The sequence below is a fragment of the Rhinolophus ferrumequinum genome, chromosome 10 (genome assembly GCF_004115265.2).
Source record: "Rhinolophus ferrumequinum isolate MPI-CBG mRhiFer1 chromosome 10, mRhiFer1_v1.p, whole genome shotgun sequence".
Lineage (NCBI taxonomy): Eukaryota > Metazoa > Chordata > Mammalia > Chiroptera > Rhinolophidae > Rhinolophus > Rhinolophus ferrumequinum.
Window position 1 is genome coordinate 36,264,682 of NC_046293.1, and position 144,179 is coordinate 36,408,860.

The following is a 144,179-nucleotide window of genomic DNA, read 5'->3' on the forward strand; positions in this document are numbered from 1 at the left end:
ATACTCATTAATTGCCTTCAAGTACCCAAAAGTGGTCTGATTTGAGGAAAGCAAGACCAATTGTTTAGGTACAATTCTATCAAGCAACAAAACTGATATGGTGAAGAATTTTAACCCAGGGTATATACTGTAGGTTGCCCATATCTTCGGGCATGTTGGCACTACATGTCACATAGTTGGCGTTATACTGCACTTTCTTGCTGCTACCTCTGTCTTTCTTTCTTTTTTTTTTACAGAAATCTTAACAAGAATAGAGGGTGCTGAGCAGGTAGGACAAACACGATCTCTTAACAAAGTTTCTCAGTCATTTCTTTTTCTATTTTACTTTTCCTTTGTACTTTTGAAAGCAAAGGTTAATGCAGATATTATTTATTCATTTCAGCCAGCTGCAAGGTACTAGACAGCATGGTATACATCCCTGAGGTTGACGCTTCTTTTGGTGTATCATAAATTGAATCCTTAATAAACGACTATAACGAAGAAAATTTCTAATAGCAAATGTCTTCAGGAAATGCTCATATTTTGTTTACGTCTAAATGCTTCATTTTAAAATCTTGGTTTCTACTAATGTGTTTTGAAAAAAACCAACAAATTTGGTCTGAAATGAAAAAAAAAAAAACTGAAAAATGTGGAAGAGAACATGAAAAATAAGTTAATCATTATCATTTTAAGTGCCACCAGTTCTGTTTATGTTCATGCAGATGTGAATTGCTGAATCTCATTTGATCAACCCAATTAAACATTAAATAATTGCAGCCAATTATGCAAATATCAGCAACAATATTAATTTGTTGATCTTTTTGAGCAGATTAGCCTATTACATGTTCCTAATGCTAGACTATTTTATGCCTTAACTGATCAATTAGTGTTACAATAACTAAGTCTCAAAGAATGGATAATTGCCTAGTTATAATGTGTCACTCTTGCTGTATCAATCTACTGCAATTAAAACAAATAGTGCACAAGGAAAAAAGATGTGCAGATGTTTCTTTTAAATCTATTTAACAAGTTAGTGTCAAGGTCCATTTCCTGTCTTACTACTTAAATAAGAATGGCAGACTATGTTCTTTGTTTTAGGAGACCTTCAGTTTTTTAAAAATTTATATCCTTAATCTTCACCAAGTCTGATAGGAAGGGTTTAAAATGTTCTTAAGTTTTAACAAAAGAAATCATACAGACATATTGTCAAAACATTGTTCTCTACCTTTTGTATGTAATGGACCTGTCTTGCCGTACTAAATTTAGAAATGCAAAGTATAAAATGCATTTATGGCAAACAAATGATTTCCATTTCTCATAGGAATGTGAGTCTTAGTTATTTATATGCTACTTAACAGGTTAAAATTACCTGGAAGTCTTTTCTCGAATACTGTATTAAAAATGAGGTCACATGATTTAGCCAAGGCAAGTGCACACCCTTAGAATGCTACTTGGTGAAGGACTAGAGAACAGGTAAAGTACCTGAGGCCTGAAAAGAACAGACTCTCCAAAACTTCAGATCAACAATTAAAAGCCCCCTAAAATATATTTTTACCATTCCTTTTCATCTTATACTTCCCTAATTTTCATTTTACCATTTCTATCTATAAAAGACCCTACAGCCAAAAGTCTTGGAAAAGAATCAAAGTCCCATTTGCTATGTGCTGCTAACTGCCTTAAGGAAAGTTTTCCAATGCATCAAACCTTTAGAATTTTTTTTTCCCTTGCTTTGAAAAGAGAATGAAATAAGATCAGCAAGATGAAAGTTATTAGTACCGCAAGAAACCAAAATATAACATCTGAGAGTTGACCTTCCAGAGTGAATGTTTTCTATCAAGATTTGACTTTCTTCTAGAAAAACCAGGATACAATTTTAACTCAGAGTTCCTAAACAAGGAAAATATCATCTCCCTGTACCCTAACTTTGTACTCATCCAATCCTTCATTATTCAACAGCAAAGAGCACGTATAAAACCAAGAGTATAAAAACCAAAGTATACCTCTTTGCTTTCTACTAAAAAACTAAATAGGGTGAATTATTTTGTATTGAACACTCAACATGTATCATTTGTCATTTCCATTTGGTATGATATCACAACTTCACTCTAGAGGTACAACTTCAATTTCAAGACAGTCTTTGCATACGAAAAAATTCCTCCAAGAAACTATGCCTCTGAGTATCTCTAATGCTTAGCAGACCATGAGAAACAAAGACAATGTGAGGTAAAAATATACAATGTCGAATCAATCACAAATTCTAATAAAGAGGTTTCATAATATAGAAACAAAGAAAGTTCACTTCTATAGAAGGTAAATATTCATTTATTCATTATTTACTGAGTACCTATTATGTGCCAGGCATTGGGGATACAAAGATCTCTAAGGCACAAGACCCTCAGTGTTGTACAGACACTACTAACAAGCAGCCAATCACAGCACAACATGGAAAGGGCAATGGTAGAAATGTGCACAGATCTCACTGATGCACAAGACCTTCGAGCAGCCTGTGACATCAGGAAGAGGAAGAGATTTGCCTTAAGATGGACATAGGGGGCCTACCAAAACAAAGGTGACATGAGAAAATCCAGTTTTTGAAAGTCTTGATCTAAAAAAACAAAACACTTTCTGAGGATAAAAATGTGTCACAGACAATGTTACATGTGAATTTTACTCAGATCAGCTTTCAAACACACACACACACACAAATTCATTTGGTTGAGGAGTAGAATACAACCTATGCTAAAGAATAAACAAACATTTTTGTATCTGAGTGAAGTACTAGGGAGGCACTAAGAATACTGAGGAAAATTCTATGCTATATGGCTTACATTATCATCTTTCTAAGGGAAGGTAAGATAAGCTTCTACGATCAGGTTTACAATACACCATTTGATGATTGCAATTCATTTTCTCTAGTATGAGGAAACAATCCCCCTGGTAACACTGATCACACAAACTATATTATGCACAACTGAAAACAGGTAGCCAGACAATCTATCATAATTCAGATGCAATAGTCTATCCCAATAGCACACAGGTAATATCCTGTATTTTCCACTTAGGATACGATGATTGTCCAGTCGCTCTCTTCTCGTCCATACTGCAACAAAAACAAGAAAACATGTTTCAGTTTAAAAGCTAACAGTGCTGTAACTTATAAATAAACTTAATAATACAAATGACGCTATACAAAAGATTCGCTTCTGTTTTGAACATTAAAAGCATATTCACATTAAAAATAAGACTAGAGAAAAACAACCAAATATCTGGAAAGAATCACACATTTTACAATTATTCTTCTTCTCAAATTTATAGTTGATGTAAGCCCTGTGTATAATTAAGTAAATGCCTTTTCATTACCATTCTGCATTTAGCTTCTGCTCTCCAAACGATGTGAGTTTGCCTATTGTCAGAAGTGACGCTCAAAGTGCATTCCCCAAACCAGTAGCCTCAGCATCACCTGACAACATGTTAAAAATGCAATTTCGCAAGCCCCACTTCAGATTCCCTGAATCAGAAACTCTGTGGATGGTTCCCAACAACCTGTGCTTCTACAAGCACTTCAGGTGAGTAGTCTGATGGGAGCAAAAGTTTGAGAATCACTACTAGAAAATGCCCCTTCTTGCGAGAATTTTATGTTCATGGACAAAAATATTAAATTGACAAGTCTGGTAGATCTAAACACTGACTTGTTTTCTAAATGAAAGTTGTTTATGTTATGTTAGCATCCCAATTTTTCTTATTCCTTCAAAAATTATGGAGCAGCAAATAATCAATTAGATTATTTGCATTAGCAGATAATTTGCTTTAGCAAGCCTAAATTTTAATATTTAAAACTGAATTAAATGAAACATAAAGACATTCCAGATGTCAGAAACACAAAGCCAGTTCTATATTCATTCGTTCATCTATTTATTCATTCACTCATTCATTCAACAAACATCTCTGTGTTTAAATGAGCTTGCTCACCCTTGAGCAAGTACTGCATGCCAAAAACAACTATGCCAAGAGCTTTACAGACTTGCTACCTCATTTATCCTCTCAATAACCCCAGATAGTAGGTGCCATTATCGATCATGTTTAAGGGATGAGAAAACTAAGTATTAGGCAGATTAAATACCTTACCTAAGTCTGTGGTTAGTAAACGGTAGGGTCCAGACCCTAGCCAAGATCTCTCACACCCAATTCCATCTTCTTGACCACCATTGAGACTTCCCTTCACATAGTCACGTGTGGAAACTAACTTGGGACAGATCTTCCCTAACCAGAGGAGCATGCCATTAAGTCTGCCACCATGTGTTTGCCTAAATCACAGGACGTCCCCTTTTCACATGAAGTGGCTCTTTAGTCCTAATATAACTTCAGTTGAAATTAATGCAAAACCTCCAAATTTCTGAGTTGGAAAGAACCTTAATGATCATTGAAAATGATCATCTTATTTGGATGAGCAAAATAAGCAGGGTTCTGGGTTTTATTTCCTTACTTCAGGACAATTCCCCTCTTATCAGTTTTGTATACTGGGATTCCAGGAAAGATGTCTTCCATAGAAAGTTTTGCTGCTTAACAATCAAAGTGTGAAGAGCAATGAACTTTTTTTTAGGACAAGCTTCTCACTTTACATATAAGGACACTAAGGCTCCAGGAAGCTCATAATCACAAGCCCAGTTCTCTTGCCTCTCTCGGTCCAATGCCATTTTTCCCATGTCACATTTTCCATGTGCTGTGTTCGTTCCTCTTAAAGAGCTTTAAAGACCTCACTGAGCAGAATTTATCAAATTGGTAAAAAACCAGGAGCCAAGAATGGGTCTACCTACAACTTTCTGGTTTACATGGAAGTCCAATGACTATCAGTGATTTGCTTAATCCAACTTGCTTAATCCACATCAGAAAGAGTTACCGAAAGAGTGTGGCCTCCTGCTATTGACTCTGTTGATTCATAATGAATGTTGGATACAACATTCCCAAATTCTGCCTGATTTATGTATGGTGTCAATGTGACTTGAGATAAAAGCAAAATACGTGTTCTATTTCTTATTTGTGTTCCCATCAATACATTAGACATTTTTGCCATTAACAATACTTGAATGTCAGCATATTGACATTTTAGCAGATCTACAGAATTGTGATTCATGACCACTATAATTTCATCTTGAATCTCATCAGTTAATGTAAATTTGCTTTCAATTAGTTGTTTTAGTTTTATACACAGTGGAAAATCAATTTTGGTTAGAATGACAGTCATAGGCCATATGACTCTGCAAACCTGCATAATATGTATTAAGTTTTACCGCACTCAGCCTGCGATTTATGCTTTTATGTAAAATCATAGGATTTTGAGATGTATCCAAGAGATATGATAATCTATAGTAATTCATAATATCTAGACCTAGGCAGTTAGCAATCAAATTTTTCATTTGGATGATGGATAATTCAATTTAATTTTTCAATGCAAAATAATTCAAAGTAGAGATGACAGATGTTAGCAGAGATGGAAATTACATTCTTTTCAAGAGTAGGTGTCCAGAGAAGGAGGACAAAGTGAACACATGTCTGCCTGGGCTAGGCTGTCATTATACCACTGTCAATGTTGAAGGCCCACGTCTTCAACATTTGGCAGGCCTGCTCTAAGTCACAACTCACTTGATTTTGTTCACAGAATCAAAAATGAGGTTAAAGCAACATGGCAAATCACACAGAACCTGTGGGATGGCCCTTCGAGCCCATGGAGAAAACTATGTGATGTGCAGAATTTTCATCTTTTCATGAATTCCAGTTAGAACATTAAGGCAAAACATGACTAACGACAAGTTCATTACTTCACATTCGACATATGTATGTATGGCAAATAATTTTACACGAGTCTTGCTACAATACCTTTTACATTCAGCAAAAAATTCTTAGTAACATAAAAGGACAATCTGTGTCATGCACTTACTTTCTAGGATGCCAATAAAAATGTAATAAGTGCTGCCCGCCAGGTAATAATTTGTCATTCTTGTTCTAAATCCTATTCATTGGGTATGCAAAGCTCTGCAAAGTCCCACAACATGTGGAGACGTATGTCTTAGGGAATGAGGAGAGGCTGGGAAGCTAGTCAAGGGACTGAGTCATCTAGGCAATCTGGACCATTCACTTAGAATGCACACAAAGAAAGCTCCGGACATAGGCAGGGAAAAGGGGTGGGGCTCCATCTGTTTATATAACTAAAAGGCATCAAGCTGTTCCACTGAAAACAAGCAAAATACAATAACCGCTAATGGTCATTCAATCTTACAAAACTGTAGCCACGAGTGGGAACATACGTGGTTTTTTTTGTTTTTTTTTTAATTCTATCCATTAACCTGTAATCAATAGAGATTCTGCTCCTATCACATTTAGGCTTTCCTTTTCCTAAACTATTTAAGATGTCCACCTCTCAGTTTTTGCAATCACTACTCTCCATCTTCTGAAACCTCAACAGCGGCTCTGCTAGTTACTCAAACATGCTGTCCCTGATAGTTAAGACCCAGGTTCCAGCTTTCATCTCATCCTGACAGCAGTAGTGATGTGTATGTCACTTTGAAAAGTTCTAAATCAGGTTCTCTGAATGTTTTTTTGAAAAATAATTTGCCATTATTGAAGACCTTCCTCCCGCCTCTTCTCAGAATGTGGTAATACATAAGACAGCAACACGCTTTTGCTCTTTAGTGAGTGTTTGGCGAATCATTCACCTATTCACTCCTCTATTTATTTATTCAGGAAAGACTACTGAGTATGTACTACGACCTAGACCTTGCGCTGCATACTGTGCTTACAAAAAGAGAATAAAACGATTCTCACATTCAAAGAACCCTAGAACAAAGACAAGGGCATGACTAGAATATAAGTTAAAGGCCACATGTGATAATCCCAGGCACTATGGACGCTGGAGGAAGAAGCAGCATTTAAGTGGATCAGTGTGTGTTTGTACTGGGGAGAAAAGGGATGTTGTTCAATGGAGATTTTAAAGGTTCCTAAAAGACATATGTCTTGAGGGACTACCAATACCTTATCAAGTGGGTAAACTATAGAAGGAAGAGAAACAGGAAAGAAGTAGCAGAGAGCAGAGCATATTGGAGAACAGAGAGGAGCCCAAAAGGCGGGAGCAAAGACCAGCATGACAGTGAGTAATTGGAACAGCAAAGAGTAATGGGAGAGAAAGGAAACGTGGCAACATGGAAAATGTTCTCCAAGTTTAAGTTTGGTTAAGTATGAACACAGAAGTGTTTTTCTTTGTTGTTTAAAAAGAGAAAGTGGGGGCGGGCGGAGGGGGAGTATTGTCATTTGAAATATTCTCTTAAGAGGTATTAGTACAGCAATCTAAGACCCAGGGGGATGGATGCATACTTAACCAGAGAGATTCTTGCTCATATAGGTAAGTTTACAAGTTAAATGAAAATCCAGTCTTCAGTTAAGAAGGAATTGAGCCCCCCGTCCAGGTCAACACTGGCAAGAATCCTAATGGTTTTTTGATTGTTGTTATTCTCCTCTTCTTTAATTTACCAGAGCACTTTGTAGGAAATATCCATTTTTCTGGGAGAGAAACAGATAACCTAGTAGCTTGGCTGACAACACCAATTTGTCATCTTGTAAGAGAATAATTTTGAAACTTTAGGTTCTATGTCCACAAACATAAAATTATTGAAGAGGAAAGATGTGATCTTAGATTCTGCATGGATGGTCCATGGATGGTCCAAACACCCCTACTTAGGAATATCTTTCAATTCAAATATAATAGAATTTGATTTTTCCCTCAGCCTAGTTTTCCTTTGCTTTAAACCCTTTACAACCAAATCAAATCAGGTCAAATTTTTTTATTTCATATAATCTCCAAGAGGTAACGCTGAAATCTTGTTTTATGTATTAAGTGCTATAGAATGAACCATACAATTTGTTCAAGGAAATTTTTCTGATGGTCTTCCTTTCTCATCACTATAATCACACTTCATTCCTCTCTTTAAAATCTCCCAACTTCTGTTTTGGATAAAAGCTTCCATAATCTAGACAATCATATATTTTTGCTCTGTTTATGTTTTTCATTTGAGCAAAACACTAAAAACTTATTACCTTCATCAGATTTACTCAAGCCTTTAGATTTAGAAAACTCTAAAAATATATGAAAATACCTGAAATACCCATACAGAAAGTTTTATTAAATTTCTTCAAATTACTTCTAATTGTTTCTACATACTCGTTCAAAAGTAGAAAATAACTCTGAATAGATTGTTATGTCTTCAATATTAACATATTCCTTTATTTAACTTACAGAAAATTCCTATAGAAAACATTTGTTGAAGAGTGGGGGTAAGGCAGCTCATTGATTCAAAAACCACAATCATTCTTTTCTTTTATTAATATTAGTTTTGCATAAAAGTTGTTAAATATTCAAAAATACCATTTTTTTTAACACTATCCAAGGACCTCAATTGCTCTATAAGGACCTTCTGCTTTCCCAAACAACTTTAAATCTTTGCTTAGTTGTAAGACCCAGCACTACCTGATAGTAATTCTTTAAAAATTACTTTAAAAATTCTTTAAAAATTACCATAATTCTTTAAAAATTATGGTACATCGATATAATGAAATTCAATTAAACTTTATACATGGAATTAAAATGATTTATTGATATAAAAAAGCAAATATTTATTAAATGAAAAAAGCAGGTAATAAAATTATGTACACTCCCATTTTTTTAGAAAATATATTTACTACAAATATATAAATGCTTATAAAATCTTAAAAGTTGAGACACTGAAAATTAACTGTGGTTATATCTTGGTGCTGGAATCATAGGTAATATTAGGTTTCTTCTATGCTTTCTTCTACTTTCAAAAGCATATGTTACACTTTATAATGAGATTTTTAAATGTTATTAAAATTTACATATTTTTAAAATATTAAGTAATTTGGAGTCCTCACAATATTTTCTTTCTTTTGTTTTAACATGTATCTTCTTTCCCATTTCTGCTTTGCTTATGCCCACACATCGTATCAGGAATGCCTTCCTTTATTATTAAATTTAAATTTGAATTTGTTGATCAAATTGAATTTGTTGACCAAATTAAATTTAAATTAAATTTTAATTTAAACAAATTAAATTTAAATTTGTTGACCCCAAATGGTACTATTTACTCTCTTCTCAACATTGAAATACGATTTGGCTCTAAGTGCTAATTTAAATAAGATGACAGAAAGCAGCCCTTACTTGAATATTGGTCAATTTGTCCAAGATCTGGCTTGCAAGCTTAGGCCCATTCTCCATAGTTGGAATGTGGATAGTCTATGAAAGAAAACCAGACATGAGATAATTGAGGATAGTCATATATACAGTGACAAGACACTCTGCAATGCTACTGTATCAATGCAATTACACTGAAATAAGAAATGACACTATGATAACCTGATTATGTATGTTAGCTCCTTATGCCAAAGCCTCGTTTCTATTCCGAATTTGAATGAAAGCTAACTACCTGAGTTTAGGGCACTAGTTTATATGCCAGTCTTCAGAATGATTTGAGGAAACAATGAGAAGCTAGGGGTCCCTAAAACAGTGGCTAAACTTAAAAGAATCCTACTCCTTCCAGCATTCCCAGAATCTACAAGGATAAATGATTGGCCCCCATATTTAACCCTCTTGGCAGGAAATGAGAAATTAAAAGATATTTTGCCACTAATTAAAGCAAGTCATTTCAAGGACATAAATTAAAGCAAGTCTATGCTTTCACAAAAGGGGCTTCCGAACCTATGTCTGTTCTAAGCCAAACCTCCAAAATGTTGGATAGCATGATTCAGTTCAGGGCTGAGAGAGATTTCACGATCTTAATTTATATTTCAGTCAGGCCCATTCATGCCTCGCTAGCTTGCAGGCCTTTGATAGTTTGATTTTAGTAGATAGCCCATGTTCTTATCTTTCTTTTTATACGCCCTTTAGGACAATAGGATAATTAGATGTACATTTTGGCTCTGAATGCCCTCTAAAACAAGACCATTAAGAACATGATAAACTTTATAAACTGGTTCTACAGGCGAAATAATAATTGGACTTAAAAATATCTGATCTAATGACCTTAGTTCATTAAAAAAGTGGACTAATAATACATTACCGAGATACTACCATAATAAAATATGAAACAGTAGCTTTATGATCAGTACAAGTATCGGATGATAATAGAATAATTATTTTCTCTTGAAATAGTCTGTGGCTGGAATTATGTTAGGAGCCATTCCCTAAAAGCAAGTTCAAATATCTCAAGCAATGAAGCAGACACCATTAAAATCGGCAGGGAAAAAAAAAAAAAAAATCAATACAACCAGCTGAGGAAAAATAATTATAATGTTAAATATTAAAACAATAGAATCTATATTTAATACGAGTAACTTAAGCCAGTTCACATTTTTAAAATAACACCCACATGACTTTGAGTTATAAAGTCAGTTGGTGCTGTTAGTCATAAGTATTGGAGCTTTGATATAAAGGGGATAGCAAACAAACTGACCAAAAAATGAAAGTACAGCACATATGAAATCATACTAGTTTACTGGGAGGAGAAAAGTTCTTACAACTAAATGCTTGAATTCCTTCTGAAAATTTTAGTAAATGCACCAGTTTTGCCAAATTAAAAAAAAAAAAATGTAAAGTAGTCATAATAATAATAATAATAATAGTAATTAACGTAGGAGTTGATCATTCAAATGAATTTTCCATTACTATTTGCTATTCCTACTCCAATAGTTTGGAAGTATATTTGGAAACCATAAATTGAACTCTAACTACCTGCAGAACCTTCCTTAGTGAGCCAGTAGAAAGAAATGATGGAAGTCTATTGACACATCTCCAATCCCTAAATTGACAAAAGATAGAGATGACACTTGTCCAAGAACAAAACTGACCTCCCACCATGTTGGATCTTAAGACCTTACACAACATCACTGGAAAGATGAGAGTAAGTAATTTGTTAATACAGGGTCATCTGTATTAACAATAATGACAAACTGTCCCAGTTAATGAAATGCCAAATTATGAAGAAAAAAAAAATTCTTCGCATCCTGGAGCCAACTAGTATTTTGTTCACACGCTTAAAACAATTTAATGATAGGCCAATGATTAGAAATAACCGGAGGTGACTGAAGAAACACTGTCTTACCTCACCCTTGTACAGTATATCAGAAACTGGGCAAACAATGCAGGCTGTGCCAGAGCCAAACATCTCTCTAACTCGGTTCTGCTGCAGGGCTGTTGTCAAGTCATCCATGGTGAGGTACCTCTCCGACACCTTAAACTCACCCTGTTTGGAATGTAAAAAATAAAAAGCATACATTTTCAAGGAAAAAGCATGCCAAAAAGCCCTGTAGTACTTACCTTTCTACTAAACATTCGGACTGAAGTTGGATAACAGCAGTCATACTTAGAGAGAAAGCTGGAGAGAACGAACAACACCATCGCATCTGTAAATACACTGAGGTGCTATGCAACCTACTCCAAGGTCACAGCCTCTCTAAATGAGATGATCAGAATGTAAATTATAAGAGTATCACTATAAAACGCATGGTATATTTCAATACATGCCTGCCTGTTTTCTTTTCCCCTTTTACGAGGCGCACTTCATGGCTAAAGTCTCACAAACTGATGTATCCCAAGTGCTACTTAATGTGTGCTCTATGTTGACAGTCTTCAACCTATTTATCATAAAAATATATTATAACTTTAATAATGATAGCTACCACTACTTGAGCATCCAATAGCATGCCAAATTCTCTCATTTTTAAGGTGGGTATTCGTATCCCCATTTTACAGATGAGAAAAGTAAGATTCAGGGAAGTTGAATGACATCCCTAAGATCACACAGTAAGTAAATGGCAAAAACTGGATTTGAACTCAGATCTGATGTGACTGGCTCCAAAACTGGTCCTCTTTCTACTGTGTCTTTTATGGAGTAAAAACATAAACTGAGTTTAAATATCCGAAATATTTCATTATTTTAAAACATTAAAAATACATTTGGACTTTGGGAAATTGTATTGTGTGTGTATATATATATATATGTATATATATTTTTTCTTTTTTCGTCCTAAATTCGCTGTTCAGTTAACTTTACAACAGTAATCCTCTTCCTTCTCTTTAGTATCATATTAGGTTGAGTTTCATCACAGAATTATTGGCACGACCTCATCGACTTCTGCTGAACTACTGGAACATTTTATTTGCTCAAGGATAGCATATGGGAAAAAAAAATACCTTTAAGCTATCTGTTGAATACTCATTCTTAAATCTGCTTAATTCTCATTCTTTTGTTAGTGGTTAAAGTTCAAAGTTTGTCAACAGGCTATTTGAATTAAGGGCAATAGAGAATGGATATATTTTTTAAATAAGAGATCATTTTTTGAAACTTACAAATCTACAATAAATAAAAATGGAAATCACAGCCTGTGGCAAGATTCAAAATATTAGAAGAAAAATGCATCACGCTGTAAGTATATTTGGAAAGGTACGAAAATATGCCTGCAATAGAAATATGGCTTTTTGCAAGTTTCAATTTATCTCAGTCTGCAATTGCAATTGTGTTGTTTAAAGGTAAATAAATCCCAGAAAATCAGCCAAGTTAACTGAAAACAAGCTGAGCTCTGTGTTCTGGAAAAGAAAAAAAAATCTTGTAAATAAACAGAATTGTTTTTCCTCTGCTCTCCCTTACTTATCTTTGGACAATTTCCCCTTCTGGCAAGTAATGGTAACCCCCCACATGCCTCTTGGCATTTATGTCTCCCTGTTTTAAAATAGCTTTTAAAATAAATTACAGCTAAGGAGTCAAGAAAAAAAATTCTTTCATAATAAACTATTTTTCATGCTAGCAAATCATTAGTGTGGGAAAGCATTTCCCATTGCAACTTGTCATCAAACCTTCTGTACTTGACTGACTTTTTTCTTTAATAAAACAAAAATTACTGAGCTTCGAAAATACATCTTTCCAACTGCAAGCATATTTAGGACAGGGCAAGCTGTTTGAAATAATACCAACAGTTTGTAAATGTCATGCCCAATGTGCCAGCCAGCATGTGCAGTTGGGTCTTGCCTACTTCAGGGTTTTGTAGAATTATTTATAGCACATTTCCTCTATTTCCAAGGTCTTTTCCAGAGACACCGTGCTAGTACTCTCATCGACACTCTGTGTGTATCTAAACATTTGTCCTATTGGTACCGTTTGACCACAGTATGCTCAAAGCCTTTTCACGTCCCTTGGACATCATTTTAACACATGGGTCAAAAGTTCCATCCAAGAACCTCTGCCAGATCACCAACTCATTCAGTATTCATCTTGAGTATGTTATAATGTCATTTCCAATACTAAACAGTTTAACATGCTTGCCTGTGTCACATGAATCAGAAAGTTTACTAAAAATAATTTTACATTTGCTTGAGTGTTTTGATTTTAATAAGCATGTATGTGAATTTGGGAGGGCAGGGAGCAGACGGGGTGGGGGAAAAGGCAGTCAACATAATTTCGATGACAAGCATGGTTCCACTGGAATAAATAGAGGAAGGGAGAACCACGAATCATTGCCATTTGGAAACAATGCACTTAGACTTGAAAAGTTAAGGACTGGCTAAATGGAAGAACACAAAGTATGAGCCAGGTGAGTCAGGAGGAGACACCTGATACAGAGCTTGAGACCAGTACTAGAATACTTCTTCACCAGGACAACTTGACAAACTGGTTTCTTCCTGCCCTCCCTATAAACAATACTTATTTGATAGTCTTGCCAAGACAGTCCTTTTAGAAGAGTTCTTTTCACTCGAGGTAAGACTAAGATTAGATAACATGGGTTGGAACTACTATATATTATTTCAACACTAAACTGGGCTTATTTTGATTACTTTTTGTTGCATGCTTACAAAAGTTGTTCATGTCAAAGGCACCCACCCACTTGCGTGCCAGGTCCAGGATGCTCTGTCTGGTCACTCCTGGAAGAATGATGCCATCTAGCGGAGGAGTTGCCAGTTCTTCTTCTGTCAATTAGAAATCGGAATATTTTCAAACTTTATATTAGCCATGCTTTATGTCAATAGCCATTAAAAAAAAAAAGACAAAACTGTTTCTTACAAATTTGCTAGTAATAAACATGAAGATCATGTTACTGTGCTGCATTGTCAAATTTCCCAAATCAATTCATGCTTCAGGTAGATCTTTATTTTTAAAAAGAAAAAGAAAGACACTCATCTAATCATCTTCAGTGTATCCTTAGCCAGTAAAATAGGAGATGGTTTTCCACTAACAAACAATAAGAGTTATAAAAAACACTTAAGAGGAACATTCTGAAGTCAAAATTTACTTTAGTGGATTAAACCTGGTTAGTATAATGAAGAATAATGTACATAGGATCTTACTAAGGAACACTGTTCACTACCAAACCAAAGAATACTGTGCAGAAGCCCACCCCCAAGAAGTGTGCATGCCTATTCAGGCTGGTCACTGCTCCCACACTTCCCTTGGACAATCTCTCTGTAGTGATTTTCAAACTGGTGGAGTACCCACGCCATTTATGGAGTTACTGATGTCACCTTCTGAGATTCAAATGTAATGGGCTCAGGGTGGGTTAAGCATATACAGGGCTAACAAAAAAGAAAGAAAAAAAAAGCAATCCAGAAAACCAACCAAAACTCCACAGGTGACTCAGAAAGCCAAAGCCGAGGCACCGGTCTTCTTGAGAATGACCACAGGCACTCCAAACCACCGTGGGGGCTGCCATGATGATGGTCTGTCAATGTGGCCCATCATCTGCACATCTGCATCATCTGCACCTCACAGAAGGAAATCTCTGGGACTCAATGTGCCTCTCTCCTCCCTAACTCTGACACCCACGAACAGGAATCTAGTGAGAAATTAAAACCTTAAATCATCGCTTTATAAAGATGTTGAACCTGGTAACAAATGATGTGTTGCCGACATGTGTTTGCAGAGGAATTCAAAAGGTATGCTTGAAAGGATCACCAGGTAGCAAAATCTGTGTAGAAATCACACTGGTGTCTCTGAGCTCCCCTAAGCCATATTATACAGCTAAAAGGGACTTTAGAAATCACCTAGTGCAATCCTTATTTTATAGAAGAAGAAACTGAGGCCTTATAAAGATAAGTGACTTGCAAGGCTAGTGACACTTGGAAACCACCAGAGCTTAAGTGTCCCAACACTGGGGTCTTTCCCTTTCCCTTAGTATACTATGGTCTGGGCTTGCCTATTCCACTGTGGTTACATCAGATATCCCCGACCACCAAGCTGTCTGGAAGACCAAAACTCTATATTCATCCCTGTGCCTGTTCCAGAGTGGTATGTAATAAGTGTTTTTGAATAAAAAATAAACGAATAATCATCTTTGCTAGGATACAGCAGCATGATTCTTTTGAATTTTGTTGCTAAAAATGATCTGCTGAAAACTGTTTTCTGGAAAGAGGAAAATTTGTTCTTGGCAAGTCCTTAGGGCTACTTTTTGTCATGTTTAGAAATAGTGGTCTCAAAATAAGCCCATGTTTTGCAATAGCAAGCTAGCTAACTGGATACATAATGTATGGATCTACGTACGTGTGTGTACATGTATATGCATACACACCACACACATAGACAAACATACTTCTAGTGCCCCCAAACTGGGCCTTTCCTAATGCTCACTGTGCTCTAAGACTACATAAAGTTAAATGAAAACAGCAGCCTCGATGTGCAAATCCAGTTTTGTGAAATAAATTTAACACCCAAACTGTAACCACTAGCCTGAGGTCAAAGAAGAGAACATCTGCTTCTCTGGATGCTAGACAGAGATGATGACATGACAACATTTGGGTGAGAAACATCCATTTTCCTCTGCAACCGCAAACATGCTTATGAGAGCCAGAACTAGCTCCAGATTGCCCAATGTAAGGAAAACAGAGCCTACAAACGCAGCTTGTTTTTGACAGAGAAATCATTTTTAGGAGCTGATGAATTTGGAAGCAATAACAGCAGGACTCATCTGTGACATCCCAAAGTCAAGCGCTAATGGGAACCAGGAATGTGGGTTTGTATAAGTGCCCGAAACACCACCAGCACAAGTATTCATTTATTCAACGAATATACAGACGGACCCAACTTTGATGGTTTGACTTCTGATTTTTTTTTTCTTCACTTTAAGATGATGTGAAAGCTATATGCATTCGGTAGAAACTGTACATTCAATTTTGAACGTTTCCCAAGCTAGCGAGCTGTGGTACATCTCTGGGCAGCGGAAGTGGCAGTGAGCCTGTCAGCCGCGTGGTCACGAGAGTAAACAACTGATACTCTACAGTGCACTGCATTGCCAGCGTTTGGGGGATATTGTTTTTTTGTTTGTTTGTTTGTTTTATTATTAGTTTCTGGTGACACAACAACGTTTGGGGGATATTGTGTTCTGAGCACGTGTAAGGCAGGCAGGGCTAAATTAGCATGTTTGGTAAGTTTGGTGTATTACATACATTTTCAACTTAATGATTATTTTCAACTTACAATAGGTTTATCGGGACATAACCCCATCATAAGTTAAGGAGCAAAGTTGAGGAACATCTGTGTATTGAATCCACGCCATGTGTAGTCGGCTTATCTACACCCTATGGACACAGCAGTAAACAGAACAGCTATAACTCCTTGCTTACTTTCTAATAGCCAGAGGCAAACAATTATGTTAAACAGGATGTTAGACCATGGGGGCAAAGGAAAGAGGAAAGGTGATAAATGCTGGGAAGCAGTGGGGAAAGGAGTGGAAGGAAATCCTCACTGAAAATTGGGTATGCGGGCAAAGATTTGCAGGCGGTGAAGGAGCAAGCCATGCAGACATGCCTGAGGGAAGTGTGCTATGGGAAAGATGGTGTAAATGCCTGCTGTCCAAGAAGGCTCCTGCGGCCTGAGCAGACTAAGCAACATCAACACTCACCGCCATGATCATTTTCCCAAACTAACTGTGAACTCAACCACAACAACAAGGTCTTCCTCTCAAAGTGGCTCCACTGTCCAGCGAGAGGTAAAATTCTTTGTCCCAACAGTGTCTAGCAAGTAAGTGCATTAAATTACGCATCAACAGAGTAAAAAGGAGAATCGGGGCTGTGTGGCTTACCACCAGGCTTGCTGTCACTGGAGTCAAAACCCACCTGAGTTACAGGCAAATGCCACATACAGTTATTGTGCATGGCACTGGACTGTGAACATAGATCATCTACTTTACTGCTTAAGAAAGGACAGCCTTGTCCAAAAGAAGCAGTGAGTGTGGGTGCTGCTCACGGAAAGATGACAGGTTATGACTGAAAGAACTCTGCTTATACCACCTGTTGATAAAGTTTGTGAAAAAGCAGTATTTTGCTGATTTTCAACTTATTCTTCTTTCTATTTTCTGAAAGCCACATGATATAAATCAAAGTCACTACAGAGTTGCTTCCATGTCTTCTTTTGGTTTTAGCCCCAAGGTTATTCCTGACATTTTTCTCTCATACTACTGTCCAAACATTTATTTCATTGCCTTTCTTCTTACTTCAAATTGTATTCCATCTGTTAAGCGAACACCCTCCAATTGAAGAGGCACATTTCACATTAAAACTAAAGTTATATCACGCAACCATAATCTGAATAGTAACTCTCACGGTCTTGTATATTTTCTAAGAGTCAGAAGACAAATTCTCTCATTTCTATTCTGATCTTTAAAAGCCATGGTGGAAATGGTCCATGATTATTGTTTGGATAAGGGGTAATTTTTCACCAGGACAGTTTCTGGTTAAATCATGTAGCTCTTATTTAGATTGTGCTTAAATCCGGACATCTCTCATCCATAAATAACGACGTTGCCATTTCTGCATGATGTGACTATTTTTGTTTGGGGTTGTGTGGGATTTTCTTGGGGCTATGAAGGTAGGGGTAGGCAAGTGGGATAAATGATTTGAATCAATTTATTATCTCCTAAGTGCAGAGTTCAACACTGGCTTGTCATCTTTCAAACATAGCTCTTAATATATGTCATATGCAATAACTCAACTGTAGAAATCACAAATATGCCAGTATAAATTTTGTTTTTAAATAGTGGCGAGTACAAACAGCAGGAATGGAAGAAAGAGCATGATCTGTGTCTGGCTTTTCATATGCCAAGGATTACCAACTATAAGGCTCATCTTGTGAGTCTCTGTAACTAATGGTGAAATCAGTGCATCGTTCTGAAGTCAGCCACATCTGCATCACTATCTTCCTCTATATTTGTAGCCAAATAACAAGAGAGCAATAGAGGCTACTATAGCTGTATAAAATAAAATTTTCATTAAAAATACTAATTAAAACCAATATTAAGACTACATAAGTATTTGGAAACTTTGACATTTTACCTGTCTAGTCTCTATGCTTATTACTGTGAAATAAACAGCCTAAGAATGTAAACAAATCTAAAATATGTTTTTAAAAATGTTTATGACTATTAACATTCTAATGGAAATAAATGTATATAGCTGTATTTTCCCCCCCATACTTGGCCATTTCATTCAATACCATAAACATTGTCAACACTTCACTGAACTCCTATGGTCTCTGCCAATAAAAAAATAAATAAATAAAATAAAAAAAAAACAAAAACAGCAAAGAGAGATAACGAGCATTCAGGACTTTAAACGTAATAAAGAAGTATTGATTTTTACAGTAGACATATATTAATAGACTTGAATGAATCAAGATCTAAGTGCAATCCAGAGATAGAGCAGTATGTCCTTAAAAATAGCATGCTTCAATCAAACTGAGCTCCAGAGTAAATCTTGAAGGCTTCTGATATATTATCAAAATGTGTATAAAGGGCAACAACTGTTGAAAGAATTATAGCAAGAGAGTATACTGAATTTTACATCAGTAGAATCAGAAGATTATGTTTATTACTATAGCATTTTATGCATAGTATCTGGTGAATGACCATTGAGTTAACCTGAGGCCTATCTCCAAATACAAGGGATTTCCGATAAGAAAAAATGGTAAGAAAGCAAAAGGGATGAGGCAGCAAATCTTCAAATCGAGATTTTAATTCCTTCAGTTGACATCTCAATAATAAGTACATCTAGAGCCAAAAAAATAATGACAAAACCTTTATAAATTCTGTAAACTTAAACTCATGTCCACTTGAACAGTAGTTCTTAGGCCCTGGAATTGTGCTCCTCATTCCCCTGTTCAAAGGTTCTAGTTCTTTTTTCTCCAATCCCACTGAAAACATCTGGGGGGGCAAGGAAGGGGGAAGGAGCAAGAAACTAAAATCTGGATGGGTTACCTCCATCTTCATTGATCCAGTAAAGAAAAAGATTCATAGTTCCAACTTCTGTTATCTGATTATCCTCTCCGTAGAGCCACAGAACCTGCTGACACGCGTTATCCATTGCTTCACATTGGGCAAAAAGAGATGAGCCGTAATTCCTTTTAAGAAAAAGGAAACATATTGATTATCACTATACTTCAACCCCTACATCTTATATTAAAATATGCATCTTTAATTCACATGTGCATGTAGTCAATGCACCATGTTCTTAATATATACAGAGGGTACCAAAAAAATGTATACACAATTTAAGAAAGGAAAAAAACTGTATTAAAATTATAATATTCAATATATACCAATAACAAAAGATGAATACATTCATGAATATATATATTTTTGGCACCCTCGGTATATACTATACTCTCTAACAGCATAACATTAAAGGAAAGTTATCAGAGCACCTAAATGATCTATTAATAACTGTACTCATTTGAGAGAAAGACAGCAAAGCAAAATTGTGGAATTCTAACTTGAAAAGTAGAGCTAGGAGAACCACAGGTAAATAGCCAAATTAATAACAGTAAAAAGTTATTTATTTTATTTTATTTTACCTACCAAGCAATATTACATGAATTATTTCATTTTAACCTCACTCTAGTACTATAAGTCAGCCCCTATGATTATTTCCATATTCAGATGAGAAATTGAGGCTTAGAGAAGTAACTCGTATCAAGTTACAGCAATTAAGTAGCAGAACACAAAGCCTTGTGCTGTCTTAACTGAGACATTTCAATGTATCCAAGAAATGCCTAATGTCCAATGTCCCCCCAAAGACGGGACACAATGTTAAAAATCCTGATTTTAACCAAAAAGTATTCCAAAAGCCCATTTTTCTCAACCTGCCTTCTCATCTTGTATTATTCAAAATCATGTTTAAACCAACTTAAGCAGAAAAGTGATCTATAGTGATCATGTATTCTGTGATAATACATTATATTATCTTTATAATAAATAGCAAACTACCCACAGACCAAAACTAAATATTTTCTTGCAATGTCTCAATGGCCCCATGTTATCTTTTCCCTAAGTAGGTAGGGGGAGCTAGAAAGCAAGATTTAAAGAAGAAAACCTTTAAATATTATTACCACTTTGTGCACTCTAAGAAAAGTTTTAACAAAGTAATACAGATGGTATGTAGTTGTGTACATAAAGAAATCTGAACGAGTGAAAAAGAAATCAAGCGAGGAGACAAAATAGTTACAACCTGGCTCGCCTAAGACATAGGAAGAAAAGCTCTAAACCAGAGAGAAAGGAAAGTGACTTCTTAGTTTAATGAACTTCATGAGGGTTTGTCTACCCATTGAGAATGCAGTTGCTGAAATTGAACAGGGATGATGGGACATAATATTGAATAACCTTTTTTGGTAGAAAATAAAGAAAGACTGCAGAGCGAGGTCAGACCTCATTGTCAATGTCTCTCTCACATCACAGCAGCACATCATTCGACTCTCCCAGGACTTCCTGAATCTACCTGCTGTACCTGCGCCCAGAAGGCTGCCACTAGGTCACCTTCTGGACAGCTGCTGCCCCGAGTCTATGCTACGCATCAGTACTTGGCGCACACCAAAGGTGCAGGCCATACGGATTAATGCAGCTATTCTTGTTCAGCCATAGGGGTATTCCCCATTCACAGCCAAGTCCACCCCTGAAACTGTCTAACACTTTCAAGTGCTCTTTTATTTCCAGCTAGCTACATATGGCCTATGACACTGGCCTGACAGAGCCAAAGCCGGGCTGTCCCTCAGCCAGTTGGCAACAGGTATGGCTACAGTCTGTGGCAATGAAGACAGCAGGCCCTTCCCCAGACAGGACGCGTTGAAGCCAACTGAGGGCCTCGCTCCCAGCACCAGGTGCTCCGGCAGTTCATTCAAAGCCCTGATTTGATTCCCGTTTTAGTTACTCATTTTAGTTCTTGCCCATGCATAATATTCACTGTTTCTCCCTTATGGAAGGCCACTGGTTATCCTTTAAAACACTGAAAAAACTAAACACAAAACAAAAATGAGTATTACAATCGGAATATTAATATAGACATATTTGTTTTGAAGTGAAATGGCAACTAAATTATTGTGAGGAATTTTCCTTTAAACAGAAACGCAGACTTACCCTCCCATCTTGCAGTCCCCAGTCCCACCTTTCCAGGCTCTTACAAACTTCGGATTAGCCCACAGGGACACTGGGTTAAAGGTTCCACTTGAAAAATAAGGTCCCACTGGGCTCAAGATTACAAAGATCAGGGCTTTGGTAGGCTTCTTGACTCCAAGAGAAGGCTGCAATACAGTAAAAGTATGTGCACAGTTCATTTAAAATGTAGACACCAGCCTTAAAATCTAGAATAGATCTGTAATTATCTCCCACAGGGGTTACGTAAGGACAGGAGCTGTTACTTCTACCATTGAGTTACACCCAGTCTGATGGTCTTTTTAGAAGAAAACACCAAGAATGGAGTACTTAAGTTTCATTTTGCTTTGCTTCCTGAGTTGTTTTAATTTTAGAGGAAAAGCAAATTTGTGAAAATTTGTTTTTGTTAGTAGGGTTTTTAGAGAAGTATATTTTTGACAACTAGCTATGTAGCACCTTTCAATGCTGCATTGACTGGAAATTGAAAAAGAGAAGAATTCAAGACACGATTTCAGTCTTTGGGGTGAAATATATTTGCTTCTGACTTCCCCTTCTGTTTTTATGGATTATGGACCCCTTCAGGACATGGCAGGGCCTCCAGCAGGTGGTGGGTGTACGGGAGGGTGCCATTCCTGGACCTCACCATGACAGGTACCAGACAGCAATAGTATAGGTTCACTGGAGGCAAAAACAGCAGACAAGATAAATATCCCCCTAAAAGGACTCAGGAACTTGTCTCATGAGTGACAAACACAGAAGATGGCCTTTCCCACAAACATTTACCACAAAGCCCACACTGCAAAATCATACAAAGTCCTTCAGCACAAAAGCAGTTATAAGTAACTACTTTCAGTCATGTATTAAGGAGGAAAATTGAGAGACTGAAATTGTGGGGGCTACATATGATACTGGCAGAAAGGGTCACTGGACTATCCTGTGGCATTTAAGAACACAGGAAGCAAGAAGACAAGTCAGGACTATTACACTGAGTGTCGTGGGATGTAAAGTGCTGGTGTCCAGTCTCCACCAGAGCCTTGTCTGGCTGGAAGGGGTAGGAATCTGTCATGGAAAGAACGAGAGGAGACAGTTCCAGCCAGGGAAGAAGATTCCACTCTCATTCCAATGAACATGAGGACCAGAGCCAATGGACAGTGGATGATGAGCAATCACATTAAAAAACATTAGTCAGCAAGCAACTGGTTTTGGTTTTTTGCTTGTTTGTATTCGTTCTTTAACAGGGGCTGAACAAGACTCCCCCACCAAGAAAAGAGTGAAGAGCCTTAAAACTTCATTGGTCATTTTTGGTTTCATTGTTTGGGAGAGAAAACCTCAGAATATACACATCTGCTTCCCTTCCCAGTTTTGATAAAAACTGACTATCTTATCTCTGCATTTTTATTTACCTACCAGTTAAATAAGTATAATGAGTCCTTCATATTGGAGGAGCTTTGAAGCTTAATATTTAAAAATTTTTATGAGCCCTCATACTGAGGAATTAAGAGAAACTTCTCAACATAATTCAGAAGTGCAATATGCAGGTTACAGTCTCTAATTTATCTAGCTCCTAAGTTTCGGAATAAAATAGCTTATTTGTGGACAAACTGATAAGCATTTTACTAGAGATCCCATGAATGCCTGGACTTCTTTCACTCTGAACTCAAGTATTTTTTTGGCAACCTGCATTATACTTTTTTAAAAAGTAACAATAACTCATCATCATGGAAATTTTTTTTCTGAGATAAATTTCATCTTACTCATTCCCTTCCCCCAATTTTAATTGACAGGCAAAGCTCCATATGTTCCACTAGGTGGTAGTATAGAGAGCACAGATGGGAAATGGGGAATAATTCCATGCCTTAAATCTATTTCTGGAAAAAAACAAATCTCAATAAACCTTAAGTAACACTTTTATTCTTAGCAAGCAGGTAAATCACAGATTAGAATGTCTCAATACTGAGAGAAAATGTGTTTATGTGTACTAACATTTTGGTTTCTGAAATTTAAGCAAGATCCACTCATGTTTTACAAAAGTACTTCAAGTACTGGCGTTCATCACAACTTCGTCCTTAAACGATTACTTAATAATGATTGTCTTTTCATGAAAGAACTCTGTACTGAAAATGGTCATTCTGCTTTAAGAGTGAGAATAAGTAAAATGCAACTACATCACGAAGGGATCTTGAGTTTCCACCTTCAGGAACCATTATTTGCTTTTTTTGTCTTGATTCTCCTATCCTGGGAGGCATTTTAAATTCTGTGCTACTGCTACAGTTATGAGTAGTTCATTATATAATATTAATCAAATAGTGTAAACATAATTCTATGATGACAAGGTCAGGCTTCTGATCAAATGAAGCAAAAGCCATATAAATAGAGAGAAAACAGGAACGACAATGTCTGATAAGTTGTGTAAATCAGTTTCAATGAGTCTCATTTCCTTAGGAACACTTTGATTTTTTTATTCTTCTCGACTAGTTCCTCTGATTAGTTTAATACATAAGGAATTGAAGAGGGCTTTTTAAAAGCCCCAGGGAAAACGAGGAATATAAAATTTCCGATGCACAGTATATAACTTCTCAAGGGACCACAATGACTTTGAAATTCTGATGTGTCCAAAACAATATTCTTCTTTATATTATCTCTCACAAGTAAATATATACACAAGGGTATGAAATACGTATATATTTTGCACAGAATAAAAAGACACTTGGAAAAATACAAGACATTCAGGTGTGATGAAACATAAAGACACATGTCACAGTGAAAATTACTTCTGTCTGAGTCAGTTGGAAAATTAGTTTATAGAGAGCTCACCGAGCTGCTCCCCTACTCACGGCCTCCACACCTCACTCTACTTCGATATGGCAAAAATGTCCAGTCCTACAGAGACCAAACAGTGCATCGAGTCTCAGATTGCTATTTTCCAGAGAATGTTGGAAAGGATGGTAACGAGTACAATCTCTCCAAGACTGAGTTCCTAAGCTTCATGAATACAGAACTGGCTGCCTTCACAAAAAACCAGAAGGACCCCACTGTCTTTGACTGCGTGAAGAAATTAGACATCAACTGTGATGGGCAACTAGATTTCCAAGAATTTCGTAATCTTCTTGGCGGCATGGCAGTGGCTTGCCACGACTCCTTTACCTGTTCCGGAAGTATATACGAGGAGCCCTTGGAGTTGGCCTCCAGACCCACCCCTTACCGTCCGGCCTCCCATTCATCATCTCAAAGACCACACATACCCTGAACCCCGCGTACCCACCACCCCATGCAGGCCACTCCTGCTGGTAGTAATACATACACACACACACACACACACACACACACACACACACACACACACACGTTTATAAAAAGGCAGGATTTCAGAGGTAATCTGAGCAATGGCAGAAAGAACTCAGTGAGCTAAGAAAAGTACATGCTTTGTCCTGGAAGGCAGAGAAGCACAGCAGGTTTGTGAAAGCTTGGGAATAATTCTGCCTTCGCAAAGCAAGTAAGAGAGAGAAGAAACAAGATAATTGAGAATAACGGGAACATTTTTCAAAAAGAACAGCATGACCTTTTTTTTTTTCAATCCAAAGAACAGCCTGTTGTTTTGTTTTAACCTTACCAGTTTTTTAAAGAGATTAGAGAAGAAAATGGTAAAGAATATTGAACTATTGAACGGATGGGTGCTGTAAGAGATGGGGAGAGGACCAGTGGTCCATACAGGGCCTTGAGTGTGTAAGTCACAAAAGGAGGGGATAACAAATTCATGTAGTGTTTTTATAGGAAAAACTAGTTGGTTTGGTGAAAGACTTTTTTTAAATTGTCAATAATTACACAGTACTTGTTGGTTTCTAAGACATTTTAAGGTCATTATCTTCATCCTATGCTCAAGCCTCATAGAACCCTTTTCCCTTTCGATTCCTCACCTTCCCACCTCTAAATGTTTTCTTGTACTACTCCCTCTACCTGGAATATTCTCCCCATTATGGATTGAAATGTGTCTGCCAGATGATCGGTTGGCTTAGTGGTTAGAGCACAGTGTTCATACCACCAAGGTCGCCGGTTCGATTCCCACATGGTCCAGTAAGAGACAACGGCTTGAGCTTGGAGCTGAGCTGCCAGTAGGCAACCAGTTGGCTCAGTGGTTGGACTGCGGTGCTCATAACACCAAGGTCGCTGGTGCGAGTCCCACATGGGTCAGTGAGCTGTGCCTTCCACAACTAGATTGAAAATAATGACTTGATTTGGAGCTGAGCTACACCCCCCCCCCCCCCCACAACTAGATTAAAAACAACTTGACATCCTGGAAAAACACACTGTTCCCCAATATTCCCCCAATAATAATAATAATAATAATAATAATAATAATAATAATAATAATAATAATAAAAAGAAATGTGCCTCCCCTCAAAATTTGTATGTTGAAGCCCTAACCCCCAATGTGACTGTGCTTGGAAATAAGGCCTTTAAGGAGATGATTAAGGTTAAATGAGGTCAAAAGGGTGGAGTCCTAATCCAGTAGGGCTGGTGTCTTTATAAGAGAGACACTAGACGATGAGCCTCCCTGCCCCACCCATCTTTCTCCCCACACAGAAGACCCTATACGGACACAGGAAGAAGGTAGACATCTATGGGGAGGCCCCACCAGAAACTACCCTATTGGCATTTTGATCTTGGACTTCTAGCCTCCAGAACTGTGAGAAAATAAATTCTGTTGTTTAAGACACTCAGTCTGTGGTATCCTGTTATGGCAACCATAGCAGAATAAGACATACCCTTTCTCCCTAAGTAACACAAACCCTTCAATCTTAATTTAAATGCCACTTACATGTCACTTCAGGAAATAAGACCTCTAGTCAAGGTTATGTGCTTGTGTTATGTGCTATTATAGCATCCTGCACTTCCTTAAGTTTAGATAAAATGCCTATTACACTTTCTTACAACTGCTTATTTAATTGTGTAATTCTCTGCGTCTTGCTAGTCTGTACATTCCATGCAGGGCAAAACCATCTTTGTCCCCTATACATAGATAGCACCATACATTGTTATACCAGCTTTACTAAATATTTGTCTAAGAACTATCCATCTTAATAAAATGTTGTTTATAGAAAAGGGTTGTGAAAAAAACATAAATGACTATTTACCATACTTGAATTATTTTGATTTAAAAAAATTATCATGCTAATGCTAATATGTTGCATTGATACCATAGAGAAATGTTCCTTTGTCTCTTGCCTGATTTCCTTTAGTGCTGGCCTCTGGACTAACAGATAATTTATATGCAGACACTGAAAGAATATCCCGGAGGAAGCTGAAGTCCAGAATTTTCTGAGGCTTGCTTGAAAGTGGGTAAGGGATAGGGCCGAGTTTATTTGTTCCTAGTTCCATTCAAAGAGAAAGATAGTATAGAGTTAACACTTGACAAAAAGAAAGCTGAGCACTCAACTTTTCTAGTTTTTAAGAATGATCTTAAAATTTATCTAAAAATAGTTAAAAGAAAACTAAAGATAAGGTGAAAAAGACTAAAAGAACACAACTATCTTACCTGATATGTAAAGGCAGTGATGACTGCTCACAGGGTTAGTATAAGGATTATATTAGCTAAATCTGTGGAAAGCACCCAGGGCCTGATCTTTCTCAAATGTTCAACAAATAGCAATTATGAATAATAACTAATAATAGTAATAGTGGTAAAATAAATTCAATATGTACCAATACATAGAGTATTAAAATGACATGAAAATGATTATAGACATGATCATAGAGCCACACTCAATACTTGGTATTGGAATTGTGGAGAATGAGTACTTGGGGAAAATACAAGGATTATTATACGAATGACCTGGGACAGACGGGGTGGTCCATTGAAATCCATTCTAAACAGAAATTTTAGCCTGGATTATTAAACAAGTAAGCAAGATTACTTGAGGGAGAAGTGCTCAGGAGGAGCCAAAGTGAGTCATTCTTAGAAAAACCATGCTTCATTTCCCTTTCTGAAATGACTCTAGGTCAGGGGTTAGCAAATTTCTTAAGTTTTATTGGAACATGAGCACTCATTCATTTACGTGTTGCATATTGTTGTTTTTGTGCTACAAAGGCAGAGTTGAGAGTTGAGCAGTTACCTATCCCTTCACAGAAAGTCTTCCAGGCCCTTTTCTAGATGACAAAAAATTGCTACAAGTTGGTTTTCCTTGTACCAAGAATGGCCTTGAAACCAGGATCTCCTCACTGACCTAGCCTCAGCACTCAGACTTTCACTTTGTGATTCCATCCAACTTGGTTCAGTTGACTGAGCCAAGCACGGCACTGACCTTGAAAGAGAAAAGGACAAATAAGACCAACACAGGGAACTCACAACTGCAAAGAGGATGCACCCCAAATAGGCAAGTACCATCCCAGCTGACCAAGTAAGGGAGTCCTGAGTAGGCTGGTGAAGGGGAAAGGGTTGTATATTTTCAAACTGCTCACTGCAGTATTATATGAGGTAACAGGGAATTGGAATCCCAGTAAGGGAACTGGGACAAAGTGTGAAGTGATAGACTGTATATAGACATATAATAGTAACCAAGACAGAAATGAAAAACACAGGGCTGGGGGAAAAAGTTAAGAAACACAATGAGATCTGTAGGGCAAAATCATTTCTATAAATTAAAATACAGGTATGCAAAGTAATAAGAGATACTTAAAAACAAATTAACAGAATACTCATTCAATACATGAGAATGATTTCCAATGGGGGAAGAGGAGACAAGTGGGGAATGAAGACTGAAGGGAATAAGAAATCAAAGACAGGGACCTCGTAGGCCCAATGATAAGTGCCATGAACTGAGGGGTGTAATAAGTAACCAGGTGCACCACAACTCCAGACTGAAAATAAAGGTAATAATAACAATTGTCCCCTGTGATTAACTTGATATGGATAAGGACGACCTCAAGAGGATGTCCATTGATTGGTAGGAGTGGCCTGATAATAACAAGCTGATTGTCACATGCTACAACCAATGCAAATGAGCTGGCTCTTTAAAAACAGACTCAAGGTTTGAAGATATTAAAACGGGGCTATTAATATGAAATATGTTAATAGTTATGCAAATGAGAATTTAATATTATTTATAAAGAGTGGAATGAATATACACACACACCACACACACACACCACACACACACATCAAATAAGGTTGCAAAAGAATACATTAAAAGTGTGAGCTAAACCCAAGTTAATGATTACAGATTGCTGCTGTAACACCTAGTTTTCAAAGCTGTTCTGCTTCTTTCATTTATAGAGGCTAATTATGAAGAGAAAAGATAAGATGTATAAGCATAAACAAAGGCAGTGAATAAAGAGAATTCTTTTCATGGGAATGTTATGATTATTGGTTAAATTATATGTATAATATAAAGATTTTACAAGGTGATAACAGGAAAAGAAAGACAAGTGTATAAAATTTACATTCCCTTAAGCCCCCGTGGAGTGAACCAGAAATCAAGAAGTGGACCATTTGGCAGAAAGATTTTTTAATGCAAGCTCTAATGAAAATTTCATACTGAAAGATTTCCAATAAAGTTGTGAATGGGGAAAATGTTCATATGAAGTGATTTTAAATGTTTCTGCATTGTTCAAATTGTATTCTGTGCATCTGAGGCTGGTATTAAGCGAAAACAGACTGCTTCTCTAGTTGAGCTCAACTCCAAAAATGATTTAGGAGCACTCCAATGTGGAAGCATGAGTTAAGTGAACATGAGGAATTAATCAACTTCCACACGAGCCAAGGTCAGTTTGGCTTTGAGTGCAGCTGAAGACGTCAAATTGGCCAGTAGCTTGCAGATATGTGGCGACAGCCTGGGACCTGTTTCAAAGGAGCTGAGAGCTGACTCCAGACAGCATGGAGGGTTGTCCCTACCATCAGACTCAACACTTCCAATAACACTTCTTCTCAGCCCTGATATTATTTAGTGCTGTCTTACTCTACCAGCTACCTCTCTAATGGACAGACTGTAATTAAATGGGACTGTGATCAGTTGAAAGGTGGAAGGCTAGGAGCAACGAGCAGAAGAATTTCAGGGTCTGTGGTTGTGCATGTGTATTTTTCTATTGGCCTTGGTCAAAGAACCTGTACACTTAATCAGAATCACTGAGAAAATAAAGGTGCGCACTTGTGTGTGTTCATATGGTCGCACCTGCCCATAGTTACTAAATAGGGTGAAGTGGGATAGAATAGATGTTAAAATCAGCAAAGCCAAGCTTCTTTAGATGTAGGGTTGCTAAATATCAGTAGTGAACCTGACAGTCATGTAATTTTAGCTTATTGTCTAATAAAGTAAAAGTTTAGAAATGTGTTCATGTAGATCTTCTTCATTTAAATATTGATTTCAGATTTTATCTTAATTTGCAATTGACACAGTAGTTTGAAGCACTCAAGCTTTCAGTTTCTCTTTAAGTTTTTACCTACCTATAAATATTTCAGAAAAGATTGATTTAAATGATGCTGAAATTGTTTTTTAATGAGAAATCTTTTGGTAATATGAATGATTTTATCCTTTAGTTCAAAAGTTTTACAAGAGGTTAATGTATTTATGTTTAGTATTTTGTTTAATAATGTGAACTCTATAGAAATTTTTTTTTAATTTCTACCCACTGGCAGTGTGGTATTTTTATTCGTAATCCCTACTCACTGGTTATGAGGGAAGAGACCCCTCCACTTCCACTCTTTACCAACTTATCCCAAGACTTTAAGAAAATGAAAAATAAAAATAGCAGCTCTCCTTCCTCCACATTTCACAACTATGACCACGTCTACCCTGAAGAAGTACTGCCATGACCGGAGGTACTACACTGATAAACTGAGGACATAATGGGTTAGTTTTGATCAGGGGGAAGGCAAACAGCCTCACTCATTGCTCATTTCTTTATTAATCTACCATTTTAATCCATGTCAGCTTCTTCTGTGCCACAATGGCAGAGTAGAGTAGTAACAGAAACCAGGTAGCCCACAAAGCCTAAAATATTACTGTCTGGCCCTTTCAAGAAATATTGCTGACAGGTGGTCTTGAGAATCAGAAGAGAGGAGTCGTTAATGGTGCCACCGGGGGGCTGCTTCAAACTACATACTACTAGAAGTGTCACACCGGGATACACAATGATAACTTGCCCACCAAAGTACCCCCCAAAACAGGGAGTCAATTGGCACCTCAGTTTCCGATGAATGTAGGACGAATATATAGACTAGCAGATGTTGAATATGGCACCCATTCTTGATCCAATTTCCGAGCTTTGAATACACTTTAAAAGCTCTTCCTTGTCAAATCCCTGAAGGAATGAAAAACATAATGAATAATGGAATTTTCTTTCATTGTAGCAATAGAAAAGAATGCTCATGAAAACTTTAGACTGTTAAAAAAGTAATAATAAAACCAAACAAGAATTTTTTTCTGCGACTTCTCCCCAAATTATGATGGGACAACGGACTGTCTATATGGGGAAAATGAAAATTGGATCCCTACCTCTTATCACAGCCAAATATCAACTATAGTTGGATTATACACTAAATGTGATTGAACAGTAAGATTTACAAAAAAATATGTAAATATCACTATCATCTTATGATAGAAAAGAAATCTGTAGAAAGCAATCTCATGATCATGGATGGAAAATAAGACACATGATGCACAAATCATAAAGGAATAAAAGGATAAAATTTGACTTTAAAACTTAAGGATTTCTGTTCTTCAAAAGAGTAAGAAGCAGAAAGCTGGGTGGAGTTATTTGTACATAACCAACAAAGGATTGTAACTGGAATATGTTAAGATATCCTGAAAATTAGTAAGAAAGAGACAGATAACCCAATCAGAAAATGGGCAAAAGCTAAGAACAGTTTGTTTCTAAAGAGAAAAAGATTTTCATTTGCTGAATTGGCACCAGTTTGTAAAATAAGTAGTTTCTACTCACTCAGCAGGACAGAGAAACATATTTTCAGAGATGTGATGGGTTATCCAAGATATTATAGATATGAAGTCAGAAACATGTATTTGAATAGAGCTCATGACATTAGGATTTGGCTATTAAAACACTAATTTGTAATAGCAGTCATGGTGTAGTAATAGTACAATCATATAGGACATACATCACCATGTATCACCTACTTGGGTCTCTGGTACTGCTGTCTAGAGATAAGATTTAGTGGGAAGAGAACCTGACTAGGAATTTTAAAACTTGCATCCAATTTCTGCCCTATTTCTTTATTCTGTGTGACTTTAGCTAAGCGAGTCATTTAAACCTCTCTGGGCTTGAGTTTTCCCCTCTGTGTATGAGGGTGTTACTAAAATTTACAATATATACCTCTTGACAATGGCTGTTACGATCAAACAGATGAAGAATGTAAAACCACATAACACAGTTTGTAGCAGAGTTGATGTCCGATAAACATTACTTCCCTATCTTTCTGTCCCCATTTTAAAGTTTTCCCCGGTGATCTGTCTGTAATGGTAGAAGAGGTGAAACTAGGGCCAGTCCAAAAACATGTACCTTAGTTAACCTTCTACTTCCATATTCTGGCCTCTGAAGGAGGTGAGTGAAGCGTGGGTTACAACAACAGGAATAAGGAAGAAACTGGCTAAAAAGGTGTATTACTTGGGGAAAGCTATTCCCAGGCTTCTTTAATGCACAGCTAGAGCTAGGTTCTGGAGGTTTGGTACTCAGAAAACATAAAAGAAGGAAAAGATGTCTTCATTTCAGAAAGGCAGCCTGGTCATATCTCAGGGGAATGGAAGTCATATGTCACCTTTGCCTTGACGTGAGTCTTAGCAACTAAATATAATACACGTTATAATGAATTCTGTTCCATAACAATGTTATAGCCAGGGTCCAATTGCCATGAAAAACCATTTTGTGATCTTTTTCCTTTAGAAGAAAACTTGGGGGGATAAAATATCAATTAATTAAGTGGTATACTTGCTAGTGTCTAACGAGTTAGGCAAAATATTCCCAAAATAACCTGTGCGGCGTGCCGTGTTTTCCATGTCCAATGCTATAATTTCATACGGCCTTTAATTTTATTTGTTAGTTTGAGGCATACTTTTATTCCTTATCCTTGTATCTCCCACATACACCTTAGTCCTACACAGACATGCAGAGAAATAGGTTGTGTAATTGCAAATGGTATTGGTTACTTCCCTAAAGTAAATCAGAAATAATGTCAGTGTTCCTATAGCTTGACTGAACGTCTAAGTTGCAGAAAGTAGTTCTTGGGTGGTAAGCTCACAGTGAACCATGACGTCAAGAGAAACACAGAAGAATTCTTAAATTGACATACCGGCAAAGTTGCCCTTACAGCAGATCGGTGCATCCTATCCATGTTGAGGTTTGCCGAAAGAGTCGAATTTTATTATCCACCCCTCGAAATGCCTTCATGCCTTCAAATAACTGAAGATAAAAGAGAAATAAACCTTAGAGGTTAACTAAACGAAAACAACCCCTGTGTTCAAAAGACTGCTTGTCCATGAGTTGCTCATCATCTCAATCATCATGTAAAGCTGTGGTCACAGACCTCATCCAGAGATTCCCCAAATCTAGAGAAGCCAACAGGTGACAGACTGGGTAGAGTAACTGGCATAAAAAGAATTCCTTTTATTACTAAACTCTGGTGGGTTATCCTGTTCGGAGTTATCCTGCGCTTCGCAGAAGCCACATTGCCAAGTAACACATTAATGGAGGTTGGAATAAAGCATCACCAATCACATTACGTGGGCTAACTTCCTAGACAATGGAGGCAGAACTCAAAGGCCCTTGGGGCACCCCACAAAAATACCCATGTATCTTTTTCATTTAATCTGGCTCATTCAAATTCTAGACCGTAGATAAGCTAATGTGACCAGAGCTGGTTCAGTCCCCCGAGTCATGGAACCAAGCAGGTCAGACTATAAGCTGTTAAGGCTATGCCAGCTTTCAGAGTGCTTGTCCCAGACCATCACTGCACAGGGATTGAAAAGACTGGGAAGTAGGTACGTACTGAAAATACAGAGAAAAGGGAAAAGTCAGTAATGAGTGGGGAATTTTAACACAGGTTCTCTAAGTAATCGACAGAACAAATAGGCTAACTCTATAAAGCTACAGGAGGTTGACAAACGAATCTAATGGACATTACAGTCAAAAACCCTGCAACACCACCCTGCAGAATGCATGTTCTTTTCACATGCTTTCCACTGAAAGATCTGCCAGAAATCAATACCAGAAGTACAACTGGAAAAATATCAACATTTTGGAAAAGAAGAAACCCATAACTAAATAAAGTATGAGTTAAAGAAGAAAAATAATAGAAATTAGAAAATATGTTGAACTGAATGATAATGAAAAGCGAGACCATGGAAGAAGCTTATATAGAGCCTTAAAGCTTACAGGAGAAAAGAGACATAAATCATGTACAAAAGCACAAAATTCATGTTATAAGTACAAATATGAGTAATTTATTAAATATACTAGGAGTAACGCATCAGTTAAAAGATACGTTTGTCAGATTGGACTCAGCTGATAACATCTGAAAAAAATCTGACAAACAAAATGATATAGAGAGCAACATATAATACAAATACTTTCTAAAATAGAGCTGGTAGGTGTATCTGGTATATAAATAAGTCCTGGAGTCCTAATGCACAGCCTAATGATTATGAACAACAATACTGTACCTTAACCTTCAAAGTTGCCAATAAACTAGATCTTGTCCCCACCACAACAAAGAAATGGTAATTATGTGATATGAAGTGGTGTTAGTTAAGGCTACAGTGGCAATCATACTGCAACATATAAATATCAAATCCACACATTGTACACTTTAAACTTATGGAATGTTATGTCGATTATGTCTCAGAAAAAATGCTGGTGGGTCATATTACTAAATACAAAACAAAATAGACTTTAAGGCAAAAAGCATTATTGGGATGCAAGTAACTTCATAAGATCCCATTTTACTTCACAGTTTGAAAATTAAATGCACTTGATGTAGGTTCAAATAGATGTAAAGGTTATATGATAATATTGAGTAGATGCAAAATATAGATGCAAAATACACAAAAGAATAGCACAGCATGACTAATTTGGATTTATCCCAGGAACAGAGGTTGGTTTAACGCTAGAAAATCAATTAATGAGATTCATTATAGTAATAACTTATGTAAGAAAAACTTTATGATCATCTCGTCAGACGTAATAAATGCATCTGATAAAAATCAAACATTCATTTATTTTTTTAATTATCATTTATTATTATTTAAAACTTTCCTAAATAATTAAGAAAAAAAGGAAACTTCCTTAAGTGACAAATAATATCCACAGTAAACTTTGAATAATAGTACTTAACTTTGAGTAATAATACTTAATAGTAAAATTTAAAGCTTGACTTTTCAGATTAGGAACATCATAAATTACCTACTGTAACTACTTTAATTCAACACTATGCAGCCAGTATAAGGCAAGAATAATGAAATAAAAAGCATTAGGTTTAGAGAAGAAATAAAAAAAAAACTCTCATAGATTATGAAACACAGAGAAGACTAAATAGGCAGAAAATCCAAAAAACTGACACAATCTCTTGAAATTATTTGTTTAGGCAAGGTAGCCCGATGTAAATTATACTTCCCTAACAGCAGCAGTTAAAAAAACAACATTATTTACAATAGAATTTTTAAAAAATACTTAGGTGATGGGGAAAAATCTAAAAAAGAGTGAAAAATGCGTAAGGAAAATATAAAATTTTCCCAAGTCATTAAAGACCTAACCAAATGTAGAAAGCAATCTCATGATCATGGATGGAAAGACTTAATATGCTAAAGATACAATTCTTCCCAAATTGATTTATATATTCAGTGCAATCCAAATGAAAATCATGTCAGGGCATTTTATTTACGTATTTATTTTTAACAAACCTAATTACAAAAGCTGATGGCCTTGAGCTGAATCTGAAAGTCATATGGAAAAGCAAATGATGAAGAATATCCAAGGCACTACTGTAGAGCAAAATAGAAAGACTTGTCCTATTATACATCAAGACTCATTATAATGATTTGGAGATTAAGACAGTGTGGCATGTGTGCAGGTAGACAAGGAAAACACTGAAACAGAATAGAGATCCAGATAGACAAGACAAGAGAACAAAAATGGAGCTCCTGAAGCAAACCCATGGGTACATGACAGGAGCCATGACACATGAGAAGGAAAAGAATAGTCTTTTCAAACGGTGCTGGGACAACTAGCATCTTTAAACAAGACACAAAAGTACTCAACATAGAGCAGAGATTGGTAAATTCAAGTTTTAAAAACTTAACTGTATTTCTTGTCATCAAAAAAATTATATAGAGAGTAAGAAAAAAGGTGAAAGAAGATATTTAAAACATATATCACCAACAAAGGACCCCTTCTCAATCATTAGAAGATCAGAGAAGAGAAATGACTTAGTAAAATATTAAAAGTACAGGCTCTTCGATTGCTACTTTTCTTACCAACTGTCCTTCCTATTTGCTCTAAATGATTATTTATTGACACTATAGAAAACTCAAGATTATCTTAAAAATTAGTTCTTAAGACTTACCTGTAATGCGACTGTCTATAGGAAAAGTCTTAAAGACATTTATGATTTCCTTGAGTAAATATGATAAAGGCCATACAGCCCAAAAGCTATTTTAGCAGGGGGAGTTACTTAGTGCCCACAAGGAAGAACAAACATGTTACCATCCTTATTTTTCTGTACTTACCTCCACTGCATAGTGCAAAGCCGACGAGCCAGGATGCAATGACAAGTTTTGAAGAGCCTTGATGTGTGGTTTCTCCCATCCAAACTCTGAGGACCACTCGACTGTCAACATGTGATCCGTGAAAACAGTTCCAAAAACCAGAGTATTTGGGTCTGGTTTTTCCTTCAAAACGGTGGCTGGTGTGATTATTAGATCTTTAGCCTGGGGAAGAAAAATCAGCACCATTAAAGAAGAGTAACTGAACATCTAAAGGTAACAGGCAGGTAAAATTAAGTCATTGGCCATTAAAAAGTGAAATCACGTGACTCTTTATTTTTATCCCACAACTTATTTATCTTATAACTGAAACTTTGTACCTTTGACCACCTTCACCCATTTCTCCTGTCCCTTATCCCACCTTGACTTTTAAAGGTTGGCACTAACTCAGAAATTTAACAACACAGTGGGAGCCAAACAAATCATGCAAGCATTCAAAATTTGTCTGAAATCTCGGCAATGTATACTGCCTAGTAAACATCAGAACCAAAACGCAATATTTAGAAATGGGGAAAAAAATAGCAGATGAGGTAAAATGATACAAAAAGGAGAATACATCTCTTCTTCATTCCTATCATAGGGTTCACGTTGAGCACTTTGGAAAGGAGGGGTGTCTCCTATAATAAATACAAGCAACACCAACAATAACTTGTTAAACTTAAATGAATGTCATTAAGAACTGAACCCCTTGGTGATGGTTATACTTCAACCCTCCCCCCCAAAGAATTCTTGGAATAAGCCTTACATCCCCTGGGGTGCACTGTAGAAATGAGCAGAGCAAAACAACTGTTTTCCTCTTTGAAGCAGAGAAGTAGAAAATGAACACTAACATATTAATCCTCTGTTCTGTGTTAAAGAAACAGTGAACAAAGGATCTCTTATTGAAAGAAAGATAAATAAAGAGTAATAGGAAACAACCTCACGCAGCAGCATTTCACCAACAGTTCACATAACCATTACAAATGACCAAACACAGAAGCATAAAAATCTCAGACAGTTATCATCACTAACTCTATACCAGCCATAGAAGGCTGACAAAAACCACAAGCAAGGGAGGTCTTTGACCAGTTATAAAACAGTTTTAAGTAGGCACAGGATCACCCTGTTAACAAGTTGTACGGAAAGTCAAGCTCCACTTACTTCAGTACACAAAAGGATTCATTCGCCTACCCCCAAAATCAAATACAGAACTTCACTTTACATCATTGGCTCTTATCATTATTTTTTAAATGATCTAATTACTTCTGATTACTTCACTGTCGTACAGCTGCCTTAGTCATTTGATATATTATGAATGATAATCAGTTTTATTTTTAGAATAATATTCAAGCTGAAAATGTATTCTAAAACAAGCAGAAAGCTCATGTTACAAATCTAAAATGGAACACAAATTTCCTCCAAAACTTGGTCCCTATTCTCAATATTCATATTACTTTCTACTTCTTTATTTATTAACCCTTAACTTACTTAATAGGAGTAACGCACGTTTATTATTTTATTTAAAAATTTGACTGTAAAGAAGGGAAGAAAAATTTAAAGAATAAAATCCCCAACTGCTACCCTGGCCACCACATTCCCACTTCCCAGAGATGGCCTCCATTAACAAAATCATTGTGTATTTTTCCCTACATTTTCTTTGCATCTGACCTTTCAGGGTCATTTAGCATTCTCACAACATTCTCACAACCCTTGGCTTCCCGTATCAGTCACTGAACTGAAACATTTGTTCTTTCAAGTATCTCTTTAATAAGTCTGATTCCTCCATTTCTACTACCCCCTCAGTAACAAATATTCTTAATCTTTTCCATATAATCCCTCATGAACATAATCACCATGAATCAATTACCAGGACCTTCAAAGTCCAGGAACAGATAAATGGCTACAGATTCAAGTCCAAACATGATGGCCCAAAAATCAAGGATCCCGAGTATGGCACTAATTTCCTTTTCAATTCTACCTCTCACTAATGTTCTGCACATGGCTTTTACTTATTGTTGACCAATACATTCAGCTGCAAGTAAATAAAAACTCATAGGAGTGGGTTTTCTCACATCAGAAATCTGAAGGAGCCAGACCTGGCACTACTGCATCATGTCAAGGTTCTGTGATTTTCTTGGCTTTCTCCTCAGGGTCAAAAAAAAGAAAGAAAGAAAAAAGGCTGCTGAGGCTGTAGCTTCAGCTTTGATCTAATCAAAGTCAAAAAAAAGGGTGGGCAGGACAGTACCAGACATATCTGTTCCCTTTGATCACAAAAGCACAATTTTCTCAGAAATTCCCTTATGCCTTATTGGTTAGAAATCTGTCACATGGATCTCTCTAGCTGCAAGGGAGGCTAGGAATACAGTTTGTCCATCCAGGGCTGGTCAGTAGACTGCAAACAGACTCAGGGTTCTGCTAACAAGGAACAGGGGTGAGGCTATATTGGGGCACACATTAGCCCAGTGCCTGAAAACAACCCAGTCCTTACAGATTCTTGTTTCCATGTCTAACATGGAAGGAGAGATGGCAGGGCCCAAACTTGGCTACACACCCTCCATGCTCATCTCTTTTTCTCTCTGCCACTTCCACCACTTGGAGCACTGGACATGAGGTGCCTCCAGTTTATTCCAACTCTTCTTTCTTCCTCCAGCAGTAAGCATGGAAACTGCAGCACCCCATTTAGCTCAGTAATCTGTTGTTGCATCCTCAGCTTCAACTGCTTAGCACTTGGCTTTACTTACTGCTCCTACAACACCATTTGGAGAGAACTCACCATCCAAAATGCTTGATTTGACTCTATAAAAAATCTTTTAATTGATATAAACAGTTGAGAAATAGGAGTCCTTTTTCTTTATTGTGTTGCTCTGTCATTTAGCTCAGTAACTATTACAGATATCACTTTTGTCCGATTAATTCTGTTCTAAACTTCACTAAACTTGGATTAATCTTCATTGTTTGGGATATTGACATAATATCCCAAATAATTGACTACTATAATTTTTATTTAAAAACAAACAACTTATACTTACTATATTTCATAAAAGACCTTTTGTTGGTGTTACAACCCCTTAAAGAACCACCTTTAAGAATGATCATGGCCCAGTATATAATTTTTACTTTTCTGAATACTCTCCTTAAAATACCTCTGGACCACCCATACTGACCCACTGGCCCAGAGAGAGCAAGTTAGTTAACGGTAAAGTAGAGATAAGGGTGTTTATGCTAAACTTAGTGCTCTTGTAATAGTAACTTGCTAACACTAGTTAAGTTTCTGGAAATTTAAAAAAAAAAAAAAATGATTATGTTACCAGGGACTAGTTCTATTTTAGTAAACCACTACATCTTTTTGTCAGACATGCAATTTTTTAATGATGTGATTAGCAAGCCTCTAACTTTCTGATTTGTACATAAGTACTGCCCTATATGCAGTTTTTTGAAGTAATGAACTAGTGGGTGGCTTCAGAATTTCATCAAGACCTCCAATTGTCCTTTATTTGAAACAAATTCCTGCAAATCTGGAAACTAAAACTAACAGGTTTCAATCTAAGCTCAAGAGAAATTACGTAAGAATACTAAATCTAAACAAAGGTGATATAGTTGAATGGAGTTCAAAAGTAAATAAACTATTAACTAAGATGTGTGATTAGTTTTGAGTATGTATGAAATGCAGTTCTAAGGGGGAAAAAATCATTGACATAAAAGAAACAAATTTTATAAACAATTTTTATCAGTGTTCAAAAACCAATTTCTTTTTCTATATTTCCACAGATGGATTAAAAATTAACTATTTGTAAAATGATACTTTCTCCTAAATAATTAATCTGCCTCTTTCTGATGCTCCCTGTTCTCTGATGACTTCAGGATGTTCAGACCACATGCTTATGAAAGAATTTGGAAGGCCACAATGACTGGACTGTGAAATGACAAGAAATATTAACTCAAACAGAGCATACTAAAAAATAACAATTTCCTAACTCAGGATGTGTATTTGGGTAACTATTCACTCTGAAACGGGGAGAGCCACAGCAAGCTACTGCGACCTGTTCAAACACTATCTCTGCATTACAGTTGTAGCAGAAATTGCATAACTTTGTTCTACAATATGTGCTTTTTTTTTTTTTAACTCTATTTGGAAAGCATTAGGTGCTATGTTCATTATCTTTTAGAGACACCCTTAAATCTAATAAGGAGGTATGAGGAGCAGAATTACAGAATTTGGAGTGTCACATTCTGTGGGGGATCTGTAAAGGGGGAATGAGGAGAATAGATAGCTGATCTCTTTGAAACAAGAAGACTCTGGGGTCCATAAAGGGATCCCCCAGTGATAAGGTATCTCATTGCTGGGCCTTGTTGGAAAACTGCATTTCACTGTAAAATGACCATATCAAAATGGAGGATGGGACGCAATATGAAAACTATCCCTAAGAGACCCAAAGGCAATTCAAAAGTTATAAATGGAATAAATCAAGAACGAGAAAACTGTCAAAAGCACAGATGCTACACCATTTTTCTCCCCCAAATTACAATTTCATTTGCCTCATCACATATGCATTATGAATACAACCACCATTACAACTCATGTTTAGACATGCAAAACACGAGTGTAGAATGTCAATATGACGCCCCTAACTAAAATCGATACACAGAAAACTAAATTAACAAAGAAAGAGATTATTACATTATGAATTCTTTACTTTGCAAAAATTATCCCATGTATAAAAGTCTAAAGGTCTTTTGGGAGAAACTGTATTTATCTATACCCTTTGAGGAATTTACTTACTGTATTAAGATAACGCTTAAAGATTATCAAGTAAGAGTCCCTTTTAAGGACCCACATCTCAATATCTAAGTCCCCAAAATGTATTAGAGCTTAGTCTTCATAGACTAGCGAAGTATATTGGCCACAGAGGATATTATCCTTGAAGGAGCAGGAAAAACATGGACAAAATAATTTACAAACTTATTTTAATAAGGAAATTACCATATTCCATTAATGTTTTGGTTTTTAAAATACCAAAGAGCAGAGACCTTATCTTGAATATATCTTTGGATTTCCAATGTCTAGCACAGTCCCTGTACATAGTAAGAGGCCGGGTGTGTGTATAAAATTGAAGAATCAAGTTTCACTCTGTGTCTGAACCTGCCAAAATGTGAGATCATTAGGACACTCTGTGCTATGGATGACAATTGACAGTGACTGAAACAGGCAGCAGGAGAGCAGAAGAGGAATAAAAAGAAGCAAAGAATGTCCATGTTGGGGTGGGAGAGTACAAGGTGGAGATAATGAATTATAGAGAAAAAAATACACCCTACATTTGTATTTTATGATTTTCAAAGTACTTTTACAAGGTTCTTTCTCATTTGCTCCTCACTATTCCTCTGCGAGCTATGAGATTTAATATATAAACCCCAGTATCCAGAGGGAAAAGAAGAAAATATGAGTCTTCTCTTGTAAAATGTTAGGTGCTGCTTAAACAGAAAAATCACGAGTTTAACTTTTTCTGCAAGTGGAATGAGGGTTACGGTTATACGTAACTTATACAACCAGATAAACCTTTAGGGTGGATATTCAAGATTACTTTCCAGAAAAGTTCACGATTCAGGAAATCATATAAGCAATTAACCACCAGGTAATTTTAGATGTGATGAATGTACAACTGCTCCCCAAATTATTTCTCCCCTACGAGTGGAGTTTAAAATGCATTACAGTATATATAACTACTGCATAACCTACATACACAGTGAAAATTGCCCCAAATCTCAATCCAAAGGAATGGATTTATTCAGTTGCATTGCTGTTTCACTTAATCTCTGGCAAACAACTTACCTTAAAAGTTTCCCATCACCTCTTTGAGCCTGCTTCTCCGGTGCATTCTGCAGCGCATCCATTATTGCAGTCTTGAAGAAGAATTAAATCCATTAAGTAAAACCAGGTGGACAACTGGGGCCTGGGGTAATCAATATCACTCACCATTACAACTGTGCTCCGCTCAGGTACCCAAGCAAACAGGAAAAGGAGGATGGAGCACCCAGGCACCGGCCCCAAATGAGAGCGTCCTGAGAGAGCTGCCCTTCACTTCCCACCCTGCCAGAGGTCGTGGCTGTTTTTTTGTCCTCCACCGCTGGCTTAGGGCAGACTGCTTAAATTCCAGGTTCGCTCTACAGAGCCACAGTTCACCAGCTAAGAACAAGAAGATAATTGTCTCCCTTATATCCGAGTAAATCGTCTAGACTAGGGTTTTAAGCCATTTATAGAAAAATCTCCTGGGCGCGCTCAGCCTCGTGGTCTCGTCCGTCACTGGCGCACAATAGCAAGCCTGGAAAAGGGATGGGGACGAGAGTGAACCATTTTCTTCACAAGCAGGGTCCTCCCAGGCAGGCGCGTGGACGCCAAACCCCGCACGTTAAGGACAGAAACCTCATGGAATTGGGGGTGATTTAAAAAGATCCTAAGGGACACAAAGGAAGAGGAGCGAATTGGGAAAAGGTGCAGACCTTTAAAAAAAAAAATCAGAAAACAGCCTAATCTGCTAAGTAACTACGGGAGAGAGGAAAGAAAGGGATCCAAGGAGGCAGAAGGCTGCGGTCAAAATATTTTGGGGGTGGTGAAGGAAGGCTCGCAGGATGAGGCTGTCAGTTTTCGCAGCCCAGAAATCGCACTCATCCGCCTCCTTCCCCAAAACGGCTTCCATGGCGACCCTCACGTCCCGGGTGGCGGTCACCGCTGGGGCTTTCGACCTGGCCGGCGGGGCCTCTCCGAGACAGGACTTCGCCTGCTGGGACCCTAGATTTGGGCAGGGCTGCGGGGCGAGGAGTGGCCGCGGTGGGGGCGGAACGGCGGTGCGAGGCGCAGCGGGATGGTGCAGGAACCGCAGCAGAGCGCGCACGGAGGCCGCCGTCTTCCGAGCCCCGGGTCTAGCCCGCCCTCCCCCCCCGCCCCTTCCGCAAAGCCCGCGCTCCAGGTACCTGGCGGCGATGGGCCGCGGCGGCCTGGGGCAGGCGGGCCGTGCGGAGGCTCAGGGAGCGTCGCGATGCCGCGGGCGGCGGCGGCGGGCGGAGCGCGGCTGGACTTGGAGGCGGGCGGCGCGGGCCCAGCTCCCGCGCACCCACCGCCAGCGCGGGCTGCCACCGCCCGGGGCCCCCGGCCAGGCGAGGCGCAGGGAAGCACGCATCCATTCCAGCATCCTAAGGAGGAGCCGCCACCCGTTCCGGTCCCTCTCTTTCTTCAGTCAGGGAAACCGAAGCCCTCGTCCCTGCCACCCGGCTCCGGCTGGGGCACGAGAGTGCGTGCCACCAGGGGAGCGCCTTTCCTAGTGCAGGCACTTCTCCAGCATCCTTATTTATTAAACAACCCCCGGCTGAGCGGCCCATAAACGCCCCTCTCTAAGGCGAAAGCAATCTCAAGGAAATGCTATATTTACATTAGGGTAGATTTTCTGTCCACAAACCGACAAAGGGCAGTTTCTGCCGCTGTCAGGACTATGCAGCCTGGTTTGGACCGTTGGGCAAGGACTCTTGTCTGCCACCGACCCCCACGTTCTGAGTTAGATTTGTAACTCAAAAGAAGGTTGCAGGGCTACCAGGCTCACATTCCCGAAGCGCTGTTTCTGCCTAAAGACGTGGACGTCACTTTGATCCACCAATTCATCATTTTTGAGCAAAATAGACCATCAAGCGCTCCCAGTGAAACCGACTTGACATTTTCTGATGTTGGCCTGTGATAGCAATATTAGAAAGAGGACCGAGAAAAGGATGTTTGAAATACCACTCAGGTTGGAAGAGAAAAGATTGTAGAAGTTATTGCCTCCTCTGATGTGTTCTCCCCAGGCAATAGGGGCAAGTTCAGCCTAAATCAGGAGACTTCACGGCTTTTAAATTATTAGGAAGTGGTGACTTGGGCTGACTTGATCTTGGAAAGAGAGAAGGGCAGTCTATTCTGGGTAAGAGCAGTTAAATCCAGTCTGGTTTTAGAATTGATTGTATACAGTGCTAAAGGCAACATAGCTGTACTCTTATCAGAAACCAGCATTCACTTCTTCCTTCCTTCCTCCCCTTCAAGGCACAAAAAAGCCTCTTTTACTGGGGTGGAGTCCCAAGCTTCAAAGGCGGTAACAGCCCAAGCAGGTCGCATGCCATCCATGGCAAGTGTCACTGGAAACCTGGAGTCTCTTTTTTAAAAATTTAAAATCAAATTTTAAAATTAAAAAATAAAGTTCAGACCAAGTAAACTCTAGGGCCAACAGTTTGAGACCCCTACCCAAAGCTTAATAAGAAGAAAAACTTAGTTGAAGAATTATAAACTACCTATTTGCATTCAAAAGGTTGGTTTAAATGTCTATACCAGACCTTCATTCCTTCAGAGCCTGTTCCTTTTTTAAGGGCAGCCGCTACACAACTTCAATTTTCTTGCTATTTAAAGGTTACCTGTAAATCTGCCCTTTTCAGGCAAGAAAGCATATGTAATACAAGAAGTGTTATTAAAGAATGCCCACAGTGCCACCTCTACCTTTCCTCCCTTTCTTCAGAGACAAACTCTGTGGAAAGTGCCATCTGTATTCATTGCTCCCATTTCCTCCTTCTTCAAGTGACTATAGTTTGACTTCTGTCCAATATTCCACCTACACAAGGTTTCCTAATGATTTCATTTTGCTCACCCAATGGTTTGCTTCCTGTGAATCTTCACGGATGCACCTATATGCTGATGACTCCTAAATATATGTATTTTTTTCATTCCAGCTCTTCCTGAGAAGTACTTACAGTAAAAACTCTGTCTACAGTATTTATGATGTGAGTTACATTTGTGAAGGTAGGAGGCTGGGGATGCAATGTGAGCCTAGTACCTCCATCCCATTATCATGAATTGCTTCAGCCAGTTAGAAAAATGTTACTTGTGTTAAAAAGTTTTAACTAATCTTACAAACGGAAAAATGTAACAAGTGCTTGTTTATAAAATGTAACAAGTACTCCCTATGCTTTAAGAGCCTCTAAAAGTGGAATGTAGCAGACTCAGGCCTAGAAAGGCTTTCCAGAAAGAGATCCTTAAGCAGAGATCTGGAGGATAAAAACATTTATTATAGGAAGAATGAGTGAAGGGCTTCTGGAACGAAAGTGAGTTCCAGGCCAAAGGGACATCTCTGAGAAGGGAAAGAACATGGAGCTTGCAAGGGCCCCAAAGAGAGCCAGGGCTGGGGCAGAGACAAGCGGAGGGTGCTCAGTCCAGGGTGAGAGTGGAAGCAAAGGGCCAATCATGTCGTGCCTTATAGAGAGAGTTAAAGGGTAAGTTTCCCCCCAAAAGGTAAAAGCATAACTATCATATAGATATAAAATTGAAACAGGGCCCAATTGGCACCCCCATAGTGGAGGCCTCTCTGAATCCCTGGTGGCTTCACCTTTCTTTGACCTACCTATACCTTAACAATAGATCATCCCCCTGTGGTTTGAGCTCAGAACGTCCCTTGTCTCATCCAGTTCCGTTTTAGAAAATTACCCTGAAATTTGTGATTAATACCCTTAGGCTTATTGGTCACAATCTCTATGGTCTAGCATTCTTTCCAGGCTAATCCCATCATTGTTCCTGGGATGCTGATGCCACCTGAGAGCCATGTTGCCAGAGGGAAGGCTCCATACAGACTCCTGGAACCGCCAAGTAGCCTCTGGAAGAACACCCGGATTTTCCTTTAAATACCCCAAGTGGGTCTGAGAATGGGAAGGCAGGCAGCTTTTGGAGGTGTTAACCTGCTGCCTTCTCAGACCGCCGGAGCTCTAATATACACTTACCATGTAGCCCAACTCCTGTGTCGGTCTGTTGGCTGAGTGGCACAGGCAGCACAAGCTCCAAACTCGTTTGGCCTCTGGTTTCAAAATGACCTTGTATTATTCATAACATTTTTTTAAAAACTCATTTAGTGAAGTTATTACCAGGAAGATGTTGAAACTGATTCAAAGAACAGACACATTTCTGGGTCAAAAATACTGAAATGAATTTGCTAATGGACATAAAACTGGCCCTTCCACAGTAAGGGGGAGAAGTTAATTGAACTCCAGAATTTATTCGTGTGTCTGCAGCAGTAATTATTTTGCATTTTTATCAGTTACCTCTGAAATTACTCAAAAACAATGAAACAATATAAAAACTCAATGAAAGGGTCCATGGACTACTAAAAACAAGAAAAACCATTCAGAAACAAATTCATAGTACAGAGAACAAATCAATGGTCACCAGATAAAGGGGTCTGGGGGATGGGTGAAAAGGTGAAAGGGATTAGAAATACAAATTACCATTTATAAAAATAGTCACAGGGAATGTAAAATACAGCATAGAGAATTACAGTCAGCAATGCTGTAATTACTGCATATGGTTGGTGTCAGGTGGGTGCAAGACTTAGGATGATCATTCATAAGTTATATAAATGTCTAATCACCATGTTGTACACCTGCAACTAATATAATATTATGTCAACTGCAATTGAAAAATAAATTTGGGAAAAAAAGAAAAACCGCTTTTAGGATTAAGTAGGGAATGGAGGTCGGGGATTAACAAGATTGATGTGTGCTCTGGTTGCAGTTGGGAAGTTGGAAGGGGGGGGGAGTGCCTGGGTGGAGAGGAATGAGTTTATGAGAAAGCTATTACAGGACCCACATATGAGATGATCCTATTAATAGGTTGGACTTGGCAGGTGGTAGGTGATACAGATGGAGAGAAGCAGTCAGACTTCAGCAATCTTTACATAGAATGGATATAAGAAGGAATATGGGAGAGAGATGCCAAGGATGCTTCCCTGGATTCTGGATGCTCTACTGGTTGGCAATATTCACTAAGAAAAATGGAACACTGAAAGATAATGTCCTTTGAGGGGATGAGCAAGAGTCTGACTGGGGGCATACCAAGTCTTGAGATGCCTCTGAGACTGACTGTTAGAGATCTGCCTATCTGAAGCTCAAATGAGAGGTCTGGATTGGAGGGCACACATTTGTTGTGTCACTAGCATGTGGGCGGTAGCTGAGGCTATGGGTGTGAATGAGATTGTCTTATCTGTGCCTCGTTTTTCTCACCTGTAAAATGGGACACTAGTAACATTGTAAGGGTAAAATTTGGTAAATCGATCATGTATTTAGATTTAGCTAGTTTGCAGTTTGACTCACCACATAGCTAACTAGCTATCCACTTGTAGTTCAATGTAGTTTGCAGTTAGATCTACCCTGGTATTCAGTTGTTTTCTCTTTGTTTCTCCCCTCACTGACTGACTTAAGAATTCTGTTTTGTTCCCTTTCTCAAGGCTATACTTAACTCACTAATCCATTTAATCAATAGAATCCTAACCTGAAAAGAGCAATTTCTTAATCCTGAGGCACCCAGTCACCGGAATCCAATTTGCAACTCCCTTGCAGTTTTTACTGGTGAGGCATAAAGGCTCAGGGCTCCGGGGCCTAGTCTGAGTCGGAAGATTACTTTATCTTAAAACATGCCAGACCCCAGGAAGCAATGTCAACGCTTGGACCTGCCTGACTGACTCCCCCTTTCCTTTGTTCTTATGTACCTATAAAACCTTCTGCCTGTTCTGTTCCCAGAATGGGGAGATGGCCTTGGGACAGCAGTCTGCCTTCCTACCAGAGTGCCGACATTCTGAAGAAACCTACTTTTCTTTCCACCAGCCTTGTCTCTGGATTTTTAACTCTTTGAAGTCTGAGGCAGCTGGACTTTAGCTCGGTATCAACACTTCATGATTGTGGATTGGGACAGACGTTTATAACATACGAGTATGTAACATGTAAATTTAGCACCTTGCCTGGTGAGTCTTACTCCCTCAGTAAATCATTTTCCACCCCAGTTGGCAGACATTTTCTTTAAGAAACCAGATAGTAAGTATTTTAAGCTTTGAGGGCTACGTAGTCTCTGCTGCAACTACTCAGATCTGTCACTATATCGCAAAAGCAGCCATGGACAATATATAAACACATGGGCATGGCTGTGTTTCCAAAATACGGTATCTACAAAAATGGGACAGAGTGGATTTAGCCTGTGGTCTATAGGTTGCTGACCCCTACTCTATGCAGTTGCCCTAGCCAGACACATAAAGGGCGTCCTTCAAACACTACCAAATGATCACCAAGGTCTATACATTCTAGCTCCAAATATTCTAAATCACCATTCCTGCAGCCACATCACCATCATCCTAGTACCAAATAGCTTCCAAGTGGTACTCTGCTTCCAGCCTTGCTTCTCTTTAAGCCATTCTTAGCATGATGACCAGTAAAATCATTTCAAAATGGAAATCTGAACATATCTCTTCTTGGCTGAAAAATCGTCAAGGATTTGTACCATCCTTAGAACAAAATATTTTAACAAGCTCCCTCATCCATCCCAAATTCTGGCTCCTGTACCTGACTCTCTGGCTCAATTTTGCTACTTTCCCCCCCTTCAGCTACATATTTATTTCGATCCTTCTTTTTGACATCAGGCCGTCTCACAGCTGGCCATATGGCCAACACTCCCCTGCCATAACCTGGCTCTCTCATCCTTCCTTTTTCAGCTTATCATGGCACTTTCTTGGGAATACATCCCTGAACCCTGTCAGGGCTACAATGAGTCCCTCTCTTCTTTATTGCCATAGAATTCTTCCCCTTCAAAATAACTGTCATCCTTTTTTTCCTAACGATTTGATTAATGCTGCTCTTATTTTTATAATGGGTAGGAAGCTGTATCTATTTTATTCACCCAGCAATCCCCCCTCACCCAATGCTAGGCACACAGTTCAGACTTAACAAGTATCTTTTGAATTGCCGCTCCCTAATTTTTTTTAACTGTACATTTAATATACTTTAGAATTTTCACTGCCAAAGTCTACAACACAACAGACTACAACTGTCCTCAGACCCTACTCTTCCCCTCCATACAGACTTCTTTCTCCACAGAATTACTCTCCCTCACTCTAAATCTTTTCCTTCCTTTTCCTCTATACTCTCCCTTCCACTATTCTTTCTCTTCCCTTAACCAGCCATAATGTGGGCTTTCAATGTATGATGACTATTAAGGGATTGGACCAGTGCTTTCCAATAGAACTTTCTGCCATGATAGAAATGTTCCATATCTGCTTTGGTAGCCACAAAGCCACATGTAGCTATTCAGCACTTGAAATGTGGTCAATGTGACTTAAGGAACTGAATTTTCACTTTTGCTTAATTTTAATGTATTTACATTTAAATTTAAATAGCCATATATGGCTAACATCTTAGTATAGGTTTGGGCATTGTCATATTTGGTCATAGCTAAGGGTTGGTATCCTCTCTCTATAACCTTTAGCAAAATTACTAACCTCTTTTGAGTCTCACATTTAAACTCAGAGTAATAAGGTAGGCATATCTTATGATGAGATTCAATATAAAGATGTGTATAAAGAACTCAGCATACTTAGTATCCGGTAATTGTTCCATAAATGTTAGCTATTATTATAATTCTCTTTTTTTAAATCACAAATTGTTTTTCACTTTTATGTAGCTCTTGGATTAGGGTTTATTAATGATAACTGTTATACGAGAAGAAAACTTTTTTAATGTAAAATTTGTAAAAAAAAAAAAGGGGGGGGGAGAGGTCTCTGTTTAGTTTATACAACAAACTGCACACCTGTTATTTACATGCTTTCTGCTTGGCATCGGGAAGACAAAAATGGCTGAGGCACAGCTCCTACCTGCCCTGAGAAACCCTATCTCATGTCTCTGGAAAGGTGAGCCAAAAAGAAATCTTGACAAAAGAATTTTCAGTTGAGCTTATTTAATGCCAAGTCCCCTTTAACCAAGTAAAATAAGCATTTCTTTGTAGTATGCTTATAGTTACTATATCAATTTCCTAGGGCTATTCTAACAAAGTACAATAAACTGGTGGCTTAAGACCACAGAAACATATTGTCTTGCAGTTCTGGAGAGTAGGTGTGGGCAGGTCCATGCTTTCTTTGAAACCTGCAGGGGAAAATCCTTCCTTGCCTCTTGCAGGTCCTGGGAACCCCAGGTATACCTTGGCTGGTGGCTGCAGCACTTCCTCTGACGGGGAGATCACTGTCTCTCCCTTCTGCTTCTCTGTTTCCGTTTTACAGAGTCACCCAGTCATATTGAATGAAGGGCCCACCCTAATTCAACTTGACCTCATTTTAACTTGATTACATCTATAAAGACCCTATTTCCAAATGATATCACGTTCCCAGCTACTGGGGTTAGGACTTCAACATTAGCTCTTTGGGGGACACTTCGACCCATAACAGTTAAGTAACTTTACATTTAATGATCATGATGCTATCTTTCATGTTTTCTACTTCGAACACTATTTTTTTTAACCAATACAATTAATTGGTTTATAAAAATATGTGACTTTCACACAACTTTTCATTAGAATTTTATGCTTATATGGGAATAGGCTCTTAATAAAATTTACTTATAGTCTACAAAAAATTACTCACAAAAACATGGCTTTAGATTTTTCCATTCCCTTTCTTACTCCATTCAGTAAGTCACCAACTCATACTGAGATTTCTACCGGCACATTTCTCTTCTCTACGTTCATTGCTGCTTCTCTTTCCTGGAGACAGTCTCCCAGGTGGTACCCCGGCGCCATTCTTGAATCTTCCACCTTCTCTTCTATCTGATAGATCCTCCATGCTGTCAGAATGTTCACTTTAAAAAGCTTTTTCTAAACCAGTTACTCTCCAACTCAAAACCAGAGTATCTGCCAGTGGTTCAGCCAGTTATTATATTCCGGACACTCTGGGTACACATTTCTTATCTAATACTCAAAAGAGCCCCCTGTCCACCAACACTCCTAACACCACCACACACCATGGCTTCTACTTTATAGGTTTTTAGAGAAATCACCTACATTTCCCAAGATCAAACAACTGTAGGCCAACTCAGTTTGACCGCAAGGTATGTATGGAATCTTGCCTCCAGTTCCAGTGGCTTATGAGTCTGCACCCCTATCAGTAAACATTTGAGTATGTGTGACAGATTGTATTTTCAGACTGTATTTTCCAAAGATGCCTGCAACCTTCTCTTTCATTGCCTGTGCTCTATCTGTTCAACCCCATTATGAGGTGGAGTTTGTTTCCCCCACCCTTTTGAATCTAGGTGGGCCCTGTGAATGGACAGATAGAATATGGCAGGAATGTAGAAGTGATGCTGTTCCAATTCTAGATGACACGTTAGCTGGCCTGATAGTTTTGCCTTCCTTCCTCTTGAAGGTTCTTGGGACTCCTCCACTTGGAACCCAGCCACCATGCTGTAAGAAGACCAAGCCCCATGGAGAGGCCATGTGCAAGTGCACTAGTCAACAGTCCCAGATAAGCTCCCAGCCAACATCCAGCATCAACTGCCAGCCACGTGAGTGGGCTATCTTTAATGTCCAGTCCAGTTAAGCCTTCAGATGACTGAAAACACATGATAGACCCCAGACTAAAACTATACAGCTGAGCCCTGGCAGCCTAAAAGACCATAAGAGATAATAACATAAGGTTGTTTTAGCCACAAAGTTTTCGAGTGGTTGGTTATAAAGTATTATTAACCAAAACAGCATGCAAACCTAACATATTTATTTAGTTATTTATGAAAATAACCTCATACATAAGTCATACACAAAAATGGGAATATGAAACATGAGATAAACATGAAATAATTAGCATTTAAAAATATCTTCCTAATTATGGTTGTTTTCTTGTACCATTCTTGGCTAAAGGTCCAATGTGCACAAGGGCCAAGTTATCATAAATTATAGTAGATATAAACCCCTTTTAAACAGTCTTCTTGATGCTACCAAAATCTTCTAGCCCACTGTCTGTGAGTTCTGACTAAATCATTGACATTTTTATCTCAGAATATGGATAATGGAGAATTTATAATAAGAATTGGAAAAATATGAGCTCTGCCTTGTTTTTGTCATTTTCTTATTTGAATATTACTAATATGTTCTTTATTCTGTTTTTATGCTGTTCATTTTTTGTGTTTCTTTTGTTTGCAGAAATCTTTTAAAGCCAGTCGACCTTTTGCAAGGATTATCAATTAACACTAGCTGACATCATCTGTAAATCTCCTTAATCAGGCTGACATACACCACCACAATCACAGCCTGTAAAAGAGGACGAATGTGCAAGGCTGCATAGGACTCTCAGAGCAGTGGAGTTCTTCTCCCCACCAAGACACTGTCAGAGCCTGTGACACTGTGACAATGGGACAGACTGAGCAGAGGGTGCCCATGACAACCCACGTGAGTTAAATATACAATTGAATATATATATGTATATATAAAAACCAGTGCTTCTGATACCCCAGTGGGCTCTGTTCCACATCCTGGGTGCACACATCCCACTTTGAAACCGCTGGGCTTGAAGTGCAAACTCAGCTCAGTCTGTGGGGAGCTGCCTGTCAGAATTCTTTCTTCATCTCTCACTTCCTGACCTTCCCTTGGCCTCATTTGCACTTTCTACTTTCCTTTGTACACAGAAGAAACCTTAGTGCTGCAAGTCTCTAGGTCATCTCAAAGTATGCTAACATGGAGTGACAGATGGACAGAGAAGCAGTCACCCCAAGAATCTAGATAGAAAGACTAGCAATTTCATTTCATGTTTGGAAACCATTAAGCTTATGGTTTTGCTTTTTATAGAAATAGAATCACATATCAACTTCTGGGAGGGAGAAATGAATCCTAATTAAATGAGGCTTGTTTTTTTTTTTTTGTTTTGTTTTTTTTAAATCCAGTATATTATATCGTAGATTGCTTTGGAGAATATTTTGTTTTACACCGGAACATAAGTAGCTGCTCTGCTTTTATGAGTACAGGTTCATTTACTTTAAGGAAATTAACAGCAAAAAGAAAAAGGCTTTGGGCCATGACCAAGGCAGATATATTGAGTTTTATTCATGATTGTTAAATGCATTATGTACAGTAGAATCCAAAACATACTCTCATTAAGATAAATTGTTAATAAGTACATGGTAAATAGAAAAAAAATGAGAAGTGTGGTTGATGATTGACAATAAGCAAAAGATATGCACCACAGGAAAATCAGGTATTTTGGAATACAGTAATCTTTTGGAAAAAGTTAATAAACATGTTTTACCGGTGAGTATAATATATGTTCAGGAAAATATAAAATACTAACTTCTCTCAGATATGTGCTTTTTTCTCTAAGATGTACTCTTCTCTATCGGAAGTAAATAGGGCACTTATGTCCTCCTCCTTTTTGAGATCCTTCCAAGTATACAACAGAGACACAGATGGGATGAGAGTCCATCAAGCTTTCTCATGGTGAAAATGGCAAGGACACTCCTCTTATGTCTGTCACTCCCTGCATGCGTTTTATAAACCTCAAGTACTCTAATTGCAATATGAAGCAAAAAGGCATGGCGTTATGCCATGTATCTGTCACCTGGATGAAATAAGGGCCTCCCACCTTCAGTGCTCCTTTCCAGCCCTGCTGATTCCTAGTCCACAGTCAAGGGATGGAACAGGCTAGGTCTTTAAACAGAACGGTCTCCATCATTAACATCGTCTGAATGAAGATTATCAGCAAGCACACCCAAACTTCCTATTTCCAATGCCACACTCCACCCTGAGTGGAAGAGAAACAGCAATAAGACAAAGACGTGAAGCCTGATAGGGTGTTTGTGGTGGCTTGATTAGAGGATGATTAGAGGATGTTTTGCTGATACAATAATCTGAACTATCCGTCTGTTTCTTTAGCCCTGATGGTTATGGAGCTCACTGGACAATTTGGAGTGGATTAAAAAACAAACGAAAAAACACGGTTTTCTTTTGTAGCGTGGGAGAGAAAGGTGTTGTGAAAAGGGAGGAAGAAAAAGACTCCTGGTAAGATGCTTCCTCCTGGGATGTTTTTCTGCAGGCAAGGTTTGGGAAAGACTTCAATACAGGTTGACAGCCTGGAAGCTGATTGGCTTCCTAACACTTGTCTGTCCTGTGTACCACTTTGGAAAGTGTTCCTGTATCCCCAGAGGTATGAGTTCTGTAGTTTAACCTGACATTTGCTAGAGCAGTTATGACACTTGATGGTTGTTTTAGGTGCCAGTCCCCTCTGTCTGGGCAGTGGCTTCATTCTCTTCTGGATTCCAGTGCTTAGTACACAGCTAGGCAAATGTGAACCTCAAAAAAATATTTTTTGAATCAATTAATTGAATGTGTACATCCACTATGTTTTTGTTTAAATTAAAAATTGATAGACGGGCTGATATGTTTTATACACACACATATACACATACATATGTGGGAGAGAGAGAGCAGAAAACAGATACCTATAAAACTCAATTGTGTTAGGTATAAAATAATCAAAATTAGATTTTCAATTGTGACCATTTGCTCAGGCTCTGTCATAGATATACTGAACCTTACTTTCTAAAACTGCCTTTATCTGTTTATAAGATAGTTTTCCTGTTTCTTCTAACTTCCACACATTTCTGGATAGACACTGAAATGCTCCTTACTTGGAATTTTTTCTGAATCTTATTAAAGCGTGAGTTCTAAGTTCATTAGATTTTGTTTCAAGTTCTAGCTCCACAATCTAGCTCCAAATATCTATATGACCTTGGGCAAATCATCTAATATCTCTAAACCTTAAATTAATATCTCTGAATCTCAGCTAACTTCCCTATAGAGGGAAAAAGGAAATATGTAAGTTAGAGCATTTTGCAAACTACTGAACAGAATATTTCAGTCGTTTCTTTATTCTAACAAGGTTATCCCACTTATAGGCAGACCTTATAATGCAGTGGTGAAGCACATGCCTCTGGAGTGACATCGTCAGATTTGATAGCTTTGCAAGCTTGGTCTAGTTACATAATCTCTCTGTGTCTCAATTTCTCCACTTGTGAAATGCTATTAATAATAGAGTTTCCATGAAGACTAAATGAGATAACTCACATAAAGCCTGTGTTCGACCCAGTAAGCTCTCAATCTATGTTAGTTATAATTAGTACGGTGAAGGTTCATATTAAATCTGAAGGTCTTTTGAGAAAATTTGGCATCTGTGAAGCTTGAATTATTTATGAATTTAGAAAGAAGAAAGGCTCCACAGAGACTTCACCTCTCTGTAAACCTAACCTTGTGACACGGCTTCCTTAGAGCCCTGCTGCCTGGCTGAGAAGTGGTGATTTGACCTTAGATGCTCTATAAATCCTCTTGGCAAACTGATCACCCCATATGGCCAGCACATCTACCCTTATAGTAAGAGGTCCACTGGCTTTTAAGCCTTTTCTCAGATTTCTGGAGCAACATACAGAAAAAGTCATTTTCTACTGGGGTCTCTTCAACATTTGGATTTGGTGCAAGTGTCAAGTAAGTTACAACTTGCTTCCTCAAAAAGTCTGGTTAATTTATTTCCCTACTTTTAAAAACTGGTGTGGAAGCTCTTCCTCACAAATGATGGTAGCATCATTTTTTTTCCCCATTTTTTTTGCCCAATATATGTCGGTCTCAATGTACAAAACAGATATATCGTAGGATTTCTAATATATAAAAGTTTTGCCAAAAATGGCTTTTAAATAGTAAATTCATTGTGTGCTTTTGAGTGTAATTAGTTTACAAAATAAAAGTAGATAGTATGACTTTACAATATGCAGTCACCTATTATATAAAAATAGGTTCAACAGTAAAGAAGTACATCTCTCCCTACCAGTCTATCTTCTGCTATAGAAAAAGATGATTTTAAAAGAATGAGCATATGTGTGTGTGTTTTGTTTACATGTTTTATGCCAGACTGATTCCAGCTACTGCAAACCATCAGAATAATGCCCTACTTGGTCATTATTTCTGATCAAATAAAAATATCCTACAATGAATCTAAAATGCAATTCATTATCAAACAACCTCAATGCAGGTAGCAGCAAAAAGTAAGTAAGGTTTAGAAATAGGAAGTTGGGGAAAATATAATATAAAGGAGACTAATGAGAAATAATTTGGTGAGGTAGTATGAGGATTATTAAGTAACTTGTATGCCAATAATTTATTCTATGGGCAAGGAGAAACATTTTTAAGGCACTTGATTCAAAAAGCTATATGTGATATCATTCTCCCAACGATGTAGAGAATGAGTTGAAGCAGGAAGAGCCAGAAGAGGGAGTCTATGCCAGTATTCTGGGGTCTAACCTAGAAAAGAGGAGCAGACAAATGCAGGGTAGAAATTCTGCAGTCCACGGAAATGATCACTGACTTGATCACAGAGCAGAAATATAATTAATTTTCACTCTAAAACCCCCGTTCTCCCCCATCATATCTTAAATATGCAAGTATTAATGGGCAGTTCCCAAGGATGAATGCCTTTCAATATGGACTGTCCTAAATCTGGAGCCACAGAGCCAAGAGCCAGGATTGCCCTGGAATTCTGCCTTGACTTAGTGTGACTTTTCTTGAAAGTCAGCTTTCATATGCAGTACAGTACTTGTGGTGTTGAGGCATGTTACGTACAAGTTGGTGTGTGTTCTCAGTGGTTTGCCCTCATGATCATAAGAGCTACCACATACCTTGGAGGTCCTCGTAGTAACAAGACATTGAGCAACATTTCCTCTACCTCAAGGCAGCCAAAGGACAAAGTTTGTAAAAACAAAAATAGCTGTAGAGGGTGAAGATTTATGATGTACCCTTGGTCCATTTTGTTTTAATAGCATCCATTAGTCACAATTTGATGAGCTGTAAAGTTCCTCTCTAAATCCTAACTCTCTGCCTCTTCCTCACTTCCGTCACTTTCTGCTGTTAGTATACGTAACGCATGCTCGTTCTACAGACTGCCAGGTGCTCATCAAAGGAAAGCATAAAGTGTTCTAGTTCATTCAGGCTGCTGTAACAAAATACCACTGACTAGGCAGCTTATAGACAACAAACATTTATTTCTCACAGTTCTGGAGGCTGGAAGTCCAGGATCATGCTGCCAACATGGCCAGGTGAGATCCCTCTTTTGGGTTGCAGACTTCTTGTGTCCTCAACTGGTGGGATAGGCAAGGAATTTCCCTGGAGTCTCTTTTATAAAGCACTGATCCCACTCGTAAGAGATTATTCACCTCCCAAAGGCCCGACCTCCTAATACCATCACATTTGGGAGTTAGGATTCAATATGTAAATTTTGACCACTAGAAACAACCCTCCAAAATTATTTCACATTTGTTAGGTGATGAAACAGACACACAAACACACAGACATTTTAGTGAAAGCATCAGGGGGAAGCTCAGAAAACCAAGTAGAAGTTATCCTTTTTAGAATTACATTGGTAAGTGAAATCTCCATTTGTAAGGGTGTCTCCCTTCCCTACCAGAAAGAAAGGGATGACCTTATCTTTAGAAAGGCTTATCAATGCAGAAGTAAACCCTAGTTGATTGTGCTTTTCCTCAGAACCTCTTATAACAGACTCCTCCCAGCCCCAACATCTTTTGTCTTTAGGTGAAGGTGATATTTAAAGATAGTGGCTTCAGCCATTTTGGTGAGTTACTCAGTTGTCCTGGGTCTCTCATGTATATAAGAGGTACACATCTTATTAAACTTCTCTTTGTCTTTCTCCTGTTACTCTCTCTTTTATTACATTGATGTGTCAGCCAAGAACCTAGAAGGGTAGAGGGAAAATTATTCTTCCTCCCCTACAGAGCAATAGGTTATACCACAAAGCCTAGGTTTGTAGTAGGCTATTACAATCTAGGTTTGTGTAAGTGGGTCTCCATGCCCACCCAGCACCACCAAGACATGGGAGGTTTATTCGCTGGAAAACTGAGCCACAAAAAGATCCAGGCTTGAGAGAATCTAAACACAGTTTTCAGGGTGATTAAGTGAGGATCCATACACTAAATTATGAAATATCTAGTCTCCTAACTGGTGGGCCTGCAGAACACTGGCAGGAAGTCCTATGCATACTGGATGATTCTTTCTGCAAAAACTACATAACACCCTAAGAAAAGACATAGAGTTAATAACATTTAGGAGTGCTTTGATGAAATGGCCTAGTCACTTCCATGTGGGCATATAACAGTGAGACAACAAGAGAAGGTGCAAAGTGTGTGCACAGAGCTTCTTATAGGCTTCTTGTAGGCTCATTCTTAAATATAAGTGGATTAACACAGGTCACCAGATATTTGAGGAAAACCTCCTACATGAAATGCACCATCCCCCCAAAAAACAAACAAACAAACAAAGGTGTGGGGGAAGGAGAATTCAGAGAGCAGAATGATACAGTTTTAATTATAATTAATGTCCTCAGAAAGCTAGGTTTTAATTATAATTAGTTTCATGTATGAAACTAGAATATGTCATTTTAAAAATTGAGACTTTTAAATATTCTTAGAACTATGAAGACTAACATTTTAAATTAAAGGAAAGGGTTGGAATATAACATTGGTAAAGCCTTTCCCAGACCCAGAAAAATACAACACTAGGAGAGAAAAACTTAAAAATTAGAGGATCAATCAAGGAGGTCTAAGATCAAACTAATAAGGGTTTAAGGGCGGGGGAAGAGGGGGAAGAGGAACAGGGAAACAAAAAAGGAAGAAATTATCAAAGATATAAGACCAGAAAATTTCCTAGGATGATTGACTAAGGATTCATGTCACCATAAAGTTTCCAAACACTAGCAATAAAGAGAGATTCTGAATGCTTCAATCAAGAACAACAAATGGGTCCCATATAAAAAGGATCTGAAATAAGAGTTCCCCTGGACTTCTCATTAGTGACACAGGAAACTAGAAAACAATAAAGCAATTCCTTTAAAATTCTGATGAAAAATCATTCCTAACCTAGAAGACTATTCACAATCAAATATCAACCTAGTGTGATAGTAGAAAAGTATTTTCAGGCATGCAAGGATTCAAAATATTTACCTCTCGTGCACTCTGTTGGCAACTGTTGTAGGAAATGCTCTACACAAATGAGGAAGTAAACGAAGCAAGAGGAAGCCGCAAGACTCAGAAATCTGGAGACTTAACACAGAGAAAGGACAATGGGTGACAAACAGAAGTCTTAGAAAGACAATTGTGCAGCTGGCTTAGAGAGACTGGAGGGGGAAAAAAAGGAACCAACACATAAATATAAATAGATACATTTGACCTATACAAAATTATATTGAGAGGCTATCAGATAGTTGGGAAGAATTCATAATCAATACATAGTAAAGTAAGCAAATAGAGGAAAATAATGCAACAATTAACTAAGAAAAACAAAATGCTATGTAAGGAAAAAAATAACCATTGAATACTACTTGACTCAACATTGACTTTTAAAAATGTAGTTCCATCTGCTGCTCCAAATCCCCCAGGGACATTCCACTGCACTTCGAATAAAATCCAGACTCCTTAGCATGATTCAAAGATTTTAGGATGTGGCCTGTCTCCTGTAACTTTTCCCTTCACTCACTAAACCCCAGGAAGTCTCATTTTCTGCTTCCTGTGCATGGAGCACTACTTCCTAATGGCCCTGTGGCTTTTATGTTTTAGTATTCTTGGTGGTACTCAGGTCTTAGCTCAAAGTTCACCTTCTCTGTGGAGCTTTCCCAGACCAGCCGCTATGAATTAGTACCAGTTTCACCTCAATTCTGCCACTATAACATATTTCATTTTATATCATTTTATGAGGTCTGACAATTAAGTTCGCGAACTTGCCACTGTATGCTTACATTGGCAGCACTGTACAAACAGCTCGGTAAGGTTTCATAACCTTGGTATATCAGTGTCTCACAGCTGTGCTCGTGTCAACCTGTGGCGGTGTCTTGCTGAGTGGCATTCATTATTGTTGTGTGTTTTTGTGTGTCATGACGAGAATGTCTGAGCTTGAATTAGAGCAATGAACAAACACTAAGTTTCTTGTTAAACTTGGCAAGAGTGGAAGTGAAATCAGGGCCATGTTAGTCCAAGTTTATGGAGATAATGCCATGAAGAAAATGGCCATGTACAAATGGTTTAAAACATTTTTCTGAGGGGAGAGAACACGTCACTGATGAAGAGAGGTCAGGGTGGACAGTAACAAGCAGAACCAATGAAAACATTGCAAAAATTCATCGAATTGTGTCAAAATCATTGGCTGACTGTGAGAAGCATAGCAGACCAAGTAAACATAGATAGATAAACAATTAAGAAAATCTTAACTGAAAATCTTGGCATGAGAAAGGTGTGTGCAAAAATGGTCCCGAAGGAGCTCACTGATGAACAAAAGCAAAGGAGAGTCAAAGTTTGCGAAGACCTTTTGGAGAGGCAAGATGATGTTTTGGGCCATGTTATCACTGGTGATGAAACATGTGTGTACCAATATGATCCTGAAACAGTGTCAAAGTGCACAATGGAAGTCAGCCAATTCTCCATGACCAAAGAAGTTTTGTCAGTCCAAATCAAGAGTCAAAATGATGTTGCTAACCTTTTTTGATATCAGAGGGATTATTCATTATGAATTTATACCAACTGGACAAACAATTAACCAAGTTTACCATTTGGAAGTGCTGAAAAGGCTGTGTGAAAAAGTTAGACGACCTGAACTTTTCGCCAACAATTCATGGGTCTTGCATCACGACAATGCACCAGCCCACAAAGCACTGTCTGTCAGGGAGTTTTTAGCCAATAAACAAATAACTGTATTGGAACACCTTCCGTACTCACCTGATCTGACCCCCAGTGACTTCTTTCTTTACTGGAAGATCAAGGAAATATTGAAAGGAAGACATTTTGATGACATTCAGGACATTAAGCATAATATAACAACAGCTCTGATGACCATTCCAGAAAGAGTTCCAAAATGGCTTTCAAGGGTGGACTAGGCAATGGCATTGGTGCATAGCTTCCCAAGGGGAACACTTCAAAAGTGACCATAGTGATATTCAGCAATGAGGTATGTAGCACTTTTTCTAGGATGAGTTCACTAACTTAATTGTCAGATTATTTGTCGTATTCCTATTGCATCACTAATTGAAATAGTTTTGTTACCACAGCCAGGCACCACTTAATGACAGGGATATGTTCTGAGAAAGGCACCATTAGGCAATTTCATCGTTCTGCAATCACCATAGCATGCTCTTACACAAATCTAGATGGTATACAGAGGGTGCCAAAAAATGGATACACATTTTAAGAAAGGAAAACTGTTTTAAAATTGTAATATGCCATATATACCACAGACAAAAGATGAATGCAAGTCATGTTTGACTTCTGCAATTACAAGAGGTGCTCAAAGTGGTTACCATCAGCGCCCAGACACTTTTGATTACGGCAAACTACTGCTTGAGCAACGTTGACCAAAGTATCCACTGTATACATTTTTCAGGGACCCCCAATATAGAGCCTACAACACACCAAATTTTCCCTCTACCCTTCTGGGTTCTTGGCTGACCAGTCCTACAGTCTGTCATTGACGAAAACATTTTTATGAAGCACATGACTGTATATAAAAGTAAATTGTAACATCAGTTAATATTTATGTAAAACTTATTTGGACATTGTTATAATTGCTTTGCATTCATTATTTTATTTAATCCTCACAGCATCCCTATGAGGTAGGTATTTTTAGTGCCACCAATTTATAAATAAGAAAATTGAGGCATGTGAAGTAACTTGTCGGAGGTTACTCGAGAGCAGAGCTGGGATTCACACCCCTGCAGTCTGGTCCCAGTTTGTGCTCATGACTGTGTTACATGGCATTTCCCTGTGAGTGACATGGGAGCAGTAACTTTACCTACTCTTCATTCTTGTAGCCCAAAGATCTTAAGCAGTCACTGCTGCTTACACAGTGAGTACTCTTCAAATATTTGTTCAATAAATGCATTATGGTAATCTGTGTTAATCATCATGAAGGGAATGAAAAGAAGGGCTGGCTATTTGTCCTCTCCTTTTCAATTAGTTGTACCACTTACTACATATCTCAGTTTTGTCTACCTTTGGCGCCAGCTGATCTGGTTCTTCTAGTTTTACAATTTCTTGATCAAGATATTTCTGTCTTTACAGGCTTCATGCCATTTTGTAGCTCTGTAACATTCTAATTCTCTCTCTCTCTCTAAGTATGTTACTGTTGTATTAGCACTTGTCCACTACCTAGTGACTGGAAGACATGATGGCCCCACCCTCTGGTCTGTCACCAAGGCGAAATGAGTGTGATGGTGATTGTTCCATGGACCAAGTGGATCCAGCGAGTTTCCTGAAAGATATTCAGAAGACTGACTGATGGAGTGGTGTCAGGAAGAGCAGGAAGCTACAGACCACTCCTCACTGTATCTTTAGTCCCGAGAGGAATCCAGAGTGCACATATGCAGAAAAAGATGATCGGTTCCCAAGGGACAAGAAGGCAGAACATTCCAGAGAAGATTTAGCTGGTCAGATAGCTCCAGGTAACCAGGACATAGAGAGCTCTACAGAAATGGAGCCATGTTTCTGTTTATAGGCTCCAAACCACTACCACTCCGCTAGTCCAAGTACCATCACCTCTTCCTTGCATCCCAAAACAGCTTCCTGTCTCACACCATAAGTAGCTCAACCTTAGGTTTCCCACCAGATCATGCTTTCTAATGGTGAATCCCCTAATTTCAGCATCTTTTATAATCTAGAGAGTCTGATAATTTCCCAAATCATCAAGTCCAGGTTCCTTTTTGCATAACAGTTCTTCCCTCAATTTATCTCTTTTCTCTTGCATTTTACTAGAATTAGGAAGAAGAAACCAGTCTGCATCATTCATATTTTACTGGGAAATTTCAGCTAAATACCCAAGTTCACTACTCACAAGTTCTGCTTTCCACATAACTGTAACTAGGGTTTCCGGGTGGGAATTCCCACCCGTTCTCGGGATTGTTTTTCACTTTTCCGTTCCCGAATCCCAAGAAAAGTTGGATGGGAAATCGGGAAACTGGGCTCCTTGAATCTAGGTGGTTGGTAGTATCGGCCTTCACTTTGTAGAAACGATTCATCGTGGAGAACAGAAAACAGTTTATATCTCGGGATTCGGGAATGGGAAAGCGAAAAAAATTCCTGAGAATGGGCAGGAATTTCCGGCTGGAAACTCTAGCTGTAACACACAATACCACTAAGCTTCCTTCTACTATATAACAAGGATCCCCTTTCCTCTGGTTTCCGTAAACATATTCCTCAGTTCTTTCTGAGCCCTAATCAGCAGTGCTTTAACATCCATATTTTTACCAACCATTTATTACTATTTAGATATTCTGGAAAAATCTATACATTTTCTCTACTGTGTGTCTCATTTCCTTTCGAGTCTGCACTAACAGCACATCTTTAACTTCCATATTTTTACCAACAGTCTGTTCAAGGGAAGCTAAGCTTTACCTATCAGGCTCTTTAAAATTCTTCCATCCCCTGCCCAGTGCCCAATTCAAAGCCACTTCCACATTTTTAGGTATTTGTTACAGCAGCACCCCATTTCCAGGTACCAAAATCTATGGTTGCTGTAACAGAGTATCACAAATTTCATGGCTTAGAACAACAGAAATGTATTATAGTTTTGGAGGCCATAAGTCCTAAGTCAAGGTGTCAGCAGGGCTGCATTCCTTCTGGAGCTTCTAAGGTGAGAATCTGTTTCCTTGCCTTCTAGTAGCCACCTGTACCACTTGGCCCATGGCCCCTTCCTCCATCTTCAAGGCAAGCAGTGTAGCATCTTCAGATCAATCTCTCTGTGTCAATCTCTCCCACCCTTGTTTCCTTCCTCCCTCCCTCCAGTCTGCTTCCATTGTCACATCTTCCCTGTGATGGTCCTGCCTTCCTCTGGTGAAGGCCCTTGTGATTACATTGAGCCTACCCAGATAATCGAGGACAATCTAACCATCTCAAAATCCCTAACTTAATCACATCTGCGAACTCTCCTTTACAGTACGTTTCTGGAGATTAGGACATGGATGTCTTTGGGGCAGCCATTTGGAAGGCCATACCACAGTCACCAACCACATATAATGGGCCAGGCACTGGTCTATATGTGGTTGCAGAAGTAGAAACTACTGTGTTTCCCTGAAAATAAGACCTAACTGAACAATCAGCTGTAATGTGTCTTTTGGAGCAAAAATTAATATAAGACCTGGTCTTATTTTACTATAATATGGGACCGGGTCTTATATAATATAATATAATATAACAATATAATATAATATAATATCATTAATATAATATATGATATAATAATACTGGGTCTTATATTAATTTTGCTCCAAAAGACACAATACAGCTGATTGTCCGTCTATGTCTTATTTTCGGGGAAGTAGGGTAGATATGCTCTCTGCCCTCAAGAAACGTGCAATCTAGTGGGAGAGTCAGACATCAGTCCCAAAACCACACTGATAACCACACCAATAAATAACTGCAAATTGCAATTAGCACTCTGAAGGGCTTGGAGTCCTGGAGTCGTGAAGGCCACTCTGCGATAGCAACACTAAATCTGAGGCTGACAGGGAGATAAAGAGCCAGCTAGATGAGGACTTAGGAAGAAGACCTCTGGACAGAGGGATCATCAAATGCAAAGACCCTGAAACAACTTTTTGGGGATGAGGGGAAGTGGAAACAGCGGCAACCAAGTAAGGCTGCAAAGGTGAGAGGGACCAGTTCCCTTTGGAACTTCTAGAGCATGGTAAGAATTTTAGGCTTTATTCAAAGCATAACAGTAAAGGGTGGAGGAGTTCTGTTAAGCAGACGACTGATGTGACCACTCTGCTCTGTGGAGAACAGATTAGGGGTTGGGGATGCAGGGAGCGAGAGGTGAGCAAAAGTAGAAATGTACATAACCAGTGGAGACGATAGTGGCTTGAACTGGGAACATGGCTGCTAAAATGGAGAACTGGACCAATGTAAGGTAGGTCTTGAACCAAAAATAACCCATGGGACTTGGTGTAATTTAGTGTCATTCAAAAGTTCGGGATATGGCCATAGGTATGGGTGGCATATGAGGAATACAGCAAGTTAATGGAGATGAGAAATTAAAGGCATTGCGATGCCAGAAAGGGCATGGGACATCCATGTACCTGGAAATAATATGTGAAAACACTACTTGGGACGAAAAAGAGAGAATCACGAACCAAGTGCTAAAATCATCGGAGGATAATGAGAGCAGTAACCAGGATGTTTTTCAACAATAGTTACAAAGAAGAGAAGCAGCACAGACTGATGGTCTAAGTAGCGAAGAGGGGTTTTATAGGAGCCTGACGCACATGTCACAGTAAGCAGCGTAAAGGACTCCAGCCCCGCTCCAGCTCTGCGAGGCGAGAGTGGAGAAAATGAGCGACCTCCACTCAAGAAGATGGCAGGGAAACGACTTCACCCAAGGGCAGGAGGAGCAGGAAACATTTAGGGAAGATGAAAGGGGATGTGCTAATAATACTGAGTTGCAAAGGCTGTTGTGGACAGATTTGCGTGGGAGGTTCTAGTGAGGGTTCAGTCAGGAGAGAAACCACAGAGTACCAGAGGAGAGTGAAGGTGATGGAAGCACTGTGAAAAGATTTTGACATGGTGAATTTAACTGGTTGCGGGGTGCTCGTGTTGTGAGTTCCAATAGTTGATTCCCCGGAGGATGTTGAATACTCAGGCCTCTGTGTTCACCCGTGGTCTGGAAGGAAGGCGAGGCATGCTTTTCCTCATGGCCTTCTACGGAAGGAGAATGAGAGATGGAATCTAGGTCCAGAAGTCCGGGCTTGGGTGAAAGTAGACCATGTATGTACCTAAAATGCTCTTCCTTCCTTGTTCCTCTGACCTTCTCTCATGGCTCTGCTCAAAACATCACCTCCATTGTAAAGCCTTCCCTGATTTCTCTGACTAATCTTTTTCATGTACCACTGTACCTTGTACAGAATTCTGTTATAGAACATTTTTTTTACTTGATTGTGTTTGATTTTTATATATTTCTCTCCCTGAATAGAGTTATTTCTCAACAGTAAGAATAATGCTTCAATTATTTCCATTTCCCTTTTACTTAGTATAAAGCCTAATAGTCTTTGTATGAGCTACGTAATTAAATGAAACTTGAATCAGTCAGTTTGCTGGTCAGTATTGTAATATAGAAAGGTTAGGTTTAGAGAAGAGTTTGTATACTCTTAATAGCTACTCTAAAGTTTGGTGAATACATTGTGTTTAACCTGCTTTCTTAATAGATCATTTTCAGTTAGTTATAATTAAATACAATAGTCTAGAAATGTTGTCAAGATATAGATCCTTGGTCTTAACTAAATTACACTGAATTACCCAGTATTTCAGATTTTTAAAAAAATTTTTATTGGGGAATATTGGGGAACAGTCTGTTTTTCCAGGACCCATCAGCTCCAAGTCAAGTTGTTGTTTTCAGTCTAATTGTGGGGGATGCAGCTCAGCTCCAAGTCAAGTCGTTCTTTTCAATCTAGTTGTGGAGGGTGCTGCTCACTGGCCCATGTGGGAATCGAACAGGCGACCTGGGTGTTATGGGCACTGCACTCTAACCAACTGAGCCAACTGGCCGCCTTAGAGATTTTTCTGATAATGGCTCTAGAGTCAAGTTAATTTCATCATAAGGCATTTCCATTTCTTTTTTTTATTTCAATTTTGAATCTAATAAACTCAAGGTGTTAAAAATCAAACAATATGTAAATGTATACAGTGAAAAGTTTCATTGAACTTTTTCTCTTATCTATATAGAGAGCTTATTCCTTCTTCCCTCCACCAGTTTTTTTCTACCTCATTCTTTTATACCTGATGAATATGTGATTTCCAATCTTTTGTTATTGCAAAAATGCTGCAATAAATACAATTGTTCATATATTATTTCACACATCTACAAATAAATACAAAGCACTTCTAACTAGACTAAGCATTAACAATGATGTTGAGCTATTAAATCTATCTCAAACTATATAGTTAAATTTATGTGGTTGCAAATGACTCCTCATTCCCATTTTCAAAGTGTTGTCCTTTTACATCAAATGGTAGACTGATGGGCTACTGTAAATAATGTTCTAGAACATTGATCAAGAGGAAAGAATGTGCCTGGTTGACCAGCAAACACAATGTTAATGTAAGAGATAAACATGAAATTATTAAAGGAGCATAAACCTTATTAATGTGAATACATTATGTTACCAACCTTACTAATGTGAATACATTATGCGTACAATCCTATATCTTGTACATATTCACTGAATTACTGACATTAGTAATAGAATATTTGCTCTAATGCTACTAAAAAAAATCCCAGTTTAGTTAACAACATTGTGCTTTATAAACAAGTAATGAAAACATACATAATGTTATGTGATATTTAAAAAATAAGCATAAAGACTTGTGGCAAACTATCAGTGTAGCCAAGCATAAATTGTTGATGTATATAACCAAAGAAAAGGGAAGTAAGTTAATTATCAGGAAACCTTTAAACCCTGAACATAGTAGGTAGCAGAACTGTACACAGAAGACTTGAGAAGTCTTGGTCCTTAAGGTATTCAAATGGAATAGATCTGAAAGCTAGAAAAATAAACTCAAAAGAACAATCCTTCTTTGGCAGAAGTAAATGCCTAAAATGACCTAATAGATTTTTTTCTTTCAAAATTCCAGTATTCAATGAACGCTGCCTCTGAGTGCCTCTTTTGTTGGATTTGTTTGTCAGTGTATGCATTAATTAGTTTGCTTAAAAACGGCATTGTTTGCAACAAAAGAAAACCATGTTAAACAGTATTGGAATTGGTTAACATTGCCAGACACATGACTTTGGTTCTATATTCTAAGTTAGTTCCTTGGGATGTGACAGGGGCTGTTTCCCTTTATATATTGTCTAAGTCTGAAAACAGTAGTGATTTAGCAGACTGGCATTGCCAGGCTTGTTTCTTGTGATTTTCGTGGTGTTCAGTTCATTTTGCTATGTAGCATCTTTTTCTATGAACTTTCCCAGAAATGCTTACAATGTATGCTGACAGTCCATTTACAGTCTATATACAGTTTCACCACTGACATTCTATAAAAAAAGAATCAATGAGAAAATAGCACCTATCTAAGATGAGTTTGGCAATAGGCAATAAAACATATAAATATTTACTCTTCGTTGTGTTTTTATAACCCTCTGTCGTCTGGGAGTCAATTAAAGCTTTGACTCCAAACAAATCCAGATATGGAAAAAATGTATCTCCTGTTCAAAAACAAGTGTTAAAACAAAGTCAATTAATCCGTATCTAGGAAGTCTGGAAATTGGTATTTGATTTAACTGGACTAATAGTGTAAAGCACCAATATCCAGTTTCTCATTATGCTCTGCTATTTGTGATCTGAAGCAATCCTAGTAAGTTTTTTGATCTTCATTTTCCTCATCTACAAAATGGGGCTAATAATGATAGCTGCAATGCTTTCCTCATATGAATGTTTTTTGTTTTGTTTTTTTAAACTTTTATTTATTTTAAGTGTGTTTTTCCAGGACCCATCAGCTTCAAGTCAAGCAGTTGTTTCAATCCAGTTGCGGAGGGTGCAGCTCACAGTGGTCCATGTGGGGATCGAACTGGCAACCTTGTTATTAAGAGCACACCCTCTAACCAACTGAGCTAACCGGCCGCCCCCTCATGTGAATGTTTTAAGGTTACAGTTCAACATTATGTAATTTGTATGACATTTAAAAATATAAAGCATCATTATCTTGGTAAAGCAAAGAAGTCTTTCCTCAAGCCTGGATGTCTTTTCCCTACAAACATCAGCGCTAACCTTGCAAGTATACAGAACGTTCACTGACATTGGAAACCATGGAATTCCTGACTAATGCATTATGCTTCCTCATGTAGACATTATTACTCTTCCGTTTATCTTCACAGTTCAGAGAAACATTTATTGTGGTTTCAGATTTGTGAACTAACATGTAGCACTAAAATCAAAATAATATAAGTTTGAATCTTAACCTGTAAAAAGGAAATAAAATGTACATGGCAAAATCACCCTTAATACCGGGGGTGCCAAAAAATGTACACACATTTTAAGAGATGTTATCTTAAAATGTGTGTACATTTTTTTGGCGCCCTCTATATAGTGGTGGAATGCTAACAACTGCTAAGTGATCCTGTGCAAATCCATCCTTGGCCTCATGCCCAAACTGTGTTGAGATCTTTATTGGTCATGTAAGAGACATCTCTGGAATGTTTGGCCTAGAACATCCCAACAGGTGCTCCTTCTGTCTGGATTCATAAGGAGTCAGACATAATTTGAACTCTCTAATTATGTCCTAGGCTTCTTAGGGCTCCCTACGGCAAATAACCAGCTAAGCCTGATGGCTCAGTTGGTTAGAGCGCGAGCTCTTAACAACAAGGTTGCCGGTTCAATTCCCGCATGGGATGGTGGGCTGTGCCCTCTGCAACTAAAGAGTGAAAATGGTGAGTGGACTTGGAGCTGAGCTGCGCCCTCCACAACTAGATTGAAGGACAACAACTTGGAGCTACTGGGCCCTGGAGAAATACACTGTTCCCCAATATTCCCCAATAAAAAAATTTTTTCTTTTTTAAATAGTAAAAACATTTCTCAGACTAGGGGATAGACTGTAAATGCAATTGATCAAATATTCAGATCTAAAAAATTTGTTCTTTTTAGATGAAATATAGAATTATTGTTAATGAAACTAGCTAATTTTACAAGTATTTCACAATTTTTCAATCACAAAGAAGCGTGTATTTTTCATTATGACTTCTCCGGATTATTGCTTGTTGTAATTTCCCCCACTTTTTTTTTTTTTTAACTTGTCTTTCACTTTTACTTTCTTTTTGACATTTTTTTCTATATTTTTGGAGCATGATTATCTCTTTAAGATTTTCTTTGTCTCATTAATCATTGAACAAAAGTAAAATGTTTTGCAAAATAGCTTTTCCCACACACAAAAAAAGGCATGGCCTAGGTAACAATAGAGAAATGCTTATGTGATGTGCTATGCTGTATTAATAAGGTGATCTAATTTCTAAGTTATTTTAAGGATATAAACATTCAATTCCTAGAGGTAGTGGTATCAGCTTGTGAATTTGAGAAGGCTACTTAGAAGCATAGGTGCAAGTAGCACTTGAACCTGATAGAAAAAAATCAATTCTGCTTTGGCTTTGTATTCACCACTGACATTGTGAATCACAGATTAGATTTTATGATCAAAAAATGTTTGCAAATATTTGCAAAGTTATGTTTATGAATCAGAGCATCCCAAATCCTTAATTTAGAAACATTTTAAAAATCCGAGTTGCACCTCTCATGTATATCTCAGTTGATTTATATAGAATCCAATTTCAGTGGTCTTAGTCGATGGGCACTGACTCGTCTTGCCAAATGGGCTGGAGGATCAGGGAAGCCCATCAGTAAGAATGTCTACCATATGTTATGTTAAATATTTAGCACATTTGGACAGCTGTTAAGGGATAAAGTTACAGCACAAAGAGTGCTCACGTTTACAACAGTAAAGAGAGCAGACCAGTCAGTTTCCTCCTGTGCTCAGAAAGAATGATAGTATCACATAGAAAGCAGAGGATGCCTGGGATTACAATGTCTATCGTGACAGGTTCCAGATTCTCACTCTGATATGGTAACCAAATCCCCTTGGGCATAAGGCTGAACATTCCACTAGGTTTCCCCAGGATGGTATCTGTCATTTAGAGGAACTGTGGTTGCTAAGCTCAAAGGGAAATAAAGAAAGCTCTTCCCTTTTCTGTCTTCCTACATCCATAAAGAGGCCATTCAAAGAAGCAGACAAACTGAAACCCCAAAAGATATAACCGATCCAAACACTCAAGCTGGCCATGGTTTAGAAACAAGCCTTCATTTATGCACAAAAATAGTTTACTCATAAACCCAGACCTCTCAGGTTAATAACACTACCATCCAGCTGTTCACTTCCCTGGTCTGTATCTTGGTATTAGAAATAGGAATTGAAGGGGAGCAGCATATGGCACCCCCAAAATATGTCTCTTTGGCATAAGGATTATCTTGGGCTAATTACTTGAGTGGCTGCAAACACAGAAGAATCTCTGAAAAGAGAGTAGAAGTTGCCTTTTCCTGAGGGAAATTTACATTTATAAGGGAAATCTCCTTGTTTAAGAGTATCTTCCTCTGGGTGCCAGGAAGAGGATAACTAAATCTCTAGAAACTCTTACCAATGGAGAAGGCTCCTTCTTAAATCTGAATACCAACTTTACCCTTGTTTCTGTGCTTTGCCTGATAACCTCCCATAATTGTGCCCCCGAAATAATTTTTTTTTCTTTAGCTGAAGATATTTAAGGTGGTGGCTAACACCACTTCAGGGTCTAAACCTCAGTGTTCCTGGGTGTCTCCCATGTACACAGGAGGCCTACATGTTATTAAATTTGTTTGTTTTTCTCATGTTAATGTGTTTTATAAAAGAGGAATCTCAGCCAAGAGCCTAGAGGGGTAGGGGCACAATTCTTCTTCCTCCCCCATAGAACCAAAAGTCCTGGACTGAACTAAGAGACAAAATCTAAAATTATGAAAACAATTGGGAGATACATAGCTACTGAAGGAAACTATAACTTGGTTTTAATCCTTAGCATCAACATCTGTAATAATCAAATGACTGCTTTCAACTTCCTTTCATAAGGTTTTAAACCCATTTCAAATAATTAGACCTCAGTTTCAATGAGCTGACAGGCAAGAAAAATTCTTGCTTACAAGTGGAAAATTTTCTTAACTCTCCTTCCTTTCTCTCTTCTAAAATCAAATAAAGTTATTCATTACAGAAACTCATTAATGAAATACTGCCCCAAATTAAATTCTTGTCCTTTTTTCCCTCCCTGTTTCCTTTTTTCTCACCACATGTTCCACCAGTAGCCTGATTAACTAGCTATGCATCTCTGAGCCTTACCTGAGGAGCCACATTCTGTGTCTGAAATATAAACCCCCTTTCCCTGCCAGGGCTCATGTCTTGCATCCTGCAAATGTACAAGCAGTCCTCTACCCTTATAGCCGGTCTAAGCCCTCTCACTTTCTTCATTTATCCCTGACGATGATTTCTCTTGTTTCTGTCCCTTTAGGATACGTGTCTTTTTAAAAGCTCCACCTTAATTTAGTAAAACATAATATGTGCTTACCATTTGTATACAATATATACAATATTCAAGGACACATATTATTCAATGTATGTACTGTTTTTCTTACTCAGTTGCCTATTCTGCAAGTGTCTATCTTAAAATTTAATCTCCCAGGCAAGACCATGTCTTGAAAATTTGCCGAGGACAGAGCTTATCATAGTGTCATGTGCAAATAACATTTTTTTTAAATGACCATGATAGCAGTAATTAGGTAAAAGGTTAAGTAGACAGATTTTTTTTTTTTAAATAATAAAAACAAAAAGAAACCTCACCTACTCCTTAGGTCATGCCTAGAATACAATCCTTTCTCTCCAAATCTTAGTAAAATATCGGAAAACAGAAATGAGATAACTTAAAAATATCTTCTAGTTTTTTTGTGTATAAAAGTTCTTTGTAAAAGGGGCAGGATTCCTTTTGAACTCACGTTAAAGCACCCATGAACTTACAAAACTGCATAATCAACTATAGCTCAACATAAGATTGGGAAAAGCTGGAAAAGCAAGACTGTTTATTCTCATCATTTTCTCCTTTTTCTCATTAACACTACTCTCAATCAAACTGTATTTTCCAGCTGAAATTAAACAGACATCAGCAAACCAGGAGTAGAGTATATAACTATAAAAGAAAAAGGATGCTAAATTTTTCACTGTGACACATTTGCATGATCTTTTTTTAATACAAAACTGTGTTTTCACTCAGTTCCTGCTTAATCTTAGTGGACATTTTAATGAAAAAGGCACCATATACTTATTATTTCTTGTAAGTGAAACTGTGGATAAGCACAGTTGAGAACCATACTTCATCTCCCTCCTTTGAAACTGTGAAACATGGCTTACCCTGTTTCCCCGAAAATAAGACCTAGCTGGACAATCAGCTCTAATGCGTCTTTTGGAGCAAAAACTAATATAAGACCCAGTCTTATTTTACTATAATATAAGACCAGGTAATATAATGTAATATAATATAATACTGGGTCTTATATTAATTTTTGCTCCAAAAGACGCATTAGAGTAGATTGTCCAGCTAGGTCTTATTTTCGGGGAAACACGGTATTTCTCCTAAAAGTTCTGATTGCATACAGGGATGAATCTCTTCCAAGATGTTATTAGATTAGTGCAAAAGTAATTGCGGTTTAAAAGGATAAAAATAATTGCAAAAATTGCAATTACTTTTGCACCAACCTAATAGATGGCAAGACTATTTGCACATCCTTCACTTGCCTTTTAAAAAGCTCTTCTTTGGTTTTCAAAGTCATTGCAGTTTTCCAAAGTGTAAGACCAGGAAAACACAATACTCTAGGTTCATTCTTAAACGTAAACCTTCAGAAGTAATAGGTAACTAGGCTAGTTATCCATGATTAGCATAAGAATAAAAGCCATTAGTCTGCTCACTCAGTTTAATAAAAGAATGACCTGAGGTTTATATGATTTTGTAATTCCTAGAAGCTGTAATTTCCACAAGAAACCAAATAAGAGGAGACGTCTGCTTTTAATAGCAATGAGACATTTTTACCTCCCCCTGCTAGCCTCCTCACCTAGTTCTGCACCCCGCTGTCTTATTACCTACACCCAGCAGAAAACCCATCTACAGCCAGGGACACCCCCACACATATTCTCTAACGTCCCCCACCTCCTATGCATCTTAGAAACCGAGAAAATCTTCTTCTTTCTTTCCAAACTACTTAACAGGCAGGGGAAGGAGCTGCCAGCAGCCTTTTATTTCCAATCACAAATGCAGCTGTGAAAAAGCCTGATGAGGCACATCCTGTGAGCAGAGGCTAAAAAGAACTCTGAAAAGAATGGAAGGTCCCTTCCAGTGATGATTGACAGAGACGATATTACAAACGTTTGCGTGGCCACAAACCATGGCCTCCGTCCCCCTTTCTGCCAACTGTGTCTATGAGGAGTCCCAGGCTCAATGCATACACACAGTTTTGTAAAATACTGTCAAAACCATAAGCAGTTACCTTCATTGTTCCGGCGGCTGTGGGGATAGCTGGAGCTGAGTGAAGGACAAACCCGAAGTGCCCCTGGCCCTCTGTGTGTTTGGGTTGGAGGCTGCCGGAATGTCTGGGGAAGTGGCTGGGGTGGTGGCTGCTACACGTGGCGGCAGGAACGCAGACTGGCCCTCTCGCAGGGAGATGCTGGCTCTCCGGCCGATTGCATCAGCAGGAAGAGCTGTAAGAGTGTATTTCCCCCAAACCGCCCCCTGAGGGTAGTCTCTACCAGCAAGAAAATTCAGATCTCTGGCCCAACCCTGAGTCTCACCCACCCCCACCCCCACCCCCCCTCCGCTCACTCCTGGGACTCGTCATTTCCAGAGGAGAACACTTTGTAGTTGCCAGAACCGTTTTAGTGGGCTAACACCAAGTACTGCAACATTTAGACTTTCCATTTCTTGTTTTACAATTTCCAGGACCTTGGTTCATGCTTCTTATGTCCCATATTCCACTGTATGTGTGGTGCAGGCGGCGTCGTACTTTCCTTTTGCCCTTATGCGTGTCAGACAATACACATCCTTTCAGCTTTGGTCTAGTTGCATCATTAGCAGCAATGCTTCTGATGCGTGTTCTCTGCTCTTCCCCAGGAGCTGTTTGAGTGTTTTCCAACCTGGGAGTCTCATCTTTCAGCAATACAACCAGTGCTAGCCACAGGTGGCAGTGGAACTAGTGTGACTGAGGAACTAAATATTTAATTTTATTTAAGTTTAAATAGCCACAGGTGGGTTGCATAGTTTATGACTTCAGATTTTTCCAGAACTTCTGGTGTGGTTTCAGATAACGGGTGGTGTGTATTGTTGACGAGAAACATGCAGCCTAAGAGAAAGCTTGTAAGAGTTTATTTGAGCCAAACTGAAGACAATTGCTGGGAAGCAAAATCTCAATGGATTGAGAAAATCCTCCAGAAAATGGCAGTTTTGCAATATAGTTTATACATTAGAAACAAAGGCAGAGGTTACATGAAATCCATTGGTGGTAGTTTAAGGGCATCGGAGAAAGCAAAGGTGGGGGGGCATCTCTGGGATTGGATAAAAAGTAAACTGGAGAGACATACACTTCTTTTACATTGGTGGGTACAGGATAGTTAATAGTTAGCATTCTACAGCACATAACAATGGTAATCAGGGGACGAGAACAACAATGAGGGATAATGCAGTTTCCTGCTCTGGTGTTGTGCTCTGGGGGATCCGGAAAAAGGGATTACTTGGACATTCCAAGGGTATGTTATGTTAGATGCAAAAAAGATAATAGACAGCCTCACTTAAGGTAAAAATTGACCTTTGTCAAGGAAACTACAGGCCAAGGATGTGACTACTGACCAAGACCTGCTTTTAGTTAGGAACTTTTATGTTCAGACCATCCTATGTGGTTGATTTCGGTCTCTGAGTTTGTACGGCCTGTCCAAACTCCTGGTACAGCAATTTCTGTCAAATAAAAACATTACGGTGTGTCCTCATCCACCCTATTCACCGGATCTGGCACGGTGCGACTTCTGGCTCTTCCCCAAAGTCAAAATGAGCATCAAAGGAAAACATTTTGAATCAATTCAGGACATCGAGGCAGCCACAACAGCACAACTAAAGATACTCACGAAAGAGGACTTCCAGAACTGCTTCAGAAAGAGGCAAGAATGATGGGATAAGTGTATTCAAAGCAAGGGGGAGTATTTTGAGGGGGATTAATGGCAATGTGTCTTTCACTATAATACATTTCTTTACATTTAAACATTCACCATATTGTTTGATCATAACTCACACATATTTACATATAAACATGTTTATCTTTTTGCTTATAATTACTTAAAACCTTCATTTTTTTAATTTAAAGATTATTTTTGTATTATTCCTATTTTACTGATTTTGGATGTGCATCCCCGCTTCTCCCCCCCGCCCCCACCCCGTTTTCTCAGTTGTGTTTGAGAGTGGATGGAGGATTAACTCCTCAGAACTCTGTGAAGAAGCAATGCCACCCCAGTTTTTTGAACTGCCAAAGAGAGCTTTATTAAGTCAACAAAATACTTTCTCAGCTTTGAGCTGCTGAGCAGTGGGATTCAACACAGACATTCCACTTGTCTGGATTTTCCATGTTGAGACTCATGTAAGTTAGAAAAATATGTAAGTTCCATTGTTTTGTTTTGTTTTGTTTTGTTCTGGTTTGTTTTAAGGAGGGCACAGCTGACAGTGGCCCATGCGGGGATCGAACTGACAACCTTGGTGTTATTAGCCCCACGCTCTAAACAAGTGAGCTAACTGGCCACCCCTATCATTTCCTTTTTATTATTTCTTTTATTTATGCTTTTATTTATAGCCATATTTCTTTGAAAATAAGAGGTTTTCATAGATGTAGAACTTGGGTAGTGCTTACAGAAAATCTTAGAGGAAGGTGTTATGCAGTCTCTAATTTACTTTAAAAACTTCAGTGCAGGTGGCATAATATTTTGTCCATGTCAATTTGTTGAGGTGGTATCTCCAGTTGAACTACTTTTCAGCATACGTTCCAGGGTGGTCATCTAGCACTGTATAGAAAAAGCTAGGCTCTCTGCTAGCTTCTCTCCTCCATCAATCAGGCCTTAGCATATTGGATGTTATTTAACATCCATTTTTATTGGCAAAACTAGTATCTGTATATTTACTAAGAAGGTAGATGTTAGAACACTCATTCTCACTGGTGAAAATAATATTCTCTCTCTATATATATATATATAGATATATATCTATATATAAAATAATTTGTATATATACACAAAATTATAATTATATATATATAGATAGATATAGATATAGATTTAGAAAGTGTCCCTAAATATTTCTGTGTATACATATATACACAAATAATTTAGGGACACTTTCCAAATCAATTCACAGTTATTGGTATGGGACGCCGTCCCTAGTGATCCCTGCCTTTGTGTAATCTCTTACCATAAGTGTGGGACAGATTTAGTGACTTGATTATAATGAATAGAACGTGGCAGAAGTGGTAAGATATCAGTTCCAGAATTAGGTTTAAGAAGACTGTTGCTGTTCTTGGGGTGTGTGTGTGTGTGTGTGTGTGCGTGTGTGTGTATGTGCGCACGCGCACATGATTCTTCTCTTTCTGTTGGATTGCTCACCCTGCGAGGCAGCCCTGCTGAGAGGCCCATGTGGCGAAGGGCTGAGTCCTGCCAATAATCATGTGAGTGATCTTGGAAGAGGAACCACCCAGCTAAATAGTCCCAGATTCCTAACCCACAGAAACTCTGAGATCATAAATGTTTGTTGATCTGAGCCTCTAAATCTTGGGGTGATTTGCTTCCCAACAATAGATAATTAACAAAGATGGGTAAGACATAGAGAACCTGAGGGAAACTACTCAGTGTCTGATACATTTTTGGCAATAACATAGCTAACACTCTGAGTGTCTGTTACGTGCTAGGCAGTATTCTATGCATGTCACATCAAGCAATTCATTTAATCCTCACTTTGATACGTGCAATCATTGCCATTTTTCAGGTAAGAAAATTACCATAGAGAGGTTATGTTACTTGTCCAAGAGGAAGATAAAAAGCCGGACAGACCTAGATTTTGAGTCCCTGCTCTTCACTGCTAAGCTGCACTACTGCTCCTATTGTGGTTAATTATAGCAGGAAGAGTGAATCAAATTAGGTCAGAAGGCCATCGTAGGCAGGGGTGAATGAGCAAAGATGAGAAGTTGGAAATGCTCAGTCAAGGCTGTTTGACTTTATTAAGCATGATCCACATGAAAGAAATTACTCACCCCTCCCTCCCACTCAGAGCAACTAGCAGACTATGGGGAAAACCGCCTGTTTTGGCACACGGGCATTTTCCAAGGGAGACAGAAAGCCCAAGTAATAGACATGACAGATATATGGACATCACTGGTCTTTTGTGATGCTGTCTGTTTGTTCACATAATTAGTATTTCCATCCCCAATGATTCACTTGGAAGAAATTAATTCATCAACAGATTGATCCAAGATAAAACAAAATATGTTGTGATTTTTCACAAACAAATAATGAAAGTCATTGGCTATTTTGATTTTTCTTTCTTTTTAGTGACCTCTGTGTACCTATATCTGGCGGTTAAAATAGTGTAATGGGAGTAGGCACCAGAGGTCTCAACAGAGCCTCAGATATACTTCATGCTGGTCCTGTTCCTGCAGAGGACACCAAGAAATCCCTGATGTCCTACTGTGAACGCTGTCTAACCCGATTGGTGCCAAAATAAAAAATTAAGTCCCAAGCATCCTTTGGTTGTTGCTGATAAAAATGCTTTGTTGAGTGTCAGGACATTAAGCCCCATTTAGTTGTCCCAGCAAGATGTGCTAGACGATGGACAAGCCAATTGTTGGAAAGAATTTTCATGATGATATGTGTACTGATGTCCCCCTCCCGTAACCTAAGAGGGGCTGGTATACGTTATAGTGGTCAGGGCCATTCTGCCCTAGTGACAGTTTCACAACTGTCTGCTGACTTCAGGAGCAGAAGTTCTTGTCTGAGAAACTTCCTCTCTTCCACAACATGACAAAGCCCGCCCCAGTGATCTGGGCGTAGAGAGAATACCTAGGTTTTGAAAAGAGGGTTTGATTTATTGTTCAACACCCTGTGCTAGTTACCTTGTGAGTAGTTTTACAGGAGAAAATGCCTGGTGAATAAGTGCTTCCATTTTGCATATCACAAAAACAAGAAAGTCAATGTAATGTTTTATATAACACAACCTTAACACTAATTCTTATCTGCCAGACAGGAAACATGAAAACGTGTTAGTCTTGCAGACTAAATGGGGCTCTAGTTCAAGTATTTATGAGTGCACGTTTGGGAGGGATGAAATACCTTTTCCATTTAAAAAATACTCGTATGTGCTCTATTTGTAATTCTGACGTGTAATGTGGAAACATGAACCACTCCAGGTTTTTTTTTGTTGTTGTTTTGTTTTGTTTTTCCTGCAAGTACACCAAAGGCAGATATATAAACAGAACACCAAAGTCAAAGAACTCAGTTGCTGGAAGCCATATGAGGCTTCCTCTTGGAAAAAGAACATAAACTTTTGGGCTTCCATAGTGACTGGAACACTACCACAGCCATTCACTGCCACGGCCGTACCCTTGACCTTGTCATTCCCAATAGCTACAGCGCTGGCATATCTCAAATTCTGGATTCCACTCTTTGCCTGCCATCTTCTACCCCCATTTTTTGACTCTGCCTATTCCTGTTGCATTGTCCCACACTTATGTCGTCTGTTTTCTCCCTACCTGGCTTAAATCCCATGTCCATAAGTAGAATCACTGCTTTGCATATAATCTCAATTCTACTAACTCCTCATGTTTCCCATCGAACTTTCTTGGATTAACCACAACCCTAGTTAACTCCAATTTTCCACCTACTCTGTCTCTGCATCTATGCAGCCAAGAAAAACATGTAAACATGCTAGCTGGTCTCACGTGAAATTTGGGACTATGAATCTCTGTGCTGTCTCTCATGCCGTCCAACAATCGAACCGTGCTTCCCCAATCCAGTCTCTTTCGCTTTCTCTCCTAGATGATTTTATACTTTCTCCTCTCTCCTCAAGTTTCCCTTTTGGTTTTGCTGAAACCATTGAAGCAACCAGAAGCAATCATTTACCCACCCTTCCCTGTGCCTCCTATCTGCATCTGTGCCCATATTCAGGAGCTTCCTCAGTCCAGTGTAGGTGCTGTCTCTGTGGCTAGCTGAGTCTGAGCCCTCACCGGGCACTTAGCCTCCTCCTCTGACACATGCTCCATGACAGCTGCCACATTTCCCCTGTACCTCAACTGTTCCCACTGGATCAGCTCATTTCTATGAACATGCAAACATGCTGTTATTTCTTCCAACTAAAAGAAACCCAAACACCAAAACCTCATTTGACTCCATTTCTCTCACTGCTATTGTCCATTTCTTTCCTTCCTTTCATAGCAAACTCTTTTTTTTTTACAGCCTTATTGAGGCAATATACAAAAACTGGACATATGTAATCTATACAATTAATTTGATTTGTTTTGACATATGTATACACCTGTGATACCATCACCATGTATTACCTTTCAAGGTAATAAATATATCCATTACCTCCAAAAGTTTCCTTATGTCCCTTTACTAATTTGTGTGTGTGTGTGATCAGAACACTTAACACAAGATCAACCCTCTTAACAAACTTTTAAGTGCACAACACCATTTTGTTAACTACAAGCACGATATTTTACAGCAACACAGCAAAATCTTAAAAAGCAATGTCCATATTTCCAGTCTCTAATTTCTCTCCTCTCATTTAGTTTTGAACACATTATAGTGAAATTGCTTTCATCAAGATCACCAATTACCCGCTTTCTTCCTGATAATCCAAGGTCATTACCTAGTTTTCATTTTACTTGACCTATCAGCGATTGATCACTTTGTCTTCCTCAAAACACTTTTCCCACTTAGCTTCTAGAACACTGCTCTCACTGGATTCTCCACCGTCCACCTTCCAACTTTCTGGTGCTCCTTTGCAATCTCTTTTGCTGGTTCCTCCTCATCTGATCACCCAGGCTGATAAATGTTGACGTGCCACAGGGCTCAAGCCTTGGATTTCTCTTTCCTATCTACCTTCACTCCCTGAGTGAGCTCAATATGTCCAACAGCCATCCATGCCACCTCTATGTTGAAGATTCCCAGATTTATGTCTCTAACCCAAACCACTGTGCTGAATCCAGACCATACATCCAAATGCCTGTTTGACAACCTCCGTTTGACTATTTGATAACATCTCAAACTCAACATTCTAAAACTGAGCTCTTGACAGTCATCTCTCCCTCTAAATCACCTCAGTGAATGGCAGCCACATTCCTCTAGTTGCTTGGGCCAAAATCTTGAAGTTATTCTTGACTCTTCTGTCACTTTCATATCTCACATTTGCGAGCATATTCTGTTGCATCTAACAGTATCTATCTATCTATCTATCTATCTATCTATCTATCTATCTATCTATCCACCCATCCATCTATGACTTCTTGTCATCATTTGTCTTCTTGGATTATTGATATAAACACTTAACTAATCTCACGATATCTACCCTGGACTCCTTTCAGTTTATTCATTTATTCAGAGCGCATATCTGCTCTCCAAAAAATTCTTCAATGGCTTCCCATCTAACTCAGAGTAAAAGCCAACGTCCTTCTATAACCCTAAGATCCTAGCTAACTAGTTCTCCCCCATTAATGCTCCGACCTCATTTCTTACTACTCTCCCCTACTCGTTTTACTCCAGCCATGCCAGCTTCCTTGCTCTTTCTCAAACATGTCAGGCAAACTTGCACCTTTGCACTTGCTCTTCTGCCTGGACGCATTTTCACAGGTGTCCTTTGGCTAGCTCTTACTCTTTCTTCAAGTCTTTATTCCAATTCGCCTTCTGGTGAGGCCTTCCTTGGTTATCCCATCTGCAATTGCAACCCTCCCTCCAGACTCATTCTTGATCCTCTCTTTATTTTTCTTTCTTCAGCGCTTATAAGACTGTAACATACTATATTTTTGTCAATTATGTTAACTTTATGTCTCCTTTGGTAGGAAGTAAGCTCTATGAGAGCAGAAAGTCTGTCCATTTGTTTACAGTGTAACCCCAGCAGTAGGACATACCTGATATATGCCAAGTACACAATGTTTGTTGAATGAATGAATTATAATGATGATGAACATGATGAAAAAATATAGACTGACAAGACAAACATATACAGTGCTGCTTACTTTTATACAAATTGGTGATCACTATTGTTTAAAAATAATTATTCTTTTATTCTCAATATTCCCACATCATCTAATATAGAGTTCTATACTCAGACAACAATCAGAACTCTAGAATTGTGGACTGCTGCAAAAATGTGTGATTTTTTTTTTACTTTAGAAAATTCCCAGTGATTTTTAAAAACTACGTTACGAAATATCACTCATGATGTACTATTTGAGTACACGATAATCACAAAGTAGAGCCTAGGATAAATCATAGGTTTGATTGATTTCTGGGTCGTTGAATTTGAAATGTTTCCCAGCAGAGGGTGCTACTGACCCACATTTTCCAACCTGTGTATAAAAAGAGTGGTTTGCTGCATCAAGGGGCAGATTTCAACGCCGTAAATGACATTATCTTACAAATCTACATTACATGGTAATAAATCAGCCAACAAAACATAATGACATGAGTTTTAAAAATGTATTATTTTTTCTCTTTAGTCATTTAAACTGATGATATTGTACATGAATATGGTACAAAAAAATACAGAGAAATAATTAAATCTCTCTTCTGCTCCTATTCCTTAGTCTCCCAGTTTCCTTTCCCAAGATTATCATTATCTCCACATTCCTCTGTATCCCTCTATGTGTATGTTTGTTTTGCCTTGGTTTACACTGTATATTTTCAAATCAGAAATGGTGTAAGCACTGTTCTTCGCCTTAGGGTTGATTTATAATTTGACCACATAGTTTTGGGATTTCATATCAGCCTTTAAAGAATCTCTTTCTTTTAAACAGCTGTATTTTATTCCAGTGTGTGAATGAATTGTAATTTATATAACCAGTCCCCTACTGAAGGATGCAAAGGTTGTCTTCAATATTTTGCCATTCCAAACATAATGTAATAAATACAGTTTTACATTTATCTCTGTAAATATGTGTAAGTATATCTGCAGGGTAATTTCCTAAAAAGCAAAACAAAACAAACAAAAAAATAGGTAGCCATCTGACTAATAAGGAAGGTGTAGTCCCATCTCCCTGTACACCGAAATGAATTCTCAATGTATTGAATCATAAAATTACTAGAAAAAAAACGCAGGAGAATATTTTTATGGTTTTGGAGTCAGGAAGGCCTTTCTATGGCTAACACAGATTCAGAAATCACTCAGAGAAGTTTGAAACTTGACTACATTTTTTAAAAATCTGCATGACAAAAAGTATCAACATAAAATAGGAATGACAAATTGTACAAACGCATTTCCAACATAAAACACAAAGAAAAAAATTTATAAATTTCTTAATATATAAAGACCTTTTGTCAATTGATAAAATCAAGCTCCTATTGAAAAATGACCAAAGAATACAAACAAATAGAACATATAAATGAAAATACAAGTAGCTTTAGACATATGAAACTATATCCATACGGAGAGAAATGCAAATTAAAATGATGAGATGCCATAGTTCACCTATCAGATTGGCAACGATCAGCACATTGTGTTGAGGAGGGTGTGGGGAACCAAACAGGCTCACAGATTGTTGGAGAGATGATGAGTTGATACAACTTCTATGGAAACCAATTTAGCAATAGCTACCGAAATTTTCAAAAGAAAGTTTGTCAAGTTTTTTTTTCCCCCCTTTTGGTCAAATCTCTCTTTGAATTAGCTGCATGTACTTAATGAGAAGGAAAGAGTTTACACAGAGATTAAAAAACAAAATATTTTGAGGGAGGTATTATGCCCTTTGTATAATGTGGGTGACGACCACATTGGGATATGGAAATTAACATGACAACTAAAAGAATCTCTGCATGTTTATCAGTCAGCGTCCCTTAGGAAACAGATGGCACATTTTTTTAAAAGGGTAGCCAAAAAGAATTTCATTCATGAAGGCATGGGCAGGGTTAAAGGGAACAGTAAGGAGTAGGGAGCACCCCTGGCATCAGGGTTTTAGGGAGCCATTATCATTCCAGCAAGGGCCAAGGAAAGGAAGGTGTGCAGAACCAAGGGAGGATTGTCCCTTTAGGAGAGGGTCACGTGACAGGAGCCATGGCAACACATAAACCACAGTCAGGCCTGGCAGGGCAGGAGCATCCTGTCCATCTAATCTCTATGGAGCCTTTCACTGACCAAGTTCAATGGGAAATCAGAGGACAGCCCAGCCATGTTCATGCCCTCAGCAGAGGTCAGTCTCCTGGGACCATGCAAAGATGGGTGGATCTTGCTTTATTTCCAGCGAGTAGATCTGGAAGGGCAATAGAGGATTTTCATTCAGCTAATACATATCTCGCTGATGTCTTCAGGGCCTTGCTTCATTTTAACCTCCCTCCAAAAATATTTTCTTCTAAAGTATTCAATTTTTCTTCTAAAGTATTCACTTCTCTGTTCCTCCTTTTTGGAATGGAACCCACGGATCACTAAAATTTCCATTCCCTTTCTTTCTGGGGCAGTATCTTTATGGAAATTGGCTTCCTGAAGACCCTGCATTTGTTTATTAAAGTTTGATTAACAGAAAGCAATTTAAAGACAACGATTCCTAGACTGTAAGGGGACTATAGAGTACATTATAAGAAATAGTGCATTTTACATAGAGCAAATTTTGGAAAAAAATGTATGTTATGTTTGGCCATGCCTCTACTAAAGGAGAATTCCACTGTCTGGTTTCTTCTAATAGTGTCCCTCTCACCATCCAATCTACTTTTGGTCAGACTAAATGAGTCCCTTGGATCAACCAGAGATTAATCACAGAGATCCAGCTACTGGCTAATGTCTAACAACATTAAAGATTACATTAGAGAGAAGAGGATATATGTTATTTAAATAGATCTTATTTTTCCTATTTACATGACAAGATTTAATTTCCTTGAAATGTTGTTGTGAACACTGGGGATAGAGTCCCTTACAGGTTCTCTAATTATAATACGATCTACAGCTGCTTTCAGGTCTAGCAATATCAGGGGCTCCGTCTGGTCAACGTGCCTTAGGGGAAATGGCTTGCCATAACATGTTGTCAATTGTACCTACAGTATATCCAATACCCAAAGCCCCATCTTGGGTTTCTTTTGGTAAAGTCTGCATTTTATTCCTTTGCACTCTTTCATGTTAACAAAGCATGTGTCCAGGTATGGAGATGCTGTTTCAGTGGAGTCTGTACCTTTCTAGCTGCCTTCAGGACAGGTTCAGGAATCACTGGGGTGGGCCATCCAGGGGCAGAGAGCCCAGTGCGACGATGTTCTATTAAAATCAGCACGAGGCAATCAGTAAGTAATGGAATAGCATGTTCATCCATTTTGTTGCAGAGCCATTGGGATTTATTTCAGTTATTCCTTTCACTGTTCTGAGAAACATCAGGTGTGAAACACACTTAATTGGAGCCGGAAGTAAGAGTATGATTTACCAGACAGGAGATATGGTCTAGTAGATTCAGAACTGGAATATTATTTCTGGCTCTGCCGCTGGTTTTCTTTATGACTAGGAGGGAAATCTCTCTGTGTTGTTAGTTTCGGTATCTGTGGATTGATAAGATCACAAGCATGGATGTTATAATAGTTCATTTGATAGGAAATTAAACAGAGCAAGACTAATGAGAGGAATGGGTTAACTGGTGATTTCTTTCTGGGCACTATTTTGTGCTTTAAGAGGACATTAAATATCTGAGTAAAGGAAAGGAGTTTCAGAAAGTATATTATACACGTGTTATCTCATTTCATCCTGCAACAAACCAAGGAGGTCATTCATGATATTGATGCATATTTGCAGATAAAGAAACTGAGGCACAGAGAGTTAAATAAATTGTGTAAGGTCACCGAATTAGTAAGGGCAGAGCTGGGATTTGAACTCAGGTTATTTCAATCCAGAGCCCCAGCTCTTAACTACTACAGCCTTCCCTCTCACCTTGTGACAGAAATGATGACCCATAGGAATAGGAATATTTATAAAAATCTAGATATTTCAAAAATAGATATTCAGAGCATCCTAGAAGGAGTTGAGGAGAGAGAAAATAGGGGAGAAGTAGGAAACCACTGATGCTAAGGTCTACGAAGCATGTTACTATGGACCAGAGTGGTCTGGCTTGAGAATACCCTTGGGTAGTAATCAAAACTGCCAGTTTGAGAAAAAAATTCCAGTGTCAGTTATGATGCTTTGGGCTGTGTGTTTAGAACCCTGATTCTGGTTTGCTTTTTGGTTTGTTTGTTTTGTGGTAGATTTTGTCTTGTTCCATTTTTAAGATGTTTGTCCCAGCTGAACACCACTTCCTTGGATGGCAGGTGGCATAGAAGATTCCATTTATTTCTGAATCTGCCTATAACCTACCTATCTAAACTTATATATATTTTCACTACTCCACAGCCTCCACCTATCTCAAGGTTCTATCCGACTGTTTACCCAGTGCTTCCAAAACAACAAACTTAGTCTCACCGGTATGCTCTTACTCTGCCTCTCCCAACCTCCCTCCCAGATTTCCCCAAACCCCTAGCTTTCAAAACATCTTGTTACTGAAAGCCCAGCTTATGCCCCATCTATTCTACAAGGGCTTCTCAACCCACACTGAGCTTACCCTCTTCTGACTTCCCATTGGAACTTAATGTACCACTCATGTACTTCTTGGCTTAATTATTGCACTTTGCATAATTTATATATTGTGTCTCCCAAACCAGATATGGCCCCATAATGATTAATAGCATTAATGTTTTAGAAACCATACAACACTTGACCCAATAGATATGTATGAAGTTTCACTTTTTAAAGTGACTTTTGCTTCACCCTGATTAGAGAGAGTATATTCTGAGTGATCTTTATTTCATTGGTATCACCCTGGTGAGGAGCGCACCAAAATGGCATGGATGCACCCAAAGCGGTAGTCCTCATTCCTCCCACGTGTCTTTCCTCACACCGCTGCCGCTCTGATCTTGGTTAGAACCAAAGAGGCAGGTGTAGCTGGTCAGGGGCTTCCCTCTTCCCCAGCCTTTGTCTTTCAGCTCATTCCATGCCACCCTTTAAATGTTCGCTCTGCCCACATCATCTGATCCTGCAGGCCTGCACTCTCCATTCCCAGTTCAGCAGACAGTTCTTGGAGTGCTGGTGAGGTGAAGTGGAAATAAGGTGGTGAGTTTTCCCCCAGGAAAATACATGTTGGTCAATGCTATGGCCCTTAGTCGTCTAAGGTCAAAAAAGTCCTGCCCTGAACAAGGAAAAGCAATCCCAGATGTTGGTGCTCTGTTGTCTCTTCGCTTCCACCCCAACTCATATGCTTGTGACAAATGAGACAAACCTCCACTACCAATCTTTACTGAGGGGTTCAACAGAGTTCATTAAAAACTTGAAATAAATGTAGGAATAAAACCAAAACACTGAAAAAAATGGGAAGAAAGATGGGTAGCTGAAAATGATAAAGCTAGGTTCCCCAGAAACGCTGCTTTCACCACAAGCAAATCCCAGAATTGTTATCACATAGGCTTTTGAATGCGTTTGGACACCTGAAGTCCTGAATTGTCGTTTCCAGCTTTGGTCATTTGGAATGCGTGTTAGTGGAAACTCGTTACGCGGTTTGTAGATGGTAAGAATGCGGGAGCACCTGAGTTCTTGGAGGTGCTCATCAGACTGTTTACCCAGTGCTTCCAAAACAACAAACTTAGTCTCACCGGTATGCTCTTACTCTGCCTCTCCCAACCTCCCTCCCAGATTTCCCCAAACCCCTAGCTTTCAAAACATCTTGTTACTGAAAGCCCAGCTTATGCCCCATCTATTCTACAAGGGCTTCTCAACCCACACTGAGCTTACCCTCTTCTGACTTCCCATTGGAACTTAATGTACCACTCATGTACTTCTTGGCTTAATTATTGCACTTTGCATAATTTATATATTGTGTCTCCCAAACCAGATATGGCCCCATAATGATTAATAGCATTAAAATTTTAGAGATTCATCGTAGATTTTCTCCTGGTTTCTGAGAAGAAAATCAGACTTTATATAATAAGAACTGAAACAGAAGAACACAGTCAGTTTTCAGAAGCATATGTGTGACTGTGCTATTTCAGGAATTGTTCCAATGTGCGATGTTTATAATAAGCTTGGTGTGACCCAACCAAAGAGCTTAATATAACAAGGTTAAGAGAGTGGTGGGAGGAGAGAGTTCCATTCTATACCGGCTTGCATTTATTAGTAATCAAAAAAGTTTGCAGATGGCAGCCTCGCTGAGCATTACTAAATCTGGGACTTGTGGTTTGCAAATCATTTTAACAGCTGCTATCATCTATCCTAGAGAAGGCAGGAAAAAGTAAGTGTTATTATTTTATCACATTAAATATAAGTCACAAAGAGACTAAAAGTAGTGTACTTTGGCAAATACAAAATTTACTGGTTCAGTAGAAAACCATGCCCTGACCTCCCACTGAGCTGGCGAAAGATGAGTTTCCTGGGAACATCTCAGTGAACAGATGTTTCTTCTTATGTTTTCAATGAAGAGTTTACTGGCATCTAATTATTAATGAAGGGCTCTTTTGGCAAAATGAGTCCCTTTACCTATGTACGTATACAGGCATATCTGGTTTTATTGGGCTTGCTTCATTGCACTTCATAAATGTTGCGTTGTATTTTTACAAACTGAAGACAAAACGCTCCATCAGAAAAAAGATTACGACTCATTTACTGTGGCAGTCTGGAACCACAATATCGCTGAGGTATGCCTGTACACTTATGTGTATTTAATTTTTTACATACACCAATGAAGGGTTTTGCCTTAATTAAACCACCAAGTGGGGCTCACTTAGGTGAAAGATCTGTCTGGATTTCATAATTATTGAATGATTATTAAAATAAGCTACCCAATCTAAAGTTTGCAAGTTCAATGTCTAAGAAATAACTATTAGTAAAGGGAGAGAAAATATAAATGGTTGGTAACAGAAAGATAATTCCATTGTCAACATAATCTTTTTTTGAATCATAATTTGATCCAGATGACTTTCTACAGAGCTTTTTGAATCACTCTGAAATCTTTTTCAAGGATTCTGCTTTTATATCTCTATATCAATCTTATGTCTTTCTTTGCAGAGAAATTCAATTGTTTCTTGGTGATTGAAGAATATGGATATTGAAAAACATAAATTATGCCTTTATGTTGTTTGTCTGTAAATTCCTAAAGAATATGAAATATTGTCTAAGTTGTACGTACATGGTGAATTTATTCTAGCCTATTGACCACTCCTTTACGAAGTCAGAACACATGTAGGGGATTTCTATAAGTCTCAAAGAGTGCAGAAGTCTTAGAGTTTAATGTTGAACACTAACGTTTCACTGTTGGAAACTGGATATTTAATGGATAAACTAATTTTAGGTAAGAAACGAATCACACTTGTTTTATAGATGTTGCCATGCATGAGAGGCTTTTAAGTATTACTGTATAGTTTTGGATCGAGAAGATGGTTGAAAAGTGTCAATTCAAGAACTTTTACTATGTACAACAAAGCAATTCAGGCAATAATAATAATGCGACTCAGATTCTAGAAACAAGAACAATGAGGCATAATTCAATCAGTAGGAGAAATGAAGAAATAAGATTAGTGAAATAATTGTTTCGGATAATCTCTAACATTATTTTACATTACATTTATCAATTGTGAATCCAAATGGAAATTCTTATAGCAGATTTATGGTTCCACTTTTTAATTTTCTATTTATAACCGTGGATTTAGCAAACAATATGTATAGATAGCATTACGCACAGTACATGACTCATAACAGATGCCCCCGATGTTTCTCTGTCCTCACTTCCAAACTAGAATAACCCCCTATTATATGCTCTTATAATCCTGGCACCTTTCTTTCCTAGTGTGTAATTATTTATTTATCTGTAGGCTTTAGGGTTGCTGGATTTAGCTAATGAAAATACAAGATACGCAGTGAAATTTGAATTTCAGATAAACAACAAATCATTTTTCAGTAGCAGTTTTTCCTGTGAAACTTTTGTGACATACTGATATTTAAAATTAGCCATTGTTTATCTGAAATTCACACCTGATTGGGCATCCTGGATTTAACCTGGAGACTATAGTGGTTTACTTGTTCATATCTGTATCTCTCACAGATTGCAACTTTTAGAGCAGATCCTCTGTTTTGCTCATCATTGTACCTCTAGTATCTGCACAGGGTTTAGCACTTTTTAATACGTAACCAATATTGGTTGAAGGCCTAAAGGGATGAATGATATGGAGAGCCACTGAGGTTCTGAGAACTTAAGAATGAAAGAAGCAGTCCTTGCCATTGAAGCAGTCCAGTATCATCTTTACATAGTAAATATGCAGTCAACTCACAGGGATAAATAAGGAGGAAATTCCTTTCAAAGAGAGACTCCAAGCAACTGATTCTGCTGGCACAATTCACTTTCAGTTTTTAATTTTCAGCTCGTACTTTTTCAAAGACAGTTATTGCATAAATCAAGTTAGACTTGTATTTTTAAGTGTTATGGCAGATTGCAGCTAATCTTTTCTACCAGGATCTAAAACTAGAAAAGAAGTTTGGACAGGACAGACAGGAGATGTTTCCAGGCCATTTATGGAGAGGGTAGCACAAATTTTGAAATCTTTATCATCACATCTTCCTGATTGAACTCCCACAAATGTTCTGCTCTGTATTAGAAAAAGCAAAACAAGTTAATCTTGTTGAAGTTTTTTTAGCTCATGAAGAGTTAGTGTGTTAAGTGTACTCTTTATAAGGCTCAGTTTATAAACAGCGAGGCAGGGCTCACTTAGGTGAGTCATGAAAGTTTAGAAAACAGATGGTAGAAGGAGAAAAATGCCTTGGAAAAACAAATAGAAATGCGTGTCTTATATGCTAAGAACACAAATCTGGATCAGTCCCAAAGGCCCGCAAAGCGAGACCTTTCTGTCAGTGTGGCTTCAACAGCACCCACATCAGAGGGCAGGCAGGATCAGGGAATCTGAGGGCCTAGTTCCAAGGCTTCTATTAGCCCCCAACCTCCACCTGTGTCCCAGTTCTCCGTCTCACGAAGGGAAACAGTCACATCACATCAAGAACACCTACAGACACTTAACCGGTCTCTTAGAAGGTTTTTTTACTTGACACAAGGAAGTCAAATGACACCTGCTATGTCACCACCATAGTCATCTATAGTTTTGGAAAGTGTGTTTTCACAGGCAAATTCTTTTCTTCTGTGTTACCATTACTTCACTTCCAACCTCCCAGCTGAGCAATGAGCAGCTCCTGTTTGGCCAGGGGAAATTCTCCAGAAAAGGTGGTAGCTGCAAGTCGTTGAAAGCCACCACTCATTGAGCTGGAGGAAAAGCTCTATGAGATAAAATTATCTCCATTTTCATCGCCATTTTCAAAATAACTCCTCATAGAGTTGTTTTGAGGATGAAATGAGTTGATATCTATAAAGCACTTAGTACCATGGCTGGCATGTGTAAGTACTTTATATATGTTAGCGGTTGTTATTTTCTATTTACTAGAAATTTGAGTGTTAAAGATAAACACTTGGAAAGTTGTTTAAAGCAATTCTTTAAAGACAGTTATTTAAAGACATCTTATCTGATCCCTCCAAAGTTGACTTAGGAATAAATTAGCCTATTGTTAAATTGATATTAGGACAATGCTAACTTTAAAAAAGAACATGTCTATTCTTGCCTGTGCTTTAGCCATTTCATCTGTATAATTGGAGGAAAGTCAACAATGGCCTCTGCAAGAAAGGTAACTGAGAAGCGACATAATCCAGTGGAAAGCATCTGTAGAAAAATCAGAGCCGTTCAAAAGAGAGAAGAGATTTCAAATCCGATGCGACAGATTATCAAATACCAAACTAGCAGTTTTGATAGTCTACAGACTAACACCAGGAAAGATTTTGAAGAAGTAGTGAAGAAAATGACTGCTGCGTACACTCCTACACCCAATACGTACTTTTCAGGTTCTGAAAAAGATGACGCCTTCATTTCATCTCCTCAAATAGTATCTCCAAGAACCCCTTTCATCTCCTATCTCAGCTCTCCTGAGAATGCGGCGTACTCTGTTATCCTCACAAGTTCTGAAAACATCGCAAGGACGAGATCACAGAACTCTCAGAATTATATATCATTGGCATCACAAATCAGAAAGCTCTTCTGGAACAAGGATTTAAATAACTATTGTAGTGAAAATGATTTTAGTAACTTAACATTTGACATTGATTCCACCTCTGATCAAAGCTCTGAAATTTTTACGTCTCAGGGTTCAGTGGTGAAAAAATTATCTCTGAATGAAGACGGTAAATATCTTTTAATGTTTGTTCTTTCACTAAAGCAATTAGCCTATCATTTTCAGGATACCTGAACTAAAAGCAACACAATCCACATTATTGATCCATCTTTCCCTTTTTAAGTATGTTTGTTTCTTTTTTCTCTCTCTTAAAAGAAACTTTTATATGTAAAATATAAGTATTTTTTATGATTTCAGTTAAAAACCAGATAGAAATTCTGGATTGTATTTACAATCATAATTATCGGTATTCTCTACTGACCTGAAAACAAACTTTCTCCAGGTCAAATTAGATAGTCAGAATGAAAATATATAAATATAGGGGAATTGAAATTCATATTATTCCCAGGTGCTTTGCTGAAAACTACCATTTTAGTATTTTTTTTTTCTGTGATAGTTAAAACCTGTAAGAATGTGTGGGTTCCGTTGTATAGCCAATAACAGTCCCAGAATTTTGCAGGTTAATAACGATTGAAATTTCAGGAACTATATTTAGGGGATTGCTTACAAAGTCCCATTTATGATAGACATTGAAAAACAAAATAATGTGAAATGACACATCTATATAGTTAGTTTCTGCTTTCTCTCTATTTTTCTTTAAAATATGTCTATTTGTGTTATACTACTTGCTTTCTCACAAAGTGCTTTTAATATTACAGGGCAAAAAAAGCTCGTTTCCCTCTCTTTCGATTCTCCTTTTTTACTACTTTTACAAAACTTATAAATTAAAAGGAAAAATGAATAATAGGAGACCTTTCAAGAACACCTTTTTTGCTTGGCTTATTTAAGTAGCCAATATTGTGTGCTGCTGATTATGTAAATATGTTTTCTTTGTTAAAGTTAAAACAAAAAAATAGCAATCATTGTAGCACAGAAAGGCATTTCTGGATTTGCAAACTTTTTCTTCCAATAGGATGGAAACTAGTAACCGATGATGGTAGGGAAGATGTAACCTACACAATTAACATGACTTGTGAAGAAGAGTTACTCACAAGCATTTTTCATGCATGTGACACAAAACGCACAGGTAAGTTGAAAATTACTTGCTCAAATGTTTGTAGTATTCAGCAGGTACTTTCTATTGTGAGAGAAAGGGAAATGGTTCGTATGTGGCGCTCTGTGGTTCTCTGTTTACACACATGGTGGATGGCTGTTCAGGTGTTAGTTATTTCTTTATGATTTCTTTGTACCTATTTTGCATAGTTTTACCAGTGTCTTGAATTATTTTATTGAGTTTATCAACTAATTTACCAGCTCCAATCATTAATCGAAACTACTGATATGTCAGGTGTTGCCACACACACACACACAAAAAAAACTACGTATTTCAAATGTATAATGCCACAATGCACATTTAGCTCAAAATTTTTAATTTTAGATTTTCACTTCTGCTTTTTTAGAGATGTGTTATTTTTAAAATCTCCATAAGTAATTTTTAGTACATAAGTGATTCTTACTTATTGTAATAAAAATAATGTATAGATAAGCAAAAAGAAAAGAAAAAAATCATCAGTAATCCTATTTTCCTGAGTAACAAATGTTATTGATTTGTTTTATAACCTCCCACAATTTCCGCTGTCAATATGGTTTTATTTGGATTTTTTTTTTAGAACATTTTAAACATATACAAAAGGAGAGTAAATAATATTATGAACCCTTACATTTGTCTCCTTTTTAATCCTACCCATTTTCCTCTTCTCCACTCTGGATTATTTTGAGACAAATCCAAGACACTACAATATTTCATTTGTAAATACTTCCATGCATAGTTCTAAAGGATAGACTGATTTCAACTACGATGTTATTATCGTGACTTAAAATTTAACATAATTTCTTAATATCAAATTTCTTGTCACTATTCAAAAGTTCTCTTTTCTGTGAGAAATTTATTTTTTCTTAAACAGTTTAATTGTTCAAATTAATATCCAAGAAAGTTTGTTCATAGTAATTAGTTGTCTGCTTATCTCTATGTTCTCTTTCCATCTCTCTTTTTTTGTATTTTAAGTTATTTGTTAACGAAACTGGTCCTTTTATCGCATAGAGTTCTCTGCAATCTGAATTTTGGTGATTGTGTGCCTCTATGAACACTTAACCTGTTTCTCTGTCTCCTGTATTTAGAGTTTAGATGAGATAAATGTTTGATTTACTTTCGCAAGAATTCTGCATAGATGGTGTTATGTATTTTTATCAGAAGGCAAAACTATTCATGATGAAGGCCTAAATCTATTATTTCATTGGGTGTTACAAATGATAATATTCCATCCTAATATATCAGATGGAATAGTCTATAAGAGAAACTCTACACTTCTTCATCAACTGTTTGGCTGTCTTGAGACTGGTTTCTAAAGGCGAGGCAGGATAAAAGCTTGATTGCGTTTCTGATCACTTGAGAGTAAGTTGTGTGTTTTTGTACCCCTAAGTGTGTATTTTCTGTAATCAAGGACATTTGCTTGCATGACTACAGAACAATGATCAAAATCAGGATGTATAACATTAATACAATACTATAATGAAAATTCTATATTCAGAGTTTGTCAGTCTTGTAGAACTGAGCCAATAACCTGTTCGTTCTGACCCCAGGTAGACAGTGTCAAAATTGAGTTGAACTGAAGGACACCCAGCTGGTGTCCAAAAATTGCTTGGATGTGTGAGGAAAAAAACCCCATACATTGGAACTAGTGTTCAGAAATATAGCATCCATTGATGTTTTTTACCTAAATCAATTATTACTAAGATGGTTGCCAAATAGGAATTTTTCTGCCTCCATCATTCTTTTTGTATTTTGCTTGTCAATCTATGATAAAGGTTTTTACCTTCTCACTAATTAATGAATTAAAATCACCATGAATTTCTGGGTTCTTGTTTTATTCAGTGGTTTATAATCTGTTACTATCATTATTTAATTTGAAACTCAACTTGTTCTAGAGTTGGCCAGCAGATATTCTTTAAGCTGGCCCCTATGTCTGCTTAGTATGTTCCCATTTTTCTTTGACCATTTCATTACTTCCTGATACAAGCAGATTTCCGAAGTACTAATACTTTTGACATGCCCCCATCATTTTTAACAGCTTCCTTGTTTTCCTTGGTATTATAAAAGCCTCTAGGCTTATCTTGTCCACTTCCTATCCCATCTTTGGAATAAGCTATTTCTTCAAGGATCTATGGCGATTTTTCATGAGAAATAATATATAGAGACAATAATCTGGGGACAAAGGATAGTTGTTGTTTCTAGGCCTTTTCAGTGGTCAGACATAGGAAATACTTAATTTTTTTGGAAGATAAATACATAGTGAGTTTATCACCTTTCTTCCAATGCACGTTTAGTACTATAGGGGTTTTACTTAGGTCTTCTGTATATGTCCTTTCTCACCAGAGAAAACCCTGGTTCTCAAATGACACCTATATAAATGATCATTTGCTTTAGTCTACAGTACACACACAATGGTTTCAGAATATCAATACCCAAAGTACTTGTATTATTTCTCTGTTGCTGAATTACCAGAACCTTGGTGACTTAAAACAACACACATTTATTACCTCTCAACTTCTGTGGATCAGGAGTCCAGGCACAGCTGAGCTGTGTCCTCTGCTAAGTTACTCACAAGGCTGCAATCAGGGTGTTGGCCAGGGCAGCCACCTCATTTGTGGCTCACCTGGGAAATGACCTGCTTTTGGTGACAAAATTTAGTTCCTTGCTGTTACAGGACTGAAGGCTTTAGATTCTTGCTGCTGTCAGCTGGAGGCTTCCTCAGTTTCTTGCCATTTGGTCCTCTTTTCCTAGGCAGCCCACAACATAGCAGTTTGCTTCTCCAAAGCCAGCAAGGGAGTGAGTGACTGAAGCAAGACACTGCAGTCGCATGTAACTTAATCATGCAATCACATACACATACATCCCACCACCTTTGCCTGTTCTACTGCGTAGAGTACGTCACAGGTCATGCCCACACTCAAGAGCAGGACATGACACAAGGGTGTAAACATCAGGAAGCAGGGATGAAAAGGGACACCCTCAAGTCTGTCTATCTCACTATCACAATATGATTGCTGAAAATGGCTTAAGATTCTTTGTGGTCATTTTTTTTTCCTTAAGATATATTCCTTAAGATATATGTTGTATATACTATACAACACGTTCCTTAAACATGCATAGGAATGTTTCCAGACTTGTTTTATCTGCTTTTTCTCAATAATTGTGAGTACTTCTCTGTCAACAAATGTTCTTCATATACTTATACTTTATAGAAAGTATTATATTATATTTAACCAATCTGTCTCAATTGGATATTATTTTTTCTCTATAATAAAACACATCATAATGAACATTCTTGTAGCAAAACATTTGCATGCACATTTAATTATATTGTTAGGATGAGTAGGGTTTATTTACTCCCATAAAGCCTCTCTGGGCAGGTTTTCAGGAATTTTTTCCCTGAAAAAAAAAAAAGGAAGCTCCACTGACAGAAAATGAGAGGCATATTAATCAAGGTTCTCCAGAGAAACAAAACCAATAGGTGTGTCCATATATATTACATACAAAGAGATTTATTGTAAGGAATTGGCTCACATGATAATGGAGGCTGGCAAGTCCCAAGGTCTGCATGGTGAGTGGGCAAGCTGGAGATCCAGAGAGCCGAAGCTGTAGTTCAAGTCCGGTCCAAAATCTCGCCAGTGAGAGCCAGGAGAGCTGATGGTACAGTTCCTGTCCAAAGGCCAACAGGCTCAAGACGGAGGAAGAGCTGATGTTTTTGTTTGAGTCTGAAGGTAGGAAAAAAGCCAATGACCCAGTTTAAACAAAGCTGGTCAAGCAGGAAGAATTATCCTTTTCTGTTCTATTCAGGCCCGTCCCCACTAGGGACAGTAATTTGTGTTACTTAGTCTACCCATTTAAGTGTTAACCCCATCCAAAAACACCCTCACAGAAACATCCAGAATAATACTTGACCAAATATCCAGGCACCCTGTGGCCTAGTCAGGTAGATATATAAAAAATCATCACGGGAGGCCTTTCCAGGTATATGAGAGAAGGTTTATTGTTTTAGTGAAGGAAAATGAGGTAAAGGTATTCTTGTTGGCTCTCAAGCTCTCTTTCCAATTCTACTACAACTAAGGAATAAAAATCATCTCTTTAAATAATTGTATTAATAATATGTTCTCATCACTGCCAAATGACATTTGCCATTAAATTGATACTCTCTTTAAAGTTACGCAGTTTCCTTTACAACTATCTCCTCCTTCTAATTACTAGACTCTTTTTGTGTCATGTTCTATACTTACCTTCTTGAGGGAAGAATCTTCACTCTTGTATCCACCTTCTCAATCTTCTACTTCTCCATCTCCCCACCCCCACTCCCCCAAAGCAGACAGTCCAGGGCAAACCTTAGTTTCAAGTAAAAGAGATGCTTATTCTTAAACAAGATTGGTGTGTCAATTAGAAACTTAGTCTGGATGATTTAAATTTCTGAACGTAATAATAGGATTGTACCTAAGAATGACCTCTCTATCCTGATTCACCCCCAAAAGTCAGACTACTTGCTTGAGACTGAAATTTCATCTAGGGCAGAGGAAAAACTTTCTTCATCAAATACTTTTTCAGGAAAGAATGAGAGACAAAAATAGTGGCATTTTGCTCACTTCCCACAGTGATGACTGATTACACTTATCTTCCATGATGACTGATTACACTTATCTTCCATATTTAAACTTCACGACAACTCTGTAGAATAGGTATAATCATCCCTGTTTCACAGATAAGGAAACTGAGGCCTAAAGAGATTAAGGAATTTTCCCAAATACACACGGTTGGTACATTCCAGAGCCAAGATTTGAGACTAGGTCCATCCATTACACCCCAACCAAAGGCCAGTGCTCTTAACCACTCTATCATGCCAACTCAACAGGACTGTGACGGTTATGTGGTATGGGTCCAGGACCAAGGCACCTTAGAGAGTTAATCACCTCACCTACAAAAACTAATCTTAACTGATATGCCAAAACGACTTTGCCTTTCTTCTTCCTCAGGCTCAGTAGGAATTGCTAAAATAATAGATTACCTGAGGCAAACAACTAGTCAAGATTCTGAAGACAGTGGCCTTGGGGAGCTGTGGAACATGCTTGATCCTGAGAAGAAAGGCCTGCATGTGGATCTGGAAACTTTCCATGCCATCATGAGAGAATGGATGGCTTGCTGTAGAAACAAATGGTAATTGGAGTCCCAGTAGGTCCTGTTTTAACAACTGATTACAGTTAACGATAATCTTTGTTTTCTGTGCTGATGGAAATATTATAATCTGGCGCCTCTCACACTGTGGCATGCACTGGAATCATCCGTAGGATACACCTGATTCTTGGCTATGATTCTGTAGGTCTGGGGTGAAATCGGTGTTTCTCACAAGTTTCCAGGTGACAACTGATACTGAGAATGGGCAGTGACGATGGGCACACTTTGAGAACCTATTATGTTAATTATGTTAATCTGATAACATTCGTTTATTAGGATTGGGGGCAGCACATATTATGTTCACACAGAGAACTGAGCTGGCATATGAGTCAAGCAAATTATTGACATTGACCATCACATCTCCAAATGCATTTAAACTCCGAATCAACAGCCTTTTGTGGTCAGTGGGCAGTGAGTGTAATTTAGAAGTCCCAAATATAAGGACGTGAAAAGGAAAGGAAACAATTGTGGGATAGTGGAAAAAAAAATAATAAATAAATAAATAAATAAATAAATAAATAAATAAAAGGTGAGGAAGGACAATGATACCCATAATCTCAGGTGCCCCTGGTGGATACTAGAGAAGAGTTGCCGCCTTTCACAGGAAGCCAGATTCCTGTGGCTTTTACTCAGCCAGCAATCTGCAGCTCTCAGCTGATAGATACTAGGGATTTACTTTAAATTACAAGCCCAACGAGTGGCAAAATGTGCTATTACAGATTTCATGTATAGATGACTTAAGAAAAGATGACTGAAATGTTGTTTGACATACATGAGTTAATCATGAAGGCAAGATAAATATATAAAAATATCTAATCTTAGTAATCAAAGAAATGCAAATAAAGACAACACACTATTTTTGCTCATCAGTTTAGCAAAGCTTTAAAAGGACTGACTCTATCCCATGTTGTTGTAAAGAAATCAGCCCCCCTCTCATACATTGTTGGTAGTAGTGCAAAGACACAGGTTTTTTTTAAGAGCGATTTAGGAATGTGTATTAAACCCTTCAAATATGCAATGTGTTCAAGCTAGTAATGTAACTTGAAGGAAAATAACCAATCGTAAATTCTAATGTATATGTAGAATGCTGTTTATGATAATGATAAATATAAGCAACCTAAATATTTAAAAATAGAGGATTAGAAAAATAAATTATAATGCTTCCATATATTAGAATCCTAAATAGTAACTCAAAATTATAATTAGATATGTGATAAGAGAAATATTCATATTTATTTATTTCAAATAATAGGCCATAAATTCATTTATGTAATATAATCTCATATTTGTAAAAAAATATGCATAGGAAAAAATTGGAAAAATACATTCCAAAATTATTATCTTTGCATGATGGTTTTCACTTTTTAGTTTTTTTCTTATGAATTTTTTCATTTTTCTAAAATATGTAAGTTTCATTATATAATAAAAGTATCAATAATCCATTTTATAAAATGGAGTGGGGGCAAAAGAAAAATTCTAATTTTTAGAACAAACGGAAAGGAAAAAAAAAACACAGAAACTCAGAAACGGTGAAGGGTATGTAGTTAGGAATAGTAAGAATGCTGTATAAATTATTCTACTCAGCCACCGTTTGGCAGACATCGCACATTGAAACACAATAAAATGTCCATATAAATTTGGAGAATTTTGTGGCTCCTCCAGAGAGATAGTGAAAGGATTTGGCATTTAGAAAGATTAAGTAACAAAACTTAAGTGATAGTATAGAAATTTTTGGGAAAAGAGTGATTGAAATTTTGATTTGTTTATTTTGGGGGTTAGGGCTAGAGTTTGTATACTGGACAGAGCTCTGCACAGAGGGTTCCCCAAATTTCAGGAGTAAAATGCTTCGAGTACAATTAGTCTAGGTTCAACTAGGTTTTCCATGAGGCATGGAAAATGGTAACACCATCATTGTATCCAAAAATATTAATTGTTTATGACTCTCCCTTTCCAGTCCTTTAAGGGTCAAGGTCTTGCTACCTCCGCAAGTGTCACTTATCACTCCAAACTACGGCAGCTTCCTAATCCATTGAGACCACCTATCCCCTAATCATAGCTGCTGAATATCATCCCCTACCTGTTTTTGCACACACACTTTCTTTTCCATGTTAGATTACAAGTTTATGGAAGGTGGAAGTAAATGAATGCCTTATGTTTCTTTTCTATTACCTTATCTAAGTACAGTATTGGGTGCCAAATAGTTTCTGAATGAGTAGATGGTTTTAAAATCCAGAGAGAAATATCTGAATAGAAAAGTACTGAGCACATTTGAAAAATTAGTTAAGTTTTTGTCTGGCAAAGAATCTGAGCTGATTGTTTTTGGTTTTTGGCTACAGGGAAGGAGTGAACAGTGGATCAGGCGGCAGCATCAGTGACTCTGTGTTTGAACAGGACAGCACAAAATCAGGCAGAGCAAGTATGTATGTGTTTCTTCAGGATTGCCCTGCCACTTTGTTGTGGTTTGGAGAAGTGGATTTTTCGTAAAAATCTATTGTATGTGTTTCAGTTAAGATGACCACAAATATAACCAACTCTACATCAGGGGACTTCGAGGCTTTGGGCGGAGATGTGTCTAAAGGAGTCTTGTAAGCATTCTTAGTTGTAATGCTTTTTCAAGTGCCTCAAGTTTTATGATTTATTTCATGGATTCATGCAGTTTACTTATGATTAACTCACGCACCCCTTTTTTGTGGTAGAGCGAACATAATTTATGTTTAACTGTAAACTATTCTATCCCAATTGCTTTAGAACTACTTTTACTAGGAACACCCATTATGTAAGACTAGTATTACGTAAAGTAACATTTTCTCACTCATGAAACCCTTCTCTTCATTGATTTTATGAGTTTCCCATGGAAAACAAGTTCCATTTGAAGTAGAGTTATGTAATTGCCCTTAAGATCTTTGGGGGATTATTTTTACAGCACATCTTTAATAGATCCTTTTAGATATGTATAAGTTTTAGATAGTAAGGAGAGGTGATTCTGTCTCTCACTTATTTTATCTTTACCACTTCAGGTTTAGCCATACAAAAAGGTGGAGTAGGAAACATGCACCCAACTTATACTAAGCGTAGGATAAGATATGAAGAGGAAGAGGAGGCCTGGGGCTCCATGAAACACACAGACCAGACTCTCAAAGAGTTTGTGACCTACTGAAGAGAGAAGGAGTGACACTCACAAACATTAACAAGCTGTAGAAAATATTAGGGAAGATGAGTACTAAATTGTGAGCAACAGGCTATAATTATAAGATTTCAAGAATTGTTTCCTAGTTAAAAGACTATTAAAATCTGCTAAGATCCCTTGACTGAAAGAGTACTGTGTCAATTTTTTAGGGGATCTCCCATAATCCAGGCAGCAATAGGAACTCTTCAGTGTAGACAGAGACAAGTGTTGGGAGTAAAGTGGAAAGGAATAAACAAAAGCTGTGCATGCTGACTTCACAACTAGCAGATGCTGAATACCTGGCAATTTTGGAAAAAATTGTTGATGCTATTATCATAAATGCTTGTATAAATATTTATTGTATAAATACACTATATTTATGGGGATGGAAGAGGATAAAGTAGAAAATCTCACAGGAATAGTTAAGCCTGTTTCGGCTTAACCATATGCCTTATTTTGATTAGAAGGGAGTAGAGATGTTGAAGATTATTTATTCCCATTTGTTCTTTCACTTGCAGAGATGTGTCTGATTTGATTGCCTCTGTAGCAGACCTGCATTTCAACAAGCAGAAATTGGAGGAAGAAAATAATAAGTTTAAGCTGGCATTGGAAACCTTGGAAGAAGCTAACAGCCAGTTATCGGAGGATTGTACTGAATTGCGCCTTCAGATAAAAAGGTGAGCCATGGTGGGGCACTGCATGCTGGCAGCATTCAGTGCCTTTTTACTTTTTTTTTTAAAAAATCTGGTTTTTATTGATATATATATATATAATTCACACAGCATAAAATTTACCCTCTTCAAGTGTACAAGTCAGTGTTTTTTGGTGTATTCACAAGATTGTGCAACCATTACTGTGATCTAATTCCAGAACATTTTTGTCACTCCAAAAAGAAATCCCATACAGATTAGCAGTCGTTCCCCATTTCTCCCTCCCTCCCTCCCTGCAGCCAGTAATCTGTGGATTTTCCTATTCTGGACATTTCATATAAATGGAATCATACAATGTGTGTCCTTTGTGACTGCCTTCTTTCACTCAGCATAATGTTTTCAAGGCTTATCCATGCTGTAGCACCTATCACTACTTCATTCCTTTTTATGGCTAAATAATCCACTGTTTGGATATGCCCCGTTTTGTTTATTCATTTTTCAGAGGATGAACATTTGGGTTATTTCCACTGTTTAACTTTTATGAATACTGTTACTATGACTATTTGTGTACACATTTTTGTGTGGATATGCTTTTAGTCCTTTTGGGTTTATACCTAGGAGTAGAATTGCTGGGTGGTAAGCTACACTTAACATTTTGAGGAGCTGCCAAATTGTTTTCCAAAGAACCTATACCATTTTATATTCCCATTGGCAATATTGATCGGTTCTTTTCTAGCAATGATGTTCTCTATGCCATTCAAGGTAGTGTTCTCTATGTAAGACCAATATGACTAAGGGTTAAGAATGGACCTTTCCAAAATGTTCTGTGGTTTTGTGGAACTCTCACTCTATGCAAAGCCCCGTGCTAAGTATCATGAGAGATTCATTGATGAGTCAGATTTAAAATGTGCCATCGGGGTACCTATGGCCTAGAAGGATGATAAGAAAGTTTCGCACCTTAGCTTAAGTTAGAGGATAGAGGACCTAAGAAACACTGGTAAAATGGGTTGCAGGGAGAGGCTTGAGCATCCAAAAAAAAGCAAGAAGGTTCTCATAAAATCTGTGTTTAAGATGTAGATGCTAATATTCTGAACAGAAAAGTTTTAAGTTAACTTGAAAAAAATAGTAAAACATTCTGACCATGGACTCTTACCTTCACAATTTTTGATAGGCTAGTTCAGCCAGTAAACCAACCTACAATATATGTATATATACACATACATACTGAGGGTGCCAAAAAAATGTACACAAGTGGACACTTTGGTCAACATTGCTCAAGCAGTAGTTCACTGTAATCAGAAGTGTCTGGACGCTGATGATAACCTCTTTGAGCACCTCTTGTAATTGCAGAAATCAGACATGACTTGTATTCATCTTTTCTTATTGGTATATATTGAGTATTATAATTTTAATATAGTTTTCCTTTCTTAAAACATGTATACAATTTTTTTGGCACCCTCTGTACACACACACACACACACACACACACACACACACACCTACTTCAAGCTCTCTCCATTCCACAACTGGCTTATTTATTATTTATTTGAAATATAATAATTAAAACTTTCTTGTGAGAAATGTGCCTTGGATGAATGTGCCAACAGGGCTTTTGGTTGCAAGTGCTAGAAGCTCATGCTGGTTAATGTAAGCAGTAAAGAAAAGTATTTGAAGTGAATTTGGGTAACTCACAGAAGGACAGCAAGGCTAGAAAATTTGTATGGGCAGCCAGAATGCCAATATCTACAAAATTAAATCTTTATGTTCTCTTTTTTCCTTCTCCTAATACTTCAGGAAGAGCCTCTGTTTCCTTTAGGTGCTCAGAGCCTATTTTTGATATCGTGCAGTTGTCCTGTCATAGAATCATTTACCTTCTATATTAACTGTGCCTTTTTTAATGGGTGGAACTGTTTCTTGTCCACCTGGTGACCCTCGCGCTTAGTAGTATGTAGTACTAGCACTCCCGCCCTTCCAGTTACCTTTGAAGCCAGAAATCTTTGCTTCCATTTTCTTCCTCAGGCTTCACTTCTAAATCAAATAGCAAATCCTGTTAAATTTACCTACTTTATATCTCTCAAATAGATTTCCTTCTTTCCGTTTCTACATCTTCTATGTAGTTCAAGTGAACAGCACCTTTTACCTGGATCACTATAGCGATCTCCTGATTAGGTTCCCTGCTTTTTGCAAAACTTGTGCCACATGCGCAGGAATGCTCTTCCTAAATGTCAGTCTGACTACATCATGCCCCTGTTTTAAACACTTCAGTTGATCCCTACTGTATTCAGGATAAAATCCAAATTCTTTTATCTGGTTTGCAAACCCTTTACGATAGGACATCTGTTACCTTATCTTTACTTCCCATTTTCCACTCTAAGGGCCAACAATATCTACTGCTTGCAGTCCCTGTATGAGCTTCTGTTCTCTCTTTCCCTTTTTTTCTTTCTCGTTCGCGTGATCTGAACTATCTGCTTTTTACGCAGTATCTATAGAACTCGGGTTCACTCCTTCTGTGGTTCTTATTACACTGTGTTATAATTATGGTTGTCTGTTTACCCCACTAGAGTATAAGCTCCAGGAGGATAAAGTTCTCTGACTGAGTTCAAGTTTGTCTTCATTGCCTAGCACAGAATTGAAGCTCAATAAATATTTGTTGAATGATAGATATAATTCCTTAGTAAGGAAAAAGTTGTATCTTCTTTGAGAACCTGCTCAGAAAACAGTTTATAATCTACTGGGAATACAGATGGGTAATTCCATGAGGTGGCTTACCAGAATACATTTAATAGGTTTCCTTTTACTGGGCATTTTGGCTATTTCCAATGCTTTGTTATTGTAAACAATGCTAAATAAACTTAAAATGAAATATATCATATAGAAACTATTTGTTTAGTTTCCATCTCTTTCACTAGTATATAACCTTTATAAGGCCAAGAACTATGTCCCTTGTTCACCATCGTAAACCCCGTTGCAGGGCATAGCACGTGGAACCTAGCATTATTCAATAAAGATTTGTGGAATTGCCTTAACTAATATTACATCTTACTAGTAGAAGGAAAGAACTGTGTGATTCAGACAAAGGGAGTCTCCAAATTTATATCTTCAGGAATATTTTTGTTTCCTCTTATCCTTTTCCCCCACCACACTCCCCTCAAATCTCTTCCTTTTCCAAGAACTATGAAAGACAGTGGGTATATTTTTACTATTGTTGGCATCTGGTTTAAGTTTTCAGTGGTTTTCAACTTGGGTCCAAAAATAGTCCTTGGCTTTTCTTAGTGTATTTGACAGTTATATTTGAGGTTTTGCTCATTGCCTTCTGCTCCACCCCCACAGTGCCCACCAAGCTATTATGAGAACAAATCTGTTAAAAGAAGAACTGGAAGAACTAAAAAGTAATTTGACTGCTTCAGAAGAGCAGAAGACCATGCTTGTAGCCCAGAACAAACAATTAGTAAGTTATCCAAGTACTTTGAAATTGGCAAATAGTTTACATAACTGAACTCCAAAAGGTTTATTTGGAGGCAAAAATCAGACGTCAATAGACTGATAAATGAATTGGTAACACCTTAGAAAAGTAAAGGCTGGTAGGATAAAAAACTGTTTCCTTCTCAACAAAGATTAAAATTCTTTACAAATTACACGGTTATATTCACAATGGTTTGTAAAGACCCAGAAGCCCTCTGGGATGATTCCTGAAGTTGGTAGGTGAATTCATAACTACCAAATACTAAAAACCACTTGAATTGTCTAAAAAATTTTTTCTCTGTTAAACGTTCAAGTTTTTCTCAGTTTTTTTTAAAAATCAAATTTTTAGTACCTCCAGATTATTACGAAGCTCTATACATACAGGCTTGTAATTTTTAGAGCAAATTGTTTTTTAGACTAAGCTTTAACTCAGCCAAGAGATAAGTATGTAATCATTTTTATTGAGAATATTAAACTATTATCTAGGACTTTAGTAATAATTGTCGAAATTCTGATATATTCCAGCAGTATTCTAGCATTGCTAATGATGGCGGGGTTCAGCTGAAAGTCACTCCAACTAATTTATTTTGGGGCCTGTAATTTACCAGGAGATAGGCTCCAGGCCTATGTCACTCACTTGTGAGCTCCCACAACTGACACAGCTTAGTTTAGCTCTTGCCTCAATAGTAAATGTGGGGACTAGACTCACTGAGTGTCAGGTAACTGAAAGTCTTTATGAATGCACGAGAGGAAAGACTCAGTCTGGGACCACTGAGGAGCTTTTATGGGACCACTGAGGAGGCAATGTAGGGAAATGATCAGGAGCCCACCCTTGGAAGTCAGAATGCTGCCATTCAAGTCCTGACTCCTAGGGCTGTGTAACTTGAGGCACACCACATAACCTCATACCCTCGGCCATGGATGGTTTAGTGAGTCGATACATGTAAAGAAGTCAAGGTCCTCTCTCCTCCTAGGTCTGGATAATGTTAGCTGTTATTAAAAATACAGAGGCCTAGATTTACAATCCTAATCCTTTGTATTTTATAGTGTTTTTACAATTTCAAAAGAATTTTTAGTATTTCATCTCATTGGTCATCATGGAAATTCCGTGAGGTAGAAACAGAAGTAGGTATTCTTCATTAAAAAATTAATAGAGTTATAGGTGAATTCCCAAGATGTTTTGGTTATTTCAAGTTGATTGTCTAACAAATGGTGCAGCCAAAATCGAACTCCAGACTTCTGATTCCAATTATGTGGGGTGTGTGTTCCTTCATTCTTGTACCGGTGACACCGAGATGTTTCCTGTTTTATTTTTATATTTAAAAGGTAATAGCTGTTCACTTTATAAAAATAAGGAAATGCATATTAACAAAGAAAAAATAAAATCCCACAAAATTCTTACTCTCCCCTAGCCACAAGATTTACTGTTAATGTTTTGGTATATATTTTATCCTGGAATATTTTTCTTCAGAATTTGGTTCTGAATTTGGGGTTTTTAATTATAAAAAGTTTTTGATATTCATATGTTCTGGCAATGTTGAATCTGGAAATATCCACAGCTCCAAGTAGAAAGCTAGAACTCTGTGATTTCAAAGGACTGTTTAAATAGATGAGTTCCCACTACCTGTCAGGAGTGAATGGCAGTAAGTAGTGGGAAAAAAAGCCAGGCTGTTCCTCCCCCACCCTTCCTGTCATAGATTGAGTCAAGGAGAAGAGTAACTTCTCACAGATCCCAAAAAACTGAAAGCCAAAGGCTTAACCCCATACGAGAGTATTTTCAGACTAGGCTTATTTGTGATATGTCAATGCCATATTTAAAGTTGACAAAGGGAAAGAAAGTCAACAGACTTGCAGGTAAATATGTGATATTTTCAAAAACCTCTCAAATGCTTTTTAATTACTCTTCTTTTAATGAATCAGGAGACAGAAAACCGGGATCTGATTCTTAAGATTCGGATTCTCCAAGAAGAGGTATGTTGAAATCATGAAAATATGGGCACAGATAAACATATGGAAATCATACAATCATGGGTTAGATAGAACCCATGTGAACAGTCAGTCTCCTATGGGCCAAAGACCAGGTTGCTTTATTAAATGACAAATGAGGAAGAGTGGATAGGATTTTCATGGTTGGTCAGAAGTACATTATTACCTTTGTAGTTATCCGTGGAAGAATGGGATTTTAAAAATTCAAATTTAAGATGAAATCAATCCATCTAAAAACTGTACAAATCAAGAAGGAAAGTGTAGATATTGTCTAATAATTTTCCATTATTATTCCACTGACCTAGATGGCAAAAGTATTGAGTCAAAGACCAGATCTTAAAGTCACTGAAAGTCTTACCTTGGAAAAGCCATTTATCTGTTTTGGGTTAATAATACCTATTCCCTCAGTTGTTTTAGAGATTAAGAGAATGCATGTGGAGCCATTTTGTTCACCGTATACCTCATATATGTTAGGAAATATTAGTAAAATCTCTAAAATAAATCAATAATTCTATGCAATATATTTTCTTAAGCAACAGAGTTAAAGTATTGAAAGAACAGGTAACAAAGATACTAGTAAGTTACCATTTTGGAGGGAAATTTTCTGTGGGTACCTTTTGAATGTCAAGTGGTATGCATTGTTTGTTTTTTGTTGTTTTTTTTTTTTTAATTTGGACTTTATATAACTTTATCAGAGATATTTGTTAAGCTGTGCTGAACAATCTGGAGAATTATCCAAAATATGGGGCAAGTAGACATTTAAAAACTTCATAGTGGTTTGGAAAGGAACAATTAAGATAGGAAAGAAACCATACATTAGATTCAGACATGTTATAGCTAGCTACGAGGCCAGTTTTCGTGAAACTACTGTTTTACAATTAAAAACCCAATGTAAGATATTTTAAGATTATTGCCTAGCATCAAAGAATTGTACCAAACCAATTTAGAATTGAGATAGAAGGAGACTTAGAACCGTTCACCACTGCAATTATTGATTTACTTTAGAGCAGGCATATAAATGTCTAGCTAAGATTCCTTTAGGGGCTACAACTCTGTTGCACTGTGACGAGTAACAGCACAATGGTTTGAGTAGTTATTCAGTTTCACTTACTCACTTATTTATTTAACCCGTATTCATTGGGAGACTGCCATGTGCTAGGCACTATTCTAGATGTTGAGAAGACAAGCTTAAGCAAACTCGCCCGTGAGGAACTAGCAAGTTAGATTGTTGTGATTAATGCTATGGAGAAAAAAAAGGCAGAAAACAGAAGTGTAGGGGAGTGAAATTTAAACTAGGGTTGTTGGCAAAAAAGTAGCACTATGAAATTAATCATTTGGTTAAAAATTAGAAAGGAGGTTCATCTGTAAAAGAGCATTCCAAGCAGAGGAAATGCAAACTCAAAGACCTCAGGCTGTAGCCTGCCTGCTATTTTTGAGTGACAGCAAGGCCAGTGTGACTGGAGCAGAGGGAACAAGTGGCAAGAGGTTTGGCAGAGAGCTGCATGGGGTTAGACCCATAGGGTCTTATATAAGCACTGCATGGACTCTGGCTGAGTGAGATGGCAGCTGCTGGGTGGTTTTGAGCAGAGGAGTAACACGTTCTAGTTTCTGTTTTTTAAAAGATAACTGTGGCTGCTGGGTTTAGAATCAACTGTAGTGGGGCAAGGGAAGAAGTAGGGAGACCAATGAGGAGGCGCTTGTAATAATCCAGACAAAAGCTGATGGAGGCTTCGACTGAAGCAGTAACAGTAGAGGTGGAGACAAGTGTGCAGGATCGGCAAATGCTTTATAATACATCCAAAGATATTATTATATATTCAGGTAATACAGAAGTTGTTTCCAATGTCTCAGTGAAACACAAAGTCAAGTTATCAGCTGAGCGTGAGGATGTGGAACGAGGTACTGGAAGTTCAAGGAGAGAGAAGGAATGAAATAGGCCAGGACTTGGCAAACTTTTTGTAAAGGACCTGATAGTAAATATTTTTAGGCTTGCCTGGTTAAAAGGCCTTTGTTGCAACCACTCACTTCTCCCATTATAGTGTAAAAGCAGCCAGAGACAATACGAAAACAGCTATGCTCTAGTAAAACTTTATTTACAAAACCAGGTGGTCAGCTAGAGTTGGCAGGTGTGGGTGGGGTGGGGAAGTTGATGTAGTTTGCAAATCCCTGATTTAGGCAAATAGCCATGTGAATGGACTAGGAAGATATAATATGATCCCTAAACACCGAGGTTTAAGGTTATGAATTTAACTTACGAGCTGTTGTTTCAATTTCTATTTTTCTTTAACTATGTTTCTCTGAAAAGGTGCTGGTATGGGGTGGGTGCAAGATAAAATTAAGCACGTGCAAAGAAGTAGGGAAGAGGCAAAGGAATTAAGGGAATTTGGAAGAGAGTGACTGTAATGATCAACCATGGAAAAATTTAAGTTGAGTAAAGAGGGCACTGAAATCACGGAAAGGTGGAAGAATAAGAAAGTGATTGGATCAATGGATTGTGGGCTCTAGTGGGGATTGAAGGTTTGTTGGTGCTCAAAGAAGTAATCTGGAAACACAAGAAGTGGTGGCTGAAGAATGATATGTTTGCAATTAAGATAACAGAGGCATCGGAGTTGCTGATGATGGCGACTGTGAAGGTATGACTAGGGAGTGAGCATCTGAGATGGAATGAAAGATAAGAAAGGACTACTGAGAATATTCCTGGATGGTACTGTTAAAAGGATCACATGATTTTTTGGACAAAGTCTAAAGTTTTGTCCCTTAGTTTAAAAGGGATTATAACATTAATGAAGAAAATACTACTTCCTGAAAAAGACTTTGTGACATTATTTAATTTATTTATTTTTTGGTCTAAATCTAAGAATGCTATCTTCTTTTACATTAGAGTACTAAGAACATTATGGATATATATAAATTGGAAAAGAAGATTGAGGAATTGTCTAAAACGGAGACAGAGCACCAAGTAAGCACTTCCCAAACACTGGCAAAATATTTTCTTCCATCAAGCCCATATTACTTTATAAAGATGTATAAGACTTATTGATACAATAATCTTTGATTATAAATTTGTACTCCTTATAAGATGTCTGAACTATATAAAAGGCAATTTCTATTATATATATATATATATATTATATATATATATATATATATCTATTATATATATATAATTCTATATATAATAAACATGCCATTAAATTCACCCACTTAAAATATACAAGCCAGTGTTTTTTAATATGTTCACAGAGTTGTGCAACCATCACCCAACACAATTTTTAAACACATTTTTCATCCCAAAATAAATCCCTTTAATAGTCAATCCCATTTCCCTCCAACCCTAGGCAACCATTAATCTACTTTGTCTCTATAGATCCACCTATTCTGGATATTTCATGGAAGTGGAACCATGTACATTATGTGGTCTTTTGTGACTGGCTTCTTTCACTGAGCATGTTTTCAAGGTTCATCTATGTTATGGAATATGTTCACCTGTAGCACATATTGATACTTCATTTCCTTTTATTGCAGAGTCATATTCCATCGTATGGATATACCATATTTTGTTGATCTATTCATCAGTTGATGGCAAATTGGGCTTTTTCTAATTTCTGACTATTAATAACGCTGTGAATATTTATGTATAAGTTTTTGTGTGTACATATGTTTTAATTACTCTTGAATATATTCCTAAGATTAGAATTACTGGGTCACATGATAACTGTATATTTAACTTTTCAAGGTACTGCCAGACTGTTTTCCAAAGTGGCTGCACCATTTTACATTTCTACCAGCTGTGTATGAGTGTTCGAATTTCTCCACAACCTTTGCAACATTTATTATTTATTATAGTGGCAATTTCTAATTTAACAATGTCTGATTTTGTAAATCCCAAATTCAGGATAGATTTCAGCTATTGTATCTTCTTATCACAGAAAATAAGGAGAGATGGAAAAAATAGTTCTTTGATTGAATTAAAAGATACCTTACAAAACTGATTTGTATCTATAGTGCATCTAAAAAGTCTGTTTTTTACCTTACATTTCATCAGGAAACAGAAGACAACTATTAATAAATTTAGGAATTTGTGTCATGCTTATTGTCATCGCTAATGGTTTATTTGAGCAATATTTTTTGTTGGAGTGTGTATGTTTGAAATGATGATGTACTTAAATTTCATGTCTATATGTAGAATTTTCAAGTTTCCCAGCAGATATTCAAATTCTATGTGGGTATACAAATATACATATGTTGTAGCAGTTATAATTTAGACATTAAAATTAATTTTATTCTAGGAATTACTGTCTTTGGAAAACATAACTGTTATAAACTAGTGGAAAGAGCTAGAAGACATGGGTCCAAATCCTGTCTTCTTTACTTAAAAGCTTTATAACTGTAAGCAATTAGTTAACCTCTTTAAGTCTCAATTTTCTCATCTACTGAATAGATATGATATTTTCTACATAATCCACAAGCTTGTTGAAACCTCAAATGAGATGATTATGTGAAAATGCTTTAGAACTATAAAGGGATATCAAATATATATGATTATGATGATGATTCTACTTATAACTATGCTGATTAATTTTTTATGTTTTTCAATTCAATCGATAAACATATTTATCAGTTACATTATATTTAGAAGCCTATGCCAACAGGCTTGCTTTGGGTTTGAATAAACTGATATATCCTAAATATTTACCTTGCTAAAAGAAATCTTGAATATTTTTAAACTTAAGTTTTTAAAAGAGAGTCTTCTATATGTCCACATGGAGTCTGTGTTCATGTCTTATCTAGATTTTCATTTTCACCAAAAAATAAAGACTCTATATGTCCTCTTATCATATGAAGTGTGAAATGGTGGGAAAGGAACTTGGCTAGAGACTCATATCTGGGCCCAGTTCTGTCACTGTGTGTGACATTGGACAAGTCTCTGAATAGTGTTGAGCTTCAATTTCCTCACTGATAAAGCAAGGGCAATGACCTCACTTCTAGGATTGTTGTGAGGCTGATGTGAAAGTTCATTAAGAAGTGACAAACACATTCGCGTTAAAGGTTCTTCAGAAACATGTCTCCCTATTGGAATGATTTTTGTGGCACTGTCCTTTATCAAAGCAATGTTCCAATGGTCTTCCCGAAACTTGTTTCTTTTCAGATGCAGTTGTACACATATGAGAACACTTTGCTTAATAAAGATGCAAGTTTGCAAAAGGTTAGTTCTGTCCCTTCCCATGAAGTTTTGTGGGATTGGCTAGCTCTCTCCAAATCATAAAAAAGATGGTCATTTGTGTAACTTCACCCTATGAAAATATCTGGTTCTAATTTTCTGTCAAGAATATTACACTTTCCTTTATAATATTTCACAAAAAATGTTACTCTGAATGGAGAATACTGACTTCTTCATCTGGGATAAGTTTTAACATCCTCTCTAAATTCTGGTGACGGTCATTAATCTACGTAATAAATATTAGTTGCCAATTTATCAGTCACTGGCTAGATACTGGTGATGCAAATTTAATGCACAACAACACAATGAGGGTGCAGTCATTTGTTTTAGGGAAGAAGACGAATATATCCCTAAATTATTTTCTCCCTAGATTGATTGATTAGACAGAAAAATAGATGATAGATATATAGATGATAGATAAATAGCGAGACAGACAGACAGATAGATAGATAGGAAAATCGATAGATATCATTTTATTTATCCTTGTATCCTGTGATCATAGCCTACCTGGTAACAAAGGATGCTGGCTGCAGAGGTGCTGATTATGGTGGCTTTAAGAGACACAGCCTAAGTTAATAAATTTCCCCATTTCAATATAAGGAAGTGAAGGAAGACCAATATTTTTCTTCTTTTTCTTTCCCGCTTTGTTATGATGTTTCAAAGAAATTATTCATGGCTGGTAGACATTGACCCAGATACTGAATATTGTACCAACTTTCTGTCTTCCACTGGGCATTTACGGTTCTTCTGTGGCTCAGATTGATAGTCTAATAAATACGATTTGGTGGACTCGTACATTTATTAGCTATTAATTTTCTCTTCTACTTTTCAGAAGGATTTAAGTATAGAAGAACTTAAGTCAACCATCATAGAATACGGAAGCATTATAGAGGTATACCATAATAATCTCACCTCTTGCAAGGTGGGGTTGTTCAATGTAAATGTAAATTCCCCACTCGAGTAACATGTACAGCCTAATGTTGTATGTGATTCCAGGATTTACGAGAGGATAAAAACAAATTGTCTCATGACTTACAGCACTTGCAACAGGAACTCATCCTGTGAGTACAGAACACCTTACCGGCCTCCTCTCATGGGCCTCCACCATACGTTCTTTGTCTACTCAGTGATATGCAGTTCTTTGCAGGGGTCACATTCTTTTCTTCGATACCTTTGTAAGTGGTATTTTCTCCAAGAGAACGACTTCACAAGTTTTTCATGACTTTCTCTTGCTTTTCTCTTCCCTTGAGATTAAAGCAATCCTTTTGAGTGCATGCATGGCATACTGTTCTTACCTCTTCTTACATACCTCATCTTATGTTATAACCATTTGTTTCTAAGTACTTGTATGTGTAGTATGCTAGTCCAGGAGTCTACAGGATCTTCTCAGATAAGAAAAATGAGTAAAGTCAATGAGGTAAGTGCACATACTTACATTATGAGAGTGGCAAATGAGAAAATTGCGTTACCCCAATAAAGGGAGAGGGGGCGACTCTGCTTAGCTCCAGCTAATTGCTGCATCAAGAATATATGGACCCTATGTGGTCACATCTTCTGATTTTTAAAGAACAGCCCAAAATATATGGGCTTTTAGTGAAATTTCTGATTTTTAACTATTGGCTCCATTTTTTTTTTCATCTGAGAGTAGCCTATGTTTTTGCCACCATCTAGAGACACGAATCTGTGCAGTTCCTGGAGGGCAGAGATTCTCTCTTATTTCTCTCCGTATTCCGAAATACCTAATACAATCCTGGGCATATATGAGTGCTTACTGATTATGTGGTGATAGACCTTATTCTGGTGACTTAAAACAATGTTGGAGGCACATCTAATCAGACGGGACTACTGTTATTTTTTCAAGGAATGGGATCCAGTTGAATGTTAGTGGAGAGCATAAGAGTATCATCTCTGAAGGAGAAAAATCTTTACATTGTGAACTCATTCTTGCTCAGTCTGCTGAGGTAGGTAATTATCATCAAATGCAAAGCTTTAAAAAATAATCACTATGTGCGATAATTTACTATGAAGTGAAGGTCCATAGCTTGCTGAAAAATACTCATGACATTTTGAGAGAATCTGTTGATAGTTTTTAGAATCTAAGTCTAATGTTTCTGAGCCTGGAAGAACAGACCTTTTCCAGTTATGGCTGCAAACTATAGTGAGGGTCGCATGGGGCTGAGGAAATGTGTGTTCCATGAATCTGGACTTTAGAAATCGTTATATTCTTGCTACATTTCAGGACAGACTACCTGCATGTTCCCTAGCCTGGGATCCTAAAGATAGCAGTAGATATCCATGAACTATGTGTTCAGTGTTTCCAAACCCCCCAAAGGAAATGTATCTAACAAAAATAAAGATGCTCCGAAACAACATGAAATTTCTTTGCTTTAGGATGTAATTGACCGATCCAATTGAATGACAGTGGTTACTACATTCTGAACAGAAATGAGCATTTTTATACGTTTTTGTTTAATTTTAAAATGGCAAAATGCATTATTCCTTTAAAAAGTCTCAATGTGTGGGGTAGACCCAATTCTTTATAACAGGAGATGAAACAGTCAGAGGCCTCCTTGGAGATGAAATGTTGGAACACCCAATACTATATTTTCACTCCAGTATACTTTTCAGTTTTATGCTTGTTACATCAGGAAAGGCTTTATTAGAAAATTCCTTTCTTTTCACCACTTTAATGGTCTCTCCATGTCTGTGGACAATGGATATGTCAGAATGTCTTCTTGTTGACAGCTGTGATATGACCTTGAAAGGAGAGGAAGAATGTCTTTGGGGCAAATGCTGTTTGAATTTCTCCTGCCAAGGATGCAGGAGCAGCATATGCTGCCTTCATCTGACACCGTCTCAGGCAGCCTTGGCCATTCTGCTGAGCACTGTGCTTTCCTGACATTCTGTTTCAAATACTCATCATTTGACTGTGTTTTGACACCAAGCCAAACTGCCAGACTGAATGAAGTGGTGGCAAATCTGCCATGGCAGTGTGTTTTTATCCACAGTCCTCAGAGATAATGATGATGTCAAGATGCCAGTCTGTAAAGTTCTATAGTTCTAAACGGGAGTTAAACCGCTGACAAAGTTCTGGCTCTGAGATTTACTCCACTGATGAAGAAGTTTGCCTTCTAATTGGAATCTGGAAATAAGAGCCTTCTGACCTTTTCCCAACAGACAGCAAAAAAAAAAAAGTTAATGTGTTGTTGTCATACACCTCAAATATAACAGGAGAGAGAGACTTTGAGAGAATTATAAGAAATATGCTTTGCGAAACATTATCTGACAGTATCTTCTATGAATGAGAGACAAAAGAACCCAGTCTATCTTCAATGGGATTTATTGAACACCCCACTCCCCATCGTTTATTTTTTCTCTGTGAATTTCTTAATCTTTCCTTATTTCCATAAAGTTAGAGCCATAGCAGTTTATATCACCCACATGTAAATGTTATCTATAGGGTAAATAAATTTTTCTTGAGAATGAATCAGTTAAGTTGAAGCCATCCTAGAGAGAAAACGTAAACAGTTTTTGGGGGGATGTACGGGAGATTCCCAGGGGGGATAAGACTATTTACAACTATTTGATGGGGACAATTACAATGACCTGTAGGCATCATTTTCATAAAATAAAAATAATGAATGTTTTCTGTTAGAATGACAGAGTTGTGGGCATTTTGGTAATTGTTTCAGAACGATGAAACTGAGTGGCAGTGCAGTTTAATCAGCTTGTCATCTGTGGACATGACTATCGACCAAGAAATGCTAATATTACTCAGAGAACTTGAACAAAAGAGACTGCAATTCTCAGCTATGCTTCAGAAGCTGGTATTGTATAACACACACCTATTGTGATGTTTCACTGGCTAAAAACACCTGCAGATAAGTGACCTACTGCCTGTTTGCTGAGCACAAGCATATTGGTGTGTTGTTAAGACTCAAATTAATTCTTCTATGAAAAGAGAAGATTTTTCTCAAACCTTCCTGAAGTTGATCTTCTAGTTCTGGCTCAATTAGGACTAACAGGTTGACCATTAGATATGGATTACTTGAGCTTAGTTTTCCTATGGGTTCATCTTTACTATTAAAGGGCTAGAAATGTGGTACCTCTTGAATAGTTTTCTTTCTAGCTAATGGCTAGTACCTCTTTTTTCATTTTTATTTTTGACTGGAAACTCTAGATGGTCAGAGAAAGCAGAAAACATCTTCATGTTAGTATTTCTAGTCCCTTTCACAGTGACTAGCATATATAGTAGGTAGTATTTGGTTTGATAAATGAAAAAATCCTCGAACAAGCTTGTTTTCTTCTATTTGAAAGGGGAATGAAAATGGGTAAGTTTTGTTCTGGAAAATAATTCTATGTGTATATTCAGCATGTATAGAGCACCTGACGAGAGTTAGCCTCAACACATGTAATGTCCTGGGAAAAAGGAAAGTCACCGGGTGACATTAGATTGAGAAGGAACTCTCTGGTGTCTTCCTGAATTGCCTATGAAGTAGAAATTTGGACTAAATTACTTCTTAAGTTGTAGCATATGTCTTTCACCTGCATTCCTAGTAAATGATGTGGAAATCTTTTTCAGCATGAAGAAGTTCCCGAAGTTGAAACCCTCATTGATAGCTCTCTACAGTGGGTAACTAATCCAGAAATTACTGTGAAAGAAAAGTGGGAGAACAAGCTTACTGTAAGTATTCTGTATTTTGTGATTTTCCTTCGATTTTTGAAACCCAGGTAATGCTTATTATATATAGTACTATGTCTAAGATGTTATTGTAGTCTTCTGCTTTCCCTAACTGGGGTTGTGTATGAATGTGCATATGTAGGTGAAAGTGAGTGTTAGGATAAGTGTGTGTGAGTGTGAGGGTGAGGAAAGAAAATAAGAGTGAGTGTGAGGGTATGTGATATGTGCTGGAGAAACAAAGAATAAATAAAATTTAAGGAAAAAATATATTTTATTTGAATCCTTGTGAGATCCGACTAGTCTAAGCTTGGATTTTTCCTTGACCTATTTAAAGTCTCTAATTTTAGTAGAATAATTATAATACAAAAGACTCTTATTCCTGATACTCTAACAGATTCCTTATCCCAGAAATTAGCAGAACACTGGGAAAATAAGAACTTCTTAGGTAGCTATTCCCAGTTTTGTTAGAAAGGAAGTATATAAAAACAAATCTCTTTAATTTATCCATCATTTATTATCTCTACTTCTTGACTGCCAGATGACTTCCTAACATTTATCAGCCCCCTAAGTTAAGCTAAAGCAAGAAGTAAACTCTGAAAACTCTGGGATATTAATTTCAACCCCTTTGCCAAACTAACCTTTTTTAAAAATTGCTTTTGAATATACTAATCAACAACTACTGATTTTTTTTGCATTTCCTTGTCCCATCCTGTTCTAAAGCAATTGTGATGATTGATGAAATAGTAAAGGACCCACTGTCTTAAGAAAAAGAAAACAAAACTCAATTTTAAGCACATGATAGATACCCAATATATATTTGTTCAATTCAGATAATTTAGTCTTTGGGTAATTGGGAATTGGTATCTATTCAATTAGAATTTTAGGGTCCAATAACAGTGAATACTATTGAGAAGGAAATGGCCACAGCATTTTATATTGCCTCTGTCGTATGTTTGTATTTAACACTGGAATAGTGGAGCTTGTTTTGTGACTTTCCTTGTAGGAATTCAAATATATCATGAAAGAGAAGCTAAACCTTTGTATATTAATGCTGAGCAGCTTGGGAAACCATAAAGAATCTTTTGATAAATTGATAGAGATTTTGAAGAGATTCAGGCTGGAATATTTTTACTTCAGAAACGAATACCTTTTCAGGTGATGACCATTTATATATAAGAAACCCATGCTTTATAAACATGACACATTTGTGATTGTGCCACAGCGTTTGATTTACTTTTTTCAAGTTATATACTTTGATTTCAGATGACACTTTTCAGGGAAGACAATTTGTCTGACAATTTTGAACTGTGAAATCTGAGTAGTGTGAAATTGACTTATATACTCAATGTTGCAAATAGTGAACTTTAACATCTGTGGGAACCAGTGTAATGAGTTATTTTCTCTAGAGAAGAAATTTTGTAATTACAGAATATAGAATTCTTTTAACGAGATGGGTCTTACCGATCATCTAGTAAAACCTCATAATTTTACACAGGATAGAGACATAAGGTTGTAAAGTGCATTGATCAAGACCTGAGAGTTATTAATGGAAAATCCACAGATTAATTAATGGAAGAACTTGATGCTGGGTCTGTTGACTCCTATCCGATCAGGCTTCATGTTCCACCTCAGTATATAATGCATTGCAGTGGGCACTGGTTAATTAAATTTCAAGTAAAAAAAAAGTCATAGGGAATAGAGGAATCTAAATGTAAAATGATTTATCGTCTTACCTTCCCGCTCACCTTAATTATGATTATGGGGAAATTCTTGAAATTTGTACGCTTTGTAAACCACATACTAAACAAGGACAGTGATTATATCTTTTGTTGAGCTTGATTTATATAGCTGCTACTACCAAACTAAGCATTCCCTTAAGAAATGCTTTTTGAATGAACATGGGTATATATTGAATTTTAATAAAGTAAAAAAAAAAAATGTAGAGACTAAGTTTCCTCAAACAAAATACCCAGAAGAAAATTTATTTTACTCCCTGCAAATAAGGAAACTAGATACCAGAGAGAGGTTAATACCAGAGGGAACTCTCAAAAAAATGATCTTCTGCTTTCCCTAAGAAGCAGGCATCCCAGACTTCCGTTAGTGGTAAAGGTGTGGGTTAAGTGGATATGTAGCAGCTTCCTTACACAGATACCATCTCCACAAAAGAGAGCATTGAAATTCTTCTAGTTAGCAACAAAGAACTATTTGGAGGGAGGCCTACACCATAGTCCTCTCTGAGTACATGAATCTTCTGTATTTATCGTTCTAGACACACAGAAGCCCAGTTTAATAGTAGGTGCAATTTGTTGAGAACTTACTGTGTTGGATGTAGCGCTCAGAATTTGACATGCGTTTAGATTCAGAGAGCTTCAGTATCTTCCCAAGTTTACCCTGGTAGGATTATGTAACAACTGGGATCAGACCTAGATATGTTTGTCTTCAAAACTTAAGTTCCTACAACTAATAACCCCCCACTATCTACTTGTTAAAATCTGACATAACAGTCATTAAAAATATTCTGGAAACATACTACTTATCAGTGTAAGGATGCATTAGTTCCTGATTTCTAGACATCATTAAAAACAGACAAAACCAAATAGAGCTACACACCGAATGATTTGCTTATGGGTTTTACCTATGCATAAGAAAATGAGTGGATTCTTGTGGGAATGAGTCCACTAAATATTCTCTGTTTAGATGAGGTAGGAAATGTTTATTAACTGTAACTTTCAGGGGCCGTTTACTTAGAAGAAGGCTTCCTTTCTGGTGCAAGATAAATAGGCTCCAATGCTAAGGAATGGAGAGACAATGAAAAACGAAAAAAAAAAAAAAACCAAACTGCTCTGGCGGACTCTATGCGAAAAAGCATGTCATTATTCATACAGCATCCAAGTGCCAGCTCTTTGCCAGGCTTTTTTTTCCCCCTAGGTGCTGGAGAATTATAGGAAATAAGACAAATATCTGCCTCTGTGAATCTAACATCTATTGAGGGACATAAGTAATGAACAAAAAACATATAATTATATGCTATAATGCCAGAGAGTGGTGAATGATTTGAAGAAAATTAAAGCAGGGATAAGAAAACCTAGAATGACAAGGAGCGGGAGGACCTAATTTTAGAATGGCCAGGAAAGGCCTGTCTGAGGAGTGATTAATTGAGTGGATAGCTGAGCGAAGTGAGATAGGGAGTTATGTGATGATCTGGGTTGTGTGCGAGGCAGAGGAAAGAACTAGTGAGAAGGTCCTGCAGCTGTGACGAGCTTGGTATGTTTGAGCAGCAGCCAGAGGCCAGCATGGCTGGGGTGAAGTGAGTGCTGGACAGTGGTAGGAGATGAGGCCAGAGAGATAGGCAGGGGTCACGTCCACAACCTTGCAATTCATGTTTAGGAACTGGAATTTTATTCTGCAGGGATGGGAAGCTATCATAGGATTATAAGCAGAGAAGAAATATCACATGTATTTTGAATGATCATTCTGGATGCTGGGTAGAAATTTGTCTATAGATGGTAAGATTTAAAGCAGTGAGATTAATGAGAAGAGTCTTTTCAATAACAGACCACCAATTACAGTTCTTGAAATCAACTTACTGGATTATGACCAATTTTTAAAAAATAAATATAAACTATCAGTATATTGCATATAGTAAGAGTAAATAATATTTCATACATTTTTGTTTCAGCTGCATGTGTGTGTGTGTACTTGGTTGATATATAAAATATTTACTGGATCATGGTGATAAAACCACTAAGTTAAGAGCTAATCGCACTAGTCCAGGTGACGGGTATAACATGAGCTAGAGTGATAGTTGTAAAGGTAGTAAGAAATGGTTACATTCAGACTATATTTCGAGGATGGATCATATCAGATATGCTAATGAATTCATTGTGGCAATGCAAGAAAGAGAAGAGTCATCCTTGACTTAGAGGTTTTTGGTCTGAAAACTAGGTAACTGGGGAGCTATTTAGAGTCAAAGTCTGGGGGAGACTTGGACTTAGCAGGAGTAGAAACCAAGAATTAGCATTAGGACATGTTAGCAAGCAGAGATGTTGAACTTAAAAACACACACCAAAAGCTAATACTTACCTCTTAACATGATAATAAAGATCTTTTTGAAAGAAAAATCTTCAATGCTTTAACATTCGTTAAATATTTTTAACAGGTGGGTCTATCAGATATTTGGAGTGGTCTATCTGATTTTTTTAGGAGATCTATCTAATTTTTAAATAGCTATTTCCAAGACTGTTATGATTCCTAAAGTACATTAAAAAAAACTTATTGTCGTATAGATGCAAACCCATGTAAGTGATTAAAAGTTTGATATTATTGAGTATGAATATATATTGATCCTTATAGTCCTGTTGCTTTCCTTTAGAAGATAATAGACACTCTTGAATGCCTAGATTATTTCTCAAGGAACTACAAAAAGAAGAACAAGCTAAGTTCAAAATTAGTACAAGGAAGGACATAATAAAGATTAGAGCAGAAATAAACAAAATAGAGAATAGAAAGACAATTTTTCAAAAAAATCAATGAAGCTAAGAATTTTTTTTTTGAAAAGATAAAGTTGACAAAGCTTTAGCTGGACTAAGAGAAAACTCAAAATCTGAAATAGAAGAAGAGAAATTACAATTGATGTCATGAGGGGTTGAAGAGGACGGATCATAAAAGATTACTATAAACAAGTATACACTAACAAATCGGATAACCTGGAAGAAATGGATAAATTCCTAGAAACATACAACCTACTAAGACTGAATCAGGAAGAAACAAAATCTGAACAAACCGTAACTAGTAAGGAGGTTGAAGCAGTATTCAAAAACCTCCCAACAAAGAAAATCCAGGACCAGATGTCTTCACTGGTGAATTCTACCGAACATTTAAAGAAGATTAGTGCAAATTCTTTTGAAGCGCTTTCAAAAAACTGAAGAGGAGGGGACCTCTTACCAATTTGTTTTCTGAGGGCAGCATTATCCAGACACCAAAACCAAAGACGCTACAAAAAACAAAACCAAAAGAAACCCCAAAACCCTACATACCATATATTGATGAATATAGATGTAAAAACCCTCAACAAAATACTAGTAAACCAATTTCAACAGCACATTAAAAAGATTATACACCATGACCACATGAGACTTGAATGCAAGGATGATTCTGCATACACAAATCAATTAATATGATACACCACATTAACAGAATGAAGGATAAAGATCAAAAGATCATTTAACTTGATACAGAAATGCATTTAACAAGATTCAACCCCCTTTTGTGATAAAAATATTTTTAAAAAAACTAGACATAAAAGGAAACTACCTCAATATAATAAAAGACATATATGAAAAACCCACAGCTAACATCATACTAAATGGTGAAAGGCTGAAAGTTTTTCCTCTATGATTAGAAACAAAGCAAGTCTACTCTCACCACTTCTATACAAAATGGTTCTGGAAGTCCTAGCTAGAGCAATTGGTCAAGAAAAAGGAAATAAAAGGCATCCACATTGGAAAGGAAGAAGTAAAGTCATCTCTGTTTGCAGATGACATGATTTGATTTAGAGAAAAGCCTAAAGAATCCACAAAAAGCTGTTAAAACTAATAAATTCAGCAAAATTGCATCATACAAAATCAACGTATGAAAAGCAGTTACATTTCTATACACTAACAATGAACTATCTGAAAAGGAAACTGAGAAAACAATCCTATTCAAAAGAGCATCCAAAATAATAAAATACTTAGGAATAAACTAAGTAGATAAAGACTTGTGTACTGAAAACTGTAAAACATTGCTGGAAGAAATTAAAGAAGATTCAAATAAATGGAAAGACATCTTATGTTCATGGATTGGAAGACTTATCATTGTTAAAATGTCCATACTATCTAAAGCAACCTACAGATCCAATGCAATCCCTATCAAAATCCTAATGGCACTTTTATAGTAATAGAAAAAAAAACAATCCTAATGTCCATATGGAACCACAAAAAAAAACACACAAATAGCCAAAACAGTCTTGAGGAAGAACAAAGCTCAAGGTATCACACTCCTGATTTCAAAATGTATCATAAATCTATAGTAATCAAAACAGTATGGTACTAGCCTAAAGACAGACAAATAGAATAGAATAGAACACTCAGAAATATATATATATATTTGAATATATATATATATATATAGAATATGTGTGTGTGTGTGTGTGTGTGTGTTCAACTGATCTCTGACTAGGGTGCCAAGGCTACACAATGGGAAATGATAGTCTCTTCAACAAATGATGTTGGGGAAACAGGATATACACCTGCAAAAGAATGAAGTTGAATTCTTATCAAATATCACATGCAAAAGTCAACTCAAAATGGAATGAAGATGTAAACATAAGGCCTAAAACTGGAAAATTGCTAGAAGAAAAGTTGGAGGAAAACCTTGACGTTGGTCTTGGCAATAATTTATTGGATATGACACCAAAAGCACAGGCAACAAAATAAAAAAATAGACAAGAGTCTCTATATCAGACTAAAAACCTTTGGTACAGCAAGGAATTAACAGAGTGAAAAGGTAACCTATGGAATGGGAGAAAATATTTGCAAACTGTATATCTGATAAGGGTTACTATTGATAATTTATGAGGACCTTCTATAACTCAATAACAATCAAACAAAACCAAATAATTCAGTTTAAAAATAGGCAGAGAACCTGAATAGACATTTCTCCAAATAGGACATACAGATGGCCAACAGATACATGAAAAGATGCTCAACATCATTAATCATGAGGGAAATGCAAATGAAAACCACAATGAGTCATTCACAATGATGAATAAATCACTCCTGGAAGGGTGTTATTAAAAACAAACGAACAAACAAACAAACAAACAAAAAACACCCAAAAGATACCAAGTGTTGGCAAGAATGTAGAGCAATTGAAACCCTGTATACTGTTGCTATGAATCTAAAATGGTGCAAATGCTATGGAAAACAGTGTGGAGGTGCCTAAAAAAATTAAAAATAGAACTACCATATGAGCAAACCCACATTTGAGTACGTATCCAAAAGAATTCAAAGTATTTGCACATCCATGTTCATCACAGCATTATTCAGAATAGCCAAGATGTGGACGCAACCTCAATGCTCATCAGTGGTTGAATGAATAAATAAAATGTGGTCTATACATACAATGAAATATTATTCAGCCTTAAAAATGGAGATCCTTTCCCATGTGATAAAATGGATGAATCTTGAGGACATTGTGCTAAATAAAATAAAACAGTTGCAGAAAGACAAATGCTGGTAATTCCACTTAAATGAGGTGTTAAAAATTATCAAACTCATAGAAGCAGAGAGTAGAATGGTGGTTTCCAGGAGCTAGGGGAGGAAGAAATGGGGATTCACAATTCAACAGGTATAAGTTTCAGTTATACAAGATGAATAAGTTCTAGAGATCTCCTGTATAATATTATCCCGATAGTTAACAACTCTGTATTGTGCACTTAAAAAAGTGTGTTCAGAGGGTAGAATTCATGTTAAATGTTCTTACCACAATTAAAAAAAAAATCTGACAATAAGCTATTGAACAATGCTCAGAATGTGTGTTTAGGTAGTTTTTATTTTTGTTTAGGGTTTTGTGTACTGCTTTACCATAGTGGTAAAGCATTCTATGAGACCCTTCTGGTCTCTCATGCGGTCAGTTTTGTAATCAGAGCTGGGTTGACGACAGTGGACTACGAGAGTCTATGTATTCACATTTGGGAGGCACACAAGAGGCCTACACTGGATAATGTCTTCCTCACTGCTTTGAAACCCCCAAAGTTTATCATCCCTTTGAGCTAAGGTCCTTTTTCAGGTCACATTGTTTTGAGATTGTCATCGATACATTGTTACATAGTAGCAAAGTTTCAATAATCTCATTGATTAACAGAGAGTGGATGCATTTTATATATTTGGGGGACTAAGGTCAGATCCATAAGACAGGTAACATAACAACACTAAGAGATTTGGGGTCAGGCAGAAAGGGAGGGAAAAGTCCTCAGAAAAGAGAAGACTGCAGAGGAAATGCTAACAGTTAGCTTTCATCTATGCTTGGGAGCAGCTCTTCCTGTACTCATGTCACCTATTTATACTATGATTGACAACTCTTAAGGAGAAAAGCTAAGGTCATGAAATGAAGCTCTTATTTCTTTTCTTTTCTCACTTTTTTCCTCTCTCACTTTTCTTTCTTTTTCTGTAAACGCTAGCTGTGATGTGTAAATATTGCACCTGTCACAGTGACCTCATTGTAGCACCATTCTCTAAAAAATCAGCAACAAATGCAAAGTACTATGAATGTAGCTTATGAGGAACTGAATATTCCAGTATAAAATAGGAAACTAAATGTGTTTATCTGTAAAGTGAGGGTATCAAGCTATGTGATCAATATTATTACTTTAATTAAAATTTCTATATTTGTGAAGCATTTATATGTATGTAAACACTTTCACTTTTTCCTCTGATCTCTGAGGAAGTGTATGAAGTTTGAATTTGTCACAACTTCCCAGGGGTGACTCTTAGTTGAAATGTCACTGACAGCTTGTGGTTTGGACTTTTTTTTTAAACTCCAGGCAGAAACAACTAGAAGCCATTAAACAACTGCAAGAGGATGCTGTCAACCAGGAAGTCATCCTCGGGAAGAAGGTCCAAGAAGCCAGCCAACGGCTGGAGGCTGCAGGGAAGCAGGTAGGGCAGCTTTTGACTATGTTATATTCAGGGGAAGTCTCCTCAGCTGTCCTTAAAACCATGAAGTAAAAATGGAGAAGGAACAAAACAACCAAAGAGGAACTGTGAAGTTCAGTCCCTAGAGACTAGCAGTAAGCGGAGGAAGTAAAGGGGGAGTTGTAAAAGAGGCGGTGTCAACAGCCTGCTGATGAAAGAGGCAACTTTGCAGAAGGAGGCAACTTGACATATCAGGACTCTTACGGCTGTAGAAATAGCTCAGGCATACAAAGCCCATGCAAACAGAGAATTGCAGAAGTTCAGTAGAGGCTTATCACTTCCCTGAGAAGAAAAGCACATTTTCAGTTTCCTGTGCATAAAAGTGAGCGCTCAATTGCTTTCTTTCCCGGCCACAGTACTAAAATACAGCATTAACTGTATGTCTTTAGGTTGAGGATCAAGATGGCACAGCCCACTCTGCCAGTGAAAAAGCTAAGTCTTTGCTGCATAAATTAGAGGAAGCAATTTTGGAACAACCGAGTCTCCAGACTATAAATACTGAGTTAGTGAACACTTGCCAGACACTGGAGCAGAAGACAAGAAAACTGAAAAGTGAGTAGCAAATATTTGTTATGTCCCATTTTAGTCTACTCTGAGGTGGGGCAAAAGGACTCCAGCCATTTTTATAGATTACAGCTGCTGTGTTATTACTGCATTTATGACAATGAAATGGTTCCAGAAAGCAGTATTGTGGGCTTTCAGAGAGCTTTGCCTAGTGGCTAGGTAGATGAATTTGACGTTAGCTTTCCTTTTGGTTGTTTGTTACAAGCTGGATTGTCTGACTGTTATTTCTTTAATAATTAAAAAAACTTCTCAATATTTGTAAAAGTAAACAAGGAAAACAATCTTGTTTGCGTGGGAGATTTGAACCTGTCAGTTGTTTACATAGTCTACCCTGATTTTATTATGCAGTTGCACCCATCATGTGGTGGAAAAGGCCCTGCCTCTTTATTTTAAGTAGTAATTTTAGGATTGGGTAAAATACTTATGAATTTAATGTGTATCAACATATTAAACACGTGTGAAAATTCTTCTTAAATGTTAATGTGTTCTTTATATATATATATTTTGCTTTAAAAATTCAAATTTTTTTTGTTTTGTTTTCCTCTATTACCTAAAAGTGGATAAATGTTTACTAAGCATTAAGGTGAGAAGACAATTTTCAATTATAGATATCAGATTATTTATAAGCTTATTTTATTTTAGAAACATAGTTTGTTAAAAAAAAAAAAGCTTATTTATTTGACCATTTATCAGACAACTGCTTTTGTTCAGCCAACTTCTTGCTCTAGCTGTATAAATGTTGTTTTCATAGAACGCTATTGGTTAGGGTAATAAACAAGCTAAATATAAGCTTAAGGTAAGCTAGAGATGGAATTTATCAGACATGTGTTTGTTTTGGACTTACTGTACTTTTTCTACTGTTATCTGAGAAAGCTGTTTAAGAGTTTAAAGGAACTGGCTAGTTCTAAACCAGTAGTGGTTATTCAGCATTTCATTATTATTTTTAAGCCTTGTGGAACATGCTAGCTTTCGATAAATCTAAGTATCAGTTTGCTTTCCTTCACTCTGTCACACAATGTAAGGTATGCTTTAAGTGACATAATCTATATGTTATTTTATTATTGTTCAGAGGACCTTAGAGAAAGTTCCCTTATGATTAGAAGTATTCATGTTTAGACATGAATAATAACAAAATTTGGTTTATGATGTGTTTGCTTTAGACACTGTGCCTAGACACTGTGTCTTCTAGTCATTTATATTTATCTTTTGATAAATAATATTATATCCCCATAATTTTATAAAATTAACAGTTTATCTCCTCTCCCAAAACCCCCATGATTTCATTATAGTACCGTCTTTAAAGAGAAGTTTTATAACTTATCCCAAAATGTACATTCTTGATATTATGAACTTGCTATTGTCTTCCCAGTTTATCCTCAGGGGATAATTCTTCCAAATGTAATTAAAAGTATTAACGTATTCAACCCAGCTCCTCTGGGTTGAAAGCATGTACTTTTTTCTGGCTGGATAAAGTAGGTGGATTCCTCCTTTCTGTCCTGAGTTTCTCACCACCTGCTTGACTTTATGAACTCCTGTATTTGTTTTTATCTTCTGCTGCCTAAAGAAGATTTTGCTCTTAAGACCATTTGCTTATGAATATCTTTCTAACAATTCCCTTAAAAATCAATCATTGAAGGAAGAGGAAAATTTAGTAGCACACATTTTTGAAATGTTCTATACAGAAGATTTTCCATTTAGCCTATGAACAAATGTCACTGAGGTATGACAGTTATCACACAAACATCCTTGCACATTCCACCACGACCACTGCCACCACATGCTATTTGAATTCTGAGTCAGACATTTGAATTCTGAGTCAGAAAATAAAAATATTTAAATCCACTTAGTTCTTCTAAAACTGTCTGGTTAGCTTAATAAATTCATTAAGTATTTAAGGCAATTTCTGCTACATCTAAGAAAGGTTCACTAGCAACTTGTGTGGGGATGTAGTGGTTTTGTTCAAATGTTTATTTCAATCACAGTGTTCACAAGCTGGAACTAGGAACTTGTTTATGACATTTGATTAGAGATCCTGAACTTAATACTGAATAAATAATATTGTTGAAGTTTTCCATTGCCACCAGGACTGGACTCATTTGTGAGGTAATTAGCGTTCATGTTTGCCTCCATGATGTGTGCCATCAGACCTGCTAAATTTCTTGAATGGTAACTTATATATGTTCTTTCTTTTGCTTCTTAACCTTCATACATATCTAACAAGTTTGTTGTTAACAAAGGTGACACTGGATGTATAAATGGATGTTTGCTTTAAAAAGGAAATTAAAAAAACTTCTTAGATCTAGGGTGTGTTCAAAATATTAGGGTGAATCTAATGTACACAAAACATAGACTAATTGATCTAATCTAAACTGTAACCCCTTTACTCGTCATCTTTCCCCCCTCCCCCACCACCATCTGATATGAAATCATCATTGAGTCACTCATTTAATAGACAAGGAGGCAATTACCTTTAGAAACATAAATGTTTCACTGGGGAGAGAGCCTGAGAAGCTTCTGTATACATAACTCTTTATTTGAACACAGTGGTTGTATATGAATTTTATAGTTTAGAGAAGGGTTCCACCTAGATGATCTCACTGGAAACTCTTCTAGGTTGCTATTCTTAGCATGGAGGGCATGAAGTATGGGACACACATTGCTTTTAGATGGATGCAAGGTGAGAGCCACATGTCCTGAGCAGTCAATACACAAGAGGGAAATGAGACAAGGGAGGGGGGTTCAGGTGATTGAGACACTTTTAAGATGGGTGTTGGGGTGAGAATCAAGGAGAAAGCCAAAGTCGAATACAGCTTGTTTGACAGCTCTGATGGGATAGGGGCCTAAATTTTTCCAAATGAAAGATGCAAGTATGGATGAAATAATCTGGGAGGCAGTGTAGTGTAATGATTAAGAATGAATGTGGGATTTGAAGTTAAACAAATCTATATTCTGATTCTAAATCTACAAGACAGAACCTGGATAGAGTTGGGCAAATCACTGTAACTCTCTGAGTCTCAGTATCCTCTTCCAGAAAAATGCAGTAGTTGTTAATTGATAAATAACATAACAAATACAAAACAGTAGCTAGTGCTTGGTCATATTTGGTACAGTCTCTTCTGCTAGAGCATGATTCTATCATATGAATTACCTCATCCATGATTGGGAAATAAATAATGACATGTTAGTTAATATGGATGTTATATTGATCGTTCCATTCATGATTTTCCTAGGGCGAGGCCCTTGATGGAAGGAATAGAACTAGAACCTTCAACAGGAAAAGAAAAAGCCCCCAGCTTGGCTGCTGATAGGTGCAGGAGCCCTTTCAGCTTGTATTTTAAGAAAATTAAAAACAAGTGTCTGCACCTGGGCCTTGCTCCCTAGAGAAGGGCCACCCCAGCCTTGCAGGGCTCTTGCTGTGGCCTATTATGCTCCCTCCTGCATTCACTTTAGCAGACCCCCCACCCCCACCCCCGGCCTCAGAGTTCCACTTCCACCTGCATTCTCCTTGCGCCCCACCAACACTGCCATTTCAAGTGTCACCAGCATTTTCACTCTTGGTTTTGTGCATTTCCAGTATCCTGTGAGGCAGCCTTTAGCCATTTTAACACGCATGTCTTGATGGTCCAAGTTATCTTCCTAGGTACTAATAATTAAATAATTGTGTTTGTTAGTGCTCTAGTTACAGTGTTGCCTATAGATTTTGAGTGCTCTCTACGTAACCGTACATATCTCATAAACCCTGTTATTTTTGTTCTTGCTATGGCTTTTACATTTGTTTTTTATTGATGAATAGGTAACATACCATAAAAGTTCAATCTTAAGGGTACTGTTCCACCAGTTTGACAAATGCACATTGAAACACAGAAATTCTATAATCCCAGAAAGTTTCCCTGTGCCCCTTCCAAATCACTCTCCCTCTCCCACCTCTACCATCACAAGAGCAACTGGTGGGTTAGTTTAACCTGTTCTAGAATTGAGTTATACAGTATGTACTTTGTGTGTGTCTTCTGTCCCTCAGCATAGTATTTATCTTATGTTGTATTTATCAGTGGTGTGCCTGTTCTATGGATGAATTGTATTTATTTCAATGAACATTCCACCATTTGATTATCCGTTCTCCTATTGGACATCTAAATTATACACGGTTTAGGGTTGTTATGGGGAAAGCTGCCATGAGCATCCAAGTACAGGTCTTTGTGTGGACATCTGTTTTTATTTAACCTAGCATAAATATCTAGAAGCAGAGTTGTTAGGTCATAGTGTACTCGTAACTCTAAATTTTTAAGAAACTGCCAAGCAGTTTTCCACAGCGTTTGTAGCATTTCACACTCAGCAACGTATGGGAGTTCCTGGTGCTCCACAGCTCCTGTGGTGGCGTCAATCAAAAGATTGACATTTTTACCACTTTTCTGAGTATCTCATTGTGTTTTCATTTGTTGTGCTTATTGGCTATATCGTCTTTTTGAAGTATCTAAATCTTTTGCCCATTTTCAAATTAGGATATTTGTTATTGAGTTACAGAATTTCTTTACGTATTTTGTATACAAGTCCTTTGACAGATATATGTATTGTGAATTATCTTCTCCTGGTCTGTGGTTTTTAATGAAACCTGATATTTTTTAATGCACAATTTTATAAAATAATAGGTACCACATATATTGTTTTATAAAAGTCCATAATTCGTAAAAGTCAACCATTATTGGTAGCTAACATTATTACAGCTCTAATATGGTTTTGATTTTCAACAGCCAATCAATTACGGGCCTTTGCCTGAAAACTTCACTGCACAGTCATTTAGAAAGTTGTTTTTCTCAGCTTCCTTCAAAGGCAATGTATCCAAAACACCTGGTCCCATCCTACATCACAGATGGCAACAGCAGGGAATGCAGTGGCCACTGTTTTACTTGCTTCCATGTGAAACCTAAATGTCCTAGAGACATGGCAGGTCCAGCTCCAAACACGTAAAGAAGAATGCAAAGCTGAATGCAAATTAGGGCCATTAGCGAGCTTGTTTTGCCTTATGAAACATATGGAAATAGTTGCTACACATTGCACAAAACATCTGTCAAAATAAGGTTTACAATTGGAATGTTTTGAGATGTTCTAAAATTCAAGGTTGCCTGGTGGGACAGCAGATGGGCACTTTAGACCATCTTATGCTAACTTGTTATTTCTTTTGAAACACAAGTTTAATTTGGAAGTTCAAAGACAGTGTTTTGGAGATACACGACCTTTAAAAATATAATATTGGCCACTTTTAAAAGCTTTGGTTGCTTTTGTTTAGATGTAGGTGAGGAGGACAGGACCTTATTTCTTAATACAGTTAACACAGAGAATTTAAAAAAATGGAATCTTTACTAGTGTTCTAAGTATTAAGAATTTTAAAAAGTTTAAATTATTTAAATAAGTTCAAAATATTTTTTAAAATATATGTTTTTCTCTTAGTGGGCCTAACAACACTGTCTCGAGCAGAGTTGACAAACAGGTTATTTTTTTACAAAAATATATTGTTACAAAACAGAATTTTGCATGGGTAATTTTTCATATAATCAAAACTTTTCAAGCTTTTTCTCCTGAAAAAAAATTTCAAATTATATTATGTACTTCTTTTCACATATATTATCATGGCTCAGAATTTCTCCAGGCTACTGAGATATCAAACTGTTGGTGTTTAAATTAAGAAGCACCAGATTTCTGTGTATTTTGGACACCAGAGTATCTGCTGTTAGTTTTCCTGGCTGTTAGTGATTTAAAATAAAAATAGTGGCAGCTATTGATATTCCTCCATCTAGCAGAGCTTCCTACTCTCATTTAAACTTTGTTTTTAATCATCTGTGGGCTGAGGAAACAGTCAAGCTTGTGAGAATGATGTATAAATTCAGAGCCCACTTTCTGAGTCGAAGTGTGAGGATTTCCCCCATGGATAAAGGGGAATAAAGGGCATGCATATCAACATCTGTTTTGGTTGTTCAAAAGACTTGGGCCTATTTTCTGGTCTTGGCTATATTTCAAAGAGTAGGGGTTGTCAAATAAGTAATATGTTACTATGTAGCGCAAAGAGTTAAATAAGTATTTTTTTCCCCATTTCCATTATTCTAGAGATGAGAATTTAGAAGTTACCGGGAAGCAAATTTCAGTAGAAAGACAAATATTTTTAATTTCACAAATGAGTATAGTGAACTGAGCACTGTCCTGTGATTCTGATCTCAGCTCCATGAATAACTAGTTATCATTTAAATCCTCTGGACATCAATGCTCTCATGATCTCAGATCTGCTTGTAGGATTCTTGGATTCTAGGCCTCCATTTCTAGGGCTCCCGTCACTGGTAGCTCAAGCAGAGGCTTATTGGAGAGAGGATTTCCACATTGGTAGGTGGTTGAACTAAATGACCTCTACGGTGTATTCCCATTTTAAGATTGGATAATTCTATGACTCATTTCTAGAAGACAATGCACTTGCATCTATCAAGGTTAATTTTAAATACCCAAGGGTAATAATGACTTAGCTGTTCTGGCCTGCTTTGTTCTCCTGTTTCTTCATTTGCACAAGTCAGGAGTTGAGAATGCCATTTTCAGAAGTCACTGTTTTCTTTCTCCTTTCTGAAAGCTGTTAAAAGTTTATGAAATGAATTAAGGGCAGAGCGGGTTACAAATTGTTATATTAAGCTGGTTATAAATTCTCTTTATAGCGACAATCACGTCACTAAGAAAGAAGTTAATTAAAGGACGACAACATAGCTTGCTGTTTCAGGTAAAAAACAAACAAACAAAAAACTTAGTGTGGAGATGATGTTCAGATTGTGTAAGGTTATAGTATATAATAATTTTAATAATAAAATTAAATAACCAACTTAGAAGAAAATGTGCTGGTGGACTTGGTTCTCTTATGCACTGAAAGCATTTAGCAAAACAAGCGGGGAGAACTCATATTAGTGAGTGGCTCCTAATAACATTTTTCAAAGAGGAAGCATTTCAGAATTATTGTATCTATTAGAAAAGGGCCGGGTTTTAGTCTTAGGCACCTCCTCTCTGATTCTCTCGAATGTGTACTCTTGAGTGGGCTTAGATGGTTACTGCCTATTTTCCCTCCTGTTTGAATTAAACTTTCAATTCCTTCTATCTGGATATCTCAAGGTATCCGTGGTAGAGTTTAATTTATTTTTTTACCTTATGACACTTGGAGAATTTCTTCTTTTGTTCATAAATGAAGAACATAAGGAACAACAAGTTTGCCACTGAAAGAAGGAAGAAAAAAGGGGTGATGTTTGCATGTATCTGTTTCCAGGGCATAATATAGGCACATCTGTTTAAGCAGGGAAAAAGAAAAAAACATTCATATGGGTGATTAAGCTACGCAGAATTCCTAAAAAGCTCCCTATAATAAGTTGAACTGGAATAACCTCCATATCTAAATATGCTTTTATCATTTCAAGAACATCAGTGTGGTTTTCTATTATAATGTAACTATGATAGATATATAGCTACCTCTTGGACTAAGGCCACGATTTTATTGCTATAAAATTTTCATAGGCACCATTTTTACTATTCTGAGTTGTCTCCAACAAGCTTTTTTGGTCTCTGCCTGAAGATTTTAGTGGCAAAGCCGTTCAGTTTTCTGTCCCTGATCTTTGGATTTTATTCCTAGAACAAGTAATGGGGAACATGCAATGAGAGGTTAACAATTACAAACTTGTTCCCTTGAAGTAGAACACTAGATAAAGAACTGGTCAATTTCACCCACCTCACGTAGCGTCATTTCTTAGGTCTAATTTGTTTTGTATCTTTGACCCTTTCATCATTCTGTCTTTGAATACACTCCACCATTTTCTCATGACAGAGCTATTTAGATGAGGAATTTCCTCACTATGATCCCTTGTCCTGCAAAGATAGAATTCAACAGCATCTTCAAGAACAACTGGTAAGTGTAATCTTCTTGAAACAATTTAAGTGTCAATTGTGAATCAACTACTACAACAATATATTAGAATGTTAAGTCCAGTATGTATTAGTGGTCTGAGAACTCCATACTGCTTTTCTTTGAGAGATTATCAGATGAAGCAATTGATACTTATCTGTGTTTCTTTATCACATAGATACACTCAATCCTGATAAACCCTAAGAAATTGTAATATTTTAAATATTTTGATTGCAGTTTCCTGAAGTTAGAATTATATACTGGTAACTAAGCTTGCCCCTCACCCATATCTCTGTCCTCAAAGCCTTTTAAATGAAAGTGTTGATCATTGGGAACTGATGTTGTATATTACCATTCTGTTAAATTATGAACTGTGATTTTCAATAAGAATTATACTTTACTCATAGGCTAGACCTTTTAATCAAAAGCATGAAAGATTTGTTACTTGGCATCATACGTGAGTATTTTCTTGGCATCATTTATTTTCTTCTTGACCTCTCTCACAAGGTTATTTGAGTGAGACCAGTGATATTCTTTCTACCTCTGGAGATGAATAAAGTAGATTATTAAATATATTATGTTACACCCCTTTAGACAGCTAATACTACTTGATTTTCTTTTCAGAAGCAGTGTTGCCATAAACTATATAGTGATCAAGAAGCAAGGATACATCAGACATCCCTGACCTTTAAACATACATGCTGGTACACACCTCTGTTGGGTAAGCATGGGTAGCCCCCTCTACTATATACCCTGAGACATAACTGGAGGTGGGGTTCATTTTGAAAGGGCAAATAATTAATCACAATTATATTATATAGGAAGACTTGCTGAATACTTGGATATTTATTCTGAATTCAGTCCATGAACACATGTTTGAGCACCTACTCTAATGCAAGGCACCATATTATGTATAAGAAAGAGCAAGTTCTAAAATAGCTCACGAATTATTGAGGAGATAAGACCTGGTTTCAGAGAAGCCTCCATAGAAGAAATAAGAGTTGGACTAGGCCTTGAAAGATGGGCTGCATTTGAAAAAGCAAAACACATAGAAAAAGTATTCCAATTGGGAGAATGACATGAGAGGGGGTAAGAATGCAAAAGCCTTAAATTTTTGAAGAAGTGTCAAAGCTGGATAAGTTATTTTGGAAACAAGAGGAGTTGGGCTGAGATATAGTAGAATATAAATTTGGAGCAGGTTGAGGGTCAATACCAGGCTAAGGAAAGTGAGCTTTATTTTAGGAAAGGCTCAAAGCAGTGACATCTCTCATCACACCCTGGATATAGCTGAAAGCGAAAATTAATGGCTGGTTCTGAAATGACAAAAGAAATGGGATGATTATCAAAATAAATTTAAGAAGGAATAAAAAGAAAGCAGAGTGATTTGTGGATCTTTTCCACCAGAGAAGGGAGAACTACTACCACAACTAACGTAGTGGCCATTTTGTGTCAGCCAGTTTTTATAGAGATTATTTTGCTCAAACTAACTACTCATACTAATGTAATTCCTATTTTAAAAATAAGAAAACAGAGGAACATAAGTTAGTAGTTTGCCTAAGATCATGTGTCACTTTATATGTAAGTAAACTGAGGCTCAGGCTTTATTTATTTATCCAAGATCAACCACTGGTATGTGGCAGAGCCAGAATTTGAACTAAAAAACTGTGATTGACGCCAAAGCCTATGTTGCTTTTTTTTCCTATTAAACTCTGCTGCTTCCTAAACTCAGGAAAAAAAGAAAAAAGAAAAAGAACAGTATGTTTTCTTCCAAAGCAAACAAACAAACAGACAAGAAAATGGTTTGTCACCCTATTCTGTGTACCACTCTGATGGGTTCCAATCACAGTGTCTGTTTTCTTTTTAGGAGATGGTAAACTGTTTCTCTAAAGGGCCAGAGAGCAAATGTTTTAGGTTTTTCAGGTCCTATAGTTTCTGTAGGAACTACTTCACTTTGCTGTTGTAGCACACGGCAGCCATGGACAATACTGAACGAATGGCTGCGGCTATGGTCCAATAAAACTTTGTTTACAAAAACAGGCCACTGGCTGGATTTTACCCTCTGGCTGCAGATGCTTGACCTCTTTAGTTGCTTAGTAGGCAAGAGTTTTCTGTTCCCACCCTACCCCCTTACTCCCTGCTTTAAAAAGAAGAAAAAAATTGGCATTTCCACCCCCATATAACTAGGTATCAAGGGAAAGGAGTGTTATGTTAAAATGTTAATCGAATTGAACTGATTTCTGCTTTTTCAGAAATGGTCCAATCTCTCAAGATGAAAAGAACCTCTCTCTCTCTCTCTCTCTCTCTCTCTCTCTCTCTCTCCACATATATATATATATATATATATATATACATATTAAAATATATATATATTTTAATCAGAAATGAACTTTATTCTTTTCTGTTCTACTGCAGATGCCTTGCATCTGGATAGTCTTACACCGATTCCCAGACTAGCATTGACACCTTTTTCATGTGTAGCCAACCGAATCCATGCTTCATGTGAAAGGCCCGAATATGGAGAAATAGAGGATGGTGCTTTGGATGTGACTAGAAGACACAAGTAAGTTAAGAGTGAAATATACTTACCCTCCTCTTCATGGGTAGCTTATTTCTATTGCTTCACCTTTTAATTAGTGAGACTTTTATATCATGAGTGTAACATCTTTATTGTGGAACTTTTATTGTGTAAATTCTTGAACTTTCTGTACATTGACAGTTTTAAAACAAAAATATCTCTATAGTTTTCTTGAAGTGCAGTATTCTTGCTCTTTTGGCTTTCATAATAATCTGTTCTGAAATGTAAGAGACAAATTAGGCTACTTAAAATGTTTCCCAGTTTTTAGGACTATACTATATACTGCTGAGATCACTTATTCAGAGAATTTTTCATCATATTTCTATTCCTTCACACTCAAGCCTTTGGGAACCCATCCCTGTCCCTACACCTGCCCTCCCCTGATTCTCACCTGTGCTCACTCACCTTTCACAGTACACAGACTGAGCTTCCCTCGGAAAAGTTCAGACATGTCAGTGGAGTTCATGAGCACTATCCACCCAATGAAATTTCCATTCTGTATCAAGGGTGAGGAAGCAAGACTTTAAATTGCAAATTCTTCATTTTCATTTTTGGCTAGATTCTCTGTGGTTCATAACCTCTCTCTGATAGAGGTTGGAGCTCTCATTCATTATTTCTGACTTAATCCATAAATCTGTAAACCTTAATTAGAAATTTGGTAACACTGGGTAGGGGAGGAAAATTATGTTATAGCTTGGTATCTGCTGAAATTTTCAGGTTTTCCATCTATAGTAAGGTCTTTCTGTTGTCAGGTGCCCGGGCCCTACAGCTGGTCCCCATCCAGGAACAGCTGTTTCAGGTTGCATCAGGATGAATGATGACGTAAGTATGGAGGTGAGTATTGGACTGTACTTCAACTTCACTTTAGTAATACCATATCCTGGTCCTCTTCTATGGAGACCATATATATAAATAAATATATGTATATGTGGTGTATATACACACACACACTATATATAATTAATGTGTGTTATATATATATATACATATAGTGTGTGTGTATATATATATATACACACACACTATATGTATATATATATAATTACTGGCAGTTGGGAATCCACATATGCTGGGAGCTGACTTAAGTTAAAAGAATATTTTCATCTGTGCAGGCTGGTACCCCTAACCGCTGTGTTGTTCGAGTCAACTGCATTATGGATGCTCTTATAGCAGGCATGAGTCTTATATCACATGAGTCTTATATCACATGAGTCTTATATCACAGAACTCAAATGCATAAAAAATGATGCCAACGTTTGATGGCAGGAAATTAAAATTCAATCTTTTGGGGTCTTCCTACTTCTTCTATAGTATAAACTCAAGGATATATAACTAAAATGAGATTTTGATGAAATGTGCTGAACATTTTGTTTCAGAGGCAAGCTTGTTTGGGACTTACATTCACTAATGATTGTAAGAAGTCTCAGGTCCCACTGACTCTCTAAGAATTGAGCTCAAGGCTAGATAATCTTTGAGGTGCTGGTAATTTGTTCAAAAGTTATGAAGTAGGACAATGCCCAGAGAGTATCCATTGCCGTATGAGGTGCTAATGGTAGTTCACCCAAGAAGAGAATAACACTAAATAACTGAAATCACTTAGGCAAACTCCCTAGGTCATGGGTATGTGTCTGGAGCTCCTTCTTTGTTCTACAGCCTGAGCCTGAGCTCAATGAGTTTCTCAGTCAAATGGAACAGATAGTTCTCTTCCAGAATCTGGCAATTTTTCCTTTAAAACAAACAGTTTTATTGAGATATAACTCACATACCAAACAATTCATCAATTTAAATTGCTCAATTAAATGCTTTGAAATATATTCAGAGTTGTGCAACCATCACCACAATCAATTTTAGAATATTTGCTCATCCCAAGAAGAAACTTCATACCCATTAGAAAATATCCCTATTCTCTCCTCCCTCAAACCCTCACCTCTAGGCAACCACTAATCTACTTTCTGTTTCTATAGATTTGCCCTATTCCAGATATCTCATAAAAATGGAATAATACAATATGTGACCTCTTGTGCCTGGCTTCTTTCACTTAGTATAGTGTTTTCAAGGTTCATCCATGTTAGAAGTACTTCCTTTTTATGACTGAATAATATTTCAGTGTATGGACATACCACTTTTGTTTATCCATTCATCAGTTAATGGGCACTTAGGTTGTTTCTGTTTTTTGGCTATTGTGAATAATGCTGCTATGAACATTAGTGTATAAGTTTTTGTGTAAACATATGTTTTCAGTTCTTTGGTGTATAATCTAGAAGTGGAATTGCTGCATCATATGGTAACTCTATGTTTAACATTTTAAGGAACTGCAAAACAGATTTCTAAATTGGGTGCCCCATTTTGTATTCCCACCAGTAACATGACAATTCTAATTTCTTTACAACCTTGTCAACACTTGTCTATCCTTTTGATTTCAGCCATTTTAGTGGGTGTGAAGTAATATTTCATTATGGTTTTGATATGCGTTTCCCTAATGACAATGATATTGAGCATCTTTTTATGTACTTTTTGGCCATTTGTATATCTTCTTTAGAGATAATGTCTACCCAGATCTTTTGCTCATTTTAAAAATGGGGTTATTTTTCTTTTTTACTGTTGCATCATATGAGTTGTTCTCATTCGTCAAGTGTATGTATCTGACATTTTTCTGTTCCTTAGTACCCATCCTATTGAGTAGCTAAGAAAAGGAAAGAAAAAGGAAATGAATCTATTTTGCTATTACTTAGCAGTTCTTGTAAAGTTTTAATAAAGGAAGTTGAATTTGGAAGCTTACAGGATGTTTGGTTATTAGTAATTTCCCTTTTATCTAGTGCTGATTTCACCAAGAAGGGAAAAGAACCAAACATCAGCTGTGTACCAGGTACATGTTATTAATCCTCTCCGCAACTTTGATGGTAGGTATTCTCTGCTTTTACAGAGGAGGCAACTGAAGTTCAGAGAGGTTAAATAACTTACCCAAGATTACTCAACTAGTAAGTAGCAAACCTGGGATTCAAATTCATGTTTGTCTAGTTTCAAAGGATCAGCCTTTCTCACAACCCCTCTTAGAATACTGAATTTAGACATTTCAATCATAATAATTGAGTATAGTTACCTTGAAAGTAGTTTTTGGCTAAGAAATGTGCTGGCTTATGTATGGAAAAGGATTTCCTTAATCCACTCTCTTTAGGATATGTGACTGAGTTGTCTGTCTATGGTCTTTGTGCCCATTAAGAAATAAGAGCTAACGGAGATTACAGTAGAAAATCCTGTAGTAGATTACAGTAGAAAATGCTCCTGGGGAAATGTATAGTTTCCCTGAAGGTTTCCTGTCATCTTCCGTGTCATTTCTTCTACAGTCCCCAGGTTCTAGTCCATTGGCTTCACTTTGTGGCTGTTGTTATCACCAATTTTCGCCTTTCCTTGTCCAGGTTTCTGCTCCACTGAAGAATCCACCAAGCCTATTCACTGCACACCTCACTCCCTCATGCCTGCGCCTTGAGTAAATCCTGACCTCCCATCTCTCATTCCCACCATACCATTCTCTTAAACAAATAGAAATCTCTCCTTACAATGCTTTTCTAAACATTCACATTAATATTAAGTACAGGGCATTAGAATGAAATAAGAGATAAAAATTACTTAAAAAAAATTATTCCAGGGACCCATAAATCAGAGTGTTTTCTTAACTCTTTGGCTTCAAACTGTAGAATTTTTGTCACTCGGCAGAGTTTTCATCACAAACAACTTGACCTTGTATTCAAGTGCCTTTCCAATCTGGTTGCAACCTATCTTTCCATCCTTTGCTCATCGTTGCCTTATGTTTACCACTACATGTCAGCCAGACGAGGTAGAGCGTATGTGTGATCAGAACATATCACACAAACCTATTAATGCTGTTTTCTCTGCCCAGAATATTGGACAATTCTCTACTTCTCAAATTCTATTTGAGGCCCATTACAAAAGGCAACAGTTTCAGAAAACCTTTCTTGTGGTAGCAAAACTGTTTACAGTCAAGCCTCTCTAGTCCTTCTTGAGATGGAAATCGTAATGAATTAGAAGTCAAGAGATAACGTTTTTTCCCCCCTGGTTTGATTTTTGTGTAACTATGGAAAAGTCATGTCTTTTAGGCCTCAGTTTCCTCATTTCTTAACTGTTCCACTCAGGAACAAATAAATTCTTTTGGACCCCAGTAACTCTATCCTCCCCTCATTGTCACCTTTATTTTGGTTGCATTGTATTTTTCTGTTTTCTTATATTTATTCCTGTAGTAGGTCATAAGCTTGGCAGAGAATGCCTTTGTTTGCCCATTAACCAATGTGTGTCTAGTAACCTGCATGAATTTGGCGTACAGTTGTTTTCCCATTAGTATTTGTTGCACGGCTATTTACTTATTTTTGTACTCCCTACAGGACCTATTTAAGATAGAACACTCAATGAACTTGTTGAATTAATAGTGTTGCCCTATTGCTTTCTGATTCCTTTCTTTGGGCTGGTATTCCTGGGAACTTGAGGTTTATTTTTCATTCCTCTCTCATATTCATAGAGAAAGTTATATTCCACCATCTTTTCCAGAAAACACAGTATGAGATAAAAGTGAACATCAGGATTCATTAGAGGATCTTTGGGTAAGCAAAGGACTGTAACGAGAGTAATATCTCAAAAAGGACATATTTTAGTAAAATAATTTGGGGACTAGTTTGGGACATTCTTGGGGAGAACAGAGTTACTTTACTGACACAGTGAAATGCATTCATTTGGGATATTTTAGTGTAAAGAGTAAAGAAGAAAATAAATTATTTCCAGTGCTTGGGATTCAGACTGAAATATTTATGGAAGAAATGTTTGTGATGTCTGGGATTTGCTTCAAAACAATGCAGGAGTGGGTTTAGAGGAAAGGCAGTATAGATGAAACAAGATTGGCATAGGTTGATAATTGTTGAATCTGCAGAAGCGTACGCAAAGGTTAAGTATTCTGTTTTGTCTACTTTTGTATTTATTTGAAATTCTTTTCCCAGTAAAGACTGAAAATTTTTAGCCACTTAGCAAAGGCTTTGGAATCAAGCAAGTCTGGATTTAAGACTGGCTCTGTTATTTATTAGCTGTGTGAACTTTGACAAGTGGCCTAACCGCTCTCAATTTGCTTGTGTCCCTTGTGAAATAGAGATATTATTTTGTACTGTTCTTTTGAGGATTCAAAAAGACACATATACATACACATATACATATATTATGTATATACATACACATATACATATCTGCAATGGCTAAGTTCTGGCCTAACCAGTCCATGGAAACAAACCAAGTAAGTCATATATAAAGGAAAGACAAATCTCAATGTTCTGTTTCTCCACCTGCTGATGAATGGGGTCCCTTCTCAACATTTTCAAGAATCTCTTGGGGTGCATATCAATATATCCCAATGTCCTTCAGGCCTCACCAACTAGTAAGTCCCAGGGAAGGACACTTAACCTCCTGGAGATTGTGAGGCAAGGCAGTTAGCTTCACCAGTCATTTCTACTCAGTCCTTTTTGTTCATTGTCCATACTGGCCACAGGCCCTGCCTACTCCACTGCTAACCTCCTTGAAACTCTGTGTCTGGGCCTTTGGTGACCTCTTCCTGGTCAGTAGAGAGATAACTCTCTGTTCTTGTCTCAACACGGTCAGAGCGGGGTCCTACTGTGGTGTTGGGTGGACCCCTTTTGATATGGTTGCTAAAATTATCTTTTACTTTTCAAGGCATATAGATAATCCAGCAGGGCTGGGAGACAGTGGTCTGAGCACAATTGCCCACTGAATCGAGTATCGTGCTCCCTCCAATAGCTAGACCCAGCTGTTCATAGGCCCCACTTCCTCAGCCCTTCCTTGCTCTTGGCAATTTCTCCTTAGGGCCCACTTATTTCTTTGTATAGTCTGTTTTCCTTTCCTTCTTCACGGTTCTCACCATTGAGTCTGAAGGCAACTAAAGGGTTTCTAGGCCTTTGCAAAACTGGGACATGTGATTAGGTGCCTGTGTGTGTCCCCAAACAGTCTAAGAACTGAGAAGTTTCATGAAAATTCTATGACAACAAAACTTATTTTCCCCTCTGCCTACTCCAACCTCAGATTTGACCCTACTGAGACACTACAACATATGTAAAGTACACGGTTCATAGTAAGCACTCAGAAAATAGCAGATGCAAATATCACCCAGAATCAGAATTATCAGCAGTGTGAAGCTCAGAGGATATCTTGTCCCAGGTCAAAGGATATGAAAATGAATTTCTGGTTTTCCTTTTGCTGTTAAAAAAAATCACATATATCAAATATTAAGTGTCTTGCCATCCATTCTTTTGAGGTCTCCTTCATGTCATTACATGTTTTTATCACTAGGAGGAGGTGATTTATGAGGCAAAGGGCAGAATCAATTTTAAAATATCTCAGGAGATTTTCTGGCTATTGTCTGTCCTGTTCTTTCAAGCTGTGCGTGGGTGCAGCATTAATAACCTTGGAGAAGAAATAACATTGCCAGTTGCAAAATTGGGACATGTAAAAGTTGATTGATAACTGTATTATAAATGAACCTCAAAGTGGTAGGTGTGTTCTGTAGGGTGTGGTGTCCTTGCAGTTAGAAATTGGAAAAACAAAACTGTGAGGCAATTTAATTTTGTTCAGGTTACAGCAGTTGTCATCTTTTAACATTCAGTTTTATATTCTTTCTTTTTTTATAATATTGAAACCAACACTGAGTCAAGAGTTGTTTTTTTTAAGTTAGAATGAAATGAGTCTATGTAGACACCTTTTGTTCAGTTTTTCTTTTTTCTCAGAAAATAATATTAATTTATTTGTGCAGTATCAATTCTCTAAAATAGATCTAATAGTAACAATTACACTGGTAGCATGAATGTCTATTAGT

General features: G+C 37.4%; 3 protein-coding genes and 1 long non-coding RNA gene across 5 annotated transcripts in view; 3 read left to right on the forward strand and 1 right to left on the reverse strand.

The window, feature by feature from the left end:
* Positions 1 to 214: 214 nt before the first annotated feature.
* On the reverse strand, positions 215 to 42,153 carry BCAT1 (branched chain amino acid transaminase 1). Its single transcript, XM_033117656.1, is given in 12 exon segments — positions 215 to 3,079; positions 9,203 to 9,277; positions 11,142 to 11,282; positions 13,914 to 13,999; positions 19,273 to 19,415; positions 21,424 to 21,587; positions 30,597 to 30,690; positions 30,692 to 30,732; positions 32,735 to 32,787; positions 32,790 to 32,844; positions 36,165 to 36,365; positions 42,007 to 42,153. Coding segments are annotated over 12 exon segments (1,242 nt in total). The 3' UTR covers positions 215 to 3,037.
* Positions 42,154 to 56,827: 14,674 nt separating this feature from the next.
* On the forward strand, positions 56,828 to 74,384 carry LOC117028501 (uncharacterized). The gene is made up of 3 exons (XR_004424131.1): positions 56,828 to 56,837; positions 69,375 to 69,377; positions 74,131 to 74,384. It is a non-coding gene; the product is annotated as an uncharacterized LOC117028501 (long non-coding RNA).
* Positions 74,385 to 88,139: 13,755 nt separating this feature from the next.
* On the forward strand, positions 88,140 to 126,278 carry LOC117029242 (lymphoid-restricted membrane protein). The gene is made up of 18 exons (XM_033118367.1): positions 88,140 to 88,159; positions 91,536 to 92,137; positions 93,041 to 93,154; positions 98,146 to 98,326; positions 100,681 to 100,760; positions 100,851 to 100,929; positions 102,029 to 102,187; positions 105,491 to 105,608; positions 107,543 to 107,593; positions 110,490 to 110,567; positions 112,758 to 112,814; positions 113,662 to 113,721; positions 113,826 to 113,890; positions 114,691 to 114,790; positions 116,522 to 116,656; positions 117,412 to 117,513; positions 118,514 to 118,665; positions 126,095 to 126,278. The coding sequence occupies exons 2-18, from the start codon at positions 91,570 to 91,572 to the stop codon at positions 126,276 to 126,278; spliced, it is 2,283 nt and encodes a 760-aa protein (XP_032974258.1). The 5' UTR covers positions 88,140 to 88,159; positions 91,536 to 91,569.
* An 11,779-nt stretch (positions 126,279 to 138,057) lies between these two features.
* IRAG2 (inositol 1,4,5-triphosphate receptor associated 2) overlaps positions 138,058 to 144,179 on the forward strand; it is a 32,793-nt gene continuing 26,671 nt past the window's right edge. Inside the window, exon 1 of one of the 2 annotated variants that reach the window (XM_033117897.1) lies at positions 138,058 to 138,133. In XM_033117897.1, the coding sequence (XP_032973788.1) occupies positions 138,110 to 138,133 (24 nt within the window). In that variant the 5' untranslated portion in view covers positions 138,058 to 138,109. The remainder of the gene's footprint in view (positions 138,134 to 144,179) is intronic. The other variant, XM_033117898.1, reaches the window with a different exon arrangement.

Coding starts and splice junctions, on each gene's coding strand:
- LOC117029242 (XM_033118367.1), top strand. CDS start 91,570: ATGGCCTCTGCAAGAAAGGTAACTGAGAAGCGACATAATCCAGTGGAA. Junction 100,930..102,028: donor GATGTGTCTAAAGGAGTCTT/GTAAGCATTCTT, acceptor TTTCACTTGCAG/AGATGTGTCTGATTTGATTG. Junction 107,594..110,489: donor TTCGGATTCTCCAAGAAGAG/GTATGTTGAAAT, acceptor CTTTTACATTAG/AGTACTAAGAACATTATGGA.